Source organism: Coffea arabica, chromosome 1c (genome assembly GCF_036785885.1).
Source record: "Coffea arabica cultivar ET-39 chromosome 1c, Coffea Arabica ET-39 HiFi, whole genome shotgun sequence".
NCBI lineage: Eukaryota > Viridiplantae > Streptophyta > Magnoliopsida > Gentianales > Rubiaceae > Coffea > Coffea arabica.
Window position 1 is genome coordinate 53433577 of NC_092310.1, and position 110992 is coordinate 53544568.

Below are 110992 nucleotides of genomic sequence, written 5' to 3' on the forward strand. Positions count from 1 at the left end.
ATCTATTCGATTAATTAAATAGATGCGCCACAATTCAATTCTGTTTCTTTGATGTGTATTAACTTAATTTTAATTAACAACATCTCCTCTTTTCTTTTACAGGCTAGCATCTAAACCTTGGTTGCCTGCTTTAGTTCGTTAATAAAATATCTCCAATCATTCTATCCTCGAAAACGAACAGAAAAGCTGTAAATTTGTTCCCCGAATGAGTAGATTAGCAGAGGTTACGTTTAAGATCAGCTGTAATTCTTGCACATGATATTCCCACATAAACAGTGCAACCGCCACTGCAAAAAAGGAGAATGACCTCTATCTACACGAGTTTTTGCTACAGTAACATTTTATTAGTCAAGGGTTCACAGCTCAGAATCACTGTATAAATGCATTCTACTGGCTAGGCCTCCATACCCAAATCTCCAGCATAAAATAATCGCACTTGCTCGGAATCTGCTTCAATGGATTCCTCCAAAGTTTTTATTAGTCTTTTCACTCTTATTAAAGTCATAATCTGTTTGTGCTCAATCCAAGCTGTTTCTGCATCACAGTCAAACCTTTTCCGAGAATACATTGGGGCAGAGTTCAAGAATGTCAAATTCTCTGACGTACCAGTTTACTCCAATGTCGACTTCCACTTCATCCTCTCATTCGCTATCGATTACGGTACCTCATCTTCTCCATCTCCAACGGATGGAAACTTCAACGTGTTCTGGGACACGGATAATCTCGGCCCTGATGATGTCTCAGCAATCAAAAGTCAGCATCCTAATGTGAAAGTAGCTCTAAGTTTAGGCGGTGACACTATTGGAGATGCTCAGCGCGTTTATTTCCAACCTTCTTCGGTTGATTCATGGGTTTCCAATGCTGTCTCCTCTCTCACAGACATCGTCCAAAAGTACCATCTGGATGGAATCGATATCGACTATGAGCATTTCCAGGCAGATCCTGACACTTTCTCTCAATGCATCGGAAAACTTGTATCGACTCTCAAGAAAAATGGTGTGATTTCTTTTGCATCAATCGCCCCTTTTGATGATTATGATGTTCAAAGCCATTACCAAGCTCTCTGGAACAGCCATGGCCAACTTATTGATTATGTCAATTTCCAGTTTTATGCATATGCTAATGGGACTACGGTCGATCAGTTCATGGACTACTTTGCTCAACAAAGACGTAACTATAGTGGTGGGAAAATCTTGGCCAGTTTTATTAGTGATGGAAGCGGTGGTTTAGCACCCCAAGATGGATTTTTTACAGCTTGTACCAGGCTCAGGAGTGAGGGACAACTTGGTGGGATCTTTGTCTGGAGTGCTGATGATTCTAAGGCAGAAGATTTCCAGTACGAGAAGCAATCACAAGCACTCCTAGCAACCCCTCGTTAAAGTTGCCATGGTCAATATTAGTAGTCTCCGCTGATGTATTGCCAGCATATTTGCGATCGAGTTACCATTCAATATGAGTCTCCTGTGTGCGCTTTTAATTATGGTTCAATTATTTTTGTTTCTCTCCTTTCTCATTATAATAAATCTAAGGAGATTATGTGCCTACGGATGTACAATCGCTGTCAGCTTTGTGGCCTATCACAATTCAGAATTTACACCCACCTCAACCCCAAGGCAAGAAAGAATGAGACAAATTTGCAGCCACCAGAATTGACCAATCCTCATTCATCCCTCCTAGATAGACAATTTCAACCACTCCCTCCTGATTTCTGGCCACTTCGTTATTTCAGATAGCGCGGGAGGGAACATGTCAACGGAGTCAATCTCTGATTAATCAGAGCTATGTATGAATATCAATCCAGACCGTCAATGGGGATTTGCATCAATCCTACGTCTGTGTTCCATTCCGTGAACGAACATACATCTCAGCAAGATGGTCCAGAAAATGACGATGGTTGTTAGCAAGTTCTAGGCTGGAAAACGATTTGTCTATTTTTTTTTAAAAAAAAAGAGGGAGAAAAACTCTTCAAAGTTCTGATGAGTTTTGCACCCTTCAACTGCTTCAACGGACCCCTCCAAAAGTTTGATTAGTTCATCAATGATTATCTATTTGTACACCGTTCATGCTGTTTCAGTAGCACAAATCAAACCTTTTTTGGGCAGAGTTCAATTATGTCAAATTGTCCGACGTAGTGATTTAGCACTCCAATGTCAATTGCCACTTCACCCTCTCATTCATCTCTGTCCCCAACAGACGGAAAATTCAATCTAATCTGGACATGGATCATCTCAGCAGCCAAATATGGAAGTAGCTCTTAACTAAGTTTAGGAGGTCACCGTATTGGGGATGGTCTGTGCGTTTATTTCCAGCCTTTTGCCCACTTGAACTATTTCTTTGCCAAAATATTAGCAGTTGGTTTGGAATTGCGGTACTTTTGGTTAAAAGAAAAAAATCCACTTTTGGGTACTAAAAGTAGTTTTGAAACATTTGGTGAGCATCATTCCATAAACTTAGCAGCGAAGCTTTTGATATTAAAAATACTTTTAGCAAAAGTCAAAATTGATGCTTTTGTATTTTAAAAGATAAAGGGATAATTGCAGAAACCTCCCCTGAGATTTTTGACATTTGCACTGACCTCCCCTGTGATTTGAAAAATTACACTGACCTCCCCTGAGGTTACTAATCCTTTGCAAATTTAGTTCAAACGATTAAAATATTATTTTAGGGAGTGAAATTAGAATTTTGTACCAGATTTATCCTTTGTCCTATATGTCCAATGAATGATAAAGTACTATAAATCAATTAATAACTAATTAGTTTTAAGGAGTATAATTTATGGACAAACACGCATTACTCATTTAAAATATCGACTCTTTACGGGTATTTTACTTTCAAACATTTAATTTGTGATAAATATATCAATATTTGTAAGTAAAATTCAAAAAGTGTTACAGTAATATTCTTGCAAAAAGGAAATCGGTAGGTTATTTATTTAATATAAATTAAATATTTTTTTTAAAAAAAGAAATGACCCATAAAGTATTAATTTTTTATGGCTTTCATCCATTACATGAGTAAAGTATTCGTTCTTTATGTGCATTTTATTCATTTAATTTATGTTAAATATATAAATATTTGTAACTAAAATTGAAAAAGTGTTATATTAATATTTTTACGAAAAAGAGATTAGTAGGTTTTGTATTTAACAAAAATTAAATATTTGAAAGTAAATACAAATCGGTATTTGAGGGAAAATATTTGTATTAAATTAAATGTTTGAAAGTGAAATACCCGTAAAGAACTGGTACTTTAAATAGTTACCGGCTCTTTATGGGCAAACACGCATTACTCTTTTAAAGTACCGGATTTTTACGGGTATTTCACTTTTAAACACTTAATTTATGATAAATATATATCAATGTTTGTAAGTAAAATTCAAAAAATGCTACTGTAATATTCTTGTAAAAAGGAAATCGTTAGGTTATTTATTTAATATAAATTAAATATTTTTTTAAAAAACAAGAAATGGCCCATAAAGTACTAATTCTTTATGGCTTTCATCCATTACATGAGTAAAATATTGGCTCTTTATGGGCATTTTATTTTGAATCATTTAATTTATATTAAATACATAAATGTTTATAACTAAAATTGAAAAAGTGTTATATTAATATTTTTACGGAAGAGAGATTGGTAGTTTTTGTATTTAACAAAAATTAAATATTTGAAAGTAAATACAAATCTGTATTTGAGCGTAAATATTTGTATTAAATTAAATGTTTGATAATAAAATACCCATAAAGAGCCGGTACTTTAAATAAGTAATGTGTATTTGCCTATAAATTATACTCTTTAAAGTTTATTAATTGTTAATTGATTTGTAGTATTTTGTCATTCATTGGACATGTAGTACAAAGGACAAATTTGGTAAAAAAATTCTAATTTCACTCCCTAAAATAATATTTTAATCGTTTGGACTGAATTTGTAAAGGATTAGTAACCTTAGGGGAGGTCAGTGTAATTTTTCAAACCACAGGGGAGGTCATTGCAAATGTCAGAAATCTCAGGGGAGGTTTCTGCAATTATCCCAAAGATAAATCATTAAATTTAATCATTTTATCTAAAAATATAAATACATTTAAAAAAAATTTCAGATTACACATTATTTAATACAATAAATATTTATTAAAATATATATTCAAACAATATATTTAAAATATTTAATAAATTATTTTTATTAAAAGCTTTATTAGATGAAATATTTTTTAATATGTTATTATAACTCCAAACGGGCCCTAAGTGCAAAAGTTGGCGCCAACTAGAACTGGCTTGCCCTTCTAGTGGATCTAGTGTCCGCTATGTCAAAAATTAACTCAGTCCAGAGATAAAAATTCCAATCCAGACCCATCTGAGCATTCGTTTATCGGAACAAGGCCCAGTGTTCAGAATTGAGAATTCTGACCGAATTTCTGTAGTGTCACGGTCCGGATCTTAATCAACACTATAATGTAGTCTGGATAGCAAACCAAACAAATCGTAAACAAATTCAAACAAGTTAAGGAATGAAAATTACATCCTAAATCCTCAATAATTGCAGTCTTTAGACTCCGAGAATGGTAAATCCTAATCCCAAGCTTCAACCCTCTTTTGGTCTTCCATTTGAAATATGATTAGATCAAGGGGAAAGCCAGACACCATTGAATCGACAGGACATACGATAATTCTTCTTTAAAAGACTAATTGAACGAGTACTGGGTACCAATAAGAATCCATTAGGAATACTCAGAGTGTAAGGCGAGAGCTTCGAGCACGATTTCGTGAAGGCAGTGGGAGGCGATAGACTAATAATCAAGAGTTAGGGTGCGTTTGATAAAACTAAAATCTAAATTATTGAATTGTTAAATATTAAATCTAATACATTTGGATGCATATCACGTTTAGTGATAAGTGAATAGTTTATCACTAAATTTTGAGAGCAAGTTTTACCTAGAAAATTCAGTACCACTTAATAAATTCAAATGTTTAATTTTTTATTATCAAACGGTCTGATCATGTTAAGATCTGAATCCATTAAATTTAAGTATTGAATTGAATTATCAAACAGGACCCGAATAGTTTTAAGAAAAAAATGAGTCAACGTGGGTAGCATCAATCTTGATTGATGATCTATCTACTCTCCTTGTTTCAAATTTGAGTCAGAGTGTGTTTCTGTCGCAAGAGTGGCAGAAGCAAGGCGAAAATACTCTACTAGCACAAGATTTTTCTACTTCTCTCCTCGTAATACCTCACAGGCTCCTTCCCCACGACTCCCATCTGTCCAAATCCCTCCATCTCAACTCAAAGGTGCCCCCCATGATCACGAGACGCCTAACCGATTGAACTAGAGTTGACTGATGCCACATTCTCCTTTAAGGCTGTATGGTTCCTCAAATTTCAACTCAAAAAAAAAAAGCCGATTATGTAGCCAATGCCATCTCTTTCTTTCCTCTTTTGGTCGAAAAAAACTGCATAATGAAAACGACTCTAGTGCTTGGTTTACCTTATCTCTTAATGCCCCTTTTGTTATCTCTTTCCTTATCATTTTGTTTCTTTACTCTCGCATACTCATCATATTCAGTCTAGAGCTACAACTGAACTGCATCTAATACTTGGAATTCCAGAGCTTCCGGGCTGTTTTCCTAATCCTATGCCCAAAAAAAGTTTTCAATTGCTGAGGGATTTTAGACATGGATTTAAAGTGAGTATGAACGCTTAAGCGCATTTGAACATGAATTATTGAAAACTTGACAAACAAACCAGTCCTAACTCCTACTATAGGATTGACTAGTAGTTTTCTGGCGAAAAGCGTCCTCCAGATTTGACGTCCTACTTGGGGGCTTGGGATGGGGGGGGGGGGGGGGATTTATCTATCTATCTGTAAGGTCAAAATGCCCCGAGGCTGGCACACATAAATGATATAAAGCACTTGCGAGACTTTTTACTTTTAGGCATCCGAAAGCCGAAAGGCAGTTTTTTATACGAAAATTTGACACCGAGTTTATCTCATTTTGGGCCCATAAATGTCAGATCCTCCGTCACTTGCTCAAAAAATTGAACCACTTGCCTCCGATTTTTCCTCAAACAGCCTCAGGAAAAGAGAGCCTAACTCAATTATTCACGCATCTTTTTACTATTCCATTCACTATTTATTGTCATTGTGCCCACTGCAATCAACTTGCGTGTTCGGACGCAAGATTATTAGAAAAAAGCTTTTAAAGTTAGTTATGCTATAGCACCGTTTTATTACGTGACGTGAGGAAAAAAAAAAAAAAAAAAAGGTACTGTAGTTAATAAGATAAAAGGTGGTTGAAAAACGTATTTAATATACGATTAAAAAAAATTTCCGAACAATGAGATGAGGTATCCAAGTAAGTTTATCGTTTCTTCTCTCTCTCTCTCTCTCTATCTCGATCCACAGTTAAAGGCAAATTAGGGCTAAAGATTGACATGAATGAAAATTGACTTTTGAAAGATGTGCGGAAAAACGAAGCAGTCAAATGGCTTCAATACCACACTAAAATGCGGTTAAGACTTTCGAAATCACGTAGTGGAGGTTAATCAATGGTACTTTAGCCACCCCTCAAACACTTAAAAACCTACCTGTCCCTCTCTGGTCGAGGGGAAACAGTTAAAACATTATTATTATTATTATTGATTACCAATGGAAACCTTGATACCAAACGGTGCTTGCATATTTGCAACTACTGGGTATGACCCAGGACAGACTAGCTAGGGGTTGGAAGGTTATTTATTTATTTAACTGTAGTGTAGACTAGTTGTATGATCAGTAATTAATTCTATTTAACGTCAATATCTATCGGAAGGAGGTGTACTTAACCCTAGACAACAAAATCCAAACCACAATGTATGATGTATCCAACTCTTGCAACTGAGATGTTGGCAATCAAAACGATATTCGAGTCAAATATCCAGAAATAGAACTGTAATTCCACGGCATAATATCAAAAACCTCCTCTCTGAATAACACCTAACACTCTTAAGGTTTTAAAAAATCACTTAACTCCCTTACTTTCGTTATTTGTGTGACAAACTTTTTTAAAAACAATCATAGTCTACCCTTTTGCTCATTTTGTTAAATAAAAATATTTCTAAACTAATTCGTTTACTCTAAGAAAAATCAACACCTAATAAACAATCTCTAGTAGCATGGCCCAAACTTTTAAGTTGTACCAAAACCATTATGAAAATCAACTCAAAATAAACAAAAAAAAAAATCATACTCCATTTTTATCACTATCACAAAAGAAAAAGATAAAGAAAATTCAATTTATTATAAGTTACAAATAAAAAAAAAATCTCAGCGCCATTCAAAAAATTAAGTAAGAGAAAACGTAACGTTGAAGAAAAGAAAAAAAGAAGAAAGTGACTTTTTGTTCCTATTTCTTGAATTTTTATAAGCTCCATTTACTTGATATGTGAATTATGTATTAAGTAACGGTTAATATAGCCATTTTACAATTGCTAGAGGAGGTAGGTGATATTTTTAAAATCTTAGAAAAGCTAAGTGATATTAACAGAAGTCTCAAGAGAGGCTTATGATATTATCCCTAATTTTGCCGATACTTTAACTTTGAAATCAGTTGCATCATTGAACAGAAAGTCAACAGAAAAGAATGTTACAAATGAGTGTTGAACGGGCATGTTGTCAGTGTCTAACATAGACTGAATTACTATTAAAATATACCATATCATAATTATTGACCCTTTAAATCCCAACACTTTTCCGATTCAATCTAAAGTTTTCAACGCAACTAAGTGCAATTTAGTTTGACAAAGGCTCCACCTAATTTGTAGTCACAAAAATGGTGAAGTCCCGCTGTTTAATAGCTAAATAAAGAAAAACACGAAGGTGACACTCAACGGAACTACATACCACTCCAAATAATGCACTGGAGAATTTCCCCTAAATTGCATGGCTTGGATTTGAAGAATGATAGAATAGCTAAATAAAGAAAGGGCAATGAAATTCATATACGTGTACTATAGACCAAAAAAAAAAAAAGAGAGAGAGAGGGACCAACTTATTTGAGTGCAAAGTAAACCCCCTCATGCCATACAGAACTGTGGTTAATCAATGGGATTAGGCATGTTTAACAATTCCCGTTCTTTGCTACGGTTTTAAGGCACGAAACTTGAGAAAAACCTCAGTTTGTGTGGCATGATAAAATGGCTATCGAGCAGCTCTAATGGACAGCAGACGTTGAAGTCCAGAAAGATCAAAGTACAATATAGAGGGCATTATTTCCCATTTGATCACGTTCCAGAAATGCCATTTCAGTATTGCATCTCGAGCTTATTGAATATCGACGACAAAATAAATCATATATAGATCGCCTATGGTGAAAAAATTCTAGTGGAGAGACTGTTGTAATTGTTGATTCCATTTGACAAGAAGATCAGAAGAAGCTAAGGTCAAGAAGATGGGGACAGTTCGCCAATCACAATGTCCTTATTGCCATTAGCCCGCCTTCTAATCTAGAAGAAGCCCCACACTTTTGTCTTTCCATGTCACACGAACATGAAGCATCATAGCCTAGTACTTGTAGACGTGCATTATTCCAAGTCCTCTCCACCAAAACATTGGATGCTTTCAACTCTAGAGATTTGCTCTTTGCCACTCAAACCCAAATTATGAAAAGATGCAATCATGTAATCAATTTTTTGTGTTCTTAGTTCTTGATGCCTGCCCGTGAATGATGTTTTATTTAAACTTTTCCATGGAATTTCCAGCGAAAGTTGATGATACAAGAGCTAAGAGTCTATGGGCGGGGGTGTATTTAATGCAAGTTTTTTTTTTCTTTTTTTTTTTTGAGGAACATAATGCAAGTTCAAAACTAGTGGTGAAAAGAAGGTCTACGATGAATGATGTGAGCACAGAAATTAAAAAACTCAAATTTGTAATTAGTCTGGACCTCAAATTGTTTACAACATGTCAACAGAGAAATTACTGTTCCATGTCTCCAAAATGTATTCAGCAGAGTGCATTTTGCAGTAGTGGTAGTAACCAGGGAAGTTTATTCTCCTGAGACATGGGGTGTAAGTTTTAACGAGATTTTTTTTCTTGTAATGATTCGTTTATTTACTGCACTAGCCTTTTTATACTGCACTTTAACCTTGGCTCATCATTAATATATATATATATATATATATATATATATATATATAACGAGACCAAGAACAACCTTTTTTTTGGGGGGGGGGGGCGCAAAACTCCATATACAAGAAGAACTGCTAGTCCTGAAATTTTATTAGATAAAATTCACAGAGTGTGGAATATAAACTTTACATCGTACAACTTGAAAACATAAAATTTGACTTTTAAGGAGTTCCTAGTGAGTAGCTAAGATTCCTCTAACCAGGCGTGGTAATTCAGATGAGGAATGATTAACAACAGACGAATTAGAAGCACAGCCAACATTAAAAAGTAAATCTGCTAGCTGATTGGTTTCCTTGTAAGAATGAGAAATGGACCCAAAATGAGACCAAGAACAACTCAGACACAAAGTAAATAGCTAAAAGGAAAGTCCATTTCGAACCCTGAACATGCATAATGCAGTATAGCTTAATTTTTCTCTTCGATCAGATTACGGAGCTTAAAGCCAGAAATAATACTAAAGTTTTTACGTGTACGCAACAAGAAACCAACAAGGAAAGGTGGAGGGCAATTTCTATTCCCCGAGAACTAGGTACTCATGTTTCATTTTGATTTCCATTCTGAAGTCCAGATTCGGTCATGGATTGACCAACCCAGGAACGAAACGTCTGTTTTGGCACTCTTTGCTTGGTTACATCTTATTGCAGTATGCACCAAGTCTACAGAACCCACACAATCATTTCTCCAAAATTCTCACTTCTCAGAACGTACATACATATATTTACATACTAATGGCAAATAGTTACATTTTTTTGAAGTGATATGGACGATTCTTTCGGACCCACCATCTCCAAGATGCTATAGGGGTCCCCTTTCTCATGGTGAATTGGTGATAACGTACAAGTCTTCGAGATTTCTACATTTTCAAACCCACCATTATCACACAGGAGTTAGAGTCAGTCATGTACTCTCCTATAGGCTTCTGTAACATCATTCCAAAGCCAGTTTCTAAATATTAGATCCATCATTTAGTCATCTAAGTTGACCCATCCAGCAATTCGCATGATAAACCCTAAACTTAATTTGATCATCTGGTTCAATGGATTTCTACTATTTTCTTACTCATATATATATATATATATATATATATATATATATATATATATGTACATATAAACAGAACAGAACAGAACAAAACCTTGGCCTAGCTTTTGGTTGCAGCTGTCCAATTGTTTGGTCAGTCCATTTTTCGGTTAACCGGAGAAAGCTAATGAGACGCATTAAAATTTTTTTTAATTCTGCATCCTTTTTTTTTTTTTTTTTTTTAAATTTCTCCACTTCTTTCTATCTTCTGCAGTTCTTTCAGCAATGTGTTTGCCTTCTTTTATCATGTGTGTGGTTGTTTAAATTGATTAAGACTGATTTGTAGTACTGTTCCGTTAGTGCAGTCAAGTCTGATAAAAGGGACAGATAGATAGATGTGTTGACCTAAACTTGTGACTCCTGACGATGTCACTAGTCAAATCAAGTAAAGGCCAATTTGGGAATATTGGCACAAACCAAACTTTAATTAGGATTTAGGAATCAAGAATTAGGAAGTTGAACCATCTTATGTCATGCTAATGATGATTACCCTAGGCCTAATCATCCCTAACCTCACACAAATGATTGGAAATGTGTATGCTCCTCACATGGGTGTACATTAGCAATATGCTTCTGTGCATTGCTTTATCGCTCTTTTCGTCTATTAAGTGGTAGGGTCTTATTATTTTTTTGGGTTTCCAAAGTGCAAGTTGGGTATGAATCAATGTCTTTCGAGCCTTGAGGGCAGATTTGATACAACTGCTGCAATACATTGACATAACATAGGACCACCACACTAAATAAGGTGGATTTGATTAGAGAAGCATTGCTTGACCCAAACTCCACGAGCAACTATCATTCCTTAGGATTCTCTCTTATAAACCATCATTCCTCAAGGTTTAATTATGAAGGATCTCGGTTCCCCCACCCCCCCCCCCCCCCCCTCCCCAAAAAAAAAAAGGCAAAAAAATTTCTGTTTTAACGTTCATATCACCTTATGTTTAACAATTCTCGGGTCTTTTAAGGTTTCTTAGCCAGATGATTAGGTTTAATTGATGATCTATCCTATATCATTCAGATAATCAACTGCCTAGGTGTAGTATTATTGTCTTCGAATGCTAGCTAGCTACGAGAAAAGGTCCCAAACCTCCTCTCATCTCCTCTGAAGGAAAACAAGGGGGAAAAAAAAAAGATTCAAGAAGTCTCTCGGTTGCAATCCTTGTCAGGTTATTAGGAGTGGGGGACTCAAAAGTAAACTCATCAACAAGGCAGGGCAGGACAGGACGATACATGGATCATATGGAAATTAAAAGGAAAGGAAAGGAAAGGAAAAGAAAAGGGCAAAGTCAACTCCTTCGAGAAAAATGACGTCATCGTCCACGTCACCCTCCAGTCAGTCGGATCCTTTTTAAGAAGAGAGCCCGACTCTCTCATGATCATGGGATGTATCGCATTCCTCGTATGATCCCAGTCCACAAAACTTTTCAAAGTCATTACACCTCCCCAAGCCCGGCCACTACTTCCTCTTCCTCGCTATATAAGTAATATAACTAACAAAACAGACTAAAACCTCCACTAAACCCCACAAGCTCAGCAGAAATCCCCACACCATGTATGCACATAGCAACGCTAATATTCCTGCTACCAATGAAATTCCTTGTGTTTATTCACCACCATCATCATCAACACCAGAATTCTTCGGTCATTTTTCGGCATCTTCTTTGCCAGCCCCTTTAGCCATTCCTGTCAACGAGTACGAGTCTTCGTGTGCTCTGAAATCAGAGTTTAGTTACACTAGTACTAGCAGTGGATGCAGCAGCTACAGCTCTCCAACTTCGCTCACCAGTTATGCAACAACCAATTATAATAGTAGTTATTACAGTTCTCCAACTTCGCTAACGAGCTACGAGTCTAACTACAATGCCAATCTGATGCAAAGAAGCATCAGCAGTCACTCTCTGCTGCATAGGAACAATGTAGAGGGGTTTTCTGCCCTTGTCTCGTCCCCAACTGCATGTTACGACTCAGAAACTAGTCCTTTCAGGAAAGTGTTTAGCGCTGGCGATCTGGAGGTGAGTTTATACGCAGTCATAGGTCATGGCTTTCATTCGCAGACTGAGGCTTCTGTAAAATTCAAGTAAAAGCATGCAAATCTGCATCTTTCGCTGCTAACTCCATGCACGTACTATAAATCAATCCATGTTACAGTTCAAAAAGGTTTCTGGCTTTCAACCTGATGCATGAGGGTGTCTTACCCCAAGCATTTCTAAGTCTAAACCAAGTCTGTCTATAAACTCACTCGCATGAATGGGAATTCAGACCATATTCATCTTGCTTCCCCAAATTAACAAGGAAGGGAGCGGTGTTATTTCATTAAAAGGCCTAAAAAGGAAATTTTAGAGGCGTGTTTCTTTATAACTATGAGGTGGACCTAGGGTAAAGTCTGGTTAAGCGGCTTGAGAAGACCCGTAGAGTGATGTGTTTCTGTCCAAGAACATAGTTTGATGTCGAATAATAAGCTGCAAATCTCTTTTTTTTTTTTCTCCTTATCTTTTCGGAATCTTATGATAATAGTAGTGCTATCATTTCCCAACACTTTTCTTGCTGTAATGACTACAAGATGACAAACTTTGGGCGACTTTGAACTGACAGTGAAAATAGTCAAATAAGCTGAAAAAACAGTAGTATATTACTATGATAGAAAAAGATCATACCAGATGTAGATAAGTGTACAATTTGGAGAGAGAGAGAGAGAGAGAGAAGCATTTACTCGTCATAATCCAAACTTTCAGTTAAAAAGGGTCCAAGTTTAGTTAATTCTCTTGTTTTGCATGACTTTTAGACAATTTAACACTCAATAGATAACTATTCGAGACACTCCCCGACCCGACACCTCTTGTTATAGCAGGGTATGACTCCAAAGCAACATAGCCGTCGGGCAGATAGTTCTCTGGCGAATGAGTATAGCATCATTGAAAGTATGAGCAAAGCCTGCAGATATAGTCCAGAAGAAAAGAAAGAGAGGATTGAGAGATATAGGAGCAAGCGAAATCTCAGGAATTTCAACAAGAAGATCAAGGTACTTTTTACTACTATAGCTAACATCTATTCACGCCTTCCTCTTTTCATTTAACTCAACAGAACACGCAAGAAGCCTTATCAACGTGCATCTATACAAGCATAAATCTCCAGAGTAGCAGTGAGGTGAAAGTTTCGGATAGACAAGTAGGTGGTCCTAAGGAGAAAATAAGAAGCCTCCTAGACAAAATAGTGTGTGATTAAATCAAGTGGTGTCGGTATGATTAACACACGAAGGCACGCACAGTGTCCTTTTTCAAGTTTACCTGCATTACTTTTCAGGGTCCATGGGGGGTTCTAAGCCTCCACAGCTTTAAGTTCTCTCTTTTCGTGGGCTATTCTTGTAACTCGAATTAACTTCTCTATGATTTAGTATGAATGCAGGAAGACACTAGCGGACAGCAGACCCCGCATCAGAGGGCGGTTTGCCAGGAATGATGAGATTGAGAAGGCTTCTCAAAATCAATGGGATCAGGCTGGCATTGAGGAGGAGGACGAAGACGATGACAACTGGATTAATATCCTTGATACATTCTCAACTACTCTGATCCCATAATCGCGGGATTACATTATGAAGCTCCTAAGTTTTAATGTAAATGGAGCACCTAGTTTACGTGTTGAAGATGGTAATCTTTGATTGCAATGTACTTTTAGCATTGTCAAGGATTGCGTCTGATAAAAAGAGCTCCCTCATGGTCTTTTGTGTATTTGAGCTCATTGGCGTTTCTATTTTGTATTGATGCACTTCAACTCAAGTTCGAAGGTAGTTTTGTACATTGTCCTGTTGGTTCCATATTCGTATGTATCTGTCTATATGCTGAACGAAATGAAATGTAAACCCCTCATATTCATCTTAAAAATGATAATCTCATTTCGACATTAGATTAGGACTAATAATGTCCACATAAATCTTCTGTATCACATTGTTGCATTTTTTGGAACGCGTTTCAATCAAATTTACATAGTTGATCAGAAAATTTCACCTCAACTCCACAAACTGTGCTAATCACTAGGAACCTATAAATGATGCAAAACCTCAACTCAAATTTTGATAAACCTCGCAAAAGACAAATGCTAATGTCATATCCTGGGTTAAAATGGGACAAGCACTCAGTATAATTATGTTTATATTTTGTCATCCGATCGTACGTACTTAAATTTCTTACGTACAAATATATCATAACATTGTATTAAATATATGACAAGTATTCTATTCATGTACATCACTTTTTACTCTATATACAACAATATAATATAATTATATATCAAATAAATTTTATTTTTTTAATTAAAAAAAAAAAAGTATTAGCAATCGGACCGAACCTCCCGAGTGCTGTGGCCCCTTTCCCGTTAAAATGCATGGAAGAGACTTAGCAAAGTCAGTTTTCACCGCCAGGAAAGTGACACCTAACTAATCTACACTCTATTGATACCGGCACTATCGCTGCTACTGCTAGCCGTATCATGGGGGACTTCAACAACTTCATCCATCATGTCTATGGATACGGACCTGAACGATTGTGAGTAACAGTCATTTGGAATAATGTAATATTTTCTACTAAGACGCAACTCTACATAAATTATTTATAAGTTTTTGTAAACCTTAACAATGAAGACATAATTACTACATATAAGATCCATATAAACGATAACAGAATATCATATTTCTATTATTATAACGTTGTACAAAAAATTTATATAAAATTATAAAACATTCAAAAAATATTACATTGTTCAGAAGTCAACCGCCCCATATCTACGATGTGCTCAGCCAGCAAACCCACTTAGTTGAGCAGTCAAATGGCATAAGCAACAATAATTAGCGTCCGGAAGTTAGTACTGTAACATCGGTTATAGTGGAGGAAGGCCTCTGAAGAGTTTTATACCGTATAGCTTCGGAAAAATGGTGTCAAGCTTGTATTGGTCGATTTGAAAAACATGGGATTTGTTGCCCAGTACCACTAGCAGCAGCCTCTGGTTGCGCTAGACGCTAGCACATTAAAAAAAAAAATGTTTGGAAGAAAAATGCAGGGAGTTTCTATGCAAACTTTGCCACTTCATTCTTTGACACTCAGAAGCGGTATAATCTCCAAACTTTATCAAGCGAATTGATAAAATGTCCTTGAATATTGCATCTTTTCCTGGTTGAATATCTGAACCCCACGTCAGGCATGTCAAATTAAAATAAGAAGAAAACAAGGCACACTCAAAAACTCAGTGCGGAGCATGCATCTCTATCCATACGTGAATGTCATTAAAATATTTTTCTCATGGATGTTTGAGATCACAAATGTGAAATCGTCGGGGCTCTTAATATCTCCTAAGCAGCAATGTCTAAGGAAGAAGGCAGACATTCTTTCCCAAAATAGAAATTATAATTCCTCCAGTAAGCCGCTTGATCCATATTCCTTAAAGAACAAGCAACAAGGTATAAACAAAGGTCTAAAGAAGCTGGCACCTACCCGCTAAAGAAACCACCTAAATTATATATGGCATCGACTGAAAGATGAATACAGCTGCACAAAGCCCGTCCCTGCTCCTTTTAAATATTTTTTAAGAGCAGTGTCTGGCATTAGGAGTCATATCTGTTATTTAATATTCCAAAAGTAACAATCCTGCTCCTAATTTACTCTAATCATTTGGTCTCTCACGTTAGTGAATCATGAGCACAAGGTTACACCATTGAAGGTTATGAGTGCAAGTGTAATGACTAGCATCTGAATCTGGACGTTGTATTTTAGTTGAAGGCCACAGAAATCAAGATGCCTAGAAGTGGGAGGACGGCTGGTTGATTCTTGTCAGGACGACAGTGGCTAGCCCACTACCTGTGAATAGCCAGTCAAAAGAAGGGCAACAAATAAACTATTTCACAAAGACATAGGTTGTACACATCCTAGTGTTAAAACATGCATGAGCTTCATCATGAATCACCTGTCTACCCCCCACATGTGCAAGAGATTCTAGCCAGTTCCATTTTCTGGATTTGAACCTAATGACCCACTTCATAATCCCATAAATAGCTGAAGCACTAAAGTTTTCATCAAGTATTTAAGAAATTTGACCAAGAAATATGGTAAAACAAACAAAAGATTTTGATTACCACGAGAAATGCACAATCCACACACTGGGGAATCTTGTCAAGGTTAGACGCTAGATACAAAAGCCTATGATCTTGGAAAAGGACAGTTGTCTATATGGTGTGATAATTATGCAGAAAGTAAACAAACAGCAGCCGCTCTGCTTCCTTTTAGAGTATTATTAGCAAATAGAAAAGGAAAGAACAGAAAAAAGGTCCAACTTCCTCGGGATTGTAGAACAATAATAGGCCATAAAAAATAGCATAGCACATGAAAAGCATTATATTCAACTCGCCTAGTTTTAGCTATATATTCCAGTTACGATAAAGACCGGCACTTAGGCACATTCAAAACTTTAAAGCATTGTAGGATAATGATGATTGCCCATTTTACTCAGATAGCAACTTGTCCCGAAATGCTACCCCTGGAGTTTCTTAGCAATCACACAAGAACAATCCCAGCTAAAAAGTACAAAACTACACTAATTTTTCAATCCACTGGTCGTTGTCCTTTCCATGCTTAACTTCCCCTGCTTCCCGAAACCCTCTGTATTTATGCAATCAACCCAACTTTATGATTAAAAAGAACAAGCATAACAACAAGAGCAAAGCAACCACCATAATGGCTCCCACAATGTCGTTTTAGAAATTAAAGATAAAAATCAAGGGGTCTCACAGAAATGTCAGACATTTATGAAGAAAAACTCAGACGTAACTTTTGTTAGAATATTCGCTCAATGATATGTTTATTGCGATATGCTAGTGTAAACAGTGAATAGTTTTTTAATCACAAGATTGGACTGCATTTGCCAGCCAAACTATAGGTCAAGTGCAGTATAACACCATTTAATTTTCCACCAAAATCTACTCAGGACTTCAATAGTTCTTGCCTTTAAAGAACTTTAACGTGAACTCAAGGAAAAAAAATTTTCTGCTGAATCAATTTTTCAAATTTCTCACTGCACATTTATAAAAGCTTGAATTGGATAAGAATATTTTAAACAATTAATCAAGTCAGTTGATTCTAACAAATAAACAAAACTTACATGCACAAAATAATTACGGAAAGCGGCAATATTGACAGTCCATCCTTGCATTTTTCAGCTAATGAATATGAAGTATCAATGTTGCTATCCTTCAGGGAAATGAGTATAGAGATAATTTTACCACCAACCATGATAATTGCAGCCACAATAAACATTCATTAAACAAGATCAAAAACTCCTGAAAATGAAAAATTTTCCAATTTTCATATTCTTAATAAATTGTAGTCTCAGATGCAAGGACCAAGAATTTAAATGAAGGGGAAAATGGCACTTGAAGACAAAGGTCTTCTATGATAAAGGAAGAAGGGAAAACAACTACAGAAGAAAGGGTACAGCACTACAGCCTCAACTATTATACAGTTGTAAACCAACCGAGATCAATTTTAAAGGAAGGAAACCTTACCTACTTAGGTTGTATTTAACTTGCGAGCCTTCCTCTTGAAAGGCCTTGAATTCAAGATATGTTTGAGATTAAATGGAATCTTCTGGTGAACTGACCTTCGTTTTCCTCTGCCTCTTCCTGTATTTTACGAAAAACTGAATTAAACATAATATTGACAAAATAAAAGTAATCAGTAAACTATCAAAGCAAGAAAAACAAATGAGAATAGCAAAATGGAATGCATGATGTTACTAAAATGTGCAAACAGCAGTCCAGTAGCGGTCAGCAAATTGCACAAAGTTTAAATACTAAAACCCATTGTTAGAACAATATTCAACTCTTTTCATTCTAACTAGGGATAAGCAACGCTTTATCTACCCAGAAACAGTAGGATAGAGTGCGATCAGGAATATGAAACAGTGGAATCAACCACTGACAAAGTTAGGCGCAATTACAGGCTAGAGATTGTAAACAGATGATTCGTTAAAGTTGGACCAATGCAAAAGAATTATGTAACTGACTTTTGGCCTTTACCCTACCGTACTCTGCTCAATCCCTATCTGCCGCTAATACTTATGACTACATTCAGGATATAAGCACAGATAACTATCACAAAAAGGAGAATAACAAGTGAAGAAAAAGCAAACTTTAAGAAGTAATCGAAGGAAGAGGTACTTGAAACTTGAAGTAATAAATTTCTACAGAACCCCATACTGGACAACATATTGTCTAAAACATAATAAAATCCCCGAATAATGTAACAATGTAATAGTTGGGGACTTACATTGTAGTAGAAAAAGAATAAAAATCAATACAACTACAATGATAATACGCACGAATGAGAAAAATGCTTTTTGGTTTGAGATAATAGCATTACAGTTGACAGCATCAAACTAAAATTACAACTCAATGATAATTTCTTTCATCACCTGATACAGATTTGCTAAGAAATTGGTAATGCATTGCAACTTCACCCTTCAATTTCCTTCGTCCTTCCATCTCGTCTTCCTCCATCAGTTCAGATGCCATGTCTTCTTCAATGGGTTCGACTTCTGAAACCAGAGACCCATTTGCCTTTTTTGCCGGATCATGAGACTCCTCATTAGGAATTTCAATAGCAAAGGCAGCTAAATTTTCTAACTTTTCCTGAAATTGTTTATTTTCCCTAAACTCTTCATTTGAATGTGTATCAGACACTGCAAAAGCTGGTATTTTCTTGTTTTCCCGGTCCATCTCAATCTTGTCCACAACTGATCCACTTTCAGCATACAAACCTTTGGTGGAACTGATAGGCATCTTAGCTTCTTCACCATGGAAAGTGGATAAAACATCTTTTGAATGAAAAAGAATTTCCGCATTGGCAATATCATGACAGGTATGAGCTGTGTCAGCATCATCTGCACTATAGCGGTTTGTCATATGATCTGCTAGAGGGACCTGTTCATAACTATCTAGGCAACTTTGTGAATGCAAATTATGAAATTCTCTATCAGAAGCAGGTAAGTCTGCATCCAAGTCCTTTGCAGTTTTCAATTCCATTGTGGCAACCACATGGTTAATCTCTTTTTCCGCTAGAGTAGAATCATTTACAGATCCATTAGGCAGAGTTCGCATTTCAGAATCTTGATGTCTGGGGCTCTGATGCCTATCATTCTCAGAAGTCTGAATTTCTTCAGGCAGAAGATTAGTCCTTGACAACTCTTCAGATATCCCAGATACTGAAACAGTTAACTTAGACTCATCAGCACCAGACAGGTTTTTACCAATATCCAGTGCCTCAGATGCAGACTCTACAGCGGATAAAATCTCCTTAATCTGCAAACCATGAGAAGGGAGGCTATTTAAAGCTGAGGCAAATCCAACAGTTTTCACAGTATTATGTACACTACCAGAAGCTGAGAAAGACTTCTCAATGTCATCTAATAGCAAGTCACCTTCGCCACTCGAAATGGGATCCCACTTAAGCCAGTCACTAAATACACTTTCCTTGGGATTAACTTTTCCACTAGAAGGCATTACTTCTACTTTTATTGCGTCCTTATAGTAATGCTTTTTCCTCAATGCATTGACTATGACAGATCTGCCATAAAGAAAAAAAAAATGCTGACAGACTCAGATAAAAGCGTTGAGGGGAAAAAACACATACACACCTGCACGAAAACCTACGATTCAGCATACCTACAATTCTTGGAAACAGCAGCCTTAGCATGTTCAAATGGCAGCCCAATCAGTGAAAACAAATTTGCAACATCATAAGGCCCCCTAAGTTCAGACACAGAAGCAGCAGCACTTGAGATGACAAGATTCTTCCCTCGAGTCCAATCCACCAGTAGCTGGAAGTTTCGATTGGTTTCATGTTCAAACCAGAAGTAACAAATGTTCAATGATAGGTTTAATGAGCATTTGCAACCCAAAAGGTGGGTCTTCCAGATTATAGTCATCAAACTTTGAACTCCATCAGAAAAATCCATAAGGAGCTAAAATGCAATGATGCAATTGACTTTCATTTTTCTAGTATCTACAGAAAATGGTACATAACTCAGTATGTGATTCAGCACAGAGACTTGCAAATCAATCTGAACTAAATTCTCTCAAACTCACAACCATCAAATACTGGAAAAGGAATATGGCAAGTTAAGCTATGTTGTACACTGAAAGTTATGCTTCGAATAAAATTAGGTGATGAAGAATTTGTTTCCAGTAGGTATGCTGTATGCCTATACTTTTAAACTAGTGTTATCACCATCATTAAAGCGAAGCTAGAAAAGTTGGTGTGTACATCTCATTTAACATATCTCTATTTCACTTGAAACAACTAAAACAAGTGTCATCTCAAGTTTAATATCATTGCAGAACTCTGATCAACACTTAAATGCTTTCACAGGCATTCCATTGGAAGTAGGGACCACTATGAATTTCCATGACGAAAGTCAATAAAGCCAAGCTGCAACTTATTTCAGAGTTTTAGGAAGAAAAAAAATCTCCAGAACTCACCTTGCAATTAGATATTGTTTGCCTCCTCACTTGAGCATCTACAATGAGACTCGAATAACTGATCTCAAAATACACCCCACGCTGCATGTAATTTGTATACACAATTACCACTGTGAGAAACTATCACTTTGAATGAGATTGATTTTATGCAAAAAAAAAAATTACATATTCCATCCACATGCACACAAAGAAAGACTTTTCAGTCTTCCCAACCTGTGACAGCGATGATCACAGTGCAGTAACCTAACTAGTTACAGATACCCCCCTTCCCTTCCTTCCCCCATTTCCACAGGTCTATGACATCAATCACCAATCAATAATGGATTCCCAGGTGAATGAAGATTAACTAAGCCTAAGATCTTGTAAAATAACTTCTATTCGACTTCGAGAGCATTTATGGCAGCGTGCACAATCACCCCTTATTTTAATCATATTACAAAAATAGTATAGACCAGTTTCCTTGTAATAATGTCTGCACGCTCTTCTCTCCCCAAACCAGAGGCAATAAGGGCAGGGGCGGTCCTACCTATCCCTACAATTGAAAACAAATGAATCCAAAATGCCTCAATGTTGTTTGTGTTTAACTAAGAACAGCACAATGATCACATTAAATTGCAACTATATCTCAAATTTCTAAGGATCATGAGTTCGTAGAGAAGCCAATAATGAAGAAGAAACCTTAACGGCAGCTTTCACCATCGATTGCTTGAGCCGAAATGGCAACTTCTCGGAAAAATCAATAGCAATGATATCAACCTGAATTCATAAAAACTAACCGTTAAAAACAAATACGTGAACACTTATATACAATGGAAATACAAATTAAACAAATTAGTATTTGTATCCCCAAGTTTCATACTTGATTCCTATCATCATGCTTATAAAATCCCAGATATTAAATATTCACAAATTAAAGTAAAGAAAATTAATTAAAAATTAAAAATACAAATGAAAATGAAAAAAAGAAACAAACCTCAGAGGTTTGGCAAGCCTGCTCGAAAGCATTCTGATTTATGGGCCTTACAGCGACTATATCGTAGCTTTTAATAACAGGATTACCCGAATTAAGAGCGGCAGCTTGAGCCGGGCAATCAATAACGACAGTTAATCGGGAGTACTGACGGAAAGGGGTGGAAACGGGGACGTTTAAGAGGTCACGGTGGAACTTAACGGAGCTAGAAAAAGAAGGGGCGTGTTTGAGGAGAGAAGAGAGGGGGAATAATGAGGTGGAGCAACGGTCCGATTCGGACATAACGCCTTTAATTACACGGTTGTAAGCGACTCCGGTGTAGCCTAGCTCGGCGGCTTTGATGACGAGCTTGAGGCGGTTTGATTTGTAGGTGGTGGTTTCGGTCACATGGCGGTCGGACTCGTTGTATGGAATGTTCAGGTCGAAGAACCCCATTCCTTTTCCTTTTTCTCCTTTTCTTTTCCTTAAATATTTTTGTGCTTCTTCTTTGTTGGATGTAAATGCTCGTGGAATTTGGAGTTTGGAGGGAAGAAACGGCGGGGAGTGCTGAAAGGGTTGTTGTGCAAAAGTTTCGTGCGGTACCTCCTCCTACTCGCAGTCCTTTCAAGTAACCACTGTTTATTAAGCTAGCAGAAAAAAACACGAACTAAGTACTAAAATAAGTATGATCTTAACCAACGGGTGATTTGGTCAATCGAGAATAATGTTTGGACAGTGCAGAGGCCCGTCCTGGGCCTAGACACGTGGTAGCCCAAGAATGACAGAGCTGAACTTGGATCCCAGGCCCCTGACAGCCGTCCTGGGACACACCGCCACTAGGGCATCAAAAGGCTCCAGGGAACAATCCCGCAGAGGACGGGGAGAATTCCCCTCGGCGCTGGATTGATGCTATATCGGGTAAGTTCCGAAACGTATGGAGATCAGACTCTCGAGCAGGTATAAATGGTAACGCACACCAACTACACAAGGTACGCTCACTATTAACTAAACACTCCCAACAGTTTTACTCTCAGTGAAATCCACTCACCGGAAGACTAATTTGACCGTCGGAGTGCCTCCAGGAACCACCTCAGGGCCCCCCCTGCTAGTCACCCTAGAGATCGTTTCTTGTTTGTTTTGCAGAGCTAGAACGCGCTCTCCTCATCAGCACGCCGAGCTCATCAGGTCAGCTCGGTCCGGGGAAGTTCAGTGCTTCTTCAGACAGCAAATTAGTTCAAATAATATTTCGTTTGCATGATAAATATATTTTTTAATTCATTTTTTTATATTTTTTATCACCTTTTTATCTCATATATATCATATTATAAAAAATTTTACAATAATTATTTCAAATAATACTCAATCAAAACAAACCTGCTGATTTGGTTGGAAGCGAAAAATTGAAAGCACGCTTTTTGGTCAATATTCATTTTCCCTCATTTCCTATTCACTTGAGCAAAAAAATAAATTATGTGTTACTATCATGAGTTTTATTTTTCCCCAATCGGTACTTGTCTATCTTACACTTACTCCTACTCCTATTTTAACATATTTCAAGAGGAAGAGTCCAACTGAACCTATTAAAAACCCAACGGAAACTGAACTACAATTAAATTAGACGAGTGCACTATACATTCGTATGGATTCAAACCACTTAAAGTGGCAAGTCACATATAGTAGCAATTTGTGGGAAATAAGGTTTGTACCTTAACCTCTCACCCCACCAAGCATTAAAGTTATGGTGGTGGCCAACCACCCAAATAGCTGTTGGTTCCATGTATCATAAGTGAGACATAATTAACGATTAAGGACTACATACTATAGTTAAATCATACGTATGTAAAGTCTATGAGCTTGACATATTGTATGATCAAAGAGAAATAATTTGGTTTGTCTTTAACAAAAAAATAAGTATATTTTAATGAAATAGAAAATAATGGGAATGAAAAGACAGAGATGTGCTATGGACCCAATTTTAGTATAGATGACTTGTAATTGTGAACTTAAATTAGGGTAAAATAAAAAATAAAAAAAAAACCTCCTGTGGTTAAGCTAACCTACAAAAAAGCCCTTTATAATTTCAAATCATACATTTCGACCTTTTATGGTTTGAACTATTTTAAAACAGTAATGAAAATTGTCAAAAATAACGAAGGTAGACGAAATGACACAATTATCCTAATATATATAAGCAATAAAAGACCTTCTACCAACCATCATGTTAAGCAAACTTATGGAAAAAACCCTATGCTTAAATCAACCTATAGGGAAAAAAAATCCCCATGTGGTTATATGTTACTATCACTACCGTTCTCTATCTTTTGCCGCCATTTTCTATTGCCTCATTCTCCTCCATCCCAATCCCTATTCCTCTCATTTTTTGTCCACTATCTTTTCTCTCTCTCTCTCTCTTCTTATTTCCCTCCCTTGCACCCCCTTCTCTCCCATTGCGGCCCTATTTTCATCTCCTTCCCTTGACCAATCTATCACTAGAATGAAGGAAGAAGATGCAGAGGAAGGGCAATCTAGTTTGCGACCTCTTCCTGCACCCTCTTCCCTCTTTCCCGCGGCTAGCTATGGTTACTAAAAGAAGATATGGTATAAGGAAGTAGCTATGAAGGGAAGAGAGGGAGCAGGATGTAGTAGAGGGGGTGGGAGGGAAGGAAATGGAAAGGAATAGAGGGATGAAAGAAAGGAATGAGGCAGTGATAAAAAGAGTGGGCGATGGTGGAAGGTGAAAAATGTTGGTGGCAAGAGACGGGGGTGGTGGTGGAGAAATAGATGATAGTGGTATTTTATTTTAATTTATTTATTTTGTGTATAGAAATGAGGTGAGTTTATTTACGATATTTTATTTATTTATTTATTTTGTGCATGGAAATAAGGTGAGTTTTATTTGAAATTATTTATTTATTTATTTTATGTATAGAAATAAGGTGAGGTGTATTTGGGAGTTTTAGGTTGTTTTGAAAATTTTATGAGTTTTAAAGGATTTAATATGTATATCAGCTAAAATTTTGATTTAAAATTTATTTTTCATATCAAGCAACCTCAAACTCATTAATTTAAATAATTTTTGTTAATTTTTCACATTAGTTCAAACTACGAGTTATTGGATCGTATGATTCGAAAATATAAGAAACTTTTTTTCTGTATGTTCGTTGAACCACAAGAGACTTTTCTATATTATAACTCTAAAGATATAATAGGTATATCAACTAAAATTTTGATTGTTTTAAGTACAAATGCTTGTAAAAGAAACTCACGTATTTCAAACTTGTTATTTTAGACAATTTCCATCATTTTTTAAAATTAATTCAAATTATAAAGTATTGGAGTGTATGATTTAAAACTATAAGGGATTTTTCTATATTTCGCTTAACTTTTAGGGGATTTTTTATATTTTACCCTTTAAATTAACTTGTTGAAGATGTCTTAATTAAATGACTAAAGTTGAGATTCTTGAAGTTAGAGATTTTAGATCCAAGTATCTTATCCTCTACCTACCAGCTTTTACCCCTTGCTAAAAAACTAAAAATATTACGTATGACCTTGATTGTTATTACTTTTGCAAGAGATATAATGTCGTTCTTTGCCATTGATTGTTACTATTACTTTTGCACGAGATAATAATGTCATTCTTTGCGGCAACCACCGTTCTCCATTCTTTGTTTTGAATGGAGGGAAAGCTACGTGAAAAGTGCAAGGAAGTGAAGCAAAGAAAAATAAAAATAATCTTCTAATTTACTTTTGCTCATTGAATAGGTGATTTTTGACCCGACTCGGATAGCTGAAGCGCACTCTTGGTTGGAGAAGTAACTTACTCGCAGATCACCTGCTTAGTTTATCAGAGACGGGGCTAGGTCCCCGGATTTTCCTCCGACGATCTAGTTAGTCATTTGACAATATGAAATACGGAATATTTTCACAGGGTTTTAGGCTTTTACCAGGAAAAATGTCATTTTCTTAATGGAAGGTCCTAATATTTATAGGGGACAATTTGGAAGAAAGGACTGTGGGGTCCAGGTCATTCGAAATTTGACTAAGACAGCATATCACCTTGACTCGACAACTCTGGGCAGTGGACAGGGTGTCAGGGCAGTGAGCAGAGTGTGTTAGAGGTCATATCCACTACTTTTCGGTTGTTAAATCCTTTAAACAGGACCTTGGTAATGATGTGAATCACAACTTCGTCCTGAGGTGACAGTGGATGCTGAGTCCATCTCGGTCATCGACAGGTACGGGGTAGGCGAGGTGATAATGACGGATGGAGTCCCACTATGATGGACTGGAATACCTCCTCGGTGGATCCGAGCTGGGATGACCATCCTTACTCATTAAGAAAATTTTTGAGAGAAAATGAGAAAGCTAGTTGACAATTACTAACAGTTATCAAAAATTTTGTCTAAGTAACCCATTTTCCATCAAAACTTTACAAAAAATTACGAGCCACAAAATGTAGAAAAGAGAACGAAAGAGCAAGAAAAATTTTGCCTACTTTCTTGCTAACCAAAAAATACACGAAAGAAATTTAACTATTTTCTTCGCCTTTTCTTGCTAACAAATGCTATATAAGTATTACAAGACAAGTTGGAATATTTCAAGCTTGCTAATAATTTAACCACAACATAGTTGCCCAATATTTCCGCATTAAGCCCTAATTACCAAATATAAGTACAAAATGTCTTTGTTTGGATCGTAATTTTTTAAAGAAAATTTTTTATATTTTTTGTAATTATATTTTTCAATTACTTTTTTACTTCAAATATGTTAAATCGTTACAACAATTTTTTTTATTTACAAAAACTCCACAAAATGGCAATTCAAACTAAATATTAACCTGTACGAGATACTTCTTCCACTCCTATTTAAATGACCCAAACCTAGTGTTCACTGTTATTAAATCAAGAAAGCATTGGAGAAATTTTTTTTTTTTTTTTTGCAAATTTATCCTTATTTATACTCTCAACTTTCTTGAGTTAGGATTATAAAAAAAGTAAATTTTACATACAATATTAACGTATACATTATCATGGTTGGATAGATGATACACCAATAAATTTTAAATTTTAAATTTAAATTTTGCATATGTATCATATATCTAATGGTAATAGTGTATACACTGATAATGTATATAAGATTAATCCTTATAAAAAACTAAATGCAATGTTTATAGCGTTAAACTTAAAAGTAGTTGAAAATATATGAAAGATAAATGGTAGCTTTGAAAAGTTAGGTAAAATCATTATTGAATTTTAGAAAGAGTAAATCTTATATACACTGACAGTGTATACACTATCATCGTTGGATTCATGATATATGTGTAAAAGTTGAATTTTAAATTTAAAATTTACATAGTTGTCGTTCATCTAATATTGATAGTGTATATATTATCGGTGTAGGAAAGATTAATTCTTTTTAAAAATTAATGAAGTTTCTCAATCTAAGAGCTTCGGATATTCAAGTCACTTAAATAGGAAAAAGGAGGGAGTAACGAGAGTAGGAAACCCGACAACCCGATCAGAACGCTCCGCCCGTCACGAATCCATCTTCCCCCAAAATCCTCATCAGAGCGGTTAACCGTCCCCGCCTAATTTTTAACTTTTCTCCAAATCCAAATTCCGAAACCGTTTCAAACTTTTCGCACCAAATTCCGAAACACAAAATGTATTTTAAAATCAACACCTCCACGTCATCGATCCTTGTCGCTCCCCGAAAATGCATCCCAACTGTCCATCCATAAAAAATCAACCGTCGAAAACATCTGTGAACTCCCACTCTGGATCGACCCCTCATTAGATCCCGAGCAATTTTCCTCAATCATCACCGCTATAAATTAACACCCCCACCCACCGCCTTTTCACAACCCTATCACTCCCACTGCTTTCCCTCTCTTCGATCCAGGTTCCTTTTTTCTTCTCAATAGATGCCACTCTTACTGCATTTCTAACAGCATTTTTCTTCGCATAATTTGTTTTTTGCATTTCTAACAGCATTTTTCTTCGCATAATTTGTTTTTTCTTTCGTTTCATCTCTTGAGCTACGATCATTTCTAGCTAAATTATGAATTGGTATTTGTTTCTTTGGTAATCCATCCTCATTTTACATTTTTTAAATAAATTCAGCTGAAAATTCCGTTCAATTAATCACTTTTTTTTTTTTTCCTTTTGATGCTTCGTGTATTTCATAATTTCACCACTGGGCCTAAAATGTTTCCAGTTTTTTTTTTTTAAAAATAATTTTGGGGGTATTTTTGTGGGTTAACTTAGTTTTCTGGGTTTATCTTTTGTGTACATTGTTTTTTTTTTTTGGGGTGAACTTTTGTTCACTCGAGCTTAATTTCTGTCAAATTAATCCTTAATTGTTCTTCATTTTGTACAGAAAAGCAAGAGATCCATCTCCAGTTTTCGTACCTAGCAATTGAAAATGTCGGGCCGTGGAAAGGGGGGCAAAGGATTGGGAAAGGGCGGAGCAAAACGTCATCGTAAGGTTCTCCGCGACAACATCCAGGGCATCACAAAGCCAGCAATCCGCCGTCTGGCTCGTAGGGGAGGAGTGAAGCGTATCAGCGGTCTGATCTACGAGGAGACTCGTGGGGTGCTTAAGATTTTCTTGGAGAACGTCATCCGTGATGCCGTGACCTACACAGAGCACGCCAGGAGGAAGACGGTGACGGCCATGGATGTTGTGTACGCGCTCAAGAGGCAGGGCAGGACACTGTATGGCTTCGGTGGATAGAGAGACTGGGGGGAAAGGGTAGAATTGACTTTTGTTGGTTTTGCAGAAGTCTTGCTGTCAAGAAAGAGGAAAAAGATTGAAACAAAAAAAAAAAAAAGAAGAAAGAGGAATGTGCTCGTAGTTTAATTGTGTTTCTTTCTGTTGTCCTGGGATTAGAGTAATGGTAGTGTAATTAGGGGAATTAGTAGTGATTAGGTGGTGTATTTTTGTGTCGTGGTTCATGCTTTGTAAGCTATGCCCTTGGGAATGGTATTTTGGTGATTAATGAAATGATTACTTTGTTGGTTTCTTGTAGATTATGCGAATCTAGCATTGTGATTCTGTACGCTTTTCACTTCAGCGAGAATCCTTCCACGGAACGCCGTTGTTTTTATTGACTTTTGATGAAGTATGGGGATGTAAGCCTTGTTGCGGTTTACTTGTTTTTTTCTTGAAAACCAAAGACGAGCCCAGTTCGATGGTACGCTGCAGAAAATTGCAGAGTTCGACAGTACTCTGCTTTCTGACACGGTAAAGCTGGTGCTTTTCTATATATATATTAGTTTTTTCAATCTCACGCGATGCGTGAGGATGCCCTAGCTATATGTTAATCAAGATCAAATGAAGGTAAGTGGATTAATGTAAATTGGTTATATATTTAATACATGATAGGTGTTAATAAATGTGGAGATTTTGATTTTAGGTAAATTGATTATTGTTGTTACTCGTTTACTCATTTGATTTGTAATTTTTTCTTAGATAGTCAGTCTTTAGCTTAAAATCTTTGTAAATTCTTGATACTATAAATAAATGATGCATTTATTTAAATGTACAAGTACATATAAATATCATAAATATAGTGACGCTGATCACTTTTAAAATTATGCACACACTATTTGTATCTAATCAAGAATGAAATAAGTTTCAACAAGATCAGTTAGGTGAGAGTGTGAAAACTTCACCTTGTAAAACTACCAAATCCAGGTCTTCAATTGAAGAAAGAAACACATCCAATATGTTGCTTTCAGATGGCTTTCTCTCAAGATTACATAGGCATGAGAGCTAAAACTCTGAATGAAAAAAACACCAATAAAAGTATCTAAAAATAAAGGTTAGATAGTACATTACTTTTCTGAAATTTCTTATCAAGAATTAGTTCAAACATGTTCAAAAAATCTTTTCTTGTTATACATAATAGTGATTAAGGCGCACTCAGATGTGTATATAACTAATTAGAATAAAAATATTTGTAATAATAATTTTCTTATAAAAGTGAAGTATTATAGGGAAAACAAGTGCATGGACTTAATTTGGGTGATGTTAATAAAGAAAAATTGAAGAAATGTGTGTCAAATATAGTAGATAAACATGGAGAAATTGAACGTAAAAATATGGGAAGATTCGAAGTTATGGTAAAATTGTTGTTTTATTATTTTATTACAGAATAAATCCATTTTATCCTTTATAATAAAGGCAAAAAAAAAATTAAAAAAAAAGGAAGAAAGAACTAACAATGCAACACCGTAAAGGTCATCAAGTTTTATATATATGGCACATATATGCTTCCTAAAAAATGCCACTGAAGGGAGAGGGGAAAGAATTCTAGCGTCTGAACTCAAGAGCAAGAGGGCAAGCCCAAACAAATGCCTATGAAATGCCACTGAAATTGTCAAAATTTACAGCATAACCAGTCTATCTGCCTATGAAATGCCACTGAAGTTGCTCAAAATTACCGGATAACCGGCCCATGAGCACTATAGCAACTCCAACTGGCACTTTTAGTATAGCAAGGAAGGATATATATAAAGTAGAATTTTGCAACATCTATAATTTCTCAACTGGTTAGTATTGGCGAAACCAACAAATAGAATTAGTAGAACATACCACTTGATGTTCCACTTCGCTCAAACTAATGAGATCAGCCCAACAATTAAAAGGCCAATCATTCAGTAAAAACAAAACTAGAAAGTCATGGTAAGACACTACCATCAAGAGTTCTATAAATGTCAAACGAATCTATGTAATAATTAACCCTCCATAGTCCAGGTTTCCAACTAATACTTGTATCTTACTCCAAGAACCGAGACCGTGGGTATCACCAATATGCCCGTCCGCGGCTTTATGCATGAGCGTTATTCTCAGCCTGATATCTGTTTGATATTTATTTGTTCTCACTCCGCCTTGTGCTTTGTAGTTCTTGCTGATGTTGGAACTCCACTCGTACACCGACCCACAAACTTGAGAACTTCATCAATTAATATGACGGGGAGGGCAACCAACAATACCAATAACCACTCGTTCAGGCTTAAAGGGACAATGCCAAAGACTTGAGCTAGGAATGGAACGTAAAGAATCAAGAAATGCAAGCCAAATGAGACTGACATGGCGACAAGGAGATATGGGTTAACCCATGGAGGCATTGTCAAGAGGCTTCCATCTTCCGAGAGAGCATTGAGGGAATTGAACATCTCAATGGCGACCAAAACAGAGAGGGAGAGAGTCATAGCCTTGATTTTGCCAGTCTGGAAGTAGTCACATGGAGTGTCAAAGTCGACCACTAGATTCCCAGCTGTGAAAGGTGAAGCTGTGAAATTCTTCCATGAGTTGCATTGACCCCAGTTAGCTAGCTGGGCATAGGTGACAAGACTGTGTCCATCTCCACTTAGATCAATGCCAAAGAAAGAGTCATGCGTATACCAGATGATGAAAATACCAACTGTTGCTAAACCAACATATAGTCCAATCACCTGCATCAAAGCTCAAATGAGGCAAGCAAACAAAAAGAAGTGATAAAACACTGCACAACTGAGAGAGATCGGTTAACTGAGAGTTAAAAATATCTCACCAGATAACGAAACAAAATCCAAGGACTGATCAACGAATCATCACTTCTCCTAGGAGGTTTCTTCATTACATCCTTATCTGGTGGATTGAATCCCAAAGCTGTTGCTGGTGGTCCATCAGTTACCAGGTTGACCCACAGAAGCTGAACCGGGATAAGACCCTCAGGGATACCTAAAGCTGCTGTCAGAAAAATGGAGAACACCTCACCAATGTTCGAGGAAATCATGTACCTGCAACAATGAGAAACATGCTAACTTATCCTTCGCAGAGACAACAAAAAGGTGAGGATAGGACATTGTTTACAAAAGAGCATCAGACAAAGGACAAAGAAGAACATGACATCAAGGGCACTGCTCTGTATTTTGCACAAGTGCTTAAAAAGTGGTGAGTCTTCATGTTTGCATAATGCAAAAGTGCAATTGAACACATTGACATGCAAGAACAATTTTTTACTTATGGATTGGTAGTGTGAAGTTTCTGAATTCGTAGCAACTGCTATAAAGATCAAGAAGGAAAAGATAAACCTGATGAATGCCTTCATATTGTTGTAAATGGATCTGCCTTCACCAACAGCAGCAACAATTGTGCTGAAATTATCGTCTGCCAGAACCATGTCAGAAGCTTCCTTTGCAACCTGGCATGTTAAGCAAATGTGAGATATAGAATACAGCACCAGGATATGAAACAAATAGTGGAAGAAAAATAACTGTTCTACTGGGTAGTGTATTAGAAGGTGTCATAAAAGATCGATAGCATTTCATGGTAGCCACAAAAGATTCATTCACTAAAGTTTCTTCTTTTATCTTCCCCACGTTTCATGTGATATTGATCTTGATTGAGGTTCAAGTCCTCTGCGATACTATAAAAAAATAAAAATTCAACTGGCACAAATAAATATTCGCACATACACCATTGATTTTCATATCATAATGAGAAACATTAACATCATCACATGCTTCAAAGCAAGTAAAAATCTTAGTTTCTGGAAGCCGAAAGCAAAGTTCTACCTCAGTTCCTGCAATTCCCATTGCAATTCCAATATCTGCTAATTTCAATGCAGGTGCATCATTCACTCCATCCCCAGTCATTGCTACAACTTCACCATCTTCTTTGAGCAGCCTGACTATTTCTTGCTTGTGCCTTGGTTCAGCCCTAGAGAAAAGAAGTCCCCCAAGCTGTCTTAAATGCGATTTTGGGTTGCGAAGGTCCATGAAGTTTTTTCCTGTTAAGCTTCTTGAACTAATATCCTCATGCGATCCAAAAACACCAATTTCACGACATATAGCTTCAGCTGTATTCTTGTAGTCTCCAGTAATTACCATAACTCGAATCCCAGCTGCTCTGCAATCTTCAATAGCTTGGCGAACCTCCTTCCGAGGTGGATCCTGTCAAACAAGCAAAAAAACTCACAAACTGTCATAATCTTAACATTTAAAACATGTTTATCGAAATTATAGTAATCAATGCAACAACATTCAAGTATATCCTCACCCTTATTCCAGCCAAACCAACAAAAATCAGTTTACTCTCAATTGAAGAATAATTAGCTGGATTCAATAAGAGCTTATGAGCTGGATGGTCCTCATCACCAGTATAAGTGTCAAATTCTGGAACGTCATCCTTGTATGCAAAACCTAAAACACGTAATGCTTTCGTCGACATTTCATGCTGGCTTTCTAGAATGAGATTCCTTAAAGTTTGATCCAGTTCGACAACAGAACCATCACGCAATTGCACAAAGGAGCTTCTCTCGAGCAGATTTTCCACAGCACCCTGTAGACATGTAGAATCTAATCAAGCAACTCAACTAAACTTTCCATCAAGAGGGGAAGAAACTGAGGCTCTTGAAGTCAAAACACTTATGATCAAAATGTTTAGTAATTATAGATGTATTGGTCCTAAAATTCTCCGAACATTTTACACAGAGAAAAGATCAATTTCTGTCAAAGCTCAAAACAAACTAGACATAAAACAAAGCAATGGTGTCCAGAGCAGAGCAAAAGAATCCTTAGATTTGTACAATGTGGAACATTTCAGACCAGGGAAGCTACATAAAAGATGACCTGGAAGCAGCCACATCAATTACCTAGACCACTATTGAGAATAAACATTTCCCATTAAACATGAGTCAACTCTATCCACTATATAATTGACTGAAAAGCTTCCTATATGGAGAGCTCTGAGCACATACACACATGAAATGCCACCGTTTGCAAAGGCATGTTATCAAGTTATCAATTGGATTTAAGTGACTATGGCCAGAAAAATAATTTGGAAAGCAGCCATGCCAAATAAATCTTGAATCCTGCCATAAATTGAAGTTACACATTTTCCAGTCTCCGTTACCAAAAAAAAAAAAAAAAACCATCAGCCTTTGATCAGTATGGTGTCCATCGCAAAGAAAAAAATGAAGGAAACCCAACATTGCACAAGAAGAATTAATTATACCACTTGTAGGTCCCACAGATAAACCAAAGAAAAACATATGACCCTCATGCCAAACAATATTAGATAAAGAATACAAAAAACAGCAGTAAAACACAAGAGGCCAGATGTTTCGGAAGAAAGAGCGAAGGTTATTACCTTCACCAACAATGACTTCCTTCCAGAATTAGAGTTTTGCACGATAACTCCCATTGATTTCCTATCACGATCAAACTCAAGAGTGGCAATCCGTTTCTCAATCTTATTCCATATGTTTGAGGAACCTATCAAAATGAAGCAAGTGGGGGTCAGCAGTAGAATTGACAAACTTAGCGTGACGCATGATGTTGAGAGAAGCGAAAACCACTTACGAAGTCCACCATTGTTAGCAGAAGATGAGACAGCATCCAATCCAGCAGGAAGACCCATTTTTTCAGCCAGAACCTGAAAGATAATCAACCACGAGAAGTTCACATCAAGAATTTCCTTCCATGAAATATCAGTTGCTAGGAAGCCTTTGGAGGACAAGTTAACACATCTGAAGCAAACAAGTATATCTCATAGCAGCAACTTATGGAGTCACCTTTAGTCTGCTAAAAAGTAAGACAAAGAACTATGACCTTCTGCCTATTCTTTTTGTCCAAGGACTTCTGAGGAACATCACAATAGTCACAATAGTCAAGCAGATAACAACCCCCCCCCCCCCCCCCAAAAGAAAAAAATTGAATTTTTGCTCAAAAAAGATTAAATAGAACACAAACTAGGGATCTTTTATGTCCGGAGGACCAAGAGCTATTTATTATTCAGTTGTTGAAAATTTAATGATCAGGACTGAATCTGACAAAGCCACGACAAATTTCTGTTACCACATGTATTAATGTCAGAAAGGAAAACCAAAGATTTTATTCTTGCTATATGAAGCCTAAAAATTAAATTTGCATGAGGAGATAAATGATTAGATTAAGATACCTTCAATGCAGCCTCTGTAGGCAGGCCGCTGGCGACATAATGATGGCCAGATTGTTCCACTCCAGAATCATTGCACACTGCCGAAATCTTAGCAATCATTTGAAGGTTAGCATCTATTTGACTCTTTGGCCAATCTTGTATTTTTCCATCAGAAGGATCATAAGAGGTCCCTTCCACATTAAACGTTCGAAGAGCACTCCCCATCGAACCCATAGCTACTAACTTAGCCACAGCCATTTGGTTTGTCGTCAATGTACCCGTTTTATCTGAGCAAATTACAGTTGTACAACCAAGAGTTTCCACACTGGGAAGCTTGCGAACAAGTGCATTCTTAGCAGCCATTTTGCGGGTGCCTAGGGCTAAGCAAGTTGTGATGACAGCCGGAAGCCCTTCCGGAATGGCAGCAACTGCCAATGCTACAGCAATCTCAAAGTAGTACGTGCACTTCTCAAATGAGAACTTAAAATTCCTAGGCCAGCCATCAACATAATCCCAGGAGAGAAAATATTTCAAGTTAATTAACCAAACTAGTAAGCATATTACTCCAATAATAGCAGTCAAAATCTCTCCAAACTCATTCAATTTCTTCTTTAATGGAGTATCTTCCTCACTTTGTGAGGCCTCTTGAATCTGTGAATGGACCTTTCCTATCTCAGTATTCATCCCAATGTCAGTAACCAAACAAACACAGTTCCCATTAACCACAGTTGTTCCAGCAAAAACCATGCACTTTTTCCCCTGAATGTCAACATCCTCTGCAGCAGCTTTACTGGTCTTACTAACAGCCTCACTTTCTCCAGTCAATGACCCCTGCTCAACCCGAAAAGTCGAGCTAATCAGACTCAAAACCCTCATATCAGCAGGAACTTTATCCCCAACTCGCAACTCAACAATATCCCCCGGAACAAGCTCCTTTGCGGGCAAACTCGAAATTTTTCTACCATCACGAATCACAGTGGCATGCTCAGATTGTATCTCCTTCAAAGCCTCCAATGCTTTCTCAGCATTGTTCTCTTGCCACACCCCAACACCAGCATTCACAATTAAGATCAAGAATATGACTAAAGGCTCCACAAATGCAGTGATCTGCATTTCCCCACCTTCCTCGCCATCACACCAAGCCAAAACAAACGAGACCACTGCAGCCACAAGCAAAATCCTAACCAGAGTATCATTAAACTGATCCAAAATCAACCTAAAAATGGAAGGCCCGTCGTGCTTTTCAAGCTCATTCCACCCATAGATCCGCCTTCTCTTTTCCACCTCATCGCTGGACAACCCGAAATCTCTCCTAACCTGAAACTTGTCCTCACACTCCTTCACATCTTTTGACCACGCTGGATAAGCTTCCCTATTAGACTCCTTTTTCTCGCCCAAAATCTCCTTTTTTCCATAATCTTGCCCCCCTTTCCCCATCAACTTCGACCCAAAAGGAAAAAAAAATTCCACCAAATCACTCCGCAATCCTCCGCTCCCCAATTAGGACAAAAAACTCCACCTACAAATTTCAAACAATTCAACACATGAATCCAGCGATCACATCACACAGATTCAGCAAATATAAAATCTTTCACCAACTACGGCATAAAACGGACAAAGGATCTAGAACAACTACTTCAATTCTAAACAACTAATACTTCCTTCCTACATGGAAGCACTAAAAACAGAATTCATTTATTTTTTCTTCTAGATATATGTGCAAATCTACCAATCACATAGCAAATAAATTCGACATAATAAATAAAAATGTAAAACTTAATTGCTGGGGTTTCGAAAGAGAGTACTACCTTGAAAGAAGGAGATTTCTGCAGATAGGTTTTAGAGAGAGAAAGAGTGCGTGCGAGAATAGTGATGGTTAGGGCCTAAGCAGCCTTCGATGGATTAGTCGTATTCCTTTTCTCTCCCTAGAAACTATTCCGGAATTAGTGAGAGAGAAAACTGGTACCGACGGTAATAAAAATACTGCGAGAGATCTCACCCTACAGCCCCGCTCTCCGCAAACCTCCGTTATAAAAGACAACGCCAAGTTAAAGAGCCAACGCTTCGAATCGCCCAGTGAACTTTCGACGTACTTTCTTGGCTTCTTGTGCTCGTTCTTTTAATTTATTTATCTTTTCGTATTAAACAATCCTATTTCCACTCCCTATTACTATTTGTTATACCTCACGGATCTCAAACATAATTACATATATATCCTTTCTGTTTCTTTTTTTTTTTGGTCGGGGGGAAGGGGCGCATGAAATAGGAACAATTGAATTTTCTTTTGCTAGTACAAAGGCCAAGGATTCATGCTCCTCAGCTCAAGTTTATCTTGGATATGATCAACCTAAATCATTTTAATACAATTTTAACATCATTTAAATTCTTAAATGAGTTTGAAACTGTTATTCTTTTAGTTTGGTTTCTTTGATCGAAATTAATTTTAATAATATTTTTAAAAAGAAAATCAAAAGTGAAATTCTATCTACCGTTTCTTATCTGCGAAATGAAATCTATTAGTTACAAGTAAAATTAGCTTACTAATTTTATTGTGCCCTATCAGTAAAGTTTGAAATATTCATAATTATTTTTTAATTTTACTTTAACACTTAAGAACTAAAATTAACACAAGAGAGATGAATGGATTGAGTTAGATAGTAAATTAGGAAAAAAAATTAGTGTGTTTGGATTGTAAGTTATTTGAAATATTTTTACTGTAGCACTTTTTGTGATGTGATGTATGTGAGATAAAAAGATAATTGGGAAGATAAAAAGGTGTATTGGAAATTGTAATGGTGATGTCAGCAAATATATTTGGCCAAATAATTGGTTGTCCAAACACACTCATTATAAATAGGCGGCCTTAGATTTCAAACTTTTCACTTAAAAAAAAAACAAAAAATAACTTCAACTAACGCAAACAAATCTCCTTTGTTTATGTTAGCTTTGTTATAGATTTGTGCGGTTAGACTAATTAGGGTTTGGTCATGAGTGCCTCGGATTTTGGGAAAGACAGCCATTGATTGAGTCGAGTTTGGGGAGGTGGTCTCCTATATAGGAAAAAGACTGGAATTTTCTTCCAACCTTCCTAGACTAGAGGATAAATTTGCCATTTCACGGTGGCTAGGGTGGGTGTGGCGTTTCGAGGCGGCTTGGGGTATTTGTATAGGCTATGAGCAGAGTTTGTTGGCTTAAGCAAGACTCCGTTGGGGAATCGTGTTCCACATGAGTGGAACGAATAAAAAGATGCCACGCAATAAAGCTGATGGAAAATCTGGTTCTTGTACAATTGGTATTTCCGCTGGCCTATATCATTGCTTTTTTGATGTGGTGCTCTAGTATTGGTCGAGATTCAGGTCAGGGTATATGGAGACTGAACAGTGAATCAGATGCCCTGTCTGTTTAAACTTAAAAACCTAAGGAGGAAAATACTTTTTACGAGTAGAAGTAATTCCCCTTTCGCTCTCAAGCGAAATTTCTCGGTTCCTTTCATCTTGGATGAATAAGAAGATAAGAAAATGCGGTGAATAGCAGAGAGTTGGTTGCGACGCCCGAGATGAAAGCATATTCCTTCGTTTTCATTTCATACCTTATACACTAATTACCCGTTTTTTCTATTGATTCTTTTTCATACACTTTCCTCCTTCCTTCCTCTCCCTTCTTCTTAATAATAATTTAATTGCATTCCGTCCCTGTGACCTGGACCTTCCAAGTTGCAAATTTTAATATAGCATAAGCAGTTACTTTTACTGACTTTTGGGATTCATTTGCTTTTAGACCCGATGTGATGAACAAAAGCATGTAATGTAAAGCTTTCCACTTTGAAATCAAGGGGTGCAAAAATGAACAAAAAACTACCAACTATTTATAGTATTTTATATCACTAATTATTCATATTTCTTACCTGGGCCGTGGACCTCTCAAACAGTACCCAAAAATTTTTTTTTCTTGGACCCACTCGATGTAACGAAGAAACATACAAACGTCTTACAAAATGAATATTTCTCCCGCCCGTTTGTTTTTGTACGAAGTGTGGTAGAATCTTACAAACTCCATAGCTTAACTATGCACGTATTATTATTAGGCCTGGTTTTGAAAACTTAATCCGTTTGAAAGGTGAGTTTTTTGAGTGTTTGTATAAAATTTTACTGTACATTACTGTAAAAATTGTGAAATTTTTTTTCCTTTTCCTTTTCTTTCTTTTCTTTTTCCTCTCTTTCTTTTTTCTTTTCCTTCCTCCCATCCCGCTTCTTCCCCCGTCCCCCTTCCCTCTTCTCTATTCCCTCTCCCGAAGCCAATGAAGTAGCAACTTGCAGTGCTATTTGTTTTTCCCTTTTTTCCTCTCCCCTTCTCCTGCTCGCCACCCTTCCCCCTCCCTCTCTTCCCCTCTCCTCTACCGCATCAACTCTCCCAATGTTCGACGGCGACGATTCCCTCCTCCGCAAGGCATTAGCTGACAAAGTTGGCTGCCATCCAAACCCAAGCCAACACCGTTTGCCAATGGAAGGCCTTCGGAGCTCCCAAGTCCGATATCGACGGCACCGTCCGATCCCTCGATGCCTTGAAACTAGACAAGGCTTCCCTCGATACCCAGCTCCTCCAAAATCAGGCAAAGGGGGAAGATGGCAGGGGAGGATGAGGGGGCAAAGGAAAAAACGAGAAAAAAAAGACCGACACCGGAAGAGGTGATCGGCGCCGGAACCGGCGGCGGAGGTGATGGCCGGTGACAAAGGTAGTGGTGGGTTGAGGTGGGGGAGGAAGAAGAGGAAAAGGGGAAGGGAAATTTTTTTTTTTTTGAGTATTTTGAAGTGTATTCCTAAAAAATTTTAGGAAGTTTTATTAGGTTAATGTAGCGAAAGTTGGTAAAAAATTAATATAATACAAACTTGGATAAAAACCTAACTTCCAAACAAGCCTTCCTCCAAAAATTTTTTTTTTAAATTTTTTTTATAAATATATTTTTTTATCAATTTTTTATATCAAATATATTTAATCATTACAATATATTTTTTTATAAAAATTTTAAAAAAATATAGCGATTCCACGTATATGCTGCCGCTAGTAATCCTACCCGCTACTTCTTAATTAATGTGTCGGGTCACACTTCTCGTCTAGGCGCTAGGGTCAGGTCAAAAGCAGGCAATGACTAGTCTGATGCTCTCTCAATGGCCAAGAGCAGTGCGATGTTGCCGTTGAAGTGATCGAATGATCGCAACTGCATTGACCATGATGAGCTTTTGTTGTTTATTCACTGTTTGCCGAACGGCCACGCCAGAACAGGGCTTAATGTCAAAGGGCCTCGGTTGTGGAAAACTGGGAGTTTGACTCTTGCAGCTGCCTACATCGTTTATTTACGTCCAAGATTGATCAATTGCGTCTAAGATTGAACTACTAACTAAATAATTCTTCTTCTTCTTCTTCTTCTTTAAGAATGGAGACCAACTAGTAAAGAATGGGGACCCAACTAAATAACTTCACTAATTTTGGGTCCAACTAGTTTTGGGTCCAAGGAATTCACTAATTCAATTGTTGCATATTAAGTCACTATTAGAGAAACTTCACAAGTTTAAAATTTTACTCTATAGAGTATGTTAGGCAGTAGGCTATTTAGAATAAATTTTTTTAAAGAAATATTTGCAAGACATTTTAGATGTGATGTACGCGAGTTGAATAATCGTTAAAAAAATGTGTCGATAATGTAAACAAATAAACTTGCGCAAATAATTCACTCTTCGAACAAGCTCATAATTACAAACATCAGATACATGTATTAGTTTAGTTTGACAATTTGGCTTCAACTTATATAAGTTGGCACCGGATCCGTTTGCTTGTAAGTTGCACCCCTTAATTTTGTGATGCTTTTAGAGCGCAACGGATCTTCTGTCCCACACTCTGTGCCATTCTCTGTCCCACTTTTTATTATATTGCTATTTCTCCTTTATAAACATCATATTTTAGTTCTTTTTTGTTTCCTTAAGATCCAATAGCTATTAATTCAGTAAAAAAATAAATATAATAGCTTAAAAAAAGTAATATATAATAGAAAATTAAAAAATACAGCAGAAAATGCATAAAAAATCTCATTTTTATGCATTTTAATTTTTTGAGTTTGTTAAATTTTGTGTATTGCTGAATTAATAGTTATTGGATCTTAAGGAAACAAAAAAGAACTAAAATATGATGTTTATAAAGGAGAAATAGCAATATAATAAAAAGTGGGACAGAGAATGGCACAGAGTGTGGGACAGAAGATCCGTTGCGCTTTTAGAGTCTTATATATTCTCAACATATTATTAGTGCAGGATAACAAGAACCTTACCATATCATTAACTCCCTGTTTTCATATTTGGTTCAACGATTATGAAAGTTTGGATCCATGGAAAATTATAGAGTAGCATCTTTCTTTGCGTGCTCTTGCTGCCCAAGGTTAACATTCCCTCCACGCAAAATCAATGAGAAAGGGAGGACCGAGACACGGCAGCCATAATTTAATATATACGGCTGCTACTTGAGTTTGATTTCCACCTAATAGCCGTACAAAAAATTTAACCCCAAAAAATAGAAGTTATATATTAAATTATGACTGCCCTATCTCGGTCCTCCCTGCAGCAGGTTGTTTGAATTTGCTACTTAAATTTGGTTTCCACCTAATATCCCACCTAATTTAACCCCAAAAAAGACGAGGAGAAAAGATAAATCTTTACACAAGTTACACATCCACATGTCACTATTTTTTTTTCACTTGATTAATACATGAATCGGTCCATAAAAATGTGGATATTAGTTTTGTAGACGTATTAAAAAAATGGAAGGAATGTCCCATTGAGCAGAATCAATAAGAACTTAGGCATATTAGGACTTTAGCATTAAATACCATTTTGGGTAAACAGTTGATTATGTTTCTAAATATATTTGTTTACATCATCATTACAATTTCTAATACACTTTTTTATCTTTCCGATTATCTTTTTATCTCACATATATCATATCACAAAAAATATTACAGTAAAAATATCTCAAATAACTTACAATCCAAACAAATCGTTCAATAAAACTGATCTCTCGAGGTCCTTTTATTCTGAAATTATACCCTTCCTGTCATCTTCGTGCTTGTGATGAAATGGGAACAGACAAAAAACGAGGAATATATCTCAAGTACTCGAATCTATAGCTATGAATTTTTTTGCAGCTTAAACATACCTGATCAGCACCATTGTGCGTGCCTTTTGTAAGAACTTGATGCTATATCCTCCAAGTGATTTAGACTATTTAATCACAGCACCTTGATCTTCTATATCCAAGTTCTTGTGATTAGTGACAAGGGAAGAAAAAAAAACTAATGATGATTGAAGGGAAAACGAAGTCTGTTTATACGCATATAGCTTTATACATATAAGATGAATCTTGCCGTACGTAACTCCTCAATTCAAGAATGTACATACACGATCAAGATTACATATGCGTCGTTTATGGGAAATTTTAAAAGAAATACTAGGAGATAAATTGAATGATATTCATGACTTTGGTCATGGGTGTTTTACAACCATCCAATAGATACATGATTACGAAAATTGTTCGTTGAACAATTTCCTAGATGTAGAATAGCAATTCATTATGCATCAAATCTGAGTACAACAACACTCAATTAATTTGACTGTATATAAAACTACCGAATGATAGTATAATCCAACAATTTGTGGTCATCCTTTAAGTTGTTTTAAGCTCATAAATTAGATCTAGTGATATCCCATCTTTATTGGATTCATGAAGGTACGTAATTTGATGTTCCGAACACAAATTATGCTGTTATCAATAACTAAGAGAGATTCATGTTCTTCTGTTATATAGAAAAAGTCCACAATTGATATTTGGGCATATGAAAAAAGATATTCATGTTCTACGATAATTATTAAGAGAGATTGCGCAATACATAATACGAATTTGGGTTCCCAAAGTTTCAAAATTTTGTGTTTAGAGAGTGGAGAGAGGTAGCCGCTCTCCAATCCTTACAAAAAATAGACTTTGTCCCCTCCCCTCCCTTTCAAGATTATAGAAAACCCTGCTTTATTCCTTTGATATGTTCATATATTTCACTTATATTCCTAAAAACATCAAACTTTGCCCCTAGGGCTTTTCTACACAAAATGTAAGAAATTTTCCTCAAGTATACTTGTCTACTAGCTAGACAGCCTCAAGTTCCGCCTGTGGTTGTAGAACGGAGAGTTGTGGGGCGCGAAAGTAAAGATAAGTGTATTGTTGTAAGGTAATTGTTGTTTGAAGATGACCTTTCAACAACTTTAGAAGAGTGTATAAAACCACTAATTCCATACACCTATAATTGATGCATATATTACTGACGTACATGAATTGCTCAAAAATTTAATTGATGCATGCATGATAGTTTGGCTTGTGCTTTACGAATGTATTGATCTAGTTCATGAACACCGGCTGTTACCAACAAAAAAGAACACAGCCACTAATATTAATTATACCTTGTGATTGACGCATGTATGCAGATTTTTCCAGAAGCGTATTAGCCAGAATGGTTGATTAAATGTGAAAGATCTTGAACTTATGACGATTTACTTACAATCCCTTCCATTTTATCATTCAGTCCAATTAATCCCTCCCCTTAGTCCCCTAATATGAGGTTTATCCTCCTTTTCTCAAACATGTGATTTTTTCTCATAAAAAGTAATCACTGATGGGACGGGTTTGTTCATATTGAAAATGCTGCTGAAGAAACACTTGGAAACAGGAGGGTTTCTCCTTTTCTTTCAATCCTATGATGTTCTTGGCATTATTTGGTTGTCTCACAGGGACGGGGGAAACAAATTGACCTATGATGCTCTTGGCGTTATTTGGGACGGCAACTTTGCACAACGCGGTTGGGATTTGACGGGAAGGGATTCCTTGACACAGGAACCAATAATTTGTTTGGATTTTCAAGTAATATATACGTTGTAATTTTGAGGGTTAATCATGACAACTTCCCCTAAAGTAAGCTTGGTTTTGCGGTTTATCCCTTGATGTATTATTTCTCTCTCTCTCTCTCTCTTTATCCTCTTTACTAATGATCAAAGCAAGCTTTTTGTACTGGCGTTAACAGTTCAGCATAGAAAAGTGCTTTATTTGTTAAGATTTATTTACTTGTGTTATTAACACATTTTTTAACCATCTTTTTATCTCCCATATATTATATCTAAAAAGCGTTATAATATTTTTTAAAAAAATTATCCCAAATAATCTCTTATTCAAACACACCTGTTTGGATGGCTAAATTTTTTCAAATAATATTTTACTTTAATCATAAATATATTTCTTAATCCATCTTTTCATATTTTTAATCATCTTTTTATTTAATATACACAATATCACATCATAAAAAGTACTACAGTAAGTATTCAAATAATACCTCTATCCAAACACACGGCATGATTCTGGAGCTGGATGAAGGCCAACTCGTCAGTACATGTGGAAAGACCGTTGTTGTATTAATTTGGACTAGCTAGCTCCTAGATTGCTTCTCATAATGGAGTGAATTGGTGTCTTTGGCGGAGCCTAAAAGATCAAACCTCCTTGAGTGTAATCGTGGGCTCATTATGCGCCTTAGGGTCTGTATCGGTATCACATTTTGGGCCGCGTAGATAAACATTACTTGGAAAATGTGTGCCGCTGTATTGTATTAAATCTAATGACTAATGGTCCAACATTGGTAGTCTAGTCGAGGATACAAATTTTTTGAAGTAAATCGTGGATTGGAGAAAATAATATGCTTGTGAAAGAACTACGTTCATAAGCAATACGTAAGAACTCCTATAGTTGTAACTGAAAGTGAACTATAATTTCACCCCAAAAACTATTCCGCCGTGATGATCGAAATTGAATCCATCAAAACCTTATTTAAAAAAAAAAAAAAAAAGAGAAAGTATAATCAATTAGTCACCCATCCATCTTTGCATACGATAATGTATGTTTCGACATCCTGGAATATGATTGTAGAGCTTTCTTAGTGGGACTATGGGAGAGGTGCCGGTATCCCCTGCTGATATTCATGTTTTCTCACCCTCCATTGAAGACTCCTTCCTGTAACCCTATTATAGTTGATTTGAAATGATCAATCAGTTGGTACATGAAATCAAATTGAGCTTGTATAAATATATATCTACAAATGGTTGGCTTACAAAGAATCTTCCGGAGGAAATCTTGAATTTCTTTTGCATCTTGACAAACTTTTCGAATGAACCCAACATACATATTAGCTCGCTGAAAGAAGCACAAGACGATTTTCCTGATCTTTAATTTTGCTTCCCTTCTACACTTTGTGTGCTACCAGATAGCAAGTTGGTGTAAAGTCTCCAAGTCTCTCTCTCTCTCTCGTTCCCGTGATAACTGATGCCACATTACAGACGTGATCGAATTGCTTCCACCAATCAAAAGATCAGAACTAGCTCCATGAATAAGGACTCTGACAGCCGAGATTTCTTTGTAGCAGCTAGAAATTGTTTTTTTTGAGGAGACTGCTATTGCCACAGTTAAGAAGCAACACTTTAAATTTATAGTAGAGACTTGAGAGAGTTTTTCTCTGCTTAAGATTCTTGGTAGTGGATACTGATGTCAGAATTCAGGAGCTATTCAACTCCTGTTTGACCGTTTTCACTTTGCAGGCAGGACTGCAGTTATGTGCTTGTTCAGCTTGACTTTTATGCAATGTGAATTTACGGTCAAGGAAGGGGAAAGGCATGTTATAGAATGAAGGAACTGTAGTATTTTGTAAACGTTTGCGGATTCAACAACTTCCCCTTCTCCAGAATTCAACAACTTCCCCTTCTCCGGAATTATCTCATGTCAATGGGCATGATCAATTTGCAAAAGATATTTCTTTCTTCTTTTTTTTTTTTCTCAGATGCCGGGAGTAGCCGGGTTATCAGCCCGACTAATTTCTCTGCAATTCAAGAGGAGAGGTCCCATCCTCTTGGACACGTTAATCTTGGAACTCGAATCTTGGTGAATGAAATGGACACCGCTTTCTGAGAAGGGTACGTGACCAACCGAACTAACCCGGAGAGACCTGCAAAAGATGTTTCCAGTTGCATTAAACATTTGCAATGACTAGTCCGAAATTCTAGTACACGTTAGTGTTGGACAGAGGGACATCATATGGGCTAATGGGGCTATGATGCTGGGACTTGTGTGCTAAAATATCCTAATTGATTAGTAGGTGTTATATGCCCGTCCAAATTTATTTTTTGTTGATGTTACGATAGAAGGCAGGCTCTCAGAGTATTGGCCAAAATTTCTTCGTGTAAAGTACAATTCAGTAAATCCAAATATTATTTAACAGTTTGACAAGGTGAGGGAGGCTTTGGGGTTCTAATGTCGTACCCATCTGATAAAATATATAGTTCTTGCATTTTCTTGGATTCGGCAAGGGAATCCCATTGGATATCCTTTTCTTTTTTTTTTTTTTAAAAAAGAATCTCATTTGAGACTTTGTCAATAAAATGTCATAATATAACAATATGGTTAAGCACTATAATATACATGCTTTAGGTCGGCAAAGGTATAGATGTCCAAACTCCAAAGTAACAAGTTATCGATAGAGCATTTTAAATTCTTAGAAATGGTTGCGCCAACCTAAGCTAAGCTACTTTTTTAGTTTATATTGCCCTTTATGCGCAAAAGCTATATGCTTGGCAGAGTTTCTCCCGATGTTATTATCCATTCATTGCTCACGACTAAAGGCGAATACACATTTTGTTTGCTAATTAACTCCAAAACTAGGAATGAATCTGTAGCATCAACAAACACATCATTTTTCAAAGTATCTGATCTTTTCTATTATTCTTTCTTGAAATAATATATCGGATTCAGGTTCATAAACATGCTAACTAATGCACGATATCTTGTAGCACTCACTTGTGAGACCCCTATCAGATAGTTTTACCCAGAAGAAATCTCTGGCAATTTTTTAGTTTGGTCCAAGTTATTGGAAAAACTTTTAACATTGGTGTAGGGTATGTTTGGAATTTGGATTGCCCTTTTTCTAAAGAAAAATTGTTACAATTTTCCATGAACACATTTTTCAATCACCTTTTTACCTCACATATATCAAATCGTTATAGTAATTTTTTCACAAAAAATCTAGAAAAATGCAATGTAGGTAGAAAATGGCGTAGGCCCGTAGCCTATAGGTAGCCAACATATATAAATATTCATACAACATATAAGAATGCTACTTACTACATAGATTGTTAAAAAATAGGAATCGTTATGCTTAGCATTCAACTTTCGAATTTCAGAAATCAGAAGCAATACATATATATTTCAGTTATGAATAGCACGATTGGTCACATCTGGAAATTATTTATGTGGTCCACTATCTAAGGTGAAATAGTAATTGTGTCACTATGGAATTGCTCATATTACTAAAGCAACGTAAGTATTGCTACTGCACCAAAATTTGGGAAATTAATCTCACATTAGAAGACTAATACGAGTACGTGTGTGTGTGTATATATATATATATAGAGACACACACACACACACAATATATATATATATATATATATATATATATATAAACAAGCGTAGATTGAAATTTAGCTTAAAATTCCAATCGAATATTCTTGAAGTTTCTTAATGTTAATTTTGCCTCAAACAACCTTCTCACTTCCGCCAAAGGGGGGAAAAAAAAGAGTAACAACACATGCAGTCTCAATTGCCTATTTGTACAGTATTTTTTTCATATAATTCCAAATGATTGCATACTTCACCAGCTAAGTCGTCTATAAACCACTATCAAAATCCCCATGACACTAACAGCTTCATATCCCAACATACATTCTCTCACACAAACTTCTTTTTGTATTATCTCCTCTTCTTTTCCAAAAGTAAGTTACCCAATCCATCAGAGTCCACTGCAACTGTAATCCGTCTTTCTCCGATCCTTTGGATAAACTAAGATTTAGCATGGCCTCAACTTGCATATCAAACTGTGTGGATGCCAAAGCCCCCGTCAGAGCCACCTATGTAAACCTCTACAAGTGGCCGGAATCCGACGTCGAATTCGTAAGGTCATTGAGCTCTAACGGACGCAAGAATGGCGGCGGCCACGGTGGTGCCGCTGGTCTCATGCATCCTACGGTGGTGGACAGTATTTCGTGTCGACAGTTATATTTAAGAAGCTACACTTTCTCAAGGGATGACGAGTTAAACGTAGCTAAACGTAAGAGAAGTTGTAGAAGATTCAGGGACAGGGTGTCTGCGGCTAACAAAAGAAAGCGAAAGCTAAGAGGCGGTGGTGGCAGCAGCTGTAGTAGCCATGGCTGCGAAGGTGGCGCCGGTGGTAGAAGGAAGAAACGTACGGGGTTTAGAAGGGCCAAGGAAATGTCATGTGTTGCCCTGGCGGCGATTTTCAGGCGGTTGCTTTCTTGCACCACCAAGGTTGATGTGGTTGGTTGATCATTATAAATAATATTTCTTCTTTTTTTCTTTTCTACTTCTGTCTTTGTTGTGCATTTTTCTTATATTTATGTCGATAGAATTAAATGCCGTTTAAATGTTACTATATATTTGAAAAAAAAAAAAAAAAAAGGGTTTGGTGCGTATGTAATCTACTTCTCCCCGTCGGAGTGCATGCCATGATTTATTTCATCACGGTGCTTGTAAAACTTCACATAAACTATGTACTTTTAGTTTTTTGAGTTTTGGAGGTTTTGATAAAAGATTATCTGGTATTTTGACCTTTGAAGGTAATCAAGTTGATATAAATTGATAGATTTTGTAATTTGCTATAACTGCTGGTCACTACCTTATTTTTTTTGGTTGGTGTAAATGGATTTCGATGAATTCAAAGGAAATATTTGTTTATATATGCTTCTATTAGATTGGCATGCACGTAGTCTTTTGCAAGGAAAGAAATTGATAATGATCCGAATATACAAAGCTCAATAGCTTTATTTGTTTTCGCGGGACGAAGGGAAATTGTTTTTCCACCTGGGTGAAGTGAAACTATTCTTGAGCTAACTTTGGAACGAGTCAAGCATGAGAATAATTACCTCCACTAATAAAAATGCATCAGATTTCTTGGAATAGAAGTTGGGAATGTCCCAAAAAGTAACGTGTCTTCATGTTCTACCACTTGATGCCCATTTACCTCTTGGAAGTGCTGTACCTGCCAGGCTGCCACCACCACCTGTATATGCATAGTGGAAGAAATTGACCTCGAGTCCATTTCCTATGACCATACTTTTTCCTGCATTAACAATTACTCCTGTAAATGTTTGTAGAATCATATTGTCATTCATAATGAGAAGGAATGATTTCTATATATATATATAGCAAAACATGTAGGCCAATCATCAATTTTTTCTTCTTCTCTTCTCTTTCGTTTTGGGGAAATCAGTTAATTACTTGCTGAAGTTCAGAAATAACCCTGCATAGAGTGTTATGTAACGGAACTGATTGTGAAAATCAAACCTTATCAATTCTACCATAAAGTTGGCAAAAACCACATAAGTCGAAGTATGCAGGACTGAGAATATAGCGTGGCAGCCTCAGCCTGTTGTCGCATCTAAATTAAGCGCTTTGGCTCTCCTCTAACCAGCCAAAAAGAAATAAAGAATGCAGTTTTTTTTTTCTTTTTTCCTTACAAAGATGATAATGAAAAGAATTCTTCGAGCTTCTATTTTCTAACTGTCATTTCATATTTCATAGATTGTCGTTTCTTGATCCCTGACAAACACAAAACAACATGTATATCTTACAATATAACCAAAAAAAAAAAAAAAAGGACCCGTCTCATAATGCCGACCCGTATATATGCAAAAGGACATTCTATCACGGCAATTGTATATATGCCGACCCGTATCATAATAGCCTTACTCATGACTCATGAGGGTTGTCATTCATTTGAGTAGAGAGCACCTTCAAGGAGGAGAAGTAGGCCAAAAGAAAAGGTGCAAAAAGGCAGCAACAAGAAAATTCATCGAGTTGAATCAGTATCCCTATCCTTAATGGAACTTACAATGCACGTTTCGTTGGCTTTATCTTCTGTCTTAGTTTATGTTTCCTGTTTCTGGCTTAGTGGAATTACACACTGTCATGGTTTGTAATGAGTGAGTGCATCATTATCCCCCGCAAATGAAACCACCAATGCCAAATTTTCTAGTTTAGTCTTTGTTTTTTGGTTCCTCAACTTTACAACTTCATAAATCTTTCATCTGAAACTCTGAGGTTTTTATAGAATAGTAATATGATATATATATATGAGGTAAACAAAATAATTAAAACATGCGTAAAAGAAATATTTGAAAAACTTGTCTCGAAACAGTAACAATCCAGACAGGCTCTTATCTCCATCGTTTTAAAAGCCTTATCCCATAAAACATCTAAATTGCAGTCCAACCACCTTCCTATGTCGTACAATTTCATGGACTTTGCCGGACGGATTAATCCATCAGGCTACGTATCTGAGCACTGGTGATCACATGTTCCAATAAATCGAATTCTTTAAGATGCCCATCACAAGGATTTGTGTGCGTGGTGGCGTTTGGTTCTTTAAAAATGGACCTTGCTAGTTGCAGCAGATCAAACTCTATAACGTAGTTCTGTTATTTTTTTTCTTTTTTATGTCATGGGACAAACTCTACGGTGAAGTTTATCAACTCTTTTTCATTTTCCTCCAGTTGTCCACACTGCATTGAACAAGTATTTGAGTGCAGTTATTGGATAGGAAGTCCAAACAAATATTTTTGGAAGCCTATATATTTTTGTATATATATATATACAAAAATAATTGCTGGAACTGATAAAGACAGAAGTATTTTGGACAAGCTTTAGCATTTTGGCCAAACGACAGTAGTGTTCCGTGGCCCCAAGAGTTAGCTTGAGCGATCAGTTCCCACTCTTTAGGATATGATAGATTTATCTGGATAATCAGGGTTCGAACCCCTTGCTACCGTGCTCGAAGTGGAGTGAAGTCTCTTCTCCCAAGCGGAGTGAAATTAGTCGGGCCAAAAGCCCGAATACCCGCTCTGTGAGAAAGAAAAAAAAAAAAAGACAGTAGTGTACCGTGGCCATGATGTTAACTTTTGACTAAAATGACATGTAATCGGTGGGTAGATTTATTTTCTATTTGCTATAAATCCAACTGTTGCTTACCTGGTCAAGATCTCATAAATCTGAGGTAAATGCTTCGCGTATAATTGCAGGCGAGAATTTGGATGTTCTACATTTTTTTTTTTTAGTTTTTCTTTTAAATTTCTGTTAACCTTCCCCCCTCCCCTAATCCTCTCTCCCATGAATCTGATAGTCAGGTTCGAACCCTAATCTGTTAGACAAAGCATGAAGGCCCAAATTAATTATCCTGACGAGAACACAATTATCATAGCATTGGCTGAATCATTTCATGTTATTATCGACCTGACATGGCAAAATGATTTCATGCAACTCATAGCCTGACCTGCTCGAAAGGATACTCCATGGGACATTATGCCAGTATTCTAGGCAGGTATATAGTGGAGATCATCATGCATATTATTAGAACGGTGAACATTTATATAGCTTTCATTATATTCTTTTCATCTTTTCTTTTTTCGTTGGTTACTCCTCGATACTTTTTGCAAAGTTGGAAAGAGTTGAATCAGAGAAAGTGTATTTTTAATCCGATCAAAAGTCAAAATTCATTTACCTGCCTACCATCGGTCCCAAACAAATAAATCAGGATAAAGGAAGGCAAGGCCATAAGAAAATAAATAAGAATGAAATTATGTGCATGACAGGCTTTTTCTAAAAGGTACCTAAATCAGTAAATCTGATAATTAAAACACTCAAAACTCAAAAGCTATTTCTTGCTGATAAGGAGACTATTATTGCTTGGTTCCTCCAAAGTTAATTGATTTTCTAATTATTAGCCAAAAAAAAAAAATTATAGTACTTGTGAAACGAGATTAGTGAGTGCATACAACTTGTTCTAGAGAAAACCCCTATATCATGGAAAAATATATTGGGTTATATATTTTCTAATTCCTCTTATATTATGTTTGGATTGAGATATTTGACGAAAGATTTGAAATCCTCTCAAATCTTTTTCAAGTTGTTGGATTACTTGAGAGTATTTGAGTTTATAATACACATAATTGATAGATTACAAATCAAAATATCTCCAAAATAATCCAAACAATTTAGAGGAATTTGAGAAGAATTTAAAATTTTCACCGAATCTGTTAACACAAACATCTTTCTATATATAAAGCATGAGAAGGGGGCTTGGTGTTAAAATCTTTTTAAGTTGTTGGGTTTCTTGGGAGTATTTGAGTTTGTGATACAAATAATTGATAGATTACAAATCCAAATATCTCCAAAATAATTCAAACAATTTAGAGGAATTTGAGAAGATTTTAACTTTTTGATTGAATCTGTTAATACAAACATCTTTCTATATATAAAGCATGAGAAAGGGGTTTGGTGTTAAAATTTTGTGTCATTTTTTGATTTTTCAATTTTGCCCCTATAAAAAGTAAAGATTTACTAAGGATAACTACTTAATTTAGTAACTTCTAATAACTTCCACACCCAATCACTTCTGTTTGTTTGTTTTTTTTAATTTTTTTTTGGTCAAACAAGTCATACAACTTCTTTTTTTTTTTTTTGTAAATAAAATAACTCCTATTGATTTTAATAAAAACAACTTAATTATTTTTAAAAAATTTGCACACCCATAGGGTGTCCTCTTCCCACAAGTAGTAATTAAAGTAGAAACCAAGAGAATATTTTAGGGCTCAACATTCAGATGGGCTCCTATATGTGGACTCATTGTGCGGGTTTCTACGAGGATCAGAGGCTGTGATTCATTGGCTTACTTATGGCTGGGGCCTTAAGAAGCTTTGGACATCCTAGATCTTGTTGTCAATCTCCTTAGACCCTCCACATGGCCTGGTCCTACTTGTTTCACGGTGGGTTCTACCGCGGGAAGCCTATTATAGCCAGCCCAGGTGTGAGAATGTAGACAGCGTGTTTTGGTTGCATTTCCGGCAAGAGTCTCTAATTTTGCTACTTACACTCTAATCATTTGTTTCATCATATACTTAAACAAATAAAAACTTGTATATAATTAAAATGATAGTGAAGGTGCAATCAACAAAAAAACAAGTGCAAATAACAATTTCCTTGCTATGAAACTAAAACTGTCCAAAAGCAAAAATGACACTGACAGCAAAATCAGTAACTTGTACCGAAGAGAGAGGTTCAAAATCTGATGTTGAGAAGAAGAAAACATTAAAAAGGGTTATGGATTCTGTTAAGGAAATTTAGATCTGAACTTAGCAAATTGAAACTCAAAATGTTAAGGGCTGGCTGACATTAAACTCAAATGCATTTATTGTTATTGGTAAGGGAAAGAAGTTGACGCCTCCCTAATCCCTATCATCAAGGCTTCAACAACTGCTGATAAATATTGAAAGCATCCATCATGGCTTTTATAGTTTATGGTTAGATGCATAAATTTTCTAAGAAGTAGTCCTCTGCCATTTTGCCAACCTCCTTGTTGACTATCGTTTGCCTGATTTATTGGAGTACTAATGTGAAGAGCTGAAAGATGGAGCTTGGCAACTTTTCAGTCCTATATATAGATAGGCATGGGAATAAGTTGACAATTCAAACCAGCAGGAAAAAGGAACAAAAGAAATCCAAAGACACATCAACACACAATACTTTTGGTAAGAAAGATAGATAAGCTGAGAGGCAGACCAACATATATAACGAGAAGAATTTATATGAACATAAATAACAGAACATACATGGATCTAGAAAATGAGAATCCCTGAATCCCTATATGAGGCTGTAACTTTAGATTCACTCTTACAGGTAGCGGTAAAGAAAAACTACTATGGCATTGGGAGAAGATCTAAACACATTGCACATAACACATTTTTCACTTCAGTTATCGACCCTCAGACTTCACGAGTTGTGAGAAGACCCTGCTCATAGAAACACCCGAAAGATCATCCACATGAGACATTTCAGCGGCTGAAGGAGAATAATCAGCATGATGGAAATTATTGACTTGTGGAGAGAGCTCACCAATGGCATTGGTACTGTTTTCTTCAGGATCATTTTGAATTACAGCTTCTTGAAGTTGAAGTGCGTATTCCAGATTCCACAGGACATCTCCCATTGTAGGTCTGTCTACCCCAAAATCTGCCAAGCACTTCTCTGCTGTTTCTCCATACTTCCTGAGGGAATCCGGTCTAATTTTTCCAACAAGATTAGGATCTATAATCTGCTCCAGCTGTCCTTTCTTCTGCCACTTCATAGCCCATTCGGCTAAATTCACCATCTCACGTGGAAGAGATGGATCTATCACAGGCCTTGCACATAGAACCTCAAGCAATACGACCCCAAAAGAGTAAACATCTGATTTTTCAGTCAGCTGCTGCCTTCTGAAATATTCGGGATCGAGATAGCCAAAACTTCCCTTTACGGCTGTACTCACATGGGTTTGATCAACCTCCGGTCCACTCTTAGAAAGTCCAAAATCAGCAACCTTTGCCAAAAAGTTCTCATCCAGCAATATATTTGCAGATTTTACATCACGATGTATGATAGCTTTTGTTGAGCCCGTATGAAGGTAGTGTAGTCCTCTGGCTGCCCCAATGCATATCTCAAGCCTCTGTTTCCAACTCAAACTGGGAAGATCAGTGCCATAGAGATGACTCTTGACTGTCCCATTTTCCATGTATTCATAAATTAGAATCATCTCATTCTTTTCATCACAGTATCCAATCAGTGAAACCAAATGTCTGTGCCTGAATTGTGAAAGCATCTCAATTTCAGTTCTGAACTCAGATAGACCCTGCTGAGACCTTGGATTGCCCCTCTTAACAGCAACTTTAGTACCATCATTCAAGACCCCCTTGTAAACCTTCCCAAAGCCCCCAATGCCGATTACCCAACTCTCATCAAAGTCGTTTGTTGCTTCTAGAACTGCAGCAAAAGGAATGCGATAACTCAAGTTAGAAGCAGTGCTAATGGTTGTCCCATTGGAGTATTTACTTCCCATTGTATGGGATGCAGTTCCATTGATGGAAATAGGAATCCATGTCTTTGTATGACCAAGACGCACTTGCTTTTTTCTTCTACACATAAGAAAGACAATCAGAGCCACCAGTAAAGCAAGCGGCACTCCTATGCTAAGACCAACTATCATACCCACATTCTTTTTTGAGCCTTGGCGAAAAGGAGGAGGCTCGGATACTGCAGCACTGAGGCTACCCAAGGAATTGTTCAGTTTCATAATCTCTAGTCCATTTAGAAAGGCATCAGGAGAAGCACTAACAGTTGATGGGCCAATACTGACATACACCGTATTATTATTGGCTAATGGAGTGACATAATCCATGTAGAAAGCATCTGCCAATCCTACCTTTTCAGTTGGTCCAAAATCTGGAGCAACATTGAACGAGTTGATGAATACATTGAAAAAAATTTCATCTGCAGCATCACTTACTATGTCACAGAAATGTAACCTAACCATATATTGAAAGCCAAGTTCCACATTGAACTGCCATGTGACATTGAATTTACTGTTAGGATCACCACTCGAGTTCATTTTAGTGCAAGTACCATAGACAGTTGGTGGAGCAATATCCTCCGTTGCATAACCTTCAGGATACTTGACAGATCCAATCAAGGACTTATTTGTAACTGCAAAGCTGGGTGAAACCAAAAAACTTCCATCATTGACCCAAGTTCGCCACAATGTATCATTCTTCAATGTCACGAGAGGTCCACCCATATTGACTCTTGCAACAGTTTCAAGTGTGTAATTCACTAGACCGTGGAATGTTCCTGACGGATTGAATGTAACAGCATCATCCGTGATGAGAGAATCTGGTGCTGAGACAACTTCCAGAGCATTTACATAAGCAAATGAAGCACTTGAAGGAGCAAAAGTGATCACAAGTTCCCCTGATGTTACGTTTACTAAAAATTCTTTCATAGTAGGATCCTTGGGTGTAAAGTTTCCAAGGAGGACATTCTTTTGGGTGGAAACTGAGAAACTTGCAGAGTTCATATTGAAATTGTTATAAACAAAAGGGAAGAAATACAGGCGGATCCAGACTCTCCCACTCTTGCTGATAGGAAACTTATAGCTAGAGGTTCCAGTAAAGATTCTAGCAGTTTTATAGAGTTGTGCATCTTCAGATGATGTTATAGAATTTGAACTAGTAGTGCCCAAAATATCTTGTGGAGTTGAAAGATACTTTGCAGCGGATTTATCAGAGAGATAAGTTCTGTCATCCACCTTAGTATCACTAGATGAACCACAATCTATAAGATACATATCTTGAGGAGTAAATCCATTAGCAAAGCACGCCAAATACAATATGAATAAAGCCCAAAGCAACAACTTCATCACCCTCCAACCCATCATAAAAAACAGCAGAAAACGCTCAAATTCAAGAAACTAAAGATCAAATCTTGGTGATTAATAAAGGAGATAAAAACCAGATTTCCAAGCTACGAGCATATAATAACCCATCAAAGAGAAGAGTTAAAGCAGGGTAAAGATGGCACCTTTGAGATCATTCGAGCTCCAATAGACCAAAAGAGAAGGAACCCGGATTTCTACTGAATTACGGAACAAGAATGGAAATCATAACTAGCCTTTTTGTCTCGGATGCAAATAAAGGAGCCCCTTTTGGCCTTCAGCTGCAAAGAAAGGAGGAAACCAGAATTTCTGTGCCAAACAGCACAAAATCAAGAAAAGCCCAGTCCACGCCTGGCCGGTTACAACTGGGCAGCCAGCCAACCCGTATGCATTCAGATTGATAGATGTTTTTTATTTTTGTATCCTTTTAATGCTCTTGTAGAATGAATAGGACAGGAAATAACTCGCTAGAGTCTAAAGTTCTCTGAATGTTATTCAGTAATTTTGCATTTTTATATTAAGATAATCATGTGCAATTTTTTTTTTGGTTTTTGGGGTCTAGCTATGAGCTTTAGCATTTAAAGTCTTAGATATGGTTGGCATTTTCAAGGAGATTTACCCTGTGGTAAAGAAGGAAAAGAACGGAGCAGAAAGGTGAAAGACAGCAGAGATAAATTTTGAGCAGCTCGCAGATTTGAAGACTGAATGCTTTGTAACAGAAAGTATTATTAACTGCTCTGTTTAACTGAAGCAGATGCATGAGAAGACTGGGGGCCTTGGGGTCCTAGGGCGTGTTATAGCTAAGCTAGCCTACTACAGATTAACCCTTCAAATCATAGAGTTTTATTTTACATTGTCCTTTCAAACTCACGAATATGCCAATTTTCTGGTTGGATTGCCAGGAAAATTTTTTAGAATATTCCTGTGACAATTTTATACTTTCTTACCTCATATACCCTAAGCATAAGTCTTATTTATTTTTTTTTTTATAATTATGGCTAGCCACATGGTGAGTGGAAGAGAGTGGATCCTGTAGAAGGTTGCAATAATCTGTTTCAACTTTCAATTCAAGATCACAATCGTCTTAGGCCTTGTTTGGATTGCTGTTTTTCGTAAAAAAATTACGTCGTTTTCCGTGATCATATTTTTCTATTATCTTTTTTCCTCACGTACATCAAATTATTACAGTAATTTTTTCATGAAAAATCATGAAAAATACAATTCAAACACAACCAAGTTTTCAGACTTTTCGAAACTTATTTAATCATTCTTCCCTTTTTCAATTTTGAGCTTAAAATATTACTATATGATACGTAAAGTAGTAGTGTTAGGTAAATTAATCCATCGACTCCTTTATATCGTGCATGCTGATGCAGAATTATACGTATGGTCCAATCCAATGGAGTTGGAGGTTTTTTTTTTTTTTTTGGTAAGAAAATTTGTGGTTATCCATTATCCAATATCTTGCCTTGTTCCTCCCACTCCCATCCCCAAAAAGGCAATATATATATATATATATATATATATATATATTCATGCACGCGCACGTACACACTCAAACCAATATGTTGCTCTTAGAGAAAAGTAAAAACCTAACAAACATTAGGTTACTATTCAATCACAAAATATAGCATGATAATTTATTTATTTGCTCGATTAATAATAGTATTCTCTCAGTATCTGTAATTCTTTTCTATGTTAACAAAAAGTTTATAATAAGTTGAAAAAAAATATTTTAGTGTTTTTCCTCCCACAAAAAAAAAAAAAGGAGAGAGAGAGATAACCAGCCTCTTTCTTTCTGTGCGTGTCCAGTCGAAGAATTTATTAGTGGTGGGCCGGAGAGAAAATAAACAAAGAAAGAAGGTGAAAAGATTCCCCCATTGAAGGAGCCAAAATATTTCCCTCGCATACCGATGCCGAATGCAGCTGGAGGTGCCAAATACTCAAATTGAAAGAGTGGCTGTCATGGAGGGGCTTAAGTCCCTTCTTGGATGGTTGGTGAGGGTTTAAATTTTATTTATAGTGAAAAAATTTAAAGTTGTGTCATAGCACTTTCTTGATCTAATTGAGTCTGCATAACAATCAGCAAAGACGTGAATAACCTAGTCCCTTTTGTGTTTACTATAACCGAAAGGTAAACGAAATCTAAAGTGGAAAAAAAAAAATCTTCGATGTAAAGTGTAAGATATAGTGTACATCTTTAGTTTCTCTAAGAGAAAAAGTAGACTAGACCAACAAAGAATCGACGAAAACTGAATCACCATTGAACCAAATGAATACACTTTATATTCATATATTTTTTTTAGAGAATTACATCTTATAACAATTAATGAAAGTCAAGATTTGAATCCTTAAACTCCCACCTCAACAACTCTTAAGGATTTGGTGGTGGCCACCGGTCCAAATTTTAAGAGAAAGAGTATACACTTCGGCAAATATTTTGGATTTTGAGAGCTCATGTCACGCCACTCTTCCTCCTTCCAACCAACGCGGTTGAATATTTCTTGAGCAACATTTTACATTTACTTTCAATGGTTTCACAAACAAAAGCAACGGACACTTAGAACTAGTGTAGTAGAAAGGTCCAAAATGTATACATCACACAATTCAAAAGTACCACGAAAATGATGAGGGCTGTTTCTTGACAAGTGTCCGAGGGAAGCGAAGATGCTGGACCAATAACCATTTGAGGTCAAGCAACTTGTTGACAGTTAGTGCAAGCGTAATTGACACTTCACCTTCATTTCAGCCGTTGTTGGTGATGGGATTTGTTGTGGGAGCTTGCTCAGCCCCACATAGGAATCGGCAGTCAAGTGCAACAACTCCAGGGCCCCTTTGCCTACGGCCAACGAATTGTTCTTCCTGGGCCGCCAACTCTAAAGATCTTTTTTTTTCCTGATAGAACAAAATTTACATGGGTTCAATATCGGTCATTATCATAAATTAGGATACGCTTCTGAAATTATAAATTATTCATACATTTCTTGTAAGTTGTTCAGTAATACAGTCCTTGCATTGACGTACGGTAGAATTCAAACAATGCGAGATGTTATATACATTCCAAATTCCTTGCTCCTCGTTACTTTTTTTGTGGTTTTATAACATATTTGTAGAATTTTGTTCACTTCGATCAGGTAACGCTGTAGTACATATCATCTAGTTTGAATAGGGTGCGACGGCAGGCTTCAAATCCTCTGTCCCCAAAATAGTCTCTGTTCCTTCTATCTCTTATTTGTATAGCTGCCATGTATCTCTAATCTTTTGTTAACTCAAACTCAAATAAATCGATAATAATCAATTTACAAGTTTTGTTAACCCAAACTCAAACAAACCGATAACTCAAAACTTTTTTTTTAATTTTCTTTTTAACAAAAAAGAGTCTTGTTGATCATAATTTTTAACAAACCAGTTTAGCTCTTTCTAATTTTTTTACATCTTGTAATTATGTAAATGCAATGATTTAAAATTAATTACTTAATAGTTTTGAGTTATCTGTAAAATCAATATTTAAGTAAACCTGTCAATCGACTATTATCGATTTGTTTGAGTTTGGGTTAACAAAACTTGTAAACCGATTATTAGCGATTTATTTGAATTTGGATTAACAAAAGGCTAGGGACACGTGGCAGCTGTACAAATAAGGGACAGCGGAGACAGGGACTATTTTAAGGATAGAGGATTTGAAGCCGCGACGGCATCCCATAAGTAGTCCTACTAGTTAAGTAACGTGGTAGTTATCAGCAGGTTCTATCATTAACTTTCGTGTGTTATCGACTCTAGTGTGCTATCTCGATATGTATTTTTGGGATAAGATTGTATACAGTCTTAGATTAATCTAGTCGAAAGCCTCGAATATCTTAAGTGAAAAAAAAAAAAAAAATTAGGGCGTGACGTGTTTCATTTACAAGAGGAATTACCGTTTCGCAAGTTCGAGGGTGACTAGAAGTTGTGGATCAAAACTGTTGTTTGTAGTCCAAAAGAACGAAATTTCTCAGGGCCTAATGAAATGTGAACTTGGGCCTGAGGGCAGATCAAGGTAAGGCTTTGTAGAAACGTCCCACCTCGTCAACACAGTATTTTGGGTCATTACTGTGAACGACAGTTTACAAACTGGGCTACTGACCACATGAAGTAACTTGGGTTTGTGAACGACACATTTAAGCTGCAACTCTTTGATCTTCTCCACGGTCGATATGATCCACCGATGAAATTAAAGAAAATAAATAAGCAAATCTAACGCCCAGTAGGAACTTCAAGCACTTGGAGTAGAGATTTGGAATTTTAGGCATTAAATCATATTTCTAAATTTTTTTCTCTATCCCTTGTGTTTTTTTTTTAATTTTCACGCGAAAACTGCCATATTGCAAGACAATTAAATATCGAATTTGCTTGATTGATGTGTATTTTAAGTGTTTGCCTAAAACATACTTTAGTGTAATTTATTATTGCTCTGTTTGGATTAACTGTATTTGGGGGTGTTTTTAAAAAATTTTATTATAGCAGAGTTTTTATAGTATATGTTGAGATATTTTTGGAATATATTTTGGAATATTTAAGAGCAACAGAGTTTTTAGAATATTTTTTAAACATTAAAAAAATTTGGACTACTTTTTAAAGTACATTTTAGAGTACTTTGTAAAATTTTTTATAGGATTTGAAAAATTAATTTTTGAAAAATTGATGAATCCAAACAAAGCATATTGTCGTTTAAAAAAAATACGAGTTTATGCAAAAAACCGTTCTTCTCTCCTCTCACCATCTATCATCCACCATTGACAACTTTCGCTCCTTATGCCTTATTGTTTTTTTTTTCTGATATTCTTCTAAAATCGTTAGGAAATTTAAAGTGTTTTTGTAGATGACGACAACTTTCGCCCCTTATTGATATTTTTCTAAAATTGATGAGCATTTTAAAGTGTTATTGTAGATAGTATTTTAAACAAAACGCGCAGTCCAGAACACACCCTGCCCTTAGCTGCGCATCTTACAAATGAAAAGATTAGCTCACTCAATTGGCCTATTCAACTTGGGAAAGGACGCAGGAGCGTAGTCTCTAAAACTTCAAAGCATCTCCGTAAAATCACCTTTTCCCGGTTAATATATGAAATCGATCACCTTCTGTAAAAGCTAAAAGCTAAAAAGGGTAAATTTAAATCTATCAACTTTGTTGAATGCATTGCGCTAGCCAACGTCCACTAGTTTCATCCTCTCAGTGACGTTTGGACCGCGTAATGGTGAATTCATATTACCGCAGTTTCCTGTAAGCATGAATCCGTGGCATTGCCATAGCAACTAATGTACTTCCAGCCTGTTTCTGTGTCTTAATTTGTCCACGACAACTTTGCCCGGAAGGATGGCAATATGGAAATTCATTGGATGTATGTGAAGCCCGTTTGGATGGTATGATTTGAAAACAAAATTTTCAAATATTATTCTGCTTATGTTATTTATACAATTCTCATCCATCTTCTTTATTTCAGGTATATCACATAATGAAAGATATTATAGGATTATTTCAAATAATTCTTTCTAAATAATCTCGTGTCCAAACACAAGTAATTTGTTTCCCATTAACTTTCAGTTAGCCTAGAATTTTGATTATGTTTGAATAGCCATTATTTGGTCAAAAATTATTTGTTTACATCACAAACACAATTTTCAATACATATTTTTATCTTTTTAATCACATTTTTATCTTACATACTTCACCTCACAGAAAGTATTACGGTAATTATTTCAAATCATGTTTCAATAATCTACTATCCAAACACACCTGAATTCTTAGGGAAAGTTGATGACCAGATTTGAATGCCACATCGAAAATTCTTTGAGAATTTGGATGGATCTACGTTCTCTTGAATCTCTCTCTCTCTTTCTCTTCCTTCTTTTTAAGGATTGTTAAGTATTTGGCTAGCCTTTTATCTCTAATTCTTGTTTTCAGTCTGTGCATCTTGTAATGTTGTTGTTGTTTAAATTCAGCGTACTTCACGAAATTCAACGTAGTTTCCTTCGAGATATAAAATAAGGGCAAGTTGGTACCCATTATTCCGCACGCAGTCCGCAATCAAACAATCTCAAATCATACGCTAATCTTTGATTATCAGCCGTTGACTGACTTACCAAACTAATCAGAAGTCAACTCGACACCATCATTGACATCAATGCAGCTCCAGTTGTAAATTTTGACCCCTTCGATCATCCCACATGCCTTTCCATTTTTTCCCCCCTTTTTTTAACCTTTGTCAGCTTTTGGCCATGGCGCATTGGCAAGAAAATCCATTTACGTTGACTTAGTGAATCGGCCAAAGTCAACGTCAAACGAAGAACCGGAGCCTAAGAAGATGAATAATGATGAAAAAAGAATAAAGAGAGACAAAAAGCATATCTTTCTTGTCATCCGTAAAATCGTTAGCAGATTTCATCTGCACTTTCTTAATGCAATATCTTTTCTTTCTCCAAAAAAAAAAAAAAAGAAGTAAATATGACGCATCATCAACTTCTCATCCTGCAATATGATTGGTTAAAAATTAAAAATAAGTGAAAAAGAAACGTAGGCTGAACTTCTCTCTCCCAAAAAGATAAAACAAAACTTCATCGGATTCTCATCCTTTAATTCGATTGGTTAAAGTAAATGAAAAAGAAATGTAGGTTCAACTTCTCCATTCTTTGATCAAGACTTTGTACATTTTCATCTAATTTCATCATTTTATGCTTAGAATAGTTTTTTTTTTTAAAAATTTTTTTGATAAGTAAAATATGATTTCTTACTTACAATCAATTTCACACATATTTCCCAAACCAAACCTACCCATGCTTAGAATAGTTGCTAAACTGTTTCCTCGCATTAGCAGTTTTAGAAAGAATGTTAAAGTCTGCACGTCTACAATATATATTCATATAGACCGTCCAATAACTTTCTTCATCTTTCATTTTCAAGCTTGGAGTGATGGCAAGCCATCTGATTTTGCTTCTTGTCTTAGGACTTTGCTTCTTCTCAGTCACCGCGGATGGTAAGCTCGATGCCCCTATTAATTCTAATACAACATTTCCTCTTTTCGGTGCAATGTTTGTTTAACAACTCAACTAGCTAGTAAAAATTTCTCAGAAGTAATTCTTTGCAATTAAACCAACTTTGCAGTGTTTGAGAGCATTGATTGTGGATCATCTGACCTTACTTACACGGATGAGAACTTGATAGTCTGGACGGGAGATGATAGCTTCATCAGCAACGGGTTGCCACGGGCGGTGCAGACTAGCAACTCCACATCCCAGGTTATGGACACGCTCAGGGTGTTCACTAGCAGAAAAAAGAATTGTTACTCCATCCAAGCTGACAAGGGCGGAAGACTTCTTGTTCGTGCAAGTTTTTACTACGGAAACTATGACCAGAAATCTTCCCCTCCTACTTTTGATCTTCAATTTGATGGGAACGATTGGGCCACTGTACAGACCAAGATTGACCAAGTTGTTTATTACGAGGTAATTTACGTTGTCAAGGGGGACAGCACCAGCGTTTGTCTTGCTCAAACCGAGCCTGATCAGTTTCCCTTCATCTCAGCACTTGAATTCCGTAGCTTGGGTTCAACCATGTATAATCACGTTGATATCAACCATGCTTTGCTTTTGAAGAGGAGGGTTGCTTATGGTACGAACCAAACCGTCAGGTACGTAAATTCTTTTTCCCAAATTCCCAAATTTCTTATTCAAAAGATAAATCTGGAAGCAGCTTGAGGAATAAGAAAAATCTATCTTCAACAGAGAATCTGTAGATTAATCATAATGTGAGCATGGTGGTTGATGATTAACTAATCTTATGTGTGGAGATTGGGTCCTTAAAATTAACTCCTTTTTTGTGATTTCAATTCCATGAACCAAAAACTTCAGGTACGTAGATGATCCCTATGACAGAATATGGAACCCGATGGACGGTGGGAACGGATTAATTTCTGTAGCAAGTGATGCCATTCTAGTTAATGCTGAAGGAGGAGATAATCCTCCAGAACAAGTGTTAATGAACGCGGTCACTACATCCAATGTATCTGAATTCATACAACTAGGCACCGGATTTCCTCCTGTTGAAGTTCCAGTTTACATCAACATGTATTTTTCTGAAGTTACTCAGCTCGACTCAACTCAAAAACGATCCTTTAGAGTCTTCGAGAATAACCAATCTTCCTCCGATCCCATTTTGCCACCTTATGGCAATTTCTCAGAAATCTATTTTAGCAACATCACAGTTTCCTCCAACACAACATTTTACTTGGTATCCACGGCTGGCTCGACACTTCCACCTCTAATTAATGCCATGGAAGTATTTTTCATCAGCAACGCGCTAACGGATGGAACTAACAGCAACGATGGTAAGTGGTTGTAAGGTTTAAATAAGAAATTGTGTGGGTTAAATCTTGTAAATTACACAGAACAAATTAAGTGATGATTTTTAAAAAATATTTAGTGGAAGGCCTAGCTTCGCTGCAAAATTCTTTTGATGCATTACAAGATTGGAGCGGTGATCCGTGTCTCCCAGCTCCATTTTCATGGGATTGGGTCAATTGTACAAGTGATGCTACACCTCGCATAACAGCATTGTAATCTATCTTCTCTCTCCTTTTCTTTACTCGAAAGTCGAGATCTGAAAGCAAGAATTAATTTCGTGTTATTTTCTTTTCCCCCCGAATATGCTCATTACTCAATGTAATCTTTTTCTGTTTTTGTTGTCGTCCTTTTTGCAGGAATTTAGGTAGCTTTGGTCTGTCAGGGACCCTTCCAGACTTTAGTTCCATGGGCAGTCTCGAGATCATGTGAGCAACTATGTTAAGAGATACTAGTAATTTAGTTGGTGGCTTCATTTACCTAGAATCTGCTCCTCATCTTCTTGCAATCTTAAATGGTTTTCCTTAATTTTTTTTCCTTTGAATCACAGTGATTTGCATAATAACAGCCTGGATGGACCAATTCCTGATTTTCTTGGCGCATTCCCAAACCTTAAACAATTGTAAGACATGTTACAATGAGTATTCATGAATATTTCACCGGCCTTAAAAGAATGTCATTAGCCTTCATTTCCACACTTGCTCATCGATCACTACCCAATTTCTTCCCGTTGGATTTTCCTCCAGGAATTTGGGCGATAACCAGTTCAGCGGCCCAATACCTGCCTCACTGTCAAAGAAGAACGGCTTAAATTTAGTGTAAGCTTGCTCAAAATTTAATCTCATCTTAGTTTTGGTTCGATTAGATAGAGTTTTCTGTTGGACGGATAAACGTCTATCTATCCATTCACTTATACGCTGTTATTGATATTGAAATATCTCAGGGTGACGGGCAATCCTGACTTGTGCACCTCTGGCAAATCGTGCCAAAGTGCTCCCACGGCTACGTCAGGGAGTCCGGCAGCCAGGTCTTCTAGCGGTGGCAAGAAGAAGAAAAGCAGCAAGGTACCTGTGGTAGTTGGAGTCACGGTTCCGGTTTTCGTTCTCATCTGGGCTGTAGTTGGCGTTCTTGCTATATTACATCATAAGCGAAAATCAGCTGCAATTGCTGCAGTCTCCGCAGGTAAGAGTTTCTGCAATCACAGACAATATACATCTAAGATGATTGTTTTGTATGTGATGCTAATTAACTAGTTTGTCAATATCATATCTTATATATGAATTGTGTAGGTCAAAATGGAAATGGTGGAGCTAATACGCCCAATGGGGCGGCAATAAATCCTCAAATGATTGGTAAAATTGGCATGGCTGTTATGAACGAGTTCAAAGTGAATGTAAACGAACAGGGCACTTTTTCAGAGAATACTAGCAGTACCAATGGAACAACGCAACAGGCCTGAGAATGGAATCGCTGGTGAATTTGGCCTTCTATTTTCCTTTCCCCGCCGGGGCGGCCCTTTCCCCTTTCACAGCTCAATTGTAATTTCTTTCTTCATAATGTTCAGTCCTAAATGTTGTCCCAATAGTTGCGTCAATTTCTACAACTGGATTCTTTCTAAAATCATGTACATTTATAGGGATTTCGACGTCTGTCAATGTACCATTTGCCTTTTTTGCGTGGTCCACGAATTTTTCCTTCATCATTTGAAGCATCAAAATCAGATGGATAAAACTATGTCGTGAGGACAGTGATAACGAGTCCTGGAATGACCCCCCCCCTTTTTTTCCTCTTGAAGTAAGGGTGTTTTGACTTATGCCAGACTAATTTTTCTGAGATAGTGCAGAATCCGTCCTAAGATGCACTACACGGTAATAGTCGGAATTCGAAATGATGACCTTTATTTCAGTCTCTGAAAATTTAAAAGCGCAACACCATCGAAATTTCTGAGCAGCATTTTTCCTTCAAAATAAAAAAGTCCACCGGCAGGAAGGGCCGTTTTCTCATGAAAGGTTTAAATTGAGAAAGGGCAATAGAAAATTAAAATTTCATCGTTTAAAGTGAAAAAGTGTGAGTATGTGAGGCCAAGTCAATATAAACGAAAAAACGTTTTTCAGTTGGCTACAACTAACAAGAGACATCGCATCTACTTTAAAGGCCCTAATTAAGTAAATAAGGGGAATTAAGTCGATCTGTGACGATGAACCAAGAGCCCAACTCATGTGATAAGATTGAAAAAATAAAGATAGAAAATCTGCGGTTAATTAATCATCTTGTTAATATCATGTCTTGAGGGTCAAAATGGAAATGGAGGAGCTAATACGTCTTAACGGGACAGGAATAAATCCTCAAGTGATCGGTGAAATTGGTGTGGCCGTTACGGACTAGTTCAAAGTGAATGTGAACGAGCAAGGCACTTCTTCGGAGAATACTAGTAATAATAATCAAGAACTCTAAACCAGGCCTGAGAATGGAATTCCATTTGAATTATTTTTCCAGGGTTCAATTGGAACTTCTTTCTGCATAATGACAGGTCCGATAAGTTGTCTCAGCAGTTGCATCAATATTTCTCCTACTGCACTGTTTCCAATGTCATTTTTGCATTTCTTAAATGTCCCATGAAAATTTCCTTCCCCAGTTCGAGCATCAAATCAGGTGGGCAAAATTATCTTGTGCAGGGAGGGATAACAAATTATAGACTATTTGTTTCAATGTCATGTTTAGAAATGCAAAGAGCTCGAAAAAGTCAACCGGGACTAAGGGAGCCAGAGGTTGTCATAAATTCTTTTCTCATGAAAAGATTCTTGTTTTTAATCACAAATGACTAAATTCTGATATCCCTCCAATAGGAAGACTAATTCAAAGAGAATGATTAGAGGGGACGAACCTGACAACTAGGAAGAAGCAGAAAAATTCATGAACAATCTTCGCTGGTTGGTGTTCATATTTAACTATTTAAGGGATGCTCTGGTAGTATCCTGACTTGCCTTGAGTCACACCTAGATCACTTGTCAAAAGTTGTAATAGCGCATTATTTTTCCACCAACAATGTGTTAACCATAATCTTTCATGCAGTTCTTCGTGATGAAAGCTGCAGAGGCTACCAAATTGAGAAAAAAAAAAAAATTCTCGTAATATGTCAATTTAAAGTAAATGCATCAATTTGATCTTGATGCATTAATTTCTCTGCATGTAGGCACATAAGCATTGTAATGTTGTCAGATATAGTTTAAAAATCATTTGAAATACATGTAAAAAAACTTCAAATAGACCAATCTTTATCCCACATCCCATGTAGCTGAAAGATGTTAAAAACTATAAATTATACACTTGGTACATGTTATAATTGAAAGAGAAAAATGTTTGTGAAGACATGGAAATGTTGTCAGCGAACTGGCCAGCAAAGTGGCGAGTCTTGTCAGATTTGCAGATTGTTTATCTGTCACCGACTCTCAGTTCTCATAAATCAAAGTCTACGTCTTTCTGGCATTTACTTTAAACAAGACTTCATTGTCAACTAATAATGTTCAGAATACACATAATTACGAGCATAACCCAAGCCCACCAATGCAACTCCTAAATTCATCTTTTCTTAGTTGTCCGGCATTGTCAAGCATGGCTGAGCAGTCAGTGATTATTCTTCTCTTGGCAGTTTGCTTTTTTCTGGGATCATCCGATGGTAAAAACTCATGGAATCTATCAATCTTATGCATACAATACATATTTTCATACTGCTTTCCATCCTCTTCTCTTTACATGCGAAATTCCAATGTAACATGAATGATGAAACTAGCAGGAAGGACATTGGAGAATAAAGTTTCTAATGTTCGCAAACTCGCTGATGCAATCAACGCAACAAATCCTAATGATGGTTGGCATTTCTATTAGTTTCTTTTATGCAAGTTACTCCTTTTTTTCCCCTTTTCTTCGTCGATCTCATGCAACATTTTTATTGCTCGATCCATCAATCAGTACAAGGGTTAGCTGCACTTGTTCTTCAATTCCAAGCTCTGGCACTGATTGATGGATCTGATGACCCTTGTCTTCCAACCAAGTGGACTTGGATCGATTGCAGCAAAGATGCCTCACCTCGTGTAACAGCACTGTAAATCATAGCGGTCAACATCGATTTGTATACGCAATTCAATTGCTTCCAGTACTTTGTTGCTCATTGGATCTAACATAACATTTTCAGGTATCTTAGCAATCAAAATTTGTTTGGATTTCTTCCAGATTTTAGTACAATGGATGCTCTTGAGACAATGTAAGTTAGTAAAACAAGGTCTTCTGCAAGCTTATATGGTAGAATTATTTTGTGCTCTTCTTATTCTGAGATTTTCTGCAGAGATATGGACCATAACCTTTTAACAGGATCCATTCCTAGTTTTCTGGGGACCTTACCAAATCTAAAAGAACTGTAAGTGAATACATATACGGAAGCGCAATTGGCAACTTGCTTAACAATGGTATTGTTTGTGACAATGAGTAATCAGATTATCTCGTATCTATCAAGGAATTTGGCAAATAATATTTTCAGTGGAGAAGTTCCAACCTCAATATTGCAGAACAAGAAGTTGAATACAGAGTGAGCTGATTCTAATCTTCTTCAACTGCTATGTTAATGACTCATTGGAATTACTCAGGCTTTTTAATGAATTTATTAAGTATTCTTCTGGCATCCCAATTGTTTGATTTACAGTTTATCTGGAAATCCTGCGTTGTTCTACCAGACACCAGGGGGGAACAGTCCCAGTTTTGGAGGGACTTCTGAAACCCCTAATTTTGGAGATACTTCTGAAACCCCTTATGTCTATACAACAAGAAGAAAGAAGAGAAGCAAACTACCAGCAATTATTGGGAGCACAAGTTCAGTATTTGTTGTTTTTTGGGTTGCCGTTGGAGCTATCGCAATGTTCCGCCACAAAGCAAAGACAGCAGAGGCAGTTGCACAGGCTACAGCACCAGGTTAATCCTTATTTAACTCCCTAACGGGGAAAGATTAACTGCACTAGTATCTCTTTGCTTCTTTTTCACACGAGGCCTGGCCCTTGTTCCATCTTCCGTGAGGTGTAGCTGTGGCCTATGGTTTGCCTTCATAAATTGCTTTTACTTTATTCAGTAGTACTTTTTATGAATGCAGGTCAAAATGCTGGAGCCAACAAGCACGCAGAGATAACGGAAGAAACGCCTATCAATGCCCAATCCGGTGCTACAAATCCTTAACTATGTTAATAATTCACGTTCTTCAATTCTCTCAGCCTTAGTTTATCTTTCTCCTGTTCCCTAATTATGTGTAGAGGATTGGCTCATGTTATTATTATCTTTTCCTCTTTTCAGTGTTTTTTCTTTTTTCTTCTCTTTTGGTAATCTATCTAAGCTTTCCAAGTTATCCTTTCTATACATGAGGCTGTTCCCTAGGCTTTGTAACGTTACATGGTCATTATCGTGACACCTCGTACTTTAGACTCTTTTAAATTATACTAAAAGGGTTCTTAGTTCAAGTATAGGAATCGGAATTATAATTGGAATCACATCCAAAAATTCAGTATGGAATTTGATTAAGAGTATCATTACAATGACTAGTGTTTGGTATATATTTATAAGGTTTTGGAATCAACTTATTTTTTATTTTCTTGTGTTTTTATTTTTTTCTTCTTTCTCTTCCCGCTTCCTTCTTCCCAATCCTTAAGTACTAAATGTTTCACCAAATTCTCTTGAACCACCACCTAACCATTACCAATCAACCTTGTAATCTATGGAGCATGGGAGGGCGACTGACAAGAGATGAGGGAAATACTTACACAAAAAGAAAAAAAAAAGAGGAGAGAGAACTAGATGGAGAGGAGTGGCTGCCATAGAGTATTGGAGGAGAGAGAAAGAGAGTGAAAAGAGAAGAAAAGGGGAAGTGAGAGAGAGATTGACAAGAAAAGAGAGAAAGAACCAAAAAGGATGGAGCTGCTGTCATGGAAACTCAAAGTTGGAGGAGAGAGTGAAGGGAGAAGAAAGAGAGAAAAAGATGATAATGAAAACCGGTTCGGGAAGATGGGATGAGAAAGAAAAGACGAAAGAGGAAATTTGATGATAAGATGCTGTCATAGAGGTTGGATTGACGTAATAGAGTGATGAAAATGACGTTTTTGAGTCAATTGAGTCAAATTTGGGAATCCATCAAAATCCCCCAATTTTTGAAGTTTTTGTTGGGGGATTGAGAATCCCTAAATTTTAATGATTCATCCCAAGATTTTGAATCTAATACATGTAACCCAAACAGCAAGAATTGAAATTATTTCAATTTCTGATTTTGATCACCTTTTATCAAACGACACCTAAATTCTAGATTCATATCATCTTATTGAGAGTTTATCCTAATCGACCCTTCCACTTAATTTAATTTTTAGGATCTTCTCTTATTTTTCTTATCGTTCAATTGATCCATAAAACCAATTTGTTAAACTCGCGAGGGCTCAAGTTGACATTCTCCACATTTTCTTGGGCCTAAATGCATAGTTCGAAACTTTGAGGGCTGGGTCGTCACATATATCCTTCCTTTTTGTATATCGTCATTTGAGTTGAAAGTTTTATGTTTCGAAGCACGTTTAATCTTTTCACCTCAACAGTGAAACAGAACTACTATTGAGTTGAGAGCTCAATTTCAAAAGACTCACAATGCATGTAGGTCATAAATTGCACGAATTTAGAATCCGAACAATCTCCAACCGCCCCATCTCCACATAATTTTGAGGCCCCAAATAATAAATATCATGACCATCAGAAGTAATTTGTTATCACAGCCTTAGAGCCAGGTGGTAGTACTGGTAAGAAATGCGACTTCTCCTAGATGAACCAAATCATCCCGTATTGAACCCCCCTCCATCGCACACAAGAATTGAGCTTTCTCAACTTTCCCTCGGACAACCATAAGAGGGTGCAAATTACGCAGAAGGCATAATCAAAATATCGGAAGGCTTTATCAACAGAAGCAAATGGAAGGCCAGTAGACCACCCTCCTCTGTGGCGGTTTTTTCCTTGCACAGAGCCCTTAGGGCTTTTCCCTGTCCCTTGATCACACAGATTTTCGATGTCGTCCAGATGTCTGAACCCACGAAATAACGCACGAGCCTCCCATGTGGAAACGCAAATGAGCCCAGCTTAGTCGAGACATGTAGTTTATCTTTTATATACTAACAAAATGCCTGTAGGAGTCGAGTACTTCCATAACCAGAGTGCTTCTCCTGCTTCGATCTAGGAAAGGAGGGGTAGGTAGAGAAAGCCAGGAGTTGTAACGAGGATCATAAACCTCAAAGCAGGGATCAGACAGATTTTCGAAGAGAAAGGGTGGCCCAGCATGGACATAGATATATAATATAAGGCCACTGATGCGACTGCCGAAGTGAAGATCCGAGCTGAGTTGGGGCTCGCGGAACGATCTGATTAAGCGCCCGACCTGCACGTAAGCGAACTGCGGGGATAGGTCCCCTGGAACAACTCCGACGATCAAGTCAGAACAAGTTTCCGGGCAGAAGAGTAGAGATTGTGTTGTGAATAGCGTACCTTGTGCTTCTCTTTCGTGTAGTATTTATAGAGGCTCAGGTAGTAGCTTCCTGGTAGGACAAGGAGTCCTTATTGGAGTGAATGGCTCCTAGGGCTCCATGACACAGACCTAAAGATGTGGACCTCGCAGCCCATCAGGCCCATGTGCCTGAGAGGCGGCGCCAGCACGGACCAGCGGGCCGACCTGAATCCATGGCCCAGCACCTCCGGTCCGAGCTCGTGGGCCGGACTGACGTGTTCGTGATCCGGGCCGATGTGCGCCTGGGCCCCACTACACTAGCCCCCCTCTAGTCTAGAGTTATTGAACGTGCGCGTGAGTCTAGCCGTCCTTCTAGCATCGTGTCAGCTCGGTGTGGGGCCCCTGTCTGAGAGTGGTGCACGCAACCGTCGCGTCGGTTCGCGTCAGTCACCTCGATCGTCACGTCCGCCAGCTGCGACGGTTGGGAACGGTTCCCCATAACGGTTCAAATAAATGCACGTCCCTTCATCTTCTCGCCTTGTGAATTGTCTATAAATAGGCTTTTTGGGAGTCATTTTCACACTCCCTTCTTCATTTTGTCAGTTCGCTCCTTCCATCCTTAATTCGCTGCTTCATCTTCTTTCTTTCAAGAGCACGTCGGGTCGCCTAGCCTTAGGAGCCCAGAGTCAGTTCGCGCATCCTTAGATCAGCCTTTCACCCGATCTCCTCTCACCAGTAAGTTTTCCTTTCCTTTTTATGTCTTCTTACAGTTCCGATAGTTCTGACGTCACCAGTTCAGCCCCTAGGCATAGAGCAGCTAGCCCCATAAACATAGATAGCAGTCCTTCAGACCCCTCTAGTTCTTCTCTTTCTACTTCGTCCGGGCCGGAAGTCGTGCCTTCCCCTGCCTTATCTCCTGTTAGGGCAATGAGTTCGGCCGAGCGACCTGTCCAGCCTCTAGCCGAAGCTGCCGAACGAGCAGCTCCAGCTCAGATGGCGGCAGGGACCTCGGGGAGACCTAGTGGCGGCTTCGGGGAAGTTGATACCATCTCCCCAGCCCTGGAACAAAAAGATGTGGACTCACTAGTGGAAAAGTACGAAATCCCGGCCCTCTTTGAACCCAGGGCAGCCCATCCAGGAGAGGTCGCCAGCCGACCTCCTCCTGGGTTCGTGGCGATCTACAGGGACCAGCTAATAGTTGGTCTTCGCCTGCCTATCCCCGACTTTTTCTTCTTCATCCTCACCTTTTGGGGTATCCGGATAACTCAAGTCATACCCAACGGTGTTCGTTCCATCATAGGCTTCTTTATCCTCTGCCGAGCCCTAGAAATTCCCTTTTCTCATGACCTGTTCCAGGCTTTCTTCCAAATGAAGGTCAGCGGGAAGGTGCCTGGGTGGTTCTATTTTGCCCGCAGAAGTGGAGCAAAATCCCCCACCCGCGAGGTGTTCACGGGAGCACCTTCCTCCATCAAGGACTGGAAGCGTTACTTTTTTTTTGTGAAAAACCTAGGTTTTCCCCCTGACCTGGAGGGCGGAAACTCAGGTTTCAGATCCACTCCCGTCCCCACTCCCTGTGGCAGAGCTCAGCCGCCTACTCAGCTCAGACGAGAAGCTGGAGGTGAAAGAATTCAGCAATGCCCAGCTTTGGGCGGCGGGGCTGATCCGAGCTAACCCCTCAGATCCCTCGCCAGAAAGTAGGCCGCTCTCACCAGACGAGCTGACCTCCTGTAAACGACCTGGCCCTCCTTTTCTTTCTTCTCTTTGTTTTATGAATCTACTGACCTTCTGATCTTCTGTTTTTCGCAGTGAAGAGGTTTTTTTTCCTTCTAACCATCGGAGGAACCAGCAATCCAGGTGCTACTACCCAGCCCTCCTCAGCCATTCCAGCCAGCTCGGCACCAGGTCCAACGCCTCAGCCAGCTCCTGCCCAGTCCGTCAAGGCTGTCGAGGCTGGGAAGAAGAAGAAGAAGAAGACAACTGCAAAGAGGGCTAGAGTGGAGACGACCTCCTCCCCAGTTCAGGAAGAGAGGTCGACGCCTGAACCTGGTCAGGGCGGTCACTACGGCGTGAATACCGCCGAGGAACAAGCTCGTGCTGGCGCTCCTCCTAATTTATGGCAGCGCCAGAGCTCCACCCTGCTGTTCGACCCGCAGACGCGGCTGATCACGCACCAACATCCCATGCACTTCTGCCCCCAGTGGAAGCTTTCCATAAACGACCGAGCTCAATTCCCTGAGGTGGCCATGGAGCTTGCTCATGGGGCTATCCTTCCAAGGGACCACAGCTTGGTTAAGGCCATGGAGGCATCTGACCTCCTCGACTACTATTACACAGGCGCGGCCCAGGTGAACTTGGTTGGGTCCGAACTGGCCAAGCGCTACGAGGGCCTCCTCCCCCTGATGAGCGAGACGAGGGCGGCCAACGAGAAACTGCTCAGCCAGAACGAAGCAACTGTGGCTGAAGCTGAAGGTCTGAGGAAGCAGCTCGCCCAAGCCCACTCCAACTTCGAACTGGAGCTAAAGAAGAACTCCGATCTGACCTCTCAGCTGAATGAGGAGCAGAAGAGGAGCGCCGAACTATCTGCTCAGGTCGAGGTGGCTAGGGCTGAGGGAGGCCAAGAGGGCGTGCGGGCCTTCCTCAGGTCGGAGGATTTTAGGGGTGACCTGGCCATCTTGAATACCTCAGTGCTGCAACATGGGTATTCCCAAGCCCTGGAGGAGGTGCAAAGGCTGGGTCTGCCTGGGTTTGATCTGGGCAAGTTTCCCAGCTACAACCCCCTGGCCGTGGAGCAGCTCGACCGCCTGGTGGAGGGCTACACGCGTGGACGAAAGTTGACCGACCTGGTCGCCGATCCTCAGCTGCCAGTGACCACTCCTGAAACCGAGCAAGAGGAAGAGGAGGGCGAGAACTAGAGCAGGGCCTTAGGATAGGATCTGAACTGTCAGTAGGCAGTTCATTTTGTATGAGCTCTGCTCTTCCTCTGTATATTTCCTTTTGCGTGAGCTCGGCTCCCTCTTGTACAGTTTTATTGAATGAAATGAAAAAGAGCCTTTCCTTTGCTTCATACTTAGTCTCATTTGCAAGAATCGTAACAAAATACATCAGTTCGGCCCTATGCCGACCTAAGGGAGCTATGTTCTAAGACAAAACCATTTATTAGCCACGTACATCAATAATAACGAAAAATCTTAACTTTGGAAGGAACCGATAACGCGCGAGTTTTAACGGAAAATCCTCAAGTTGGAATTGTGCCAAGTACGCGGGACCTCTCCCCCACTGAGGTGAGTTAACTTGCAGTACCCAGCTCGATCTGCCTCTTTGACCACATAGGGACCATCCCAATTCGGATCCAGCTTGCCTGTGCCCTGAAACCGACTCACACTGTTCTTCCTCAAGACCAGGTCCCCCGATTTGAAGGACACTGGCCTCACCCTAGCATTGTAGTGCCGCGCGACCTGTCCCTTATACTTAGCCATACGTATGGCCGCCTCTTCTCTCCTTGCCTCTAGCAGATCCAAATTGAGACGTAGCTCGTCCTCGTTGTCCCGAACTATAAAATTCTGAACTCTGCCCGAAGGAACGCCTATCTCCACAGGGATCACCGCTTCTGCTCCATAGGTTAGAACAAAGGGAGTTTCCTGAGTAGCAGTTCGGGGAGTGGTTCGGTAGGCCCATAGTATGGTTGGTAGTTCGTCCAGCCACCCAGTTCGGGCGAACTCCATCCGCGTCTTCAAGCCTTGCAGGATGGTTCTGTTGACGTTCTCGACCTGCCCGTTTGCTTGAGGGTGGCCTACCGAGGTGAAGTGCTGCCGGATTCCGAGCTCCGAGCACCAGTTTTGGAGAGCGCCATCAGCGAACTGGCGCCCGTTGTTTGAGACTAGTACATGGGGTATACCAAATCGGCAAACGATATTTTTCCAGAGGAACTTCTGCACCGACCTGCTGCTAATGGTGGTAAGGGGCTCGGCCTCCACCCATTTAGTGAAGTAATCTATGGCCACCACCACATGCTCATAACCCCCAGGAGTTCGGGGAAACGGACCCAACAGGTCGATTCCCCATTGGAAAAAAGGCCAAGGGCTCTGAAGAGGGATCATCTCCTGAGTTGGGGCGTGACGGATCGGCGCATGCAGCTGGCAGCACTTACATCAAGCCACCAGTTCGGCAGAATCCAAGAAAATGGTCGGCCAGTAGTACCCGGATAGCATTCCTTTCTTGGCCAAAACCCTTGGGCCGACGTGGTTTCCACAGATACCTTCATGCAACTCACGAAGGATGTAGTCCCCCTCCTCCGGAGTTACGCATCTCAGCCATGGGCGGAGGTAGGATTTCTTGTAAAGTACTCCATTCGAGAGCTCGTACCCCCGCGACCTGAGGAGGACCCTTCGCGCCTCCACCCGGCTTGGAGGGAGTTCTCCGCTAGCTAGGTACCGTACGATTGGATCCATCCATGAGCTCGTTACTTGAATAACAGACGTGTTTACCTGGTCGTACGCCCGATTTCTGACGATCTCTACCAAGACTTCTTTGTTCAACGTACCGACCGAGGTGGAAGCCAGTTTGGACAGAGCATCCGCCCTCTTATTTTGGCTCCGCGGGACCTGTTTGAGCGTGAATAATTTGAACTGATCTCTCAGCCCACGCACTTTGGCGACGTACCTTCTCAGGGGCTCTTCCTTAACCTCGTAACTCCCTCCGACCTGATTTACTATCAGCTGTGAGTCGCTGTAGACTTCTATCGACTCGGCCCCCAACTTCCGAGCTATCTCCATCCCTGCGACCAGGGTCTCGTACTCGGACTCGTTGTTAGAGGCCCTGAAATCAAACCTCAAGGCGTAGGCCAGCTCATCCCCCAGGGGACTAGTCAAGAGAAGTCCTACTCCGCATCCTTCCTTGCTTGAAGATCCATTCACGAACAGCGTTCAGGTCGGAATGGTCTGATCGACCTCGCCAGTGGCCTGCTCAGCCTCAACAGCCTCTTTGGCCTGTTCCGCCTTGGCCTCCTCTGCGGCCTGTCCAACCTGGGCAAGCCTCTCGGCCTGCCTGGCCTCGACTGCGTCTATGGTCTGTTCGGCCATGGGAGTTTTAGTGCCCTTCGCGACCTCGGCAGCTTCTCCGACCTGCCCGGTCTCAGCTACGTCTTAGGTCGGTTCGGTCTCGGCGACCTGCCCGACCTCGACAGCTCTTCCGGCCTGCTCGGCCTTGGCTGCGCCTCTGGTCTGCTCGGTCTGCGACTCCTCTTGCCCAAAGAAAATTCCCTCGGCTATGAAATCTGCTAATGCTTGGGTCTTGATGGCCGTGCGGGGTTGATAGCTAAGGTCGTATTCGGACAGCTCCACGGCCTACCTTACCATTCTTCCTGATGCATCAGGCTTTGAAAGAATTTGCTTGAGAGGTTGGTCGGTCATGACCACCACGGGGTGAGTTTGCAAGTTTGACCTGAGCTTCCGGGTCGCGTGCACCAATGCCAAAACATACCGCTCAATTGAGGTGTACCTTGGCTCCGCCCCCTGCAAAGCTCGACTGACATAGTATATGGGTTTCTGGATTTTACCTTCTTCCCGAACTAGTACCGCACTGATCGCCTCCTCCCCAACTGCAAGATAGACAAATAAGACCTCTCATTGTACGGGAGAGGTCAAAGCTGGCAAGCGAGCAATATGGGCTTTTAGCTCGTCAAACGCTCGCTGGCACTCGGGAGTCCACTCGAAATGGGGGCCTTTTCGCAGAGTTCGGAAGAAGGGAGATCCCCGAACTGCAGACTTCGACAAGAACCTGTTCAGGGCCGCCATCCTGCCAGCTAGCCGTTGGACCTCTTTTATATTTCGGGGAGGAGCCATGTCCATGATAGCTTTTACCTTGTCGGGATTAGCTCTTACCCCGTCCTTTGATATCATGTATCCCAAGAATTTCCCCGACCTGACCCCGAAGATACACTTCTTGGGGTTCAGTCGCATTCGCGAGCTCCGTAGGACGTCAAAGATCTCTCTGAGGTCGTTAATGAACTGCTCCTGAGTTCGGCTTTTCACCAGCATGTCATCTACGTACACCTCCATATTTCGGCCGATCTGATTTTTAAACAACTTGTTGACCAGACGCTGATAGGTCGCGCCTGCATTTTTCAAACCAAATGGCATTGTAGTATAACAATACGTACCGTACTCGGTGATGAAGGCAGTCTTCTCTTGATCCTCCTCGTCCATAGCTATCTGGTGATACCCTTTGAAGGCATCCAAAAAACAGAAGATCTCGTACCCAGTCGTCGAGTCGACCAGCTGGTCGATGCGAGGGAGAGGGTAACAATCCTTCGGACAAGCCTTATTCAGGTCGGTGAAATCCACACACATCCTCCAGGCCCTGTCCTCCTTTTTGACCAGCACAGGGTTGGCCAGCCAGGTCGGGTAGTAGATCTCCTTCACAATTTTGGCCTCCAACAGCTTGCCTACCTCTTCCTTGACGACCTCGTTGCGCTCGGGAGCGAAGTTCCTCTTCTTTTGCTTCACGGGCCGGATGTTTGGGTCAACGTGCAACTTGTGAACTGCCAGCTCGGGAGGGACTCCGGGCATATCATCCGCACTCCACGCAAAGATCTCGGCATACTCCTCCAGCAGGGACTCCAGAGCTCTCCGTGTCAGCTCGCTCAGGCCAGCTCCGGTTTTTACCACGCGATCAGGTCACTCAGGACAGATCGGCAATTCGACCAGACTCTCATCCGTCTCCAACCTTTCCTCCTTTTCAGCAGGCTCCCAGGGCTCCAGACAGGTTGTTTGGGCCACCAGCTTCTCCTTACCTTTGAGGGTTGCGATGTAACAGGCCCGAGCTACCTCCGGGTCCCCCAGCACCTCGGCCACCCCACCAGGCGTCGGGAACTTCATGCTAAGGTGTAGGGTCGAGCAGACAGCTCGGAGAGCGTTGAGGGTTGGTCGCCCTAGTATCATATTGTAGGAAGACGGCTCCTTTACTACCGCGAAATTCACCGGGACAGTTCGGCACTTCGGTGACTCCCCTACCGTGACCATAAGGGTTATCATCCCCTCTGGTCTAACCGGCGGACCTGCAAAACCTATCAAGGGAGTCCGAACTGGGATGAGCTGCTTGTCTTCCAGCTGCAATTCCTTGAAGGTTTTGTAATACAGTACATCGATGGCACTCCCATTGTCGATGTACACCTTCTTTACCTTGTAGTTGCACGTGATAACTTCTACCACGATTGCTTCATGGTTATTAGAGGCTAAGGGTACCGCGTCCTCTGGCCCATAGATGATTTCCTCGTACATCTTCAAACGTTTGCTCGAGCTTTCCCCGCTAGGGGGAGGTCGGTTGTTTCGTCTAGCCGTGTGGCTATCTCCTCCAGCAGGTCCCCCTGCAATAGTGTTGATTACTCCAGCTAGGTTCTGAACCCCCTGCTCCGGAGTCCGATCACGGGGACCTCGAGGTCGGTCGTGCGAACTGGTCGTCCGATCTCGCTTGAACCCTCCTGGCTTCTGATCCGTTCGCCCGTCCCGGACGAACTGCCCGAGGTGACCCCTCCGTATCAGCTTCTCGATCTCCTTTTTGAGGTGTCGGCAGTCCTCAGTATCGTGCCCGACGTCCCTGTGGTAAGCACAGTACAAGCCCTGGTCGCGCTGGTTTTTGTCTCCACCCAGCGGCCGAGGAGGGCGGGAGAGCCCTTTTTGTTCCATTACGGCGAGGACCCGAGCTCTGGGCGCTATGAGCGAAGTCCAAGCTTTCTCTTTCTCCCATGGTCGACCCTGAGGCGAGCGCTCGGGTACATTCTTCCGCCCCTGGACTGGTCGGGACTCCCCCAGGTCGGCGCCCTTCCGTCGCTTGTCATCCCGCAATCTCTCCTGAGCGCCCTTCAACCGATTGGCCTCCTCGGCATTCGCCTTCTCATGAGCCCGATCTAACATCTCCCTGACGGACTGAGGAGGTCTTTCCACAAACTCCGTATACAACTTCTGCTTGCGTAATCCATTGACAAAGGCAGCCATTACAACCTTGTCATCTCGGTCACGTACCTGAAGGGATTCATTGTTGAAGCGTACCATATACTCGCGCAATGACTCCTCGGGACCCTGATGAACAGTCATCAGATGAGCCGTGATTTTGGAATAGGCGCGCGAGGAGACAAACTGGGCGGCGAACAGCCGCGCGAGCTGGCTAAACGACCGAACTGATCTGGGAGGCAAACCTTGAAACCACTGTCTGGCTTTTCCTTCCAGGAACATCGGAAAGGTCTTGCACCTGACCGCATCAGCAGCTGTCTGGAGGCGCATCTGAGTCAGGAATGCAAACAAGTGATCCTCCGGATCTGTGGTCGCGTCGTAGGACTTCATGGACGGTATTTTGAACTTGGCAGGCAGAGGATAATCCTCGATATCCGGCACGAAGGGAGAGGCAGTATACCTATCCGCCTCTGGATCCAGCAGGAGGTCCAGTTCGTCCTGGATCAGGTATTCCTCCTTCCTGGGAGGAACCTCCACCCGGGAAGGCCTCAGGACGGGCTCCAGGTGGCTAGTTCGGGAGTTCCTGTGAGAGGGTTCCGGAACATGAACCTGCTCGCGGGTGAGCTCCTTCCGAGCCTTCTTCGACCGAGGGCTAGGGCTTCCAGATCGGGATTCCGAGCTCCCTGCTCCGCCTACTTTCCGCGTCCGACGCTCCGGACTGGGAGGGCCTCCGGATTGTCCCTTCAAGTACGTCACAATAGCCTCAAAAGTAGGCAGGTTTGCGGCTACTGACTGCACCAGCTGTTCCGGTGAGATCTGCGAGAGCTCGATCCTTTCATTTCCTACGACGGTATCCTGGTGGGCGCGCTGAGGGTCACCCTGACCATTCCCTTCAGAGCCATCCACATTCCTCTGGGATCTAGTCTTCGGCATGTTGTTCGCGAAAGAAGAGAGAAATCTGTTCCCACAGACGGCGCCAATTGATGCGACTGCCGAAGTGAAGATCCGAGCTGAGCTGGGGCTCGCGGAACGATCTGATTAAGCGCCCGACCTGCACGTAAGCGAACTGCGGGGATAGGTCCCCTGGAACAACTCCGACGATCAAGTCAGAACAAGTTTCCGGGCAGAAGAGTAGAGATTGTGTTGTGAATAGCGTACCTTGTGCTTCTCTTTCGTGTAGTATTTATAGAGGCTCAGGTAGTAGCTTCCTGGTAGGACAAGGAGTCCTTATTGGAGTGAATGGCTCCTAGGGCTCCATGACACAGACCTAAAGATGTGGACCTCGCAGCCCATCAGGCCCATGTGCCTGAGAGGCGGCGCCAGCACGGACCAGCGGGCCGACCTGAATCCATGGCCCAGCACCTCCGGTCCGAGCTCGTGGGCCGGACTGACGTGTTCGTGACCCGGGCCGATGTGCGCCTGGGCCCCACTACAGCCACCAATTTCCGCTAGAATATATGCGAAAGGTTTTCGCATGGGCTTTAGGTGTAACTTGGTCAACTCGCCCTTGCCCTTTCTGGGTAAATCGAAGGACATAGTTTTTGTGCTCCAATCAGCTAGCAAGGGAGATCTGCATCGGGATTTATCACGTACCCGTAGCCCAGAAAAAAAGAACTCGATCGTCTTTTACGTAAATGAAACCTGCACGGTACGACAAATCTTCATTATTCTTCTCCCAGAAAAGCACTACTTCTGCAGCAGAATAACCGGAAGAAGCATCTGCAGCGACCGAACTGTCAACTGGTATCGATTCTTCTGTGGGAGAATCGGACGAAGAACCATCATCACTCCAATTCCAAGCCCTCATCTAGAGTAGATTCTTCCATAATAGAACTCAAAGAAAAACCAGCAGCAACCAAACCCTCAACTGGAATAGACCGCACAGAAAAAGGCAATGACCGATCAACTAGAATTATAGAATAATTCCCTGAGATATTGTCATATTACAATCACCCCTTTGCCATTAATAAGGTGTAAGCTCGGCTTGCGGAAGCACCATTAATAAGGTGTAAGCTTGGCTCGCAGAAACAATAAAATGTCAAAAATATCCTCTCTTTAGATTGCTGCAATTAGAAATTTTTAATAGAATATTCATCAGACATCATTATTATGTTTATATCCCCCGATATCTAAAGAGCATTAATTAAAAAAGAAAAACATTAATTAGTACTATAAAGAAGAAGTTGGAAGCGTTCTTGAATTATTATAATGATATCAAAGCTTGGCGAGGCTCTCTCGAAACTTGACATTGATCTCTCTGATTATCTCAAGGAATTCTTGCAGATGGGCTTTCTTTCTCTGCATCTTGCATGGGAAAGCATTCAGCTCGGAACCAGGAACTTTCAGATTCTAACTGCCATTGACGTTTGAGTTCCACTTTAAAACAAAGAATAAAACATACTAGAAAATGGTGATCAGCAGCATACAATACTTCCAATCACTACTATTAAATTAGCCAGCTCTCCTTTTAGCATCAAGCAGTAGCTATAGCATGACCTGCATTAACGTGTTATTGTGGCATGACTAGGATAGAAAATATAGGGGAACCCAGAGGGCAAGTAGAAAGGTCAACTTCCAAATCTCTAATAGAATGAAGATATTAGGGCCTAGATTTTTGTATGTCCCGTATATTAATTTGATATGAAGATCATGAACGTGCTTAAACTAAAAAAGGTCGACGCTTTTTTATCCCTATAAAGTGATATCTAGGTTTAATTTGGAATAAACACTATAATCTTTTGTGATTAATTATTACCACCTTGTTCTGTTAATTATTATTAAAAAGTAATTAATTACATACAAAATAGTAACAAATGAGATGCCAAGTGTAAAGCAAAATGTTCTAAAATATTATGGGAAATTTTTTATGGATTTCAATTCAAGTATTACTGACGGAAAGAAAATATCATTACTATTTAATATGCTAAATAAGATAGGTCATGCATTTTGCACGCAACAATTGAATTATAATAAGCACTCTAGAAAATGTTGGGCTTCAAACAGCAGCATAACACGAGTGAAAAGAAATACAACTGCTTGGTTGGTATGATTAATTGATTCAAAAATTAATAAAATTTGAGTCCGAGCAAAAATTTTTGCCATTCCTTCATCTGTAAATATCAAGTTTACAATAAAAACATTTAAGCTTACTTAAATTCGTCATCGAAAAAAAAAGATATTAAGAACTAGCCAGGCCCATGTATCCATTGTATGCCATTTGTTTTGGGCTTTTTTGTTTGTTACCGTTGGCCAGTTTGTGCTTTGATTGGGCTTCGGCTTCTTTGGGTCTGATTCAAAAAAGCAAGCCTATTAAAGCGAGTTATCGCCCCATCCGCCCATCATCCATCTTCGGACCTCCCCGTCGTCCTCTTCCTCTTCTTCTTCCGATTCTTCTCTCTCCTCTTTTTATATTTCTCTTATTTTTCCGTCTTACTTTTTATACTACACGGATCTGTTCCTTCGCCCCTCAGTTTGTTAGCGGTAACGGTTACTCCTCTCTCTTTATCCTTTTTTTGCCTTTTTTTTAAGGTATATTTTGAGCTTCAAATTCTGAGCACTATTATTATTATTATTATTTTTTTCTGTGAGGTCAAATGTAAGGAATTGAGATGATAAGGTATGGAGTAGTATATCGGGCTTTAAGTTACTGGTTTTTACTGTCTTAGTAGTAGCATTAATACAAATTGAAGACTTATTTTGTTTTTTTCTTACTAATTTCTGTATGTTGGATCGTCCATTCCTTTTTTCCATTTTTACTATGGGTTGGAGGAGCAGGGAGGGTGGAGTTGAATTGATTGATGTGGCTTTACTCTTTTTGATAATCAGTGAACTAGTAGTGAGTGTAATTTTGTACTTTACTTATTGTATTTATGTTAATACTTGATCAAGGTTTGAGCTGGCTTGCTGTAAATTTGAATTTATTTTAAGGTATATGCGCCATTTTGAGGTCTTAACTCTTAACTTAGTAGCCTAGACAAGTCATAGTTGAATGGGCAGTATATTACTTGTAATCCTTTTTATTTCGAGAAAGATTGAATGGACTACAGGATTACTGCTAAACCTTTTCTATTCCTGAGAAAAGAAGAAAAATGTCTGGAAGAAAATGTCTTGACATGTAGGCTACACAATTGCTGATGTCATCTAGAGTTTGAGTCTCAGTCACGGGAAGAGAGGATTTTACGCTAGGAAAAAAAGTTGTCCAGTATCTCAATTTCTTTCATTTTGTAGTTGTGGCTCCATACTTCAGTTATATCATCTCTTCCTTTCCTTGTTTGCCTTTCGAAGATGGTTCTGTTATTTGTGGATTTAGCTCAAATAGCTGACATACTTGATGTACTTTTTTGGCTGTCCTTGTTTGGCGCTTTATACGTTAACTGTTGCAGAGTTTTTTTTTTTTTTTTTAAACTACTGTTTCAATCATTTTGTACTTTTTTAATTTTAGGTAACTACAATTTGGAAAGGCATCCAATTTTTCTGTCAAAATCTTGCGAAGAAAAGGAAAGGCAAAGCTGCTGTTCGGCAAAGAAAAATTTCACGCATGACTCTTTGACATTTCTGCAATGTCAGGGTTACTTAATGTATTGCTCCTCCTAATGGAAACTTCTATTTGCGCAATACCAATATCTGTTAGCCATATAGCTGTTGCATAACTGTAGTTCTCTCTCTAGAAGAGCACATAGTTATTTAGAGACCTTCTGTTGAAGCATTAGGCATTTTTTCAGCCTTCCATATATTCCTAAAATTTAGCTAAATATGAATGTCTTGAGTTGACCAAAAGTTGTCTTTAAATAAACTGGATTGTTAATGACTTGAACATGAGATATATTGGTCCTTTGATTTTGAAATAACTTGATTTGCTAATGAATTCAGAACTTCAGGACTTCTTTTGACTTGTTTTTCTGTGAAAGGAATTTGAAATAAAAAAAAATTAATGGTAGGAGTAGGGGTGCAAACGAATCGAGCCGCTCGAGCTCGAGCTCGAATATATATATAAATATAAATATATTTTTTATTTTTATTTTAATAGTAAAATTACATAAATATCCTTAATATTTTATTATTTATTAAGAAAAAATATTATTTTATTAATTTTTTAAAAAATAAAATAATTATTTTTATTTTTTTCGAGCTCGAGCTTAAAAATTGTCAGCTCGTCGAGCTCGAGCTCGAGTTCGAGTTCGAGTTCGATGAAATTAAGTCAAGGCTCGACTCGATAAGGTTAAAGCTCGACTGGGGTCGGCTCGTTTGCAGCCCTAGGTAGAAGTGTATCTCTGATATGAACTTTACAATTTTGCGAACCTTTTACCCTAATCTTTTGAATGCAAAAGCAGATCTATTTGCCTTTGCAGTTGACTAAGAATAGACATATGAGTTTATATGTTTTAAAGCATCAGACTTGGTGCCTGCAAGTCTGAGTGTACTTTTTTTCTTTGGGGAGCAGTCTGAGTGTTACTTTACACGACATTCGTAAACACTTTTAGGGAGCGCAAGTATTACAAGTCCTAAATAAACTAGTTTAGACTGCCATCACTATCAAGTCACAACAATTTTTAAACCATTCAAAACCTGAATGGTTTAAAATTTTTCTACACATTGCTGAGTATCTTTTTTTCTGTAAGAGATGAAAGTGCTGTTGCATTCTCCTTCGGTAACTCATTTATTATAATTTCTCAATTACGTGTCACAAATGACAGCTGACAGGCAACATGTGTTTTTGAGTCTTTTGACGTGGCTCTTTCCTTTGCAAGTTCTCTAAATAATAATGCTTTCCTACAGTCATCGTTGAACGGGTCAGCATCAAATATTCCTGACAGCTCTGGGCGGTCGTTTACAACGTCTTTCTCTGCTCAATCCGGTGCAGCCTCCCCTGTTTTTCATCATACAGGTTAGTACTTTGCTTGATTGTAAAATTGATTTTTTTTTCCTATCCTCTTTATTTGAAAACTTCTTTTCTTATAGGAGGTATTCAGGGACTGCATAATATGCATGGAAGTTTTAATGTTCCCAACATTCCTGGCACACTTGGTTCAAGAAACACAACAATGAGTAATGTGCCATCAAGCGGGGTTCAGCAATCTGCTGGTAACCTCACTAGCGGACGTTTCACATCAAACAACATTCCGGTTGCTCTCTCACAGGTTACTGTCTCTCTAGTTGCATGGCAGATTAGTATTTCTTGTCTAGGCCTGTTTTATGGATCTGAGCTGTTGTCAGATCTATATCTACATGGACATCCATTTTGTTCATTGGTTATGTCGATCGGAGTTCTATCATTCTATTTTGATCCTTTTAGTACATAGATCCAGATTCTTTTTTTCTAAAACCGAGCAATTAGTGCTCTGCTGACACCTTAAAAAGTTGTTCTAATAAATATAAATACATATGTTTCATATGAAGATCAAAAGCTTGACCTGAATCTGAATCTGATTGGGTCTGATGGATCTGGATACAGATCTTTCGTTTGAGTATTGTCAAAGTTTTGGGTCAGGTTAGGATATGGAGTCTGTTAACTGGATGTGGGTCTAATCTGTTGACTGGTCACTGTTATTGGGACACACACTTGAATTTTTTGTTGAAATGGTAGAAGAAATATGATAAATATTTTCCTCAGAAAGATTTTAAATTGTGCACACATTGACTTTGTAGTCATTTAATTTAGGTATTGACTCATGTTCCTTTCATCCCCTTCCAGATATCTCATGGCAGTTCTCATGGCCATTCAGGGATGACAAATAGGGGTGGCATGAGTGTCATTGGAAGTCCTGGATACAGTAGTAGCACAAATGGTGTTGGTGGTTCTATTCCAGGGATTCTCCCAACTTCTGCAGCTATTGGTAATCGTAATGCTGTCCCCGGATTGGGGGTGTCTCCATTATTAGGAAATGCTGGGCCACGAATTACAAGCTCTGTGGGTAACATTGTTGGTGGGGGCAACATTGGACGGAGTATGAGTTCTGGTGGAGGATTGTCTATGCCTGGTCTTGCTTCTCGCCTGAATTTGACTGCCAACAGCGGTTCTGGAAATCTAAATGTCCAGGGACCAAATAGGCTAATGAGTGGTGTTCTCCAACAAGGTAACGACCTTGATATGATATTTCCTTCTTGTGTTTGTATCTCCTCTATTATCTTAAGTGTGATTTAATTAAGCAAGCGTTGGCCACCTTTTGTTTGTCTGTCATTCAGTTTCTGGATTTTGGCTTGATTTTCCTTTTTCTGATTTCTGGGAGTCCGTATCATGCTTTTTTGTAAATCTTATATTCAACATTGTAGTTATGCTACTTTTAGGGGCAAGAAGTTGATGATTCTACTCAAACTTAGTAGTTGATTCATCCTCAGAGAATTAGGGAATGCTCTTCATAGATAAGCTTTAACAGCGTAAATTAGTTGTGAACAGTTTTTATGCTTGGAGAGTATACATCAGGCAATCTTTTTTCTCTCTGTTAGTAGTTTGGTGGATCTCTGTAAATGCAAGGACAAGTTCATGCAATTGAATTTTCTTTTAAAGAATTAAGGTTCCTTGAACATTGGTCACCCCATGTTTGCCACCTGTGATATTTCAAGTTACAAGAAAGTAGAGAAGGAAATATTTTGGTTAGATTTTTTGAGCTTCAAACATTTCCTCCCCAGAAAATCATTCAGACTTTTGGTAATTCTCCTCCCCGCACCAACCACCCACCCCCCCCCCAAAAAAAAGTCTAGCCATCATGCAATTACTCCTTACTTTTGTGGTGCTGTTAGATACTCATCTGATTGATTACTGTTTTTGGAATTTGATTTTGGTATTAAATTACCATTGTCTTGGCAAAGAGCAAATAATAGGTCAAATGCATGAATATTGTGTAATTTTATGTTGACAGTTTGTGGATTCAGCTTCTCCACAGGTCATTTCTATGCTAGGAAATTCCTACCCTTCTGCTGGTGGCCCACTTTCTCAAAACCATGTACAAGCGGTGAATAATCTAAATTCAATGGGGATGTTGAATGATGTAAATTCGAATGATGGTTCTCCATTTGACATTAATGATTTCCCTCAACTGTCCAGCCGCCCTAGTTCTGCTGGAGGGCCTCAGGGACAATTGGGTAGTTAAATTTCCTAATCTTTGGTTCAATAATTTCTTGAGATACTTATTCAGCACTACTCAACATATAAGTAAGCTTAACACCTTTCAGGATCGTTGCGCAAACAAGGTCTTAGTCCTATAGTTCAACAAAATCAGGAGTTCAGCATTCAAAATGAAGACTTTCCTGCTTTACCAGGATTTAAAGGTGCTTACTCTTTTAACATTTAATACGATAATGTCAGTTAAACATGCAACCAGGTGGGTTTTACTTGTCATCATGCTCATATTTTACTGCTTTGCTTGAGTAAATATGTAAGATAAAGAGAATTCTTGACTACAATAAACAATATCTTTGGAGTAACTCCAACGATATGTTGCCAGCATGCTGCTTTAATTAACTAGTGCTCCATTTGAGTGCTTCTCCTCTCCTGCAGTTCACTTGGTGTTATGTCTCTGTCTTTTCTGGCTAACAGTTTTGAGGTTTTTTTTTCTTTTTTATTGTTTTTCTGAAAGAGTCTTAACAGAATAGAGAGTCTAGAGTAAGACAACATTTCATTCAAGTTGTAATTGCTTTGGCCTGTTTGCTTGCATGTTGACCCTGTACTCAAGGGTGAACCTTGAGCATACTTAAATGTTTTTTTTTTCAAGCATACTTAATGTTACATGTTGTTTTATGTGATGGTTGTTGGGCTTGAATTTTATCCCACCAACCGTTTATTTGTTGGGCTTGGGTTTTATCCGACCAACCTTTTAGGATAAAACCCAAGCCCAACAATGATCTATTAATTTGCCTTTGCCAATGGAGCACATTGCACATTTGAAATGGTAGGTGCTGGAAACTGCTTTTTTCAAATTTAGCTACTGCAAATAGATTTCACTTCGCTGTCTGAGTTTCCTCTCTCTCTCTCTCTCTCTCTTGTTTGGGCTTCACATGGGAGGTCTTTGGGGGCTAGTCAAGGTCTTAAGTGCGTTAGGTAAAGCCATGGGCCATAATTCCCCCTAGTCCAGAACTTGATGCTTGCAGTAAAAGTCTATCTAGTTACATCTCCAAATCTTTTACTTATCTTTCTGATTCTGATTTGTTTAACCATTTTATTATCAGGTGGAAATGCAGATTATGGGATGGATCTACAGCAGAAAGAACAAGTCCATGACAATGCTGTTTCTCTGATGCAACCTCAGCAATTTTCTGTTAGTTAAATGCAGCCAAAACTTGAGCATCTCTTGCTATTTGAATCAATGCTTCAGTCCTGTACTCATATTTCATATGTTTCAACCTCCAGATGGGAAGATCTGCTGGTTTCAACCTAGGGGCCGCATACTCATCCCACCGTCCACAACAGCAGCAACATACTCCCTCTGTGAGTAGCAGTGGTGTCTCCTTTTCAAATTTAAATAACCAGGATCTACTCCATTTGCATGGATCAGATATGTTTCCCTCGTCCCATCCAAACTATCACCAGCAGGTATGCCGACATACTGCTATACTGCATCAGTGAACTACTCTATTACTGTTGTCATTAGTATCCTGTTTGAGCTTTCTGTTATTTGCTTAACCAAAATGTGTCTCTCTTTTAGTTTAGAGTTCCAGTTTCCTGTTTGGCTAATACTTCGTAATTTTGTACATCAGAACTTATAGAGTTCCTTGCGCGTTGTCTACTTTAAAAAGCTATTGAAGTTAGTTGAAGATTATAAAATTATTGCTTTATGATGGATTTGAGATTCTCAGTGAAAGAAGTAACTCATATGTGGTTTTATATGTGGATGCATTATCTAACATTTAATGGCTGTTTTTGGTTTCAGACAAGTGGTCACCCTGGCATAGGATTACGGCCTCTTAATTCCCAGAATACAGTTTCTGGTATAGGATCTTATGACCAGCTTATCCAGCAATACCAACAGCACCAGAATCAGTCGCAGTTCCGTCTGCAGCAATTGTCTTCTGTAAGCCAACCATACAGGGATCAAGGACTGAAGTCCATGCAAGCCTCACCAACTGCTCCTGACCCATTTGGTTTGCTTGGTTTACTAAGTGTTATAAGAATGAGTGATCCTGATTTGACATCTCTTGCACTTGGAATTGATCTAACGACTCTTGGATTGAATTTGAACTCTACTGAAAATCTTCACAAAACATTTGGTTCTCCATGGTCTGATGAACCTGCCAAAGGAGATCCAGAGTTCACTGTGCCACAGTGTTACTATGCAAAACAACCTCCCCCACTAACTGTGAGCCATCAATTGATTGTTATCTAGATTGCTTCTGCCTTTGTCCCTTTTGGTTTGCTCTAATCTTTCTTTTGTTGTCTGCAGCAAGCTTACTTTGCAAAATTTCAGTTAGATACATTGTTCTACACATTCTACAGGTAGATAGATTATTTATTCATTTTGACTTTATTACTGTTCCATGAGTCATGCGTTTGAAAAAATCCCATGCTAAGATTCAATTTTGTTCTTGGTATACTAAAAACAGCATCCTGCTTTTCTTTCTTTTGTGCAGCATGCCAAAAGATGAAGCTCAGTTGTATGCGGCCAACGAATTGTACGGTTTTGCTTGTTATAAAAGCCATTCCTGTAGAGTAGTTGCACTTTTCTTTTGGTGCTAACCTTGAACAGTATTTTCCCTTTTAAGTTCTTCAAATGATTGTAGCTTCTAAATTGGTCTTTTAGCTATAGTTATAAGGATAGTATTTTGAAACTAAGAGTAGCTTTATACATGCTTGCAGGCATAATCGAGGCTGGTTCTTTCACAAAGAACTTAGATTATGGTTTACAAGGGCTCCTAACGTGGAGCCTCTTGTCAAGACAAATTCATACGAGAGAGGATCCTATATTTCCTTTGATCCAAACACATGGGAGACGATTCGCAAGGTATGATACCATGAATATCGTTCTAATTTATTTGCCATGTTTGACCATAGTTTCACATCAAATGTAGTATCAAACTGACACATACTGTTGAATGCAGGATAATTTTGTACTCCACTATGAAATGTTGGAGAAGAGACCAACTCTACCGCAACATTGACAGTGATGTAGACAATGGTGTGCAGTTTCATGTGTAAATCTTCTGTTTGCTGTACTTTGTAGAAGAATAGTTGGTAAGCCTCCCTTAGTACTTATTGTAAGGCCATTCTGTGGATTGTTGAACCAGTCTCCTTATGGTATCAACACTTCCGTATCCTTTACCTGAAATTTTAAAGAAAAGCATTTCATTTACAAGCTTCAGATTTTAGAAAGATATGTTTTGTCTCTGATATTGAGGTTTCTTGATGCATTTTGATTTTGGATAAATAGTAATTATGTTTACTGAAAGTTCTAGTCAAACTTTTGCCTGGCTCTCTCTGCTGCATCGAATTATCATACTACCAAAGGAATAAAGACTGCAATTTACATGCGTTTGCTCTCTCTATGACTTCAAATTTCATCTGCTCTATAGTGAGCTTGAGGGTGTATGGAAAATTGTAATCTCGGATCCATGCGAGTTGGCATTTGACAAGAAGTACATGAATTCAATTGAAGTTTCGTGCTTATTTTTTTCAAACTAATTGGAAAATAAGAAACGACAAAGAATACAACACTCGCGGCGCTCTCAATCACCCATCGTCTATACTTGGTTCTCGTTGGAGTCAAAACCCCGAATTTTTCCACTAAATAGCACTATAATCTTTCTACCGGTTGATGCTGGGGGTGACATTATTTTCACACTGGATGAACAAGATAAACAATTAAATTTATTTAGGGTCTCAAATCTCATTACTGGGATTTACTAACCTGAGCTAACATAAAATGGTTCATGTGTTTCGGCCGACCGAGATTGATAAAACACAATGCTCTCATTCAACCGTTGATTACCAAAGATGCCATCAACTGTCAAAAACTTTTATCACCTTTCTGAAGTCAGTGTACCATTCATTCCAATATCTCTTTCGTCATTCCAGGTTGACTAGTGCCAAAGAGTAATGTAAAAAGGAGGGAAACAAAATCAATGGTTTAAATATGAAGGGTGCAATTTGGACAGACGGCAATTCCACATTGCTAAAGTTGCTCAAGACCAACTGCGACACTAATCTTTCAAGCGAGAATAGAACAGCAAGCCTTGGTATTCACAAACAGAAATGAAAGAGAGAAGGTACCACGAAAGAAAATGGATTGCTAGCATTCATGTCGAAGAAAACTTTAGCATGTTGATTTACACCAATCGAGGTTGTGATGTACCCAGCACTAAACCTTTCAATGCAGGCACCAAATTCTCCAGCAGCTCCCTCTTGCTCAAAATTCTATCAGATGTACAATCTTCCTCCTAAATCATTACAAAGGGTTAACAGATATAAATCTTTCACAATCAAATGCAAGAAATACCATTGTTTTAACACAACAGAAACCAATTTGTTAGGAAATGTAAAACGACGATGGAAGCATCAAAATATTGCAAATATGATCTCATATTTCCAGTGAATTACCAGAAAATGAAAAAGAAAAAACTCACAGAGCTAGTTGTCCCAGACATGAGTGCTAAAAGAGCAACAGTTGCAGCTTGGTAATCAGCTAAGACCTTAAATGCTGGATCATCCAATTTATCCTGCCAAAATAGCCATGAAGTGGCATTACTTGGAAAGACAAAGAAGTTACTGCTGAAAGGATAGAATCACCTGAAACCGTAGTCAAAACCATGACTCACTCCCGAATCTACTTATTGCAAGTATATTCCCAGAAGCATATGCAGTGGAGATAAAAGACTTGGTTGGAGTGGAGTTCTTGCAACCAAGAACTAAAGCTGAAGCTAAAGCTAAATTGAAAGCATACTATTACTTATTGAAACTAAATTGAAGCTAAATTGAAACCATGACTCACTCCAGAATTTACTTATTGCAAGTATATTCCCAGGAGCATATGCAGTGGAGATAAAAGACTTGGTTGGAGTGGAGCTCTCGCAACCAAGAACTAAAGCTGAAGCTAAAGCTAAATTGACAGCATAGTATTGAAACTTATTGGAATTTATCTTTTGCTTAATTTAATTTATCAAGGTCAAGGAATCATTACATGTGGCATGACCAGGCCCCTTAAGCATTTTCTCTCAATCAACACATCTATTCCTTAAATTGGAATAAATGATAAATTATTATGGGGTAGGGTGAAATTGCACGACGACGACTCAAAGAATCTATTTGATACTTGGACAACTAGAGATAAGCTTGTACCTTCAGTCGAGATACTGCAATTGAAATTGCCCTTCCTGGAGCTTGGAGAGCTCTTCCATGAATCTATGATTTAGAGAAGCAATTACAGATAGAAAAATAAAGATGCAAAGCACGCATCAGTTAAATTAAGATTGATTTGAAGTTATGAATAAATAAAAGAAACTAAAGTCTGACCTGTACATAAAGGAGAGAAACAACTTTTGGTAGAAGGGAAATAGGGTCAGTTTCATCAGAAATTTGAGACGTCAAATCCTAGAATAAAACGTCATGTCACAAATTCTAACAGATACATATGGTCATCAACATGGAAAAAAAATTAGAGTCGAAAAGAGAACAGTACTGTCAAGAATTAAGTCTCCATGCTCAATTAACCCATAATGAAAGATATCAGGAAATGTAAATTCAACTTCACAGTATTTGGAGCTTGCTTCTTAAATAGCAGGTAAGTATATAGAAAAGAAAGTATCAAATTTTATTGTGACATAAGATGCTATTATGTGCATTATTTTAAGGAAAATAAAAATCAGCCATAGGATATGATACCATGGCTCCATAGCCGGCAGCACGAGCTTGAAGTATGAAAACAGCATTTCTACATGCCAGATTAAGACTGCATGTATCTCACTCTTTCCAAGCCCATTTGCGGCTGGAGCCTAGTACACCACAACTGCCCTTAGAGCAGTGGCATATAACAAAAATAGAGCCCAACTATTCAAGTCAACCGAATTCCCAATCGTGAAAACAGGAAACTATTCTCAGCACATGCCGCATTTGTGCATACCCTAGTTGAAGACAACTTTAGTAACACAATCACTACTTAACCAAGAAATGCATCCAGGCATACCTTACGATACGAATGCAGAAGACTTCTTTCCAGTTTCTTATCAAGCTTCTTCAAAATTAACCCACTGCAAAACCCGCCAAGAGAAATTAGGTTCTTTCCATTTCACTCTGATAACTGCAATTAATATGATAGACAAAATGCATCTTCTAACCTTTCTTCTGCAATTGCACGTAGAGCAGTCATAAAAGTTTCAACCCTCTGTTACATACAATAAAAGTAAGTCAAGCTGTCACATTAATAGTTCTATCAGAGGTGTTTCAGAGAAATAATCTTTATGAACAATGAGGGGAAAAGGACAAACTAGAAGAAGCCAAGATGGATCATAACAACACCTAGGAGATTCAGCCAGTCAAAGCCCAAGTGATAAGCAGTACATGGTGAAACGTAATTGTGTAAATTCAGAAGTATCAGAAGTTCGCAAGCAACCAAATATTGGGAGAAGAGTAGAATATGTTAGGCTTTTTTTTTGGGGGGGGGGGGGGGGGGGGGGGGGGGGGGGGGGAGGATGTGGTGTGGGGATTTCTGTTGTTATAGTAGCCTCTGAGTAAGAGGATAGTCCTTACCTTAGCCTCCAAGGCTTCAACCAGTGCAAGTGCCTTGACTGAAAGGGGTCGTGCTAAACTTTTAGCCTACAAAAAAATTAAAGGTTGAAATCTTAATCCAAACATTTTATAAGTTTCTTAACACAAAAAGAATCATTAGTAAGAATTGTAGAATATATGAGTTGCAGGATTTACAAGTGCAGCCCTATCTCCAGGACTAAGTGATGCAGGTTCAGATTTTTTGGGCTTTTGGGGTTCTTCAACTTCCATTCCATTTCTCAATTTATTGTGTATGTCCTGGGCAGTAAAACCCACAGAGTTAGCCCCATGAACATTTTAAACTCTAGTTTGGTCAGTCAAGGTATAGATGGATATTTTTACCAGGTCAAGTAGTAGAGTATCCACCATGGAGGTAGCTGTGGTTCGTAGCAAATGTTTATGTAAAAGAACCTACATATCAAAATGAAAAGAATATGAAGAACACACAACAACAATACCTAAAGAGGAAAGCTAAGAAATCCACAAAAACGTACTGAAGTTGATGGGTCATCTTCAAACAAATCCAGTGCCTTCTCATACAGTTGTATGTTCAAGAATGACTGAGAGCAGACAAAGGTGAAGATAAGTCGGAGATCAGTTTACAGCATTTATCATCAGATGGCAGAACAAAATTCCTAGGCCTTTGGCCTGGAACAGACCAAATAGATTGTCCCTCGAGACCATTTACTTGCTTCCGCACACTAGACCCATTATTTATTCTATTTTAGGAAGTAAAGAAAGAAAATTTTACAGAAGGATGAATAAAGTTAATAAAACATCTATATATGGTCAAGAAAAAATTTGGCCTTACTTCAAAAGAAAAACAGAGGCAAGAAAAAAGAAAGTTCAAGATATGATGTTATATGCATTTATCAAGGACAGCTTATAAGGAAAATGGGTAAAATTATATAACATTACCTACCCATATAAATTATTCCATCTCCAAATTGGCAGAATGTTCAATCAGGCAGGAGAAAGGGAAAAGTTCCTCCTAATTATTTCTTAACCATACCATAGAAACTGCTGATTTCCTTGAGCATGCAGTTATTTTTTCCCATGAAAAAAGATTATACTAAGAGAATGGGGAACATTTGCAACAGCTGATATTACCTCATCAATCTTGTGTTGCAAATTATCAAGTACACGCTTCATGCGCTGTGCATTTTGTGTAAATGCTGCCTTTCTTCTCTCCTTCAATGAATTGAGAAGCATAGGTCTCAGATAGCTCGCTAAAGGTACAAGAATGGTCTCAGGATCACCTATGCCTACATATTTCAACCAAAAGCATTGTCACAGTGGTTTAACATACAGATCTCCTATCAGATGATTGAAATTTATCATCATATTTTGCTTACCTTGTTCTTCAAGATCAGGAATCAGTGCCATGATCTTCGGAATAAGCCATTCTTCTGAAATAGCATTGTGGCTTTCCTCCATCCTATCATCTTTTCTCAGCCCTAATTTTGAATCAGACAATTGCAAAGAAGTTGGTGCCTTGCCTTTCTTCTGGTTTTTCTTAGACTTGGTAGGTGCTAATTCATGGTAATCGGGATCACTTTCAGCTGCCTCCACTTTGGTGTTCCCGGTGAATTTTCCTTTTTTCTTCTTAGATCCTTTCTCCACAGCTTGTTTTCCAGTACCAGTTTCATTTGACTCAGGTAGTGTATCATGTCTAACGGAAGCATCTTTAATGACATGCAAATTATCAGATTGTCCAGTGCTAGCAAAAGCAGGAAGGTTTAGTGTTTCTATCCCTTTTTCCAAGTGATCAAACAGATCCTGACAAACAAATAACATGCAGAACTAAGAAATCCAAACAGAAATTACAGAGGCCACCATATAAGACGTGACTAAGATTGATGTCAAAGTTCATAGTAGGTGTTTAGAGGACATATACAAGTAAAAGCATAACCAAATCAACTTAAGTTCAGATAATCCCAGTCAAAAGTTTCTAACATTTTAACTACCAAGAGATCTATTTGCTACACTGTTCATTTTTCTTCTAGAAGGAAACACACAACACAAGATGGTTTCAAGTCTGAAGGGATGTAAGATAAAGCAATTTCTTCTTTGGAAATGCTGGGAACAAAAACCAACAAAGAACTCATCCAACGCATCATGTCTGCCTAAGCTCTGTGGACTTTGCAATCTAATTGCAGGTAGCAGCTGTTCAAAACCTTTCTTTACAACATCTTAATTGCAGAGAGCAGCCGTTGAAAACCTTCCTATACAACAACTAAAAGGAAAAGATATTCATGCAATTTGACAGACAAGCAACATACATCTGCACAAAGTTTTGTTCATCTATATCTATCTGCAGAAGAGCATGAACAATTCCTCCTTCAGCACATGCGAATAAGATTTAACAGACCTCTATTATTAATAGATCCACTGGACAATTAACTAGTAGAGATGCACTGATTCTACCTTGACAAATCCATTGCTAAATATGTATGATTCTCCCAGAATAATCGCCTTACTAGACTGGAAAACAGCACAAACCAATCAGAAAACCAGCATGTCAACTGAGTAGAATAGAAGCCGTTGACTGTCTAGCAAAAACATCACCTTAAGAGACTTTTGAACAGACGGACAAAGTGACAGAATCTTGGATGCGTCTTGCGAACCAAAGGATGCTGGTAAAACAGAAAGTGAATCCATCCTGTATGACATCTCATCAGCAAAAAACTTCCGGCAATTTGATATTGTCCACAAAACAAACAAATCCAATTTAAGAGAAACTTTACGTAAGAACTTCCATTTTCACATGTGCACGTAGCAACTTAATGATTGAAAAAAAAAAAGAACGAAAAAAAGACTTGCGGCTATTCACAACATAAAGGATGAAACAAGGACAAAAAGAAAGGAGATGACAACACAATGAACCCAGTTGCGCAGATTGTTTTTAGGGCAGCTTATTCCCACTCATCCAACCAATCTCTTAGTCAATCTGGAATTCATATTTGGCTGACAACTGGCAAAGATCAGACCTCCGGATGACAGCACTACCCAATGAGATATCCACCACTATTCCAATAAAATTCCTTAATACAACCAAGAAGTGTACCCATGGTTACTCAAATGTGACTCAAATTCACCGCAGTTACCAACTTGCTAGTCAGAGGCCCATGCATCAGCTGAGTTTAACAAGTAAATGGACTCCTACAATATAAGGAATTGGAAAGGAAATCTGAACTGTTTACCAAAAACTCATTAATTTACATTAGAAAGTAACAAACAAGTTACAGCCTACCGAACAACTCAAGAGATGTATGAGCATCATGCAATAAAAATATACCAAGTTTTCAGAAGCATAAGAAAGACAAAACGGGTAGAAGGCACAGGAAAAAAGAAAATAAAAATCATAATATTAAGTGAATTAAGACAAGTAAAATTGTTCCCCAGAGACAATAGTGGAGAAAGCAGCCTAGAATTCTACACACCCTAGTCAGAAAATTCCCACCCAAAATTTTAGACATAACTTATTGAAATGCCAGTGAAAAAGTTATGCATCTAAATAACATGCTATATAATTGCATGAAGGGATAGATTTGTCCAATTAGTTATATCAGCCTCATATCTCCAGGGAGATTCCTTTTGGCAATATTTATATCATATATGAAATTTAAATATTTGGGGGGAATATGCAGGCTCCAAAGAGAAAGAAGCAAACATGAGATAGCAGGAATGGCAAAGAACTACAAGCATCCTAGAGGGATTCATGCAGATAAACAAAACCACTAGCCTCTTCAATTTCAGGACCACCCACAACAGAAAACACATATACGAATTAAAAGGAAAAAGAACATGCCAAATTTGGTCCCTCACCAGCTACCACGTTCTATGGCATCCTCAGCAGAAGCATCCAACATCTCAATTATTGATGGATGCACAAATAAAGTAACTAGAGGTATACCTTCAGGGTATCTGGCCTGGAAGTTCAGGGAATAACCAGAAGTTAATTAAACAGGAAACAAGTCTCCACATACTACTGAAGATCAGTATTTTGCAACTCATATTTGTTCTAAAAGTGAAGATTATGAATATTCAAGCAGAAGCAATAAGTACCTGAAGATATTGAACAGGTTGTGGAATTCCAAGTTTCTGTAGAGCTTCATAACTGATGTAAGAATTCTGCAGGAGGATTTTAACAACTCATAAGAGTCAGCATAGTTGTAACTCCCAAAGAGTTCAGAATACCTTCCATGTGGCCAATATAATTCACACCCAACAATAATCAACAAAAATGGTGAAACAACTATTTGATGCTAAGGAAACTCTATCTACATACCCTTCCATTAGCTATTGTAGATGAAACTCACAGTAACCCAATTAGGTTACCACTTATAAATCCGAATGGATGTCCAACAGTTTCTTCTTTACCCCTCCCCCCCCCCCCCCCGGGCTTTGGGCTAAGCAAGGATGTCAAAAAGATATTGCCAAAATATGGACACTTTTTGCAATGTTTCTCAACAAGAAGACATCTTTATCATATTGTGACGTATATGTATACTCTGTGATTTAACACTTCTTTTGGACAAACAAATTAAGAAATATCACCGAATAATCTGTATGTACACAGTGGTAAGGACTGGTCATACCTGTGAAAGGAAAGAATCTACACACTCCTTTTGAGCCATAGCAAAGACCTGTATTCCAACCACAATAAACAAAAATTCAAGACATTCAATGAAGCCAAACAAAATGGAGAAAATATCTAAGAGACTTTTCATGGGACACAATAACAGTGTCGTCACATACAGAAGGTGTCCAGTGAACTCCAGCACGAAGTGAACCAAGAATCTCACCCTCCTTTACCAACCCATTAAAAAGTGACTGGAAAAAGGAGCCTTCAACAGCCACACCACTAGCTCCATCTGTTTCTTGCAGCAAATCTTGCAATGAGTTCCATAATGCTGATAAATTTGTTGGAACAAAAATACCCCTTGCAGCACCGCGAACCATTGCACTCACACGTGCAACATATGCTGGAGTGTACAACTGGCCACCTTCAAGCCTACCTTTGACCTATATAAACCCCAAAATTCAACAATGTTCAAATCCACATCCTAGATTACAGGCATGAAACACTAAAAATGAGAAAAGTGTCATGATACCAAAGTCCCAAGTCGAGGTTCTAAAACAGACACAACTAGCTCAGATCCAACTTGCAACTGTGCAGCAATCTCAGCTAAAACAATTTGACTGCATTCTTGAAGCCTTTCATTGATTTCCTCAGCAACAATATCCCAGTACGAATTTGATATGATCTCTCCATTTATTAGCATAAGCGTTGAGTCATTGGACACTATATGCCCTGCTTGTGTCTCCACGTGATACAAATCTACGCCAGTGATATCAGCTAAATCAATCAAGGAAACACGCCCTAACTTCCTAATCTCAGCAGCCATTTCTTTTCTCAATTGTTCCTGTAAATAACATTACAATTTCGTTACACATTCACACTACACCATAAAGTTTCTCTAACTTCAGACAAAAGTCTATACTTATCATGCACAAATGCAGTATCCACAAGGTGATACTGAACTTTCAGATTAGAGAAAAAAAAAACAGCTACTGAATTGTATGTTCACGCAGATGTTTTTTTATTGAAAACTCACAATACAAATATTATTCAAAGTGACCAAAACACTTAAAAATTTACAATAGTACAACTAAATAATCCAAAATCTTGATGATAACATAATCCACTAACTCTCCGAAGTGTTTTCATACTTATTAGACGATTTCTGGCTCAGTAAATCATTAAAATCAATTATCAATAGCTAATAAACAAAATATTCACCAGTTTGCCATAAATGAAGGATGTACAATCGATGAAATTACTCAATCAATGCACATAAGGATAAATACACATAGAAATAACAAACTCCAACATTAAGCAGAAGTGAAACATGACAAAATTGGACGACGTTTTTTACTGTAAAAAATTAATAGGAGATGGTGATTAAAAAGGTACGGGAGTGATGTATTCTTTGCCAGAAGTGGTGTGGAGGAGATCGAAGTCGATTATTCCGAGCTGTTGCAGCTTCTGTACCAATTCGACGACGTTCCGCTCCGACAGACGAATGCTGGATTTTGCTTGCTGCGCGAATTCAAATTGCCTCTGCAATTCCAGCAGTTCTTCGTCCATTTCTCTCTCTTTTTTCTTTTCACTCTAAAATTTAATTATGTTTTTTATGTACCTTTAATAACTGCTTCTAAATTCTGATCGATCAGCTTTGATTTAAACGCAGAGGTGGAAGAGGGAACGAGATTAATGAGACTCCCTATTGAAGAAGAGGAGTCGGGTCGGCTATTTATTTGTTAGTAGCAGATGCAAGGGCATCAGTCAGTTTGTCATTCTTAGTCACCAAAACTCTCGTCACTAGGAGGAAATTGTTGGCTATTGACTGGAAAAAAAAGAGAGAGAATTAATCTTCAAGTCTATGTCGGATATTTTTATCATTTTTTTTTGTTTAAAACTATTATTTTATTACTTTAAAACTCATAATAATCTGATTTGTAGCGCATTGTAATACTTTATTACCAACGTGTAGTATTTAATTAATTTCATAAATCATAAAATAAACAAGGTTGAAGATTTATGTTTTCCCAAAATTTGAAATACAAATTCATTCTATCAAAAATAAAATTTTGAAATTTAGTCGAGGAAGATAAAATGCCAATTGAGTTAATTGGGAGTTCGTTCGAAATCAATTAACTTATTAGTCAACTTTGCTAGCTTTCATAACGTGCCAATGTGTAGTTATGAAAAAGTTCACTATTTTTTCTTTATTATTGAAAACTTGTTCTCACATGTTGCTTGAGATTGAAGAGAGACCTTCCTTTAGGTACGGTTGATTGTTGAATGAAGGCATTAGAACTTCTAACAAAAAATGAGATAGAAATGCGGGTGACGTTGAGCACCATACATATAGTCTCCTTTTGCGGGAGATAAGAGCACATAATTTTGACAATGACTGAAAAGTGTTGCAGATGAGTTGTTGGCGTCTCAACAACGTCGGTGTAAATGTTTCCAAAGAAGTTAATGTATAGATAGTAACATTCTCCGCCATATTTCAGCTTACAATATCTCTTTGGTTCAAGTAATTCATTACCAACTAAGCAGCTGTGGGGATGATCAAAACTTTGGAAACGTTATTGAGTCACAGCTATGCACAATCGTTTGGAAGGAGGACATCCGTTGGCCCATAGTTGAAAATATGGAATGGGGTAGGAAACTCTTTAAATTGCATACATCTTCTTAAAGTCAGTATGAAGAACATCTGAATCTGATAAAACTGACATGGACCAAGACCTTGATCTGCTGGCCTGAGAGTTCTTTCGGATGCTCCTCTTGTTTGAGCTCTCTATCCGGTGCATAATCACCCAATAACACATCGTGCCCAGCGTGGTAGCCAAAATTGTGGTTCCTATAATAGTCACTCCAATTGCCAGCCACCTCTCATGCTGGCCAACTACGACAAATGACAGTGCCAAGAAAGCCACTGAAATGAGCACACAAGCTAACCACATAAGCTTGTTTATGATAGCCATCATCTGCTTCTTTGCCTTGCTCTCTATAACGACCACTGAGGTTTGGACAACCACAACAGCAAGAGAAATGAAAAGGGCAATTGAGTCGAAGACAAAAAAGATTATGAAGGGGACTTGGGGTGCAATATTAGCTTCCCCAAGCGATTGGCCAGGTGGGATATTGTTAGGGTCGTCCACATATTGGCCAGGGACGGTAAAAATGGCTGCAAAGGCCACAGTAGCAATGAGCACCGCTACAACCGTCGTGGAATTGATTGCATTGTTAAGACCTTCAGCGTGCATCTTGTTAAGGCGCTTGGCAATGCCTTGCACGCGTTTCCTGGTTTGACGGGTATGTTCTAACTGGTAGTGCACTTCATGTTTTATGTCACTCACGGTTTGCTTCAACTCTCTTGCTGGATTTGTTGGTTGGGGCTTGAGCGTCCGGGCGCTCTGAACACCATGCTCCTGCAAGATGGATGCAATATCAGCTTGCCCTGTTTTCTCTGCAGTGTCGAGGGCTGTTTCACTAGACCTATTTACAGCTGTTATGTCGGTTTCGTTCTGTGCCAGAAGCATCCGAACTATCTGCACAAGTAGGATAAGAATTATGATCAATCGCTGCAACCAGTGAATCTTTCTGAATAATATTGCGTACTGAATCAATGTGTAGATAACTCTTATAGTAGCTCCGACGGAATAACACTATTGTGATGCAATGGAACGTATTATTGGCTACCAGATACAAGGCTTCATGTCAACGCATATGATTTAAAATTCTCTCTCAGGTTGCCAACGAAAGTGTGTTATTAGGTTCTATAATACTCATCATCAGCAGTCTTGCGTCTTTTTCATTTCAATCATTCATCTGAAATTCTTACTTTCTGTGCTTGAAATCAAATACACAGCAGATAGATGCATATGGTCAATGAGAAACCACGAGGTGAAAAAAACCTAAAATTGTCTAACCATTAAAACATCAGCAGAACAATTAAGCCATTCATGACTAATCTAGAAAGAAAAGCTTATCTCACCTGTGCCCTCCCTTTCCTTGTGGCTATATGCAACGCAGTATTGCCCTTATTATCAACCATATTTATCAGTGAAGGATCTCCTTTAATCAGTTCCTCCACCACTTCAAGATTTTGTCCTTTGACTGCCATGTGAAGTGCAGTCTGTCCCTTCTTATCATTTCGTGGAGCAATTCCAGGCTCCTTACTCAAAAGGGCCTTCACAACGTGCACATGCCCATTTCTTGCTGCAGAATGCAAGGCAGTCTTCCCATTACTTCTAGCTATAGCAGCAAGGCTACTCTCCAGCTCCAATAGATAATTTACCACTTCAATGTGGCCTTGAGTTGCAGCAGTATGCAGAGCTGTAGTGTTTGCAGTATCAACTGTCATGGAAAGCTCTGAATGAGCCTCCATTAGGACCTTCACGATATCTGGAAACATGTAAAAGTGAGCTAAATTTTGCAAAAGATGTGCACCACAAAAATAGGACAAGAACTTTAGCAGTGAGGCATACCCAAATCCCCTTGTTTGGCGGCTATATGTAGTGCATCAAAACCATTCCTTGCTTTGATCCCGGCGGCCGCAAGATCATAGTACTTAATCATCTCCTTCACTAACTCTAGATAACCATATTCCACGGCAACATATAATGCCGTTTCCCCAGCTGAGTTTTGCTTTGACAACAATTCTATTAACTCTTCCTCCGATGACTGGTGGGTAATTTCCCATACTGCTTTAAGATTTCCAGCTCTTGCAGCAGAATGCAATGCAGTGTCATCGCGTTTCCCAGTCAATTGTTTCGTCATCTTTTTCCGGGGTGTCGTGGTCGGCTGTTCAGCCTTTTCTGCCATTCCCTCCATTTTATCAACCGCCTAAGTTAGCTCTCCTTAGCCCTTCACTAATCTATAATCTCATAAAACCTCTTCTTCTTCCCCTCAAAAACCCAAATCAGCAATCGCATTTTTCCTCAAAATTGAATACAAGCAACTGAGAAAGCCAGGGTTCATTCATGTATCTTTGTTATCATCAAAGATAGAAACTTTAGTTCTCCACCTTCCATATCTAGTATCAACCTGAAATCAACATCCTGCAACAGAAAGAGAAAAATAAATTCAAAAAATACGTTTCCATCCTCAAATCAAATTGCACATAGCCAATGAATTACTATTTCGTACAACTTGATATTCAATGATCATCGTACATGATGCAACAACAGAACCTTTACCGCCATGAACGAATCTTCCTAAAAAGCCACAGACCACCAATCAATATGGTGAGTTCCTTTTTCTTTTCAATCTCTACGTTGTTTATTTATAAAGCTTTTACTTTCGCGAATGGAATACAACTAGAAAGATTGAATTCACATAAAACTAGAAAAAGGCAAGATATTTACCTGGCCATGAAGAAAGCTCCACTTTTTGCTCTCATCCATTAAAACTAGAAGAAGCCATAAATTTGAAGAGCTGTCTGTAATCAAAACAACCTGTTATTCTTTTAAAGACACGGCACGCCCTGGCTTTTGTTACATATTCAACCCAAAAAAGAAGATGGCCAAAAAATGGAGAGACATGCTGTAGATGTCAAGGAAGAGGGAGATGGAGGGGGCACATCAATAGCACATGTAAGCAACAAACTTTTGCAAATATAGTGTTTTTTAATACAAATCTCAAAACAAAATAAAGGATGTACTTTTTGCAAAGTTCACAATGGTTGATGCTGTTAAAATAAACCAAGAATCATCATAGCCAGGCAGAATTGCTATAATGATAGCAATTCTGATTCTTGGTTTTCAGAGTCAGAATTGCTATTATCTTAACAAAAATTAAGGCAGCTTGGGGACAAAAATGAGGTGGCTGCAAAATGAATCAACGGTAATAACAGAGCCACACGCGTTGGTAAATTGGTTCTGGACCCAATGGGAGGTTCTGCAAAGCTCAGCTGAGCTAAATTAGTATCAAGTCACCATCCTCCTCCTAATTATGTGGTGGACGGACGAGAGGGTGTAAATTTGAAGTACTAACGTTTTCAACGTTGTTTGTAATGTGATTGGGGTTGTGTGGACCACGCGCAGTGGTGGGAATGGAGATTGAAACTACGAATGTGGTTGCTTTTTATTAACATTTTTTTCCTCTTTAACTTTATTCTTTTTCAAGCGCGAGCCTCATGTCTGACCCCAAGCCTCTTTAATTTTTTTTTTTTTTTGGACTTGTCGAATTTTGAGAAGTTGAAACTCTTTAACTAACTACTAACCCAAAATTCCGTGGCTAACAAATAGGAATTAAATTCTTGTTTGGGTTATAGATTGAAGGTTTGAACCTATCTGCAGTGAAAAAAATTTAAATGAGACGTCAGAGCACCTTTTGATGTAGTCAAGTCTTTAACATGCTCACATTTTATATAATTTCTTTAGACTTTTTCTCCTTGTAAAATATGATAAATTAAGAAGAGGGAGAGGGAAAAGAGAAAAAAAAAACCTCTATCGGTGCCGAAAGAGATGGCCAGTGTCGGAAGAGGTGATTGGCGCCAGAGGTGGTGGTGAGTTGATGTGGGGGAGGAAGAAGAAGAAAGGAAAGAAGGGAGTTTTTTTTTTAATTTTTTGGTATTTTTGAAATGTGTATTTTAAAAACTTTGGAGAGTTTTTTAAAATTACTATTGTTAAAATTGTTAAAAAAATTGTAGGATAAAAACTAGGCAAAAACTTACTTTGTCAAACAGGGTCTAAGTTATAGAAATATTATTGTTGCGACAGAAAAAAAAAAAAAAAAAAACTCTTTAACTTAAACAATCCGAAATGTGAAATTGTTGGAGTATCCCCTACTTACAAATTCTATGAAGATAACCAATTATTTATAGTGAATCATGGGTCTATTTTTTTCCCTTTGTTTTGGGACAACAAAGCATGGATTGATTTCGTCTTGCTAAGAACATGCCCATTAGTTAACAAAGTAAACATAAGGGCCAAATTGGCAAATATCTTTTTGTATTTTCCTCTTCATATTCTTTTCTCATATTGAGATGATAGTTTAAAGTGGATGAACAGATTTCAAGAAGGTAGCCAGAAAAAAAAAAAAAAGGATTGTTTGCTTGCTCTTTTTTTTTTCCTTTTTTCCTGTAAATGGAATCAATAATAGTTTTCATTTGTGTCTTTGATGACTTGAACGGACTATAGTTGAAACATCTTAGTGATTAAATTGCGCTTCATTGTCAGATTGTTTGCTTGCTTCAAGTTTATCTCTACGAATCTTTCAAATATAGTGAAGCATGAATGAAAATGAATTTCTTTAGACAAATTTGATAAAAGATAAGAGAACTATAATTATGAATATTCATCAAAACGAGGAAGGACTGTGTGGGTGAGCTCCAAATCATTTTGTTTAGGCGATGACAAACTGAGATCAGAGAACAAGCATAGCATGAGACAACGTTTTTTAATTTTGCCGGGGCCAAAAAAAAAAAAGCTTTGGTCATATACTTTTCTCTAACCGTGTGGTTTTACTCCTCGAGTCTTGTCCACTGGGTTGGGGTTGGGTTTGGGTTGGGATATAAGTCCCTGGGATTGCCTCAAGAGTTGCCGGCTTTTGAGGTTAATTCTGGGATTAGGTTTATAAAACAACAAAAGTCTGATTCAGGCTGTTGAAAAAAGACAAATTGCCTCAGGGTTGAAAGGGTATTGGGTGGTAGTATCCCACTTAGCAGCAGGTCCCCCCTATAGGTACATTTGTCCCACATCGGGGTTGGGGTTGGGTTTGGGTTGGGATATAAGTCCCTGGGATTGCCTCAAGAGTTGCCGGCTTTTGAGGTTAATTCTGGGATTAGGTTTATAAAACAACAAAAGTCTGATTCAGGCTGTTGAAAAAAAAAAAAAAAGTCTTGTCCACTGAAGTAGAGGCCCCACAGAATCACTGTTAAAAGTTTATCTTCAATCTTCAGTGGTGCATTTGGATTAAAAGCGTAGAAACAGGCATGTAGATGTAGGCATCATGAAATCCACTTTTTTTCAGATTGAGAAACTGCTCTAATTTATTCCAATTTTGTCTTTCGATGCGCTTTCTTTTGTTTATTACTTTTTGTTTTATTTAGTGAAGTTGTTTGGATTGTCATTTTTCTTCCAAAATTTTTTGTATTTTTCATAAACATATCTCTCAATTAACTTTGTATTTCACACACATGAAATCATTACAGTACCTTTTTTTTTCTTTTTTTTTTTTAGAAAAAAATGCGAAAGATAGCAATTCAAACACGCAAGTTTTTTGGAGTACGTGAATCTCAATCAATTTCTTTGGTTACCACTCATCCATTTTTTTTTGGTAACCCGGAACATGCCCCGATCCGAGCCCTTTGGACCCGAGCCGGCACATCAAACCGGAGGGAAGCCGATAGCTCCATGTAGCTTTCTTGGACGAGTTAGAATGTGCAGCGCAGCGGGCACGAATCGAACCCCGGTCAGTGGGGAGACCAGCAACTCAAGGCCGATCTCTCAACCGCTGCGCCATATGCCCTGGGGCCACTCATCCATTTTGGATCTTGTAATTTGTGAGAAAAATGTATTTCTCTTTATCTTTTACTTTCATTCGTTGCCAATTTAATTGCATTTAAAATTGGACAAAAAGTTGGTTTCTCAAGGATTTATTATGTCCTCATTAAACTCCAAAAATCTAGTGAAGTTTAAGATTTTGGAGAAGAAATCTCTCCTTGCAAACATTCTAAATTAATTGCTTGTAGCAAGGACATTAATAAACCGTGTCTACGAGTTATTAATTCCATTCGTTTGAGAAATATAGAATTTTATTGCCGCCAAACTTAGGTAAGTAAAGTTACCAGTATATATAAGTGCAGCCTAAATATTTCACACGAGCACTTGTAAACATATTAATTGCCTTTTTTTTACTTCAAACTGGATGCTTCTATACAAGCAGCAATTCCGCAGTAGATGCTGATTCTGATGAAGAAAAATGAAGAATTTAGTTATAAAGAAAATGAAATTATCTTCTTCATCAGTTTATCTCCACTTCGATGCTAGCTACAGCATACAACGATACTACGTAAAAAGATATTTCTCCCACCATTAACACAAAAGTCAAAAACAGCAGTTAAGGAAGTAATAGATTCCATGTGATCTATTTTCATATTGTTCAACTATGCCATCTAGAATACATGTTACGCTTGATTGCAATCACCACGAGGTCAACTTCGCACTTAAGCACATATTAAAAAGTCAATGTGATCGATTACTTAAAACCACTTACGATTCCCACTTGAAGAATTTTATCATCAACTTGGGTCTTGGTTTGGTTCTTGTTATCCGCTATCTATCTAACGAGCAGCTCAGGCACTCATTAACATGTAGTTCAAATGTCAAATTTTTAAAAGATTTTTTCTACTCGTTAATAAACGCGAATCACATATATCTATCATGTAAATGCAAACTATACTAATGTAATTGAGATGTTACATTTTTTAAGAATTTTTTCTAAAGGTGTTTATTACACGCTCCTAAATCCTATCTAAACTACCATATGAATGTACATGCTAACAAATAGAAAAAGTAATTTTTATTTTTTTTTTCCTAACGGGGTAAAGATTAGATTCAAGAAATAGAGAGGGAGAAAGATGAGATTTAAGAAGTATAAAGAAACAAACCTTGTTTTTTTTTTTTTTTTGTTAAATTACTTACAATTGTACTAAATTTTCGGTGACAAGGAATCTATCTACATGCGATTAGTACCATTAATTCACTGATTATCTTTCATCAGAAAGTCATGTTGCAAAATCGGCTGACTATCTGTTGGGTGATGTGGGTCCAGGAGTCATGTCGCGAAAGTCATGCTGCTAAATGCTGGTCCCACGCAGGCAAATTGCGATCTGATGTTGAACATGAAGTAAAGCATGAAACATGGCCACGTTGCGTCACAGTCATCCGGTTAACTACGTATAGTGGTAGGGTAGGATTAAAAATGCGTTGTCGTTTTGCCTGATAATTAAGTAAATCTCAAATAAGTAGTTGATAAATCATAATCACGCGCTTATAAGGTGCTTTTCTTTACTACTTGGAAATGAAAACAAATGCGAGCCGACAAATGCTGAGAAACAATTCATTTTAATCACCAATTATTCGTAAGATCTCAATTTCCGAGAATATATATAGTTATTATCCTTAAAACTGCCAAAACTAACAGAATCTATGGCCTTGACACAGCTGAACTGTATCCGCCCTAAATTTCAGGTGTCCATTCCTTCATTGTGTCCAGCAATTAGAACTCTAGGTTGTAGATTTTTTTTTCCCTGCCTTTTGTTGGCAATAGCGTCCTAGACTTTCACCGCGAAGATAAATAAATGAACAAGTTAAACTTTTCTTTTATATGACACAGATTAGTAGTTTTGAATAAATTTCTTTATTTGATGTTTTCTCGTTAAAGCAATGGGTTCTTGAAAGTGGTAGATTGCTATTTTTACGAGTTTTTGTATACAGAAAAAAAAAATTATGATAACGATTTGATTTGATGCATATAAAATAAAAAGATGATTAGACAATGTTTTCGTAAAAAGCATAAAAAAGACGCGGGAAGTGTTTCACCATTTTAATTCCGGTTTATGTAACTTTCTAATGAAGGGCTTTACGCAAGAATAATAATTTATTTCAAAAGATTATTGTATTTATAGCAGGACAAAATCAAAACTGCCCTTCAAAATTAAAAATCACAAAATCGTGTATCGTGCACCCTGCAATGTGAACATCATCACATCAATGTCACAGTCAAATTACAAAAGTAGGGGGGCTGCATGAAATGATAGGCCAACTGGGTGGGGCGCACTTGACATGATTGAGGATTTGCCTAAGAAACTTGATGCCGCTGATTTAGATAAACTGGCCTTGGAATGAAATTTTGTCCCGCAGTGGAGATTGGACTCTGAGCTTCTTTGCTTCTATTCTCTAATGTCCGTGGAAAATGAGGGTTTGTTGGGGGGTTCTTTCTTCTTATAATGGTTGAATAGAGTCCGAAGACTTTGCTCTTGAATTTTTCAAGTGATTTGATACCATCAATCATAACCAGATAATTTGATATTATCTTAGGTATAGTATTTTTTTTTTTTTTTTTGGGGTCTTCTTGGTATCTATACATTTGAGTGAAGGTGAGGAAATCGTCCCCATATAGTCGTATATTTTAAGAGGGCTGTTTTGATACCGATTACTGAATACGTCTGTTGTCAACACATGCAGTACAATTATTTTCAAGAAGGCTGATTGGATGCATGCGACTACCGAAAGAACCCCTTTATGCTGTTTCATCAATTTGATACAATAACATCCCAAAAAAAAACAGATAAATTTCATATGATAATGAGACATTTAAAATGGTCCTCTGTGGAAATGCTTTCTGCATTTTTTTCTTCAGTTTTTTTTTCTCCTAACAAAAAAAAAAAAGAGAGTGGGATTTGAAAAACAGAAAAGGAAAAAGAATCCGAACCAAAGACCTTTAAATCCTCAACCTCAACCTTGATCAGTGAAATCAGCACCTGCAATTCTTCGTCAGTGGATTACAAAATACTAAGGCCTTGTTTGGATTGTGATTTTTCGTCGAAAAATTACATCGTTTTCCGTAATCACATTTTTCTATTACCTTTTTTCCTCACATACATCAAATCGCTACAGTAATTTTTTCATGAAAAATACAATCCAAACACAACATAAGTAAATATATTGAATTAGAATCTCAAACTTGCATATATATATATATGCGAATATATAAACATCCGGCAATGCAATTTGCCTGCAATGGCTTCAAAACCTATGCACAGTAGCCCACCACACGTGCAGAAGAGTTTGTGCTCCCCATTTCCAAAGTGTAAAAAGTATAAGCT

The 110992-nt window shown here is 38.3% G+C and overlaps 12 protein-coding genes and 1 non-coding gene across 28 annotated transcripts; 7 read left to right on the forward strand and 6 right to left on the reverse strand.

The window, feature by feature from the left end:
* The first annotated feature begins 291 nt into the window (after positions 1-291).
* On the forward strand, positions 292-1542 carry LOC113728487 (chitinase 2-like). Its single transcript, XM_027252890.2, has one exon. The coding sequence runs from the start codon at positions 456-458 to the stop codon at positions 1377-1379; it is 924 nt and encodes a 307-aa protein (XP_027108691.1). The 5' UTR covers positions 292-455; the 3' UTR covers positions 1380-1542.
* A 9822-nt stretch (positions 1543-11364) lies between these two features.
* LOC113742579 (uncharacterized) lies at positions 11365-13962 on the forward strand. 3 transcript variants are annotated; one of them, XM_072077536.1, is made up of 3 exons: positions 11370-12249; positions 13083-13256; positions 13629-13962. In XM_072077536.1, exons 1-3 carry the CDS (start codon positions 11788-11790, stop codon positions 13809-13811), a joined length of 819 nt encoding a protein of 272 aa, XP_071933637.1. In that variant the 5' UTR covers positions 11370-11787; the 3' UTR covers positions 13812-13962. The 3 variants fall into 3 exon arrangements, with proteins under 3 accessions (XP_071933640.1, XP_071933637.1, XP_071933638.1); XM_072077537.1 differs by having other exon boundaries at positions 11373-12249; positions 13086-13256; XM_072077539.1 differs by lacking the exon at positions 13083-13256 and having other exon boundaries at positions 11365-12249.
* Positions 12844-22542, reverse strand: LOC113742587 (protein GAMETOPHYTE DEFECTIVE 1-like). 7 transcript variants are annotated; one of them, XR_011839991.1, is made up of 8 exons: positions 21727-22541; positions 21432-21509; positions 20754-20834; positions 19938-20092; positions 18689-19839; positions 17781-17897; positions 14579-14765; positions 12844-13168 (listed from the first exon to the last, which is right to left on the reverse strand). XR_011839991.1 is itself a non-coding variant. In XM_072077527.1 (7 exons), exons 1-6 carry the CDS (start codon positions 22156-22158, stop codon positions 17785-17787), a joined length of 2010 nt encoding a protein of 669 aa, XP_071933628.1. In that variant the 5' UTR covers positions 22159-22542; the 3' UTR covers positions 12844-13168; positions 17781-17784. The 7 variants fall into 7 exon arrangements, 6 of the variants coding, with proteins under 6 accessions (XP_071933628.1, XP_071933624.1, XP_071933634.1 ...); XM_072077527.1 differs by lacking the exon at positions 14579-14765 and having other exon boundaries at positions 21727-22542; XM_072077523.1 differs by lacking the exon at positions 12844-13168 and having other exon boundaries at positions 14431-14765.
* A 4931-nt stretch (positions 22543-27473) lies between these two features.
* LOC113728505 (histone H4) lies at positions 27474-28734 on the forward strand. Its single transcript, XM_072077543.1, has 2 exons — positions 27474-27606; positions 28084-28734. Exon 2 carries the CDS (start codon positions 28129-28131, stop codon positions 28438-28440), a length of 312 nt encoding a protein of 103 aa, XP_071933644.1. The 5' UTR covers positions 27474-27606; positions 28084-28128; the 3' UTR covers positions 28441-28734.
* Positions 28735-30222: 1488 nt separating this feature from the next.
* LOC113728529 (calcium-transporting ATPase 4, endoplasmic reticulum-type-like) lies at positions 30223-36653 on the reverse strand. 2 transcript variants are annotated; one of them, XM_072077549.1, is made up of 9 exons: positions 36444-36653; positions 34657-36154; positions 34059-34131; positions 33847-33971; positions 32755-33036; positions 32271-32648; positions 31788-31897; positions 31265-31493; positions 30223-31166 (listed from the first exon to the last, which is right to left on the reverse strand). In XM_072077549.1, exons 2-9 carry the CDS (start codon positions 36070-36072, stop codon positions 30591-30593), a joined length of 3189 nt encoding a protein of 1062 aa, XP_071933650.1. In that variant the 5' UTR covers positions 36073-36154; positions 36444-36653; the 3' UTR covers positions 30223-30590. The 2 variants fall into 2 exon arrangements, with proteins under 2 accessions (XP_071933650.1, XP_071933646.1); XM_072077545.1 differs by having other exon boundaries at positions 33847-34131; positions 36444-36637.
* A 10954-nt stretch (positions 36654-47607) lies between these two features.
* On the forward strand, positions 47608-48099 carry LOC113742594 (uncharacterized). Its single transcript, XM_027270470.1, has one exon. It carries the CDS (start codon positions 47608-47610, stop codon positions 48097-48099), a length of 492 nt encoding a protein of 163 aa, XP_027126271.1.
* Positions 48100-53349: 5250 nt separating this feature from the next.
* On the reverse strand, positions 53350-56619 carry LOC113728540 (receptor-like protein kinase HERK 1). Its single transcript, XM_072077553.1, has one exon. The coding sequence runs from the start codon at positions 56069-56071 to the stop codon at positions 53579-53581; it is 2493 nt and encodes an 830-aa protein (XP_071933654.1). The 5' UTR covers positions 56072-56619; the 3' UTR covers positions 53350-53578.
* A 6310-nt stretch (positions 56620-62929) lies between these two features.
* On the forward strand, positions 62930-66125 carry LOC113742605 (uncharacterized protein At1g24485-like). The gene is made up of 9 exons (XM_072048966.1): positions 62930-63078; positions 63207-63732; positions 63953-64428; positions 64524-64656; positions 64801-64869; positions 64992-65063; positions 65188-65259; positions 65385-65623; positions 65731-66125. Exons 1-9 carry the CDS (start codon positions 63015-63017, stop codon positions 65898-65900), a joined length of 1821 nt encoding a protein of 606 aa, XP_071905067.1. The 5' UTR covers positions 62930-63014; the 3' UTR covers positions 65901-66125.
* Positions 66126-67969: 1844 nt separating this feature from the next.
* On the forward strand, positions 67970-69832 carry LOC113727790 (uncharacterized). The gene is made up of 8 exons (XM_027252172.2): positions 67970-68117; positions 68235-68309; positions 68411-68543; positions 68634-68702; positions 68784-68855; positions 68952-69023; positions 69138-69403; positions 69579-69832. The coding sequence occupies exons 1-8, from the start codon at positions 68006-68008 to the stop codon at positions 69659-69661; spliced, it is 882 nt and encodes a 293-aa protein (XP_027107973.2). The 5' UTR covers positions 67970-68005; the 3' UTR covers positions 69662-69832.
* Positions 69833-83240: 13408 nt separating this feature from the next.
* Positions 83241-91193, forward strand: LOC113728550 (probable NOT transcription complex subunit VIP2). Of its 2 annotated transcripts, XM_027252949.2 has the most exons (14): positions 83241-83374; positions 84336-84471; positions 85670-85778; positions 85853-86031; positions 86586-86967; positions 87764-87973; positions 88064-88159; positions 89057-89145; positions 89238-89420; positions 89758-90183; positions 90268-90320; positions 90455-90496; positions 90681-90825; positions 90923-91193. In XM_027252949.2, exons 2-14 carry the CDS (start codon positions 84454-84456, stop codon positions 90980-90982), a joined length of 1992 nt encoding a protein of 663 aa, XP_027108750.2. In that variant the 5' UTR covers positions 83241-83374; positions 84336-84453; the 3' UTR covers positions 90983-91193. The 2 variants fall into 2 exon arrangements, with proteins under 2 accessions (XP_027108750.2, XP_071933684.1); XM_072077583.1 differs by lacking the exons at positions 83241-83374; positions 84336-84471 and having other exon boundaries at positions 85864-86031.
* On the reverse strand, positions 85698-85778 carry LOC113687272 (small nucleolar RNA snoR35). Its single transcript, XR_003447731.1, has one exon. It is a non-coding gene; the product is annotated as a small nucleolar RNA snoR35 (small nucleolar RNA).
* On the reverse strand, positions 90829-100979 carry LOC113728561 (E3 UFM1-protein ligase 1 homolog). Of its 6 annotated transcripts, XM_072077564.1 has the most exons (23): positions 100561-100979; positions 99698-100009; positions 99342-99608; positions 99182-99229; positions 98649-98714; positions 98409-98512; positions 97149-97242; positions 97008-97064; positions 95936-96359; positions 95691-95845; positions 95075-95140; positions 94923-94991; positions 94737-94838; positions 94563-94628; positions 94151-94197; positions 94000-94063; positions 93699-93808; positions 93330-93352; positions 93156-93218; positions 92444-92536; positions 92091-92257; positions 91729-91900; positions 90829-91143 (listed from the first exon to the last, which is right to left on the reverse strand). In XM_072077564.1, exons 1-20 carry the CDS (start codon positions 100732-100734, stop codon positions 92532-92534), a joined length of 2316 nt encoding a protein of 771 aa, XP_071933665.1. In that variant the 5' UTR covers positions 100735-100979; the 3' UTR covers positions 90829-91143; positions 91729-91900; positions 92091-92257; positions 92444-92531. The 6 variants fall into 6 exon arrangements, with proteins under 6 accessions (XP_071933665.1, XP_071933673.1, XP_071933658.1 ...); XM_072077572.1 differs by lacking the exon at positions 93699-93808 and having other exon boundaries at positions 100561-100978; XM_072077557.1 differs by lacking the exon at positions 93699-93808 and having other exon boundaries at positions 93330-93407; positions 100561-100976.
* A 635-nt stretch (positions 100980-101614) lies between these two features.
* Positions 101615-105142, reverse strand: LOC113728571 (ankyrin repeat-containing protein At5g02620-like). The gene is made up of 4 exons (XM_072077589.1): positions 104526-105142; positions 103647-104219; positions 103154-103563; positions 101615-102707 (listed from the first exon to the last, which is right to left on the reverse strand). Exons 2-4 carry the CDS (start codon positions 103990-103992, stop codon positions 101829-101831), a joined length of 1635 nt encoding a protein of 544 aa, XP_071933690.1. The 5' UTR covers positions 103993-104219; positions 104526-105142; the 3' UTR covers positions 101615-101828.
* Between the last annotated feature and the right edge of the window lie 5850 nt (positions 105143-110992).

Coding starts and splice junctions, on each gene's coding strand:
- LOC113728529 (XM_072077545.1), bottom strand. CDS start 36,072: ATGGGGAAAGGGGGGCAAGATTATGGAAAAAAGGAGATTTTGGGCGAG. Junction 33,037..33,846: donor GGAAGTCATTGTTGGTGAAG/GTAATAACCTTC, acceptor ACATGTCTACAG/GGTGCTGTGGAAAATCTGCT. Junction 31,167..31,264: donor GGATTTTGTTTCGTTATCTG/GTGAGATATTTT, acceptor GCTTTGATGCAG/GTGATTGGACTATATGTTGG.
- LOC113742605 (XM_072048966.1), top strand. CDS start 63,015: ATGGCAAGCCATCTGATTTTGCTTCTTGTCTTAGGACTTTGCTTCTTC. Junction 63,079..63,206: donor CTTCTCAGTCACCGCGGATG/GTAAGCTCGATG, acceptor CCAACTTTGCAG/TGTTTGAGAGCATTGATTGT. Junction 63,733..63,952: donor GGTACGAACCAAACCGTCAG/GTACGTAAATTC, acceptor CAAAAACTTCAG/GTACGTAGATGATCCCTATG.
- LOC113728505 (XM_072077543.1), top strand. CDS start 28,129: ATGTCGGGCCGTGGAAAGGGGGGCAAAGGATTGGGAAAGGGCGGAGCA.
- LOC113728540 (XM_072077553.1), bottom strand. CDS start 56,071: ATGATGGGTTGGAGGGTGATGAAGTTGTTGCTTTGGGCTTTATTCATA.
- LOC113727790 (XM_027252172.2), top strand. CDS start 68,006: ATGCAACTCCTAAATTCATCTTTTCTTAGTTGTCCGGCATTGTCAAGC. Junction 68,118..68,234: donor TTTTCTGGGATCATCCGATG/GTAAAAACTCAT, acceptor TGAAACTAGCAG/GAAGGACATTGGAGAATAAA. Junction 68,310..68,410: donor CGCAACAAATCCTAATGATG/GTTGGCATTTCT, acceptor TCCATCAATCAG/TACAAGGGTTAGCTGCACTT.
- LOC113742594 (XM_027270470.1), top strand. CDS start 47,608: ATGGCCTCAACTTGCATATCAAACTGTGTGGATGCCAAAGCCCCCGTC.
- LOC113742579 (XM_072077536.1), top strand. CDS start 11,788: ATGTATGCACATAGCAACGCTAATATTCCTGCTACCAATGAAATTCCT. Junction 12,250..13,082: donor TTAGCGCTGGCGATCTGGAG/GTGAGTTTATAC, acceptor CTCTTGTTATAG/CAGGGTATGACTCCAAAGCA. Junction 13,257..13,628: donor ATTTCAACAAGAAGATCAAG/GTACTTTTTACT, acceptor TCTATGATTTAG/TATGAATGCAGGAAGACACT.
- LOC113728571 (XM_072077589.1), bottom strand. CDS start 103,992: ATGGAGGGAATGGCAGAAAAGGCTGAACAGCCGACCACGACACCCCGG. Junction 103,564..103,646: donor CGCCAAACAAGGGGATTTGG/GTATGCCTCACT, acceptor ACATGTTTCCAG/ATATCGTGAAGGTCCTAATG. Junction 102,708..103,153: donor CAAGGAAAGGGAGGGCACAG/GTGAGATAAGCT, acceptor CTACTTGTGCAG/ATAGTTCGGATGCTTCTGGC.
- LOC113742587 (XM_072077527.1), bottom strand. CDS start 22,158: ATGGGGTTCTTCGACCTGAACATTCCATACAACGAGTCCGACCGCCAT. Junction 20,835..21,431: donor TGGTGAAAGCTGCCGTTAAG/GTTTCTTCTTCA, acceptor AATTACATGCAG/CGTGGGGTGTATTTTGAGAT. Junction 17,898..18,688: donor TCTTAGCAAATCTGTATCAG/GTGATGAAAGAA, acceptor CGTAAAATACAG/GAAGAGGCAGAGGAAAACGA.
- LOC113728561 (XM_072077557.1), bottom strand. CDS start 100,734: ATGGACGAAGAACTGCTGGAATTGCAGAGGCAATTTGAATTCGCGCAG. Junction 94,839..94,922: donor ATACTCTACTACTTGACCTG/GTAAAAATATCC, acceptor TTTACTGCCCAG/GACATACACAATAAATTGAG. Junction 94,198..94,562: donor TTGAAGCCTTGGAGGCTAAG/GTAAGGACTATC, acceptor TGTATGTAACAG/AGGGTTGAAACTTTTATGAC.
- LOC113728487 (XM_027252890.2), top strand. CDS start 456: ATGGATTCCTCCAAAGTTTTTATTAGTCTTTTCACTCTTATTAAAGTC.
- LOC113728550 (XM_027252949.2), top strand. Junction 85,779..85,852: donor CCCTGTTTTTCATCATACAG/GTTAGTACTTTG, acceptor CTTTTCTTATAG/GAGGTATTCAGGGACTGCAT. Junction 90,321..90,454: donor TTGTTCTACACATTCTACAG/GTAGATAGATTA, acceptor TCTTTTGTGCAG/CATGCCAAAAGATGAAGCTC.